This window comes from Crinia signifera, chromosome 1 (genome assembly GCF_055691185.1).
Source record: "Crinia signifera chromosome 1, ASM5569118v1, whole genome shotgun sequence".
Taxonomy (NCBI): domain Eukaryota; kingdom Metazoa; phylum Chordata; class Amphibia; order Anura; family Myobatrachidae; genus Crinia; species Crinia signifera.
This window is the reverse complement of record NC_139217.1, coordinates 250,673,925-250,818,103: the sequence shown is the minus strand read 5'-3', so window position 1 is coordinate 250,818,103 and position 144,179 is coordinate 250,673,925. Positions and strand designations below refer to the sequence as shown.

At 44.1% G+C, this 144,179-nt stretch overlaps 2 protein-coding genes across 2 annotated transcripts; both read left to right on the top strand.

Annotated features, from left to right (window-relative positions):
- The first annotated feature begins 39,971 nt into the window (after window positions 1-39,971).
- THAP1 (THAP domain containing 1) lies at window positions 39,972-46,541 on the top strand. Its single transcript, XM_083180053.1, has 3 exons — window positions 39,972-40,278; window positions 42,893-43,088; window positions 44,811-46,541. The coding sequence occupies exons 1-3, from the start codon at window positions 40,208-40,210 to the stop codon at window positions 45,189-45,191; spliced, it is 648 nt and encodes a 215-aa protein (XP_083036179.1). The 5' UTR covers window positions 39,972-40,207; the 3' UTR covers window positions 45,192-46,541.
- A 35,305-nt stretch (window positions 46,542-81,846) lies between these two features.
- Window positions 81,847-140,116, top strand: LOC146027720 (coiled-coil domain-containing protein 17-like). The gene is made up of 13 exons (XM_083158278.1): window positions 81,847-82,207; window positions 95,468-95,602; window positions 98,843-98,975; window positions 102,161-102,314; window positions 116,358-116,483; window positions 118,292-118,428; window positions 123,312-123,452; window positions 129,752-129,933; window positions 130,021-130,106; window positions 131,270-131,479; window positions 135,806-136,028; window positions 137,136-137,246; window positions 139,897-140,116. Exons 1-13 carry the CDS (start codon window positions 82,073-82,075, stop codon window positions 140,035-140,037), a joined length of 1,914 nt encoding a protein of 637 aa, XP_083014404.1. The 5' UTR covers window positions 81,847-82,072; the 3' UTR covers window positions 140,038-140,116.
- Window positions 140,117-144,179: the final 4,063 nt, after the last annotated feature.

Here is a 144,179-nt window from a genome sequence, read left to right as displayed (position 1 = left end):
CATCATCTCTACTGCATCTACAGGGGTCCACCTAGCAAATGATGACGTGGGGTTTTGAGCAATAAACTGCTGGGCATATAAATTAGTTTGGTCCACCATTAAATTTATAAAATCATCAGAGAAAAATAATTTGAAAAAGTCAATTTCTCTGAGACCTGTGGAATCAAATTGGATTCCTGGCATGGCCAAAAACTCAGGGGCTCAAAATTGTCTGGTGGTGGGGTCCATACGAGATCAATTATTGGGGGGGGGGGTCTCAGCTGCTCTACGGGGGCGTCTTTGAGGGGGTCCCTCATCACCAGAGGAGGAAGAGGAGCTTAAGGCGAATCCTTCAAATTCCCCGCTTGCATCACTGGCTGTGTCAGAGTCAGAAGCAAGCATGGCATATGCCTCCTCCACTGAATACATTCTTCTGGATGACTGGGATGACATTTGGGATGACATTTGGGATGCCATTTTTATTTTTGTGTTACTGGTAGTGAAATGTTTCAACACGTGTATAGTGTAGGGGGGGGTACAAACTTTATTTCAACCAGGGGGGTATGTAGTGTGTAGTGTGTATGTAGTGCAAAAAAAAAAAAATACTTTATACAAAAAAAAAAAAATGAAGGGGTTAAAAAAAAAAAAAAAAAATTGAAGGGGTTAAAAAAAAAAAAAAAAGGTCCTGCGCCAAAAATTGAGCACAGATGTTGGTCAGTAACGTCCGTCACTGAACAGCGCTCAAAGGCAACAGGAATTTGATCAAAAAAAAAAAAAATAGATCAACCCTGTGCCGAAAAAGATGATCAGTGATGTACGTCACTGATCAGCGCACAGCGGCCACAGGACACCCCCAAAATCACAGTGTGTGTAAAAAAAAAATTAAAAAAGACCCCACAGCACACACAAAAAAAAAAAAGGTGATCAGTGATGCGACACTGATTACCAGTGAGGGGCAGCAGGTGCACAACCTTTGGTGCAACTGACAGTGCAACTGGCAGGTATATATAAAAAAAAAAAAACCTCTGCACCCCTAAAAAGTTGCTGATCACCTCAGATATAGTGATCAGCACAAAAGGCGGGGGCAGCAGACACAAAATTTAGCACTCTCTATCACTCTCTGTCACTATCTCTCTCTATCTCTCTCTATCTCTCTCTATCTCACTATCTATCACTCTATGACACTGCAGCAGCAGCACTGACAGTTATATATATGAAAAATAACCCCTGCACCCCCAAAAAGTTGCTGGGGGTGCACAAAAGGGGGGCAGCAGACAAAATATAGCAGTCTCTATCACTCTCTGTCACTATCTCTCTCTATCTCTCTATCTCTCACTATCTATCACTCTATGACACTGCAGCAGGTATATATATATATATAAAAAATACCCTGCGCCCCCAAAAAGTTGCTGATCAGTTAATTTATACTGATCAGCACAAAAGGGGGGGCAGCAGTCAGTTATATAAAAAAATATATAGCACGATCTGTCACTATCTCTCTATCTCTCTCTCTATCTCTCTATCTATAACTCTATTACACTGCAGCAGCACAAAATATAGCACTCTCTGTCACTAGGCCTCTCTATCTCTCTCTCTCTATCTCTCTCTCTAACTCGATGACACTGCAGCAGCACAACACAGCACAGGATGTCACAAGATGAAGCAAGATCCCAAGCAGTGATCAGGTAAGTATTGAGCAAGGTTCTGGTCAGTAAATGGCGACAGCTGGGCACGGTGACCGCACTGCACGCTATTCCAGACCGGAATGGCGTCTGCAGTGTAGTCCCCGTTAGTTTAAACCCCCCTCCATGGCTGTGATTGGTCCGTCGGTCCGACGGACCAATCACGGCCTTTGGGGGCGGGCGGGGTGACACCAGTGTCACCCTTACACCCCGCGGTGATTGGTGCTGTACTTTACAGCACCAATCACCTCCGATCCCGTGTCACCGGCGAACGTTATTCGCCGGTGACACAGAAAACGCTGTAATTGGCTGTTCACACTGAACAGCCAATCACAGCGATCGCCGACGGGGGGGCTGCATCGCAGCCCCCCCTGGGCATGCAGGGACATGTCTGCTGTCAGGGACAGCAGACATCGTCCCTCTGTCACTGCGTCTCTAGACGCAGTGACAGTTAGAAGCCATGACGTATATATACGTCATGTGTCGGGAAGTACTTCCCGGCCATGACGTATATATACGTCAAATGTCGGGAAGGGGTTAAAATAAATGGGAAAACTCTACCAAAATCTTTCAATTTCTGAAACTCTCAACCTATTACATTTGACATGCAGTGTTTTCACGGCTGATTGTTTAATCAACAAGGATAATTTTTCGATGACAATCACCGTTACTTAACCCCCACGCCTTGCAACATGATTGTACAGGATAGACAACACAAGTGGAGCCATACTCACCAGAGATTTGATTTCAAGTAACGCGGTTACACTGGCAGGCACACACTTTAGTCCACCAGGGCTTGTAAACTTTAGGTGTTCTCCCACAGCAGCCCAGACGGAGCAGACCTCCCCAGCAAGAGACCAGCACAAGAAGCTGCCAAGAAGAAAGAAGGGGTTAGTGTTTGGTGACTGTACCCCAAATCCTCCCACCACCTGTCCCCCCAATCCTCCACCCATTCCCCAGGTAGAGCCATACTCACCAGAGATTTGGTTTCAAGTAACGCGGTTACACTGGCAGGCACACACTTTAGTCCACCAGGGCTTGTAAACTTTAGGGGTTCACCCAATGCAGCCCAGACGGAGCAGACCTCCCGGCAAGAGACCAGCACAAGAAGCTGCCAAGAAGAAAGAAGTGGTTAGTGTTTTGTGACTGTACCCCAAATCCTCCCACCACCTGTCCCCCCAATCCTCCGCCCATTCCCCAGGTAGAGCCATACTCACAAGAGATTTGGTTTCAAGTAACGCGGTTACACTGGCAGGCACACACTTTAGTCCACCAGGGCTTGTAAACTTTAGGGGTTCACCCTCCCCGGCAAGAGACCAGCACAAGAAGCTGCCAAGAAGAAAGAAGGGGTTAGTGACACTTAACAGGGCCCAATCCCTGCCCACCTTTCCCCAGGGGAAGCCATACTCACCGGGTAACAGCGCATAAGCCCAGGGAAAGGAGCCAGGCACCCACACCAGCCAGCAGCCATAACACAGCAAATCAACCCTCAGAAACGGATTCAAAAGCGGCAACAGGCCAACTAATCAACGCGCCCAAACGGAACTCTGAAAAACATAAATTAAGGAAAAATTTTTAAAATCATAAAACTAATTAAACAAGTAGCAAACTTTGGACTAAAAATACTCACAGTGGGCAAAATGCGACCGGATGAGTCGAGCTCTCGCATCATCTCGTTCATTCATGCCCTCGTGCAAAGCTGTTGAAAGGTCCCCATGCCGGAAAACCTCAGCATCCACAGTCACCGGCAAACGGTTTGCGATGCAAATGTTGTGTAGAATACAACATGCGTTAATTATGCCGCAAACTTTCGACGGTGAGTATAAAAGGGCTCCACCGGTCTTGTCTAAACATACATCTGAACCGGCTTTTAAGGACACCGAAGGTTCGCTCAATTACTGCCCTCGCTGTCGTGTGAGCCTTTTGGTAGCTTTCAGCAGCTTCGCCCAAAGGATCAGATAATGGGGTCAGGAGCCAGTCCTTGTTGGGGTAACCCGCATCACCTATGGAAACCAAAAAAAATTACATTATAATCAATGTTTGGGTTTGAAGACAAAATTAAAAATAATTTTTTTTTTAAAAAAAATCTACTTACCTAACAGCCAGCCGTCCGGCATTCAGCCGTGCTCGAAATCGGCATACAGGGCAGACTGGCTTAAAATGAACGAGTCGTGGGCCGACCCAGGAAAACCCACAAGGAGGTTGGTGATCTTGATTTGGTGGTCGCAGACCACCTGAACGTTCATCGAGTGGAAGTGTTTTCGGTTCCGAAAACATTCCTCTGATGCACGCGGTGGTCTGAACGCCACATGGGTGCAGTCGATCGCGCCCAAGACACTGGGGAACTTCCATTTTGATAAAAAGCCAAATTTGATCTCATTCCATCTGCTGTCTTAATCAGGAAATTTAATGAACTGGGTCGTTAATTTGCGGAATGCCTTTATGACCTGGCCTATACAGCGTGAGAGGGTTGGCTGTGAATAACCGCATGTTTGGCTCAAAGTGGGCTGGAATGTGCCCAATGCAAAAAAATGCAATGCACCCAACAGTTTCTGGAAACCGTTGAGTGCGTGATTGCCCCGTTTCCGTGCGACCAGGTCTGGCTCCATGAGATCGTACAGCATATGGATTGCCAGAGACGAAAGGCGATAATTAGAAATCACCTCCGCCTCGGTGAGATCGCCCAGTTCACGCCTAGTACGAAACTGGCGTGGACGTGGGACTGAAACCCGCACCGACTCACCTAATGGAGCTATCGCCGGAATACTAGTTCCATGGTCCATCATATCTGCCTCCTCCTCCACACTGGCATTCAGCATGAACAAGACAATAGTATCCCTAAACAGCTCCATTACTGTAGTCAGTGTTTAAGAAATTGCAGTGAAATGTAAAAAAACGCAAATTACCCTGAAAAAACGATTCCAAAACAGCAGACTGCAAAAGCTGTGTTATCTCCTCAAAGGCCAAACGAAGGAGTGAGGTGGGGAGGAGATTCATGGGTAATTGAGGTGAATCATGGGTAATAACAATGCATTGTGGGAGAAAAAGAAATACCAGAAAAAAATTAAATATATATTTATATGGCACTTCTACAACCATAAGATCACACAGGGGCAGCAAATAATATTAGATTACACTTGCAGAGTTAAATTAAACACTTAAAACCAATTATTTCCGAAGTTCAGATAAAAGTTCACCATAAAAAGATGACGAGGGAAACCCGGTGAAGAACGGCGATAAAAACTAAGAAAAAGATTCACCATCTTCTCATTGAATACACTAATTCTCAATGAAAAATCCTATTGACAAAGCCCGGCGATTTGCTGCTAATAACAGATGGCGAATTGTCTGTCATTCACAGGTCGCCATCGGCGAATATTGCTCATTAAATAGGGTGATTCGCTTTTGGACCTCCAAAAATCGCCTATACACACGAAAAAAGCACAGATTCGCCATAAAACATGGCGAATTAGGCTCATTGAATACTGCCCATAGTATCTTCTTGTGGGTCATTATGCCAATCTCTCTCACAATTTGTGGACTTTAGGCTGCAGCCCATAGTCCAGAATACTAATTACTATCTAAACAACACAATTTATTTCATTATAAAATGAAAAAATTTGGGCACGTTACCAGACTCCTCCCTATTGGTTACACTTGACATATCTAGTTTGTATATGAATATTAGACATACTGATGGTTTGTGTGCGGTCAGGAGTTTGGTCACCAGCAGTCCTTATAAGGGTCCAACTGTTTATTTTTTTACTGTTATTAATGGAAATTGTTTTGACCAAAAGTTATTTTCTTTTTGAAAATTATTTTTATTTACAGTTACAGGGCACTGCTATGGGGTCCAATATGGCCCCCTTTAATGCAAATATTTTCATGCACGTGTATGAAAATCAGTATATTATGGCGAACGGTTTATTTTCACCTCATATATTGTTTGTTATATTGATTATTTGTTTTTGATTTGCACTGGTGGTGCTAAGATCCTGACTGAATTCATTGACTATTTGAATACATTAGCTACTTCTATCAGATTTACTATGTCTTTCAGTGATACCACTCTTAGCTTTCTTGATGTTAATGCATCTAAAGATAGGGGTATGTTAAGCACCCCTGGTTATTTAGAAAGACTACAGATAAAAATACTTTATTGTTTAATGACAGTTTTCAGCCATGCCCCTTGAAGAGAGGTCTGCCTCTCTCTCAGTTGATAAGGGTGGTCCGTATCGCATCCAATGTAGAGCAATTGCATGAGTGCCTTTGTGAAATGGGGGATAGATTTCTTGAACGTGGATATCCAAAAGATAAAATTGATGATGCAATTAAGAAATACATGGGCCTCCATCAAGAAAAATTGTTGTCAACACATTAAGAGAAAAACTAACATTGAGCATCTAACTTTTCCATTGCCTCTCAGAGGATAAATTTTTTTTTTTTGAGGCATTGGCACATCTTGCAATCTGATGAAACTATGGGACAATTTTGTCAGGAGAGACCACTATTCTGTTCCAAGAAGAGTCGTAATATCAAGGACATTGTCGCTAAATCTGATATACAACCTGCTGAAAAAAATGATGGCTAACTTCAACGAAAGGTAGCTTCAAATGTTCAAAATGTGTGAACTGTCGATATGAACTTAATGGTTTAAGTACATATCGATATGTACTAAGTTTATTGATCTGTTAACCTCAAAAAACAATGTAATCAATCATTAATTGGACTGTTATAGTCGCTACGTAGTTTATGCCATCGTTTGTTCTTGTCCTATGATTTATATTGGGAAAACGATATAGACTCTAAAAGAAAGAATAGCCTACATCGCTCTTCCATTAAGAAAGCTATGAGTGCAATTAATTCAAGTACTCCACCTGTTGCTAAACATTTTTCACTTAGTAAACATACATTAAAGATTTTCATTTTTTTACCCATAGGCCATATTCCATCATTTCGCAGAGGAGGAGATCGTGGAAAACTGTTCCAAAAACAATGCTATTGGATTCAGACTTGGTTGTATCTCGTCGACAGGACTGAATGAGGAATTATCCTTACACTGTTTTTTATGCTTTTTTATGATTTTCTGCATTTAATGGATTATTGTCTGCATTTATTTGTCAACCTGCTGACTTTAACTATGGAATAAAACCTTTTTTGTACTTTCAAAAAAACCTTTGGTGAGTGCCTGCCTTCTTCATGCAAGATTCCATTTATTTGTGATAGCTACCAAAGTGACAGACACGGTGGACGGGTATTCCCGAATCCTGCGTTGCGTCACTTCCGGTGACACGGCCTTTGGTTGTTCGGGAGACGAACGCTGTGACTGGTATACCTGTTAAGTTGATTTTATAAAGTGTGAGCACAGCAAGCCACGAGCCTGACGCGTGGTGAGTGCAGGGAGCCCCGCGAGGGGATGCGGAATACACGTCAAGTAATCTGCGTCCGCTCGCCATGATTCGGGCTCGTTTTCCGCGTGAGCTCGCCACTTTATAAAATCAACTCCATGCGGACTTGGATAGTGGGTGTATGAACAAGTCGGGAGGACGTGTACCATGTCCGCTCGCCACACTTCAGGCTGACGTGGATAGTGGGGGTGTGCCAAATCGCACTGCATGCAAATTGCTTGCAAAACGTATGCAAATCGCATGCAATTTGCATACAATGCGATCCGCGGGTAGTGCCGCCGTGAAACTACACAAGTACCCCTATTTCTAATGAGACATGATTAGTGGCACTATATATATATATATATATATACACATATACACAGTTGAGCACAGTCTGATATGCTCCTGACGACAGCAAAGCTGTAGAGCATGGCTGACTTACAGTGGTGTTTTCTCCATGTAATTTTGCCTCGGGTGCTGTGCAAAATCATTCAATGGTCGGCAAACACTACAGTGCTTGAAAGTCTGACACACTGCTATGGTGTCTCTGATCTGTGAGTCCCATGTAGGAGACGCAGGCAGGAAGCTGACATACGCAGACGTCAGCTAGACACCCCCATGGAATTACCTTTAGAAAACCCAGCATTTTCAGGAGGTAGCACATGAAACACAGGGTGTTCCCATGGCCTGTGCCCCCGACGGCCGATCTTCGCCTCCTGCCTCCACTACTAGTTTATGAGGGGAATGGCAAACATGAACTTCGCCATGACTGATCGCACCCTGCATCTACATTGGCACATGCACAGAAATGCATTCGCCTATGTGCGGACACAAAACAGTGGAACGCCATGCAAATGTGCATTTAAGCAATCAAATTAGAAAAAAAACTGAAAATATAAATATATATATAAAATGTATGCTGCTATATTTATAAACAAATATTAATATATTTATTTATTTCTATACATAACTATACATATAGAAAAAGAGAAAGTCAGCCAAAGCACAAAAGACAAACAGGATAATATATTTAAATTAATTTCATTAAATAAAGACCCAAGTTTACATATAAGATTATCTGTCGCAGACAGACTCCGTACACCGAGAGAAAAGTCAGTGCTGCCCGGGGAGAGAAACATTAAAGTGTAGTGAAATTAACCCAAAAAAATGTCAAAAACAGAAGCCACAGCAACAGAAATTTATGGCGTTCAGAAGAGGAGATAAGAGAGGGAGCATGTGCCCACAAAGCAGATTAATACATAAGGTAGGAGGCAGGTACCTACTATAAAATAACGTCCCTGTGCTATGCCGCCTGCTCCGCACCACCGCACGTTAAACAACCGCCTCGCAAGTGTCATAGATCAGGGGAAGTGCTATCCCCTGGCCATAACGCATGGGGATAGCAAATATTCCCCTGATCAGCGGTTAATAAATCTACCCCTTTAGAAACATACGTAACCTAGGTACCTTTGTTCCTTGCTCAGCTCACACATTAACCTGGTTGGAACACATGCAGCAGCTGTTTCACCAAAGATTTCAGGTTTTTGTTGGTACAGTGCAGAGGCGATTTGTGTTTTTTCTTCCTCAACTAAACTATGGAGTCTGCTTAAAGAGCATGTATCCACCACTGTTAAGGCTCAGAGCAATACAAGGTGGGCAAGTCATGCCCATTCTGTACATGAACTTTTTAAGGAGTTCACAGGCATCGTTAATGCTTGTGAGGAAATCAGGAACAGCATTTCCTTTTCTCCAGAAGCAATACCAGAGGTAAGAGGTTTTTCAAAAAAATGAAATCAATTAACGTTATTGTTCTGATGGTGAAGTGGAACAAAATATTGAAGACTATAGATAGAATAAATAAGGTTGTTCAAAGGCAGGATATTTCAGTGGATGAGTGCTCATCACACTTGCATGGACTGACAGCTTCAATACAGGCAATGCATGATAAAACTAGCATTGATGGATGGCTGGTTAAGGCAGAGAAGATATGTGACCAGCCACGTTTTCTAAGAAAATAATCTACAAAAGAAGAAAAAACCTTTGATGAATCCTCATCAGAACAACAGGATTATTACGTGCCTTCTGAAAGGGAGTCTATGAAAAGATCAATTCTAGAAATCATGGAAGCCATTTTAAGCCAGATATTGTCCGAGATATTAGATTTTTTACATGGAGAGGAAATTGCTTCGCTGGCAAAAGAAGAGCTAAAAAAGGCACAACTGTTTTATGAGAAGTATAAAGAGGATGTTGATTCTGAAAAGCTGTTAAGTGAATTAGAAGCATTTCAGAGTTATGGAAAGGTTGTGTTTCCAAACCTCCCATCTCTCACTCTACTCCAGCTCCTTAAAAAAAATATATATATATATATATATATATATATATATATATATACCTGCAGTTCGGTCCAGTTTAAGACGGCTGTTTGATTCATCACCTAAGGAACCAGAAGATTCGATTGAATCATCCTGAGTCCCCCTTTTTTATTCATTTAAAAAGTCATCATCTGGAAATTGAATACTATTTCGCATCCAGGATTAAAGACCTTATAAGGACTTATCCTTTCTGTATCAAGTCTGAAATCATACATCTGAAGGCTCTATGCACTTTTTTGAGCTATATTTGGATAAAACTAACCCCTGAGGAAGTCGCCTTGCCGACGAAACGCGTTGGGTTCTTCCTTAAATTGACTGAATTGAATTTCTGACTGTACACAGATGAAAAGTGTTTTATTGTAATTTTAAACTAATTGTATTAAATGTTTTTGTACAGTATTACAACTGTAATTTATTGTCGATTTGGTGGTGGATATCTCAATTAAGGGCGCACTTGGTCAATCTTTTTTCCATATATATATATATATATATATATATATATATATATATATACACACACTCCATGATTCTTTCAACAATATCACTGCTGCCATTCGTATATTCCTCACCTTACCTGTTACAGTTGCTACCTGTGAGGGTTCTTTCAGCAAGCTAAAAATAAAAAAATATATATATCTCTGATCAACCACTGGACAAGACCGGTTAGCCAGCATAAGCACCCTTTCAATTGACCATGACCAGGGCCGGACTGGCCATCTGGCCCTTCTGGCAAATGCCAGAAGGGCCGATGGCCTTGTGCGCCGGTTTTGTGCAGAATGTTGTAATAGCTCTGTGGAACTTTGATCGACAGGTCCACAGCAGAGTCCGGATTGGCAGAGGAGGAAGGGAAGTGACTCACCGGAGGGAGGAAGAATAGGAAAAAGGGCAGTCCGGGCAGCGTGGTGAGAGAGTAGCGCTGCAGCAGCAGGGCACAGTGGTGGGGTTGGACTGCCAGGCTGCGGCAGAAGGAGACAGCGAGTCGGAGGAGAGCGGCGTCCGTAACGCATGCGGCGGTTGGGAGCGGTGAGTGACAGCTCCAGTCCCGGCACCTAGCGGGCGCCTCTTATGCGCTGCATTTTCAAGCAGCCCCTGGTGCACAGGACATCCGGCCACAGCCCCTGCGCACGGTGACCCCAGCAGTGTCAGCCTGGGTCACAGGGAAGGCACCCCAATGAAACAGAATTAAATATTGGAGCAGCATGGATGAACCACAGACAGCGCAGCAGCCAGGCCAGCCCCAGCACATCAGCCAGGCCAGCCCCAGCACATCAGCCAGCAAGCACTTCACATCAACCCTGCAACAGGTCAGTTTGTATGAAGGTGCTGACACACTGCTGAGGGCAGGAGGAGGGGGGTATTCTGAGGAGGGTAAAGGGTGAGGGAGTCCAGTGAGGAGGATTAGGGGGGTGATGTGAGGGGGTAATAATGATGAGGTGTTGTGAAAGGGGCCATTGTGAGAGGTGTGATTGTGAGGGAGTGCTTTAAGGAGGGTGAGGGTTAGTGGATACTGCAGATATGGAGGTATAAAAAATTTGGAAAGGCTACTATGTACATTATATGTGAAAGTGGTATATAATGTGTAATACCACGCCTTTTCCCATTAGGCCACACACCCTTTCGACACGCAGCAGGTGTGCCTGTGTGCTCAAAAATGCCAGGGCCGATTTTTAAGTCCCAGTCCGGCCCTGACCATGACACTGCCAAAACAATAAACTGACTTAAAAGTTGACTTACTTTGGCATAAAAATGTATATCCATGTGTTGAACACTGTTTTAATGGACTGGGGAGTTTATTTAAAAAGTAACCACAGCACACCATCAAACTAATATATTGATAAAAATATTGCATTAACATTTAGTTTTAGAGTGTATTGTTATAAATTTTTATGACTTACAGTATATTATCTAAGATAAATTATAGAGACTTTCACTTAATATAAATCAGTACCACTGAACCACCTTTATCGGCTGGTTTTATAACCAGCTCAGGGTCTTCTTTTAATGATTTAACAGCTAACATTTCTTTTTTGGTTATATTGCACTGTGAATGGCAATACGTATAAAATAAATAATTTTATCACGTGCAACTCCAGGAATGTGATCTATTTACTGGAGTGCACATGCAATATGTTTTATGTGGGAAAGACCTCTAGGAATCTGCGTGTCCGTATGTCCGAACACATCTACAACATTAGAAAAGGACTGGACACGCATTTAGTTTCATCCCATTTTAAACTTATTCATAATAAAAATGAGTGCCATATAAAATGCTTTTTAGGCATCACTCAAATTCTGCCAAAAACAAGGACCAGAGATATAGAGAAAAGACTTTCCCAAACTGAAATGGAATGGATTTTTAAATTAAAGACTTTGATTCCCTTTGGTCTTAATACAGACTTTGAGCTGAAGAGTTTTTCAGAATAATGTCACTCCTTCCAGTCTTATTTTGAACCCTTTGTTTGTAGCCTCTTAAATATTTTTATATAAATTTTTATTCTGAATATATGTGTATTTTAATCACTGTATCTGTCTGTACCTAATGCTGCTTTGTTTTTATGATCCTATTTAGATAATTGGTATAAAATAAATACCGATCATATCAGAAAAATGGCCGTGTTTATGGAACCATATGCCCGGCTGACACACACTTCCGCCCGGCGTCTGTTGTTATGGACGCTGTCGGGAGGAGCGCGGCTTCTGGCGAAAGTGAGGCATCACAAGTAAGAAGGCGAAGTTCCGATCAGCACGGGTGTATCACTTCCCGCGGAAGTTGATGCCCGTAACCGCGGCCCGTGCCTCCACGTGGAAACGTATCACGTGGTCCAACTTCAACTACCAATAGGATCTAAGTATGTACAAGTGCTTAGGGTACAAATAGGCAATGTGTTTGAGTATGCCTCACACTTCTGAAGAAGGACGTTATCGTCCGAAATGCATTAAGTGAGGCATACACTTTGACTTTTTTTGCTGGACTGCTACCTATCCTGCCTGGACTAATAGAGGACTGGGGATACCGGTGCCCGGAACCTTCTAAATAGAACATCCAGATCCAGGTCGGAAGGGAGAAGAATCCTGCAGCAGCTTTGCCATAAGGACCTTTATATTTATGCGATTTTATTCATCAATATTGTGAGTCTCCTGTATCAAATAAAAGCATTTGTTATTTCTTGGATATTACGCAATGATTGTTTTATATTGATATACGCTTATTTCCAATTCCTCTCACTAACGTGGGAGAAAGGGTATATCATTTGTGTTGTTTTAGGTATTTACCATCTATAAGAACCACATCTGGACCGCTGTTCCATGACAGATATGTATTTTAACATTTGATCACCAAATTAGCGCTAAGTCAAAAGTTTGACATGGGGTTTTTCACTTTTTTGCCCCAAATGTCGACACAGCCGAAATGGACACTAAAAAGTGCACCGCATCTGCTCGCCATTCCTCAGGCAATGTGCCTTGCTACACTCTTCACACTATTTTATTCTCCAAACCACGACCTAGTGGATGGTAGTGCATAAAATATCACCTGCCGGCTCAAGTCTGCTAAAAAACAAAGTGTTATTTTCTTAATGAGACGTTGCTCCCGTGGCCCTGCTGCATGTCTCCTATGATTGTGCGCTACTTTACTTTGTGCTTGATGTGATGTCATGTCGTGGGAAGAGTATGTTGTACCCAGCGCCAGTAAGAGGGAATAGAGACCGTGAGCGGCTGGACAGCAGAGCAGGTGCAGTGGCTAGATGGCAGAGCTGCGTCAAAGCAGGTCTGCAGCTGCATAACAGAGTGGGAGTTGGGCCACCTTTTGTGAGTTGTGTTTTTCAATACTGAAAAAAGTGAAATAAAAAAGCAGCATCCACAAAAAACTTTATAGCGACAAGCGAATTTAGTAAAATAAAAACAAGACTTGGGACGTAATATTAGATGAAGAGGTATATGACATGCACTGGAATATAAAGTCTGGTTCCCATAGGCAGAGTGAAGATGAAGGAAAAACTTGGTGCCATTGGAGGTTTGTAATCTAAGCAATAGTTGTTTCTTTTTGTTAGTAAGTCCTCTCTAGGATATGGCTGTTGTCCAGGGAGATGTAGTACTCCGAGGTAAGAAACGCTGTAAAAGTCTAGTGAAATGAGCAGGTAAATGTCCAAATGGCTGGATATAGGGTCCCAAGTGAAACACAAACGCGTTTTGCCACCAATCAAAGGGCAGCTTTATCAAGGTGACTTGTCATGGCCACGTCCCGGGTATAAATACCCTGTTCCGTTGGTGTGCAATAAACCAATTAAGAAATCAATTCACTTGTCTATTTAAAATAACTAAATTAAATACTTGGGAGACAGAAGCTAAACACATAAACAGTATATAAATAATTTTGAAATGATAAAAAGAACCACTTAAATTTAATAAATGTAATAAAAGAATAGAGGACGCTGAATTATTATTAGAATACAAGATACAAACATCTACAAATACTGAAACACACATAGCAGCATTAAAAATTAAATTAGAACCATTTAATCAAACTAGGGAATATAAAGAAAGAGATGCATTAGTCATGGAGAGAATTAATAAATTCAAACAGAACCCGATTGAGAGTAAATGTAAAAAATGTCAATGTGATATTGAAGATTACAAGTCAGGGGACATTAGGTCATACCGCAATAAGTCAATTATAGGGGAAAGGGGAGTATCTGCACTGGCTGGTGCTATAGCACTCGTATGGGCCCCAAGCGAGACAGTCCAAATCCGTTGATCTCAGTGGTGCATCCAAAGACATTAATTGATACTAAAAAGAGGGGGACAGGGAAGAATGTCTTTCTTTGATGGTGCACAGAGATAGATAATACGATTGTGTTTATAAATTTATAAAATTTCAATATTTTATTTGATATCGTTAAAAACTGACAAATGTGTGAAATATTTTTGTGTTGTGTACAAGATAATTAATAAACAATTGTATTATTAAAATACGGTGTCCTTTTTTTATATTATTTTAAACTTTTTGGAGTGTTTCAGATAGTACACTAGTGCGTTTCAGGAAATCTATGCCTTGGCATTACTTTTGGGGCCAAGTGATAATTATTTCTTAATTGTATTGCCCAACTGGGTTGTTACAATTTAGTGAATTCTGTATTTCTGCAGTAATCCCACAATTTTGATACTTCTTATGTCTATTTACTTTCTAGGCATGTGGTCAAAATTGGGTACTGTATCAGTATTTGTGCAGAAACATGCTTAACTCATATGGTGCCGTTACACATACATTGCATCTTTAATATTGCTATTATTTGGGAGAGCAGTTACTGAGTGTACTATCAGTATACCCCATCAGAGTATTGAATAGTCTTAGGATTATTATATTCAAGTAGGTACCTCCTTTTCCTCAAATGAATGGTCAGGTTTTCTCCTACGAGATTGTTTGTATTCAATTTTTATTTTATTATCTAGATACTCTATCTATTGCAAACCCTTTCAGGTGTCAGGTTAATAATATTTTGCAATCAGTATCTGATATTGTACGATGTAAAGAAAGCACAATAGAACAGACGTATGCTGAAACCAATAAGCCAATATCTGCCAAACTGTGTATATCAAAGAATTATGGACAGGAGATCTAGGGGCCATGCACTCAAACTGCTGTAGGTACTATATCTATTGCAAAATAAATTTTGCGATCAGAACCAGATATTTAAAAGGAATATTTAAATAGATTGTGTAATATATGGTTAACAGTCACATTTATAGCCATGCCAATAATGTTCCAATACTGTCTTTTGTCTCTGTATCCCCATCCGTTATTGTACCTTTGTAGTTGCCTCTTACCTGAATTTTATATAGGCAATATTTGATATTGTGTATTTGCCGGGAAATAGTATTGGTATCTGAGCTAGCAATCAGATTGAGTAGTCTATGACCGGTGATACTCGGGGGGGTTACAGACAGAGAGTCCACAGACCAGATATTCTATCTAGATACTATATCAGTTGCACATTTAGTAAGTATTTCCAACAATATTTTGCAGCCAGTAACGATTGTTAGATAGATCGGTAAGGTAAGCTATGTGGTAGTTGACTTGTGGCTGTAATTATAACCTTATCAGTATTAGCCCCGGCTCTATCTCCTATCTCTTTTTTCCTCTACCCCAGATTTATACCCTTTTTAGCTATCACAAGCAAAGTTCAGAAATGGGTATTTTGGCAGAAAGTAGCATATCTGACGGCTGATCCGGTAAAATCAGATTGTATAGTGTGTGGTCTGCGGATACAATTGTAGTTTTATTACCGCTGTTATACCCCTGTAGGTTTCTCACAGTGAAAAACCGAATGCAAGGCTGGTAATTGAAATGATAGCAAGTGAGGCAGATGTATATTAAACAAATAGTGGCTTATACTTATAGCCAATATTCATCTGCTATTGTTCTATATGCCCATTATCGATTAAACACAAATCATTGAGGTTTCTCACAGTGAAAAGCCGGTTATACGGCTGATGATTGAAAATGTAGCGAGTGAGGCAGACATGTATTAAACAATTAGTGGCTTATGCTTATAGCCTTATTAATATTGCCCCCATTACTATTTCTGTCACTGTAATTTCACCGCTATTACACCTCTCTTGGCTGCCGCTTCTCTATATTTTGTGCATGCGGTATTCAGACGTGGGTGCCCGGCGAGTAGTGTTGTAAATGTCTAAGCCGGCAAAGCCGGTACGTGCTGAGTGCAGCTAACGGCTATAGTTGCGGCCGTATTACCACTATCGCAACACTGTTTGTTATAATGGAGGTACTTAATTTTCATACATTGTATACATTATTAATTCAATACAAACAAGTACTCCGTAACGCCGACATCATTAAGAACTGACATGCACCTAATCAAAGAGCCGATAGGGACATTCCACATATGAAACAGTCTGAAAAAATCATAGATGTGAGGATTAATGACTTGGGCACCAGGACCCACAGAGACAGATATCAGACTGAGAGAAGGGATTCCTATAGGACCGTCTATAACCTCAAGTATCAGAACTATAGCAACCACCACCACCACCACCACCACAATAAAGACAAATCTAGGCATGATATAAATTCTGACTTGGAGCTAGACCAGGCATGTCCAAACTGTGGCCCTCCAGCTGTTGTGAAACTACACATCCCAGCATGCCTTGCCATTGTTTTAGCATCCCCTTATAGCAAAACAGTGGCAAGGCATGATGGGACTTGTAGTTTGGAGGGCCATAGTTTGGACATGCATGGGCTAGACCGAAAATGGCCTATCATTGCCCCCCACAGGAATCCACTGATACCAACCCAATACTGGCAGTTTTTTAGTATCACGTCAGGGGCGGAACAGTCAACCAGGAAGAGAGCGATACGAGGGGACCCCAAAAAGAAGATACTCAAGTATTGAGGGAGAAGGAGGGGTAAGAAGAAAAAGCCGAAGAGGATCAAATTAGGGAAACATTTGTTAACTAACCAGAGCAAAACCATTTTTCATTTATATACTAAAACAATGAAACCCTGAAGAGTTAAAACTTCTCAGCAAGGGTCTTAAATTTCCCCCCTCTACACCAGCTAACATATTTAATTTATATGTTGAACTGAACAGGTTTACAAGGTTTGCTAAAAAGCGTCTCAATAAGCAGAGATATTGGGTCTCCAATTTTTCTGGACTCCCATGATGATGCGGCATTAGAGATCCAAACTGAGCTCCTAGAATAAAATGTCCCTCTAAATTCAATGCAAAAAATTTCAATATTGATAAAACACAGATTAAATTCAAGTCTGACTTCTACCCAATAAAAGCTAAAGGCACAGTCATAGAAGGGTTCTATAACACCACACTAGGGGACTTCTAATAACCTTGTACCAAATCCAATAAAGATAAGCATAAGAGACTTAAAGAAAATCTCAGTAAGGAAGAGAGGAGAGTTCTTGGTGATCTTATCAAAGATACCACTATCATGATAAGGGAAGCCGACAAAGGGGGGTGGGGGGCGGGTGATCCAGGATAGGGCACATTATGTCCAAGAGGCACAGATCCTACACCTCTCTTTGTTAATTAATAAAAAAAATGCTAACAGACGAGGCTCTGGCTAATAATATTATTTCTAAAGATGAGTATCACTTTCTGTTTGTTGAACAACCCACAATCCCGGTGTACTATCAGCTTCCCAACATACACAAAATCCTCACTCATTATATCTAGTGTGGATTCTCTATCATTTAACATATCACATTATTTTGACACTTATCTTCAGCCACGAGTTTCCACACTGACACCACCCATTTCCTAAATCTAATTAAGTCTGTCAAGTGGCAAGACTCCATTGGCTTTCTCACTCTGGATGAAAAACGTTTATACTCTAAAAGTGCCCATACACTAATAATATTTATCTTCAAATCTGGCTGGTTGGAACAAAAACATGGTTATGGATGAGTGACAGTTTTCCAGAATTTCCAAGCAAATGGTCAACTGTCATTTGCGCTCATCCATTGCCATGTTTTTGTTCCAACCAGGCAGATCTGCAGATAAATCTGCGTGCGTATGGCCACCTTTACATCCCCCATGATTTGGGACAAGAAGCAATAAAGAAACGCCTAACCCAGGATGGGGACCTCATTGTGGAACATATTTGATTTTTGGTTGATTCTACTGTTTTTATTTCACAGCACAACTATTTAGTTTTTTCCAACAACTTTTACTTACAGACAATGGGGACGGCCATGGGGTTTGCGCACAGGTATGTCAGCCTCTACATGGGGGAAGTCAAAGACCACCTGGTGTGGGGTGGCAGCTGGGATGCTAACCTGGCTCTCTATGGCAGTTACATTGATGATCTATTTATCATTTGGGATGGGGATCACACATCAGCACTGTCATTTATTTCACACCTGAATTCCAAACTCTTTAATATGACCTTTACTCACATTACTCTAGTCTAAAATCGATTTTCTAGATATTATTTTGTCTGTACATAACAATGAGATTCAAACAGCCACATTCCGGAAAGACTTTGACACTAATGCCTATCTCTGTTTTGATAGTGCCCATCATCCAGGTTGGATCAAGAATATACTGAAAGGCTAAATGCTACGATTGAAACAAAACTGTTCCGCTCAACAAGATTTTGAGGAATAGGCCCACGCACTCTCACAATCTTTTCTAGAACGAGGTTACCCAGTCAAGTTAATAGATAAAGCAGTACATGAGGCTAGGGGGATTGATAGAAACCAACTATTGGATGATAGACCCACAAAGTCGATTAAATGTAAAACCAACAACTTAGCCTTTATTTTCACATTTAAAAGCCAGACGATAGACATCAAAAGAATAGTTCAAAAAATTATATTTTACGGCAAGATCCACTATTATGCGATGTGTTACCCAATCACCCCACCTTCATTTTCAAAAATAATAAATCATTAAAATCCCTCCTGGTGCCCAGTGCACTCAGAGAAGAATGACATGATACTTCCAATGATCCCTATCTGTCATGGTTACCCTCCAAATCCCAGGGATTCTTCGATTGTGGCCGCAAGTCTTGCATCACATATAATTATATTGCCAACAGAACCCTTGAAATTGTGATCGATGGTGCGTCAAAACCCTTCAAATGTTTTATTAATTCTTATGCAAATTATGTAATATTTTTCTTTCATCTATCCTGGTAACACAGCTTGACCTTGAGATGTAGGAGGGGTCCGAAGGAGCCAGGCACGTATGCTAAACTTTCAGAGTGGCAAGCTCCTCCCCTTCTGCATCCCAGGATTCCTCCGTTTCGTTTAGGTGCCCACAGGAGTGGGTGTTATGCTGAACAGGCTGCGGCAAGCTAGGTGTTTTTTATTTTCTTAATTTTACACTTAGTTAGGGTAGGAACAGTGTAAGGATTTGTTGAGAATCCTCACACTGACAGTGCAGCAGGGGCTGACAGAAGCGCGTCCTGTCAGCGCCCTGTGTACAGAGAGACACTGTCTGGTCTCTCTGCACAGCGCTTCCAGCTTCATTGAAAATGAAGCTTCCTGGGCCCGGGGGACCACAGAACCGGCTCCCCGCAGGGGAGGATTGTAGGCGAAGGGTGTCCCCGCGATGGCGGCCACCATTTTAAAAAATGGGCTTGCAGGCTGGACTCCATTAGGAAGGCGCAGCCTGTTACAGGAGCCTGGGACTGGGAAATTCCAAGTGATCCCCAGTAGAGGGGGAGGCACTAGGAATAGGAGGAGTCACTTGTAGGAGCGGACCACAGGGGGTAGATGGCGCCAAAGAGCCACGGACCCCGCTGTGGCAGGGACATTGGTCTTTTCATGCACTCTGTGTTTGCCACCTTTGGAAGCACGGGCGTGTGGAGCTGAAGGTTTTCCGGCAGAGTGTAAACCTGAGCCACGCTACCCCGGCTGACCAGAAGGGTCCCGAGCAAACAGATAAGTACTTTGGCTCAGTACTGTCGCCTGACATTTGCACTGTGTTTTAAACATGACAAAAAGGCATTCTGCTGGTATAGGGGATTGAACACTGGCCTTGTTATCTTGCTGCAAATTATGTGGGCTTAATTTAACATCAGAACAGATGGCTCAAGGGGATATTTGCCCTGTTTGTGAAGCTGTACCCAGGGGTGCACAGACTCAGAGGGGAGAACAGCATGAGCCTGCGTGGGCTGCTGCCCTAGGCAAGTCTGTCACTGCTTTAGTGCAGAGGGATGAGTTGGTGAAATCCCCTAGACCTTCATCATCCTCTCAACAGTCCACTGGTTCCATTCCCTTATCACAGGGGGAGCCAGCACTTTTGCAGGTCATGCAGGACACTGTGCAGGGCATTCAAAAGTTCAATTCTCTCATGGAACGGTTTTCTAGTCTTGAGGTGTCATCTAGACGGTCTGTAGCCTCACTTCCTATCCTCAATGTGTATTCTGAGGAGGAGGGAGAATGTGGGCCTGGGAAGTACTGGGACCATAAGGATGATATTGATATTACGGTGCCTGGTATTGATGACTTGATTTTGGCTGTGAAGCAGGCATTAAATTTAACTGAAGATGATAAAGCTCCTGTGCAGGGAGTTTTCAAGAGACAGCGCAGAGATGCAGTCTCTTTTCCCTTGGATGAGGGGATGCAGGATTTGTTAAGTGGGGCTTGGAAAACACCCAACGAAAAGATCCTGATGCCAAAGAGGTTTTTGAGTTTATACCCTATGATGGAGGAGCAAGTAAAAGTTGGGAAAAGGTTCCCTTAGTAGATGCTTCACTTGCTAGATTATCAAAAGCCACACTTTTACCTGTGCAAGGCGGGGCAGCATTTAAAGACCCAGTTGACAAAAAAACTACATGGTTATTTGAAAGCAGCGTTTGAAGGTGTGGGTTATTCTCTTAGACCTGCAATTGCCTCCGTATGGGTGTCCAAAGCCATGATAGCGTGGACAAATACTCTATGTTCTTGTTTGCAACCAGACACAGAGGCCTTGGCTTTAGCGGAAAAGCTAAAAGCAGCAGCAGAATATACACGTGTTGCTGTTTCTGTGTATGCTAGAAAAGTTTTGTGGATCAAAGCTTGAGTGGCTGACAATGAATCCAAAAAATCCCTGGAAGCTTTGGCTTTTAAGGGAGACTTTTTCGGAAAGCAGGAGATGTGACCACAGCACGTCAGACGTAGGGCGAAAGTCCGGGGCTCTCTGATGCAGTGCACATGAGCACTAGCTCTCTCCCCCACAGCCCTGTATCCCCCTCCAATACCGCTACCGGAGCACGGAAGTGTGAGCCGCTGAGCGACAGCCAGAGACAGTCGCGAGACCTATATACCCGCCGCAGGCAGCAGGTCCAGACGCTGGAGGAGATCAGGGGGAGTCTGGAAAGCCGGAGCGCGCCCGCGTGACCCGAGTGGAAGAACACAGACACATTCGAAGAGGCACCAAAACGGCATCCCCCACCAGTACCAGTGCAAGTGGAAAAGCGACTAAGCACACGAGACTGGGCAAGAGAGCTGGGACTGTGAGTACAACCTGCGTTTTTATTGCTGCATTGTATATTGAGGAGTAGTGATAAAGGACAGTATGGGGAAAACAGGGCAAGCAGCGGCGGCTGCTAAACTTGAGAAATTCACAAGAAGTAAGCCCCAGACAAAAATGCCAGCGAATAAAAAACGGCAGTTGGTATCATTATCTCCCCAAAAGTCTATATCGCCCGGTGAAAGTATATGCGAATCAACAGATGAGGCCTCATTACAACAGCTATTAGAGGCAATAAATGGATGCAAACATAGGTTGGGAGAGAAGATAGAGAAAACGCAGGCTGAAATCGGCTCACTCAGAATGGAGGTACAAAATGTGCACTCTAGAATAGAAGAAAGCGAGACTAGGATATCCCGCTTGAAGGACACATGTAATATAGCTACTGCCCAAATCAGCCAATTAAAAAGCTCTGTGACGGGTATACAGTCCCAAATGTCAGAAATAGAAGGTCGCCTCCGGCGAAACAATATCAGGATAGTGGGGATCCCACGGAAAAACAGAAGGAGATGCGCCTGAGACCTGGCTAGAGAACTGGCTAATTACTGTATTTGGGAAAGAAGTGATGTCCCAACAGTTTTGTGTTGAGAGAGCTCCACCAGGTGCCCCACTAAGGATGTTTATTGCTAAGCTAATGAACTTCCGAGATTGAGACGTAATTATCCGTATGGCCTGGCAAAAAAAACAGCTGGAGATAAATGGCAGTAAAATTATGTTTTTTCCCGATTATTCCAGAGAAGTTCAAAAGGAACGCTTAAAATACAGTAATATTAAAAAGAGACTGAGAGAAAAAGGGATAAAATACTCAGTTATGTTCCCGGCCAAGCTCAGGATAGAAGTGGATGGAGAAGTGAAATTCTTTGTCACAGCAGAAGCAGTGAGCTGGCTAGACGTATACAAGAAGAAAACATGATTTTTCGGGACTGTGAATGATGTAATTTAATGATAAGGCTGTCGAGCACTGATGCTCTATCTATATAACGGGGAATATGGAGGGGGGGAGAGGGAGGGAGACATGAAGATTAAGGTGTACATAAGGTGATTAAAGTTGATAGTGCACAAATCAGAGAGCCCTCTGAAATGGTGGTTGTAGGAAACCTTGTAAGTTTCCATTTGTGTCCTGGAGAGTGAGAGTTGATAGGGAATAGCCCTACCAGGGCGAAAGGGCAGGAGGGTGATTGTATAAGGGGGGTATAGGGAAATAAGTATCCTTGATGGGTAAGGTATACAGGGTGGGGGGGGGGGATGGAGGGAGGCATAGGGAGGGTAGATTGCAGGAAAACGTTCCATTGAAAGGTACACTATTGATCAAACATAGAGGAAATGCACTGACACTATAAATATGAAACGCAGCATGTTTAAGATAAATGGTAAAAAGAAGTGTAATGAGAAAAATTACTGAGAAGATGGTGGAAATAAGGGAAAGTTGGTTTGAATGGTAAATTTTCTGTATTGGAACATTCGCGGGTTGAACGATAATATAAAAAGAACCACTGTAATGTCACAAGCTAAAAAATATGATGCAGAAACAATATGTCTAAGTGAAACACATTTAAGTGGGGGTAAGGAGGAATTATTAAAAAGGCCTTGGATAGGCGCACTATATCACTCCACATTTACTAAGTGTGCACGAGGGGTGTCGGTATTGATCCACAAAAATGTCCCATTTCAATGGAAGAGGAAAGAAATAGATAGATATGGAAGATATGTGTTTTTGGAGGGTGAGATCAACAGAATTAAAGTGTGTATATTAGAGATATATATTCCACCACCATTTCAGTAAAAATGTTTAGAACGGGCAGTTTAATTCGTGGCCAAAACAGCAGTTGCAGAAGTTATCTGCCTAGGTGATATAAATAATATTATGAATCCCAGGACTGACAAATGGAACAGGGCAGGTGGGGGAGGTAGAGGGGGGAATAAAGGCATTGATGAATTTATAAGAGCAATAGGATGGCGAGATGTATGGCGCGAAAAGAACCCAGGGAAACTAGCCTACACATGCTACTCTAGATCCCTGGAGGCCTTGTCCCGAATTGATTTGGTATTTGCAGGTGATAAAATGTTCCAAAGATTAGGGAAAGTAGAAATACTGCCCCATGGGATATCGGACCACTCACCCATACTGGTACAGATGGAGACACAGGAAATGACAGAATGGAAACTGTGGAAGTGCCACCCAGTGTGGCTAGAACAAATGGGAACCGGCATAGAATTGGAAAGGGAGTGGGAAATGTACTTTCAAGAAAACCAGAACTCAACACCTCAGGCGATAATATGGGATGCGGGAAAAGCACTTATTAGAGGGACTTTAATTAAAAGAATAGCCCAAATAAAAAAAAAACACCAGACACAAAAGTCAGGAACTAGAGAACAAAAATAACAGATATCAGATTCAGTATTGGCAGAATAAAACGAAGCAAAATAAATTAGAATGGACACAAGCAAACGGAGAGTGGCTAAGGGAGTTAAGAGAGGAGACAGTTAGGTTACAAAGGTTTAGAACCCACTATAAGTATTAAAATGAGGATAGACCTGGGAGTTACCTTGCCAAGCTAATTAAACAGGAATCCCCCAAAAATTATATAACTAAGATGCAGTTAGATCAGGGCAAAATGGTTGAAAATACGGCGGAGATTGCACAGGTCTTTAATTAGACAATTCCTGGAAGGTATTCACCTCCCCATGATAACCAGGGAACAAAGAGAGAGTCTGGAGGAACCAATAACGGTAGAGGAAATTCAATGGGCAATTAAACATCTTCCTTGCAAGAAGGCCTCAGGGTGCGATGGCTTACCGGCCGAAAAAAACACCATGAGAAAATGGCACCCTGGTTGAGGGCACTTTTTAATGGAAGTCTGCTAGCAGGGAAACTGCCCGAATCCATGGAGGCAGCCCTAATAGTGGTAATTCCTAAGGAAGTCAAAGACCTGTGCAAGCCCAAAACATATAGACCGATATCATTGATAAATGTAGATGCTAAGATACTAGCAAAAGTTCTGGCCCATAGGATGGAGAACATAGTAGACTAGGTCATTCACCCGGATCAATCTGGTTTTCGAAGGGGAAGGTGTACGAATGATAACATCAGAAGGCTATACACTAATCTGCAGCTAGAACAAATGCAGGAAAGTGGAAAGGCCATAGTGGCATTAGACGCAGCCAAGGCGTATGATAGTATCAAATGGAGGTATCTGTGGTTAGTCTTAGAAGCATATGGAATTGGCCCGAACTTTATACAATGGGTTAAATTGCTATATAAGAGACTTCCTGTTCCAGCTCCTATGAGGGAAGTTCAGTGAGCTTGGAGCTCCACTGCCACTGCTGATTCCAGCACCTCAAATTGCCATTTTCTGGCATCCAAAGGTGGTTCTGTGCACCTAAGGTCCAGGTGACACCTGTATGCACTGAATGGAACGCTTTTTGACTCTCTCCATGCCGTCCAACAAGCAGAAAAACAAGACTGAAAAATCCAAGATGGCCACCGCGGGTAGTCTGCAGGCTCTAAAAACGGCCCCTGTGCCAGTGATGGGTTCACGTACAGACACAAACTCCCCTCCCCATACCAACACTGATATTCCTGCTTCTCTGCAGCCCTCTCAGAGATCCCCATCTGCTACAGCTCATGCTGCTACCTCTCCTACATATGCAACAGATTCTGAGGAACCACAGGATTGGTCCTCTCAGGGATAATGCCAACCATCGTCCCCGTGTGGTCATCTTCCGCTGTCTAAGTTATGCTCATAAGGAAGCCATTTGGTCAGCATCTAGACGTGTCAGAGATCTAGTTTGGGAAGAACATAAGTCAAAAATCCTACTATTCCAGGACTACTCGGCGGAGGTCACCAAAGCGAGAAAAGCCTTTTCACCCATATGCTCTCGGCTTATAAAAGAGAGCTGTAAATTTGCACTTTTGTATCCTGCCAGGCTCCGTGTGTTTGAGGGGACTTTTTCACTGGACTTTAGTACTGCTGAGGATGCAGAGGTGCATTTTCAGAATAAATATGGTTCAAGCCACTCACCTCGTAGCTCGGCCAGACTGGAAGATGCTGATAATTGAAAGGTCTACCTTTTTCCAGCTAGATTTGCCAAACACTGACTGACATGAAGTTGTTTTATTTGCTCAACTCATTTTTTCTTACTTGCACCTTCATCATGATCCTTTATTCTGCCTGGTTGGTAGAAGTATGCCTTGATTGCTGCTGTTTGCTTATTCAAGATACTATGTAATGCATACTGCCCTTCTTCGTGGTTCCCCCATATGTTTGCTTAGTGCATAATTCTTTAATAATTTACCTTTTTATTTTCTTGATCGAAGTACTAACCAGATCGTTCTACTAACCAGGGTTGTATAATGATTCAAATTGTTATTAAGTGCAAGGTACTAAACGGTTTAATATTTGCATATTTACATTTTGATTATTTACAGGAATCGGCGGAGGGCTCAGTACTCCGTGCATCACTATTTTGTTGTGTTCTATTTACCCATACTTGGGTATTTTGACTCCGGAAGTCAATTTGCAATATGAAAAAGGAGGTACTTTACCCCTCCTTGTTTTCTTCTTTCCATGTTTTTTTGTCTTTGTTGTTTGTTTTCTATCCCTCTGTTTCTTGTCTCGTCTCCTTACTTTTATTTTTAGCATTGTACAATTTGTTGTTCATTTTCAACCAATTAACGTGCCTTTTTAACATCACAGGGACATTGTTTGTCATTTTTGCATCAGTATGCCAAACTTTATTGATCTTTATATTTTATTATGACTAGTGTCTCTTTTGGAACCTGGAATGTAGGTGGCATTAATTCACCAGCAAAACGCAAGAAAATTCTTTTGTACCTTTGTAAGAAAAAGGTTGATGTTGACTACCTTCAGGAATCTCATCTGATGCCTATCGAGGTGGCAAAACTAAACATGTTAGGATGCTCTGTAGTTGCCTCTTCCTCATTCATATCAAAAGCTAGGGGGGTTATTATCCTTATTTGTCAGCATATTCCTATTGTCACCCACACTATGATTACTGACCCCCAAGGTCGTTATGTTCTAGCTGAGGTTACCATTGATAAGGCTAAATTTCTCCTTTATAATATTTATGCCCCAAACGTAAAACAATTTTATTTACAGATCCTCTCCAAACTCATTGGTAGTAATGAGATCCGTAATACTAGGTGGGGATTTTAATTTGGTAGCATCCCCATTTATGGATAGAAGTTCGACCCCTCCCACATTGATTTCTCCATCGAGGGTGGGCATCCCCTATTTATGTTCCCAGTTACAATTAGTTGACGTTTGGCGGGCTTGCTACCCTAGAAAAAGACTATACTTGTCTCTCCATGGCCCATGGCACTTTGTCCCGATTAGACTATATTTTATTGTCCGAGTCACTTTTTACTAAAGTCATTGATTCAAAAATAGAAGATATTGCCTGTCAGACCACACATTGTGTTGGATGACTCTTGCTATTGCAAAAGATAAAAAACAGACTCGTTCTTGGCATTTTCCCTCACACTTAGCAAACTCCCTTAAGTTTCGCAACATGCTAGAGGCAGCATGGACAGACTATAGACATCACAACATGAGACTGAAAACCCATCGTTGTTCTGGCAGGCTTCTATGTCTGTGCTGAGGGGCGCCATGATATCCTATGGTAAAAAACTAGATAGAGATGTTAATGCCAATTACCTGGCTACTCAGGCAGCTCTTACTGCTTCCTTTCAGGAATTTAAAAAGAAACCCACTCCAGCTTCTGGAGCAGAATATGACAAAAAGAAAGCGTTATTCGACACCTTATTATCCCAGATGGAAGCTAAATACACCTTTATGAAAGACTGTTGCATACACCGGTATGGTAATAAATCAGGGAGACTCTTGTCGAGACTATTGAAGGGCAGGCATCCCCCAGTTATTATTAAATCCCTTTTAGATTCTAATGGCTCGAGGGTTCGCTCTAATGAGCGAGTCACAGAAGTGTTGCAACATTTTTACTTCTCTTTATATTCCTCTCCAGTAATTGATAATGCTAATAAATCTAAGTTTTGGGCTGCATTACATTTACCTCAAAATTACTGTCACCCAAGGGGATTCTTTGCTTGCTCCAGTTACTGTTGAAGAGGTCTCAAAAACTATTAGTGGACTGAAAACAGGAAAGGCCCCTGGACCGGATGGCCTATCAAATGACTATTATAAAATTGTATGCCCTAAAATATGCGAATACCTTACACGTTTATTTAATTCCTTCCTCAAGGGTGAACACTTACCACAATATTTCAACTCAGCTATAATTAAAGTATTACCTAAACCGGGTCGTGACTTGGAACTACCTGGTTCTTATCGTCCAATATCCCTCTTGAATACAGATTACAAAATATTTACCAAACTCTTGGCTGACAGATTAAAGTTTATAATCCCCAATGTAATACACTCCGACCAGGTTTTATTTGGGGTAGGCAGTCAGTTAGCCATATAAGGAAGGTATTGGCAGTTATGCAGGGCGCGGGATCCTTCGGAGCCTCAGACACCAACACATTACTATCATTGGATGCCGAGAAGGCTTTTGATCTTGTGACATGGGATCACCTATTTGAGGTGCTGAGGCAGTTTGGGGCTCCGGAGGATTATGTGACCCTTTTTACCAGATTGTATACGAATCCATTGACCCAGATTCTGGGAAATGGTATGTTCTCGTCCCCCTTTTTGATATCACGGGGTACCCGACAAGGTTGTCCTTTATCCCCACTTTTGTTTGCACTGGCCTTGGAGCCACTTGCAGTAGCTTTACGCAATTCCCCCGTTTTCAGGGATCACGATAGGCAGCTCCACTGTTAAACTTTCTTTGTATGCTGACGATATGCTCCTGTTTATTTCGAATCCCATAGTCTCTATCCCCAATATAGTGTCCATAATTGAAGATTTTGGCTCCTTTGCTGGGTAAAGGATTAATATAGTCAAATCGGAAGTGCTCCTACTCTCAGGGGACATGTCCATTTTTTCCGCCCACCCTGTTCTTTCTAGGTTTCCGGTAGTACGCAGTCACCTTAAATATTTGGGTATAAAAATCCCCCTCTCCCTATCAGACATTTATACATCAAATTTTGGTCCAGTCCTGGTCTCTATTACCAAGCTTTTGTCAGATTGGGAGTCCCTTCCCCTGTCATTATTGGGACGCGCTGAGGTTATCCGTGGAGTGGTTTTTCCTAAATTGTCCTATTTACTACTTATGCTCCCAATTACTCTTACCAAAAAGGATATTTCCCAAGTAAATAGTTTTTTCAAAATTCTTATGGGCTGGTAAAAACCCCAGAGTTCAGTACTCCAAGCTTCAGTTGCTTCGAGGAGGGAGGGCTAGGCATTCCACATGTGGCATTATTTAGTAAAGCAGCAATGTTTCTGTGGGGCTGATCTTAATTTGGTAAACTATTAGTTAGAACTTGACATTTTTTTCCCATATTCCCCAGCCGCACTTCTACACACTCCCCAAAATCAGCTTCCAAATGGGATGTTATCGAATATCCTGTTTTAACAACCTTATATAGCATGGCGCTCCTCACACGCTAAATTACGTAGACATTCAGGTGTCTCCACCCATGATACTTTTTGGGGCAATCCCTGTTTCTAACCTGGTCTTGATAATGCCAATTTTGTTGCCTGGAGAGACAAAGGTATTACTGCAGTGAAGGATGTTTTTGACCCTGGAGCCAAGACCTTGTTATCGTTTTCAGAACTCCAACTTAAATTCCAAATTGCCAATCATAACTTTTTCATGTTCCTAAAAGCACGTCATTATATTCAGTCAAAACCCCCTCCCATGTTCTCTGAGAAGAGCCTGATCCCCTCCACACTTTACTTGTCCTAACAAAAGATTGTCCCTATAAAATTAAATATATTCGCACGACTCTGCGAGTGTCTATGAGAGACAAATTATGGTGTACAACATTAGAAAGATGGAAAAATGACATCCTGAATATAGAAGGAACTGAATTTATCCTGGACAATATGTTGACCTCTTTCAGATATTTACACTCTGCTTGCCTTCAGGAAGTGTATTTCAAAACTCTTCAGAGGGCTTATATTGCCCCCAACCAGAGAGCCCATATGACACAGGGGGAGTCGGGGTGCTGTCTAAAATGTAATATGGGGTCGGCTACCTTCTTCCACAATATGTGGACATGTGGAAAAGTTTCCAGATTTTGGCACAAAGTAGTGGCGTTTCATCCATCATCCAAGAATAGATAAAGTAAAGCAGGATTGGGAGCAAGATCTGGGGCTAATAAATGTCCAAGCATGGAAGAGTGCATTGGCATCACCCACGAGGGCGACAAAGGCGATAAGAACACAACAAATCCAGTTATATATATTGCATCGGGTTTACGTCACTTCAGTGAGAAAGAAAAAATATGATAAAAACACAGATGACGTATGTCCTAAATGCAAAAAGGAGCAATGTATCTTCCTCCATCTAATTTGGAAATGTGAGAAGGTTAAACAATTCTGGGACCAAATCGGCCACATAATGGTAGAACTGGGGCTGGATGAGAGGGATCATAATCCGAGGCTGTGTCTGCTGAGTATTTGGGATTACCAAGGAGCAGAGGAAACAAATAAGCAATTGATAGAAAAAATGACCGCGCTGGCAAAGACACTTATTGCCAGGAACTGGATGGCAAGTGATGTACCAAGAGTGGAACAATGGGAAAAACTAGTAAATAACACCCTAGAGCACGAAAAACACATTAGTATAAGAAATGGAGGGAACAATATAAGAATGGAAAAAATATGGGACAGATGGGTGAGATCAAAATATTATAAGGTTTAAAAAAAAAAAAAAAAAAAAGGAAATAAAGGGGTAGAACGCACATCATAGAACGGATTCAAGCAATCGGATTGGGGAGGGGGGTAAAAAGAGGTAAGGAAACTTGGGGGGAGGGAAGTAGGTTTTTAAATGATGGTAAAGTAAACAGTAGTTAAAATTCCCCTCTGTAGATATGGTGGATATGCTGGTACAGTTTCTGATTTTAGAAGATAACACTAGGATACACGATAATATTAGCATTAGGCAAATGTATTGTATGTCGATAATGTACTGTAACGATGTAAAATTTTATATGGATAATAAAAAAAATAGAAAATAAAGAAACACTGAATTAAAAAATAAAAAAATAAACGCAAGAGGGAATAACAGAAAGCAGGAGCCGATAGATAGACAGATTAATTTAATCACATATCTAACTAGATATGCTCTTGAGAAAGTATTACTTAGATACTCTCTATGAAACTATATATACGCACAATGAATGGAATTTCACTTCTTTAGTATAAATATTGCACTTGTTTAGATATAAGAGAACTATAGATCTCTTTCTTCTTTTTTTGTTCTTCAATAGAAAACTATATGAGTATAAGATATTGAATACACAACCGTAAGGAAGTATGAAATTGATATTGCACAAAAATAAGCACCTTCTTTATTGTTCTTTTAATTGCTTATTCATTTTTATTTTTTAGCTTCTCATGTTATTTCCATCTTTGCATAAGCATCCATTATCAATCTAGAAAGCTATAAGTAATGCAAGATACATCAAACAATGTAAGCAATTAATGTTTTATTGTTAATTATGAGGCAATTATGCTATATGTAAAATGTATGTCTAGTGTTAAATGTTAAATGTTATGCCGCCCATACACGTCCCGATGCGGGCGTGCGTTCTCTGCTTAACTAGCACGCATCGCATTGCATGCCTTGTGCATGCGTTGTGCATGCAATGCGATGCAATGTGATGAAAACTAAGTACAAAAAGTATGTGCAGCACATACTTTTTGTACTGTGCGATGAGGTGCCGCGGGAGCGCGCACCTCAAAGCACGCAGCGCAGAGCCCGCATCGGGACATGTATGGCCACCTTTATGTCTTCCTTTTTATATGAAAAATTATCAAATAAAGATTACACAATTTAAAAAAAAAGGGGAGAATTATCATTCAGCTCAGAGTTGGAAGCCATTATCAAACAAGCAACAGGGGGGAAGAGCACTTTTCTTCCTACATCAGCGGAAAAACAAAGTTCATCTAGGTTTGCGGCCTTTCGTTCCTCCTTTCGGCCCTTATTTAGAGGAGGTGCATCCTCCAGGGGTCATTCCAGTAGAGGACGTTTTGCTTCTGGAAAGGAGAAAGCTGCAAAGTCCCGCATCGGAGCCTTTTCAAAGAAAGAGGCGTCCAAAGGGGAGAAGCCCTGAGCATGACGGGGAGTGGAGACCCCCCAATCTGTACTCAGCGTGGGGGGGTCGCCTCTTGCAGTACCGGGACGCTTGGACCTTGTTAGGCCAGGATTCTTGAGTCCTCAATATAGTGTCCCAGGGTTACGGGATAAACCTATAAGGGTTTCCTCCAAAAACTTTCTCACCTACTCCCTTGCCCAGAGAGGCTCGCCTCAGAACAGTCCTTTTGGGGGTGGCGAAGTCTCTTCTGGAGAAGGGTGTAGTGGTTCCGGTACCGCAAGAGGAAAGAAAGAAGGGGTTTTACTCCATTATTTTCTTAGTGCCAAGCTGGACAATTCTTTCAGGCCAATCTTGAATCTGAAATCTCTAAATCAACACCTGTGGGTGGACCATTTCAGGATGGAATCCATGAGGTCAGTTCTGCATGGGGAATTCCTAGCATCCATGGACATTCAAGATGCCTATTTACCTGTTCCCATTTGCTGAGAACATCGATCCTTAGTACGTTTTGCAATAGGGACATTACACCTGCAATTTCAAGCACTTCCCTTTGGGCTGTCTACAGCCCCAAGGTTATTCAAAGATTATGGCGGTAATGGCAGCAGCCCTGAGACTACAGGGTATAGTGGTCATTCCATATTTGGACGACCTGCTGTTCAAAGCAGAGTCGGCAGATAAATTACAGCAAAACCTGTAAGTGGCCATTCGGTTTTTACAGGACCACGGGTAGATCCTGAATCTTCAAAAGTCTCACTTGTGTCCTACTCAAAAACTGGAGTTTCTGGGAGTCGTAATGGATACACATCTACATTGTGTATTCCTTCCGGAAGCAAAAGCCAGGGACATCTGTCAGCTGGTTTGGACGATTCTTAGGTCACCTGGTCCATCGGTATGGCAGTGTCATAAGCTATTGAGCAAAATGGTGGCAACTTTGGAGACCCTGCAGTATGCCAGGTTCTACTCTCGTCCATTTCAGTGGAACATTCTGGCGTGTTGGTCAGGAATCCCGAAACCATGAAATCAGAAAAAGTGATCTTGACTCGGGAGTCGAGGACAGCGTTACTTTGGTGGACAAACATGGACTTTCTACAGTGGGGTCGCTCTCTTCAGTCGTGTGAGTGGCTGGTGGTCACCACCGACGCCAGTCTCCGGGGCTGGGGAGCAGTTGTTCTGGATTTGCGGTTACAGGGCCAATGGTCCAGGGAAGAATCAGTATTACCGATAAATGTTCTGGAATTGCGTGCAGTGTGACAGACACTGTCACAAGCAGAGGAAAGACAGAGGGGTTCACCCATTCGATTTCATTCAGACAATGCCACGGCTGTGGCATATTTGAACCACCAAAGGGGCACGCGCCGCAAAATGGCGATGGCGGAGTTATCCAGGATTTTCCAGTGGGAAGAGAAAAATGTTCCAACCATCTCTGCTGTATTTATTCCAGGAATCCAAAATGTGGAGGCAGATTTCCTGAGCAGGGAGAAACTTCTGGAAGGAGAATGGGCATTATATACCTAAGTCTTTCAGGAGATTGTGGCTCGTTGGGGCCTCCCAGAAGTGGACTTGATGGCGTCCAGGAACAAATTGCCAAGTACCCAGATTCTGTGAGAGGACCAGGGATCCTCTAAGCTTGGGCGGTGGATGCCATGACAGTGGCCTGGAAGTTCGAGTTGGCTTATGTCTTTCCTCCGTTCCCGATGATTGCCCGGGTGTTAAAGAGGATGAGATCACAGGGGACATCGGTGATACTGGTAGCGCCGGATTGGCTGAGAAGATTGTGGTATTCCAGCATTCGGGGGTTGCCAACGCAGTCTTCCTCTGCAGCCAGACCTGCCCAGACAGGGTCCCTTTTATCATCAGGACCTAGCTCAATTAAATGTGACGGCCTGTCTATCTAGACCTCCATCCTGAAAAAGGGATTTTCGGATGCGGTCATATCTACCATAATAAATGCTAGAAAACCAGTTTCCTCAAGGAACTATTTATAGGGTTTGGAAAATATAGGTTCGATGGTGTGAACGTCAAAAGATTCACACTTCTCTGTTTAAGATTTCAAGGCTTCTGGTTTTCTTACAGGATGGTTTCTCTTCTGGACTGAGTCTCCAATCCTTGAAGGTTCAAATTTTGGCCTTGTCTATATTCTTTCAGAAGAAAGTGGCTTTGATACTGGAGGTGCAGACTTTTCTGCAAGGGGTTATTCGACTGAAGCTTCCTTATAACACTTGACACTTGATCTTTGAAAAAGCCGCTGAGACACGTACCCGGGGAAACGTGTCAGCTCACAAACCCTACCACCAAACTGTAAGGTACTACCGGCCGTTATATTAGAGCTCTATTCCTAACCTTGCTGTGTCTTTAATAATCTGGGACCCACACTAACTAACAGCACCTTTTTCAATGCCCCACAGCTGATCCTAAATGGGAGTGTGGTACATGTATCATAGTGTCTAATTAAAAACACTAGCATTGGATTGACCCTGTATGCCTTTCTTCCACACTAACAACATTGGACTGCATAACCTATTTTTGGTTTGAGGCTAGAGAAAGTGGATTTATTAAATCTTACATCCAAAGAGGACGCTGATCCCCCTCTGCACTACATGGTCATTTTATTATATTTTTTATTATTATTCAGGTTAATCCTGACTCCATATATATTTTTTATTGCCTATATTTATTGTAACTGTTTATGTCTGGTATCGGCCGGTACCGCTACAATTTATCATTAAATTCTATTTCTGTCATTATTATTGTTTTTGTATGTTCTTAATTAATTTCAATTGAAATTGGCTTTATATTTCCTGATTCCAAGCGCTTTCTTTTGCTTTTTTGTTGTTGTTTTCTGTTGTAAGGATTGGTGATCCCACTAAAGTTAGCAGCTGGATTAAGGGTTAAAAATACGATTGGTCGTTAGCACTTTTATTCTTTGTTTGTCCTTATAAGCAACCAGTGGCACCATGGGATTTATCCTTGGTGTTGTCAGTTTTGCAGAAACCTCCGTTTGAACCCTTAAGGTCGGCTAACCTGAAGTTTCTTACATGGAAATGTACGGTACTTTTTTGTTGGCAAACGCCTGAGCAACGCGTGTTTCGGAATTAGGAGCATTATCTTGTAAGCCTCCGTTTTCAGTATTTCATGATGATAGGGCTGTGCTTAGAATAGTTCCTAAGTTTTTACCTAAGGTTGTTTCTTCATTTCATTTAAACCAAGAAATTGTTCTTCCGGTGTTCAGTCCTCTGGATGAGACCAAATAAAAGGGACAGATTATTGATCGAAAGTGTGGATTGGCTGGTTGCTAAAAAGAAGTCTTGGAGATAAATGCTTGCAGATTTTAATTTTATTTCAGGTGACTGTTTAGATTGCATTTTATGTGTAGGTTTATACTGCAGTCATAAACTTGATAATGACATTCTTCCTGCTCGAAATCTAATAAATAATGTTTCCAGGAGAAATAACTGTAAAGTTGCAATATTTGAACATTTATGAAAGGATTTAAATACAGTTGATAAAAACTTTTCAAACAATTGTGTTATTGCAAACACAAAGTAGAAATTAACTATCTACAGATGTAGAGCCTGACAGCCAGCCTGCAGGTGCACCAGATCTCCGGAGCTGGAGAAGGCTGGTGGACAGGAACGCCATCTGATGGGGATGCACAAACTTCTCACTCGCTTACGCGGCAATATGAGCAAGGTGACACGGATGCTCAAGCGTCCATATTAGCAAGGTGACACGGAGAGATGTCCCTGCCCTTTTCCACTTCAGGGTGACGGGCAGGGAGTGGGGGCAGGTGGCAGACGGTGGCGAATGGCCAAAGATCGCAAGGAGCAGCTCCATTGAGAGCTGCTCCATCTCCAATACAATAGTAGATGCACTTATGGGACAAGTCCTTTATCTTCTTATACCATTAAAAGAAACATTGAATACAGTTACACAAAATATACATTTTTAATAAAGCTGGTTTATACCAGCGAAACACGTCAGGAACAGTTCTTTTCCAGTATCCACTTTGCAGCCTCTCCTGGAGAAGGACTTTTACTACTATTTTGGGCAATTGGAGGCTCCTTCAGCCATTACACGAACCCGGACCAGACCTTGGGACTCAATTGCCATTTACCACCAGCTACTCACCAGTAAAGGATTGTCTCACTCCAAGGACCCCTCTGGTTTATGCAAACTTCAAACATAAAAGAGGTTCTACAACTGTAGAGTGTCAGAGACCACCTACAGCAAGTTATAGAACTGTTGATTACACCTTCCCATGCATTAAGGTCACCAATAGGATGGAATTACTGCATTTCTCTGATATCCAACCCATTGGGCGAGAGGCTGTTATATTATTGCTGCTAAGGGTACCTTTTATTTTTAATATGCTATTTTACATTTATATTGCCATTTTAAATCACGCACCTAATTCATAAATAAATTGTTATATTAATATATCCCATGCTATATGATTTTATTTACTCTCCTCTATATTAGCGCTCCATTTAATTTTTGGTATATTGTATGTTTTATGTGGGAGTGACTACCCCACTTTTCGCAGCAGCTTAGAATTTGAGCCCATTTCAGTACTATATAATTCTTAAAGGAACCATTGCTTTGCCTGATCTTGCTGGGGCCTGTAATACCCTTTTAACACTGAGAGCAATATCCTGAGTTATTGTATGTGAATGAGCAGCAACCAAGGATAATGTGCAGTGTGAAAGCACCCAGTTGAAATAAGCCAGGTCAAGCATCCTGGCATTTCAACTAGGATTGCGAGCATGGTTGAACACGGGTTTGACCCAGCTTGCAGTGCAGTGTGAACGGGAAAGCCAGGTTGATGTGACCCGACACCCGTTCGCACCAGAGGAAGATTTAGCACTTGAGGTAATCTAATCCCCAAGTGCTGACTCTGGGCCCGACAGCAAAAGGGTGAAAGGGTTCTTTGCCCAGTTGCAACTTAAATGTACCAATGTATGTGAAAGGGGTAAAATTTCCCACATTAAAAAATACTGTTAGCTAATTTTCAACACATTACTCCAAAGCAGGAAAACAAGTTTGGTAGGAGCCCTAGTACTTACAGCAGGGAGAAATTGAACTGGGCACTTCAGTTAGTGTAGTGAGCATATGGTCTAATGTGTAGACAGCTTCAGTAAAAAAATATAATTATGTTCAGTGGGGTTTGTACTTGTGCTTACATAGATGAACGAGCAGAACTCATGATTCCCCGTCTCTCAGGACAGTCAGACAATTCCAGTTCTTTGTAGCCATGACGTTTTAGATCCATTTCACTTTATTTCTTTTTATTATTTTTGCATAATTCAGGGGTTCCCAAAGTGTGTACCTAGGCTCCCTGGGGTGCCTCGGAGCACTTGCAGGGGTGCCTCGGAGCACTTGCAGGGGTGCCTCGATTTGGTGGTCCAGAACCGATTCAAATTATTTATGGTCAATGTATTAGACAAAATCAGTGCTTGTGGCTTCGTTTTAAAATATGTGGATAAATAGAAGTGAATGTACATATCTGGAACTAAGAATGACATAGAAGCATAACATTTAATTTAATATTGTTTTCTGAAATTCCCGGTAGCAAACTTTGCACTTAGGGGTGCCGTGAAAAATATTCTGATAATCTAGGGTGCCGTGATGCAAAAAAGTTTAAGAACCACTGGCATAATTGTATTCCTTTCATTGTATATCCTAACCTCAAAATGATTAGCTGTCATATGCTCTCTTGTTTGTTTATTGGAAAACTTAATAAACAACAGAATAAAAAAAAATAACTATAATAATAATAATAATAATAAAAAAAATAGTTTATAAAAGCATTCAGTCGCCTTACAGTATGCAACTGCATATTTATAATGGGTGCAGTGCAAGTGGTGTACACTAGCCCCTGGGGGGTCCACACCGCATACCCTACACCAGTGATTTTCAACCTTTTTACCTTGCGGCACACTAAATTAGATTTTCAAATTGCCAAGGCACACCATGAGATCCCCACAGGGCAAAACACATTGGCCCCCTACAGGAAAAATCCAAACCTATTGACCTCCATATAAAAAACGATCATACTGGTCCCCACAGGTAACAAAACTAAAATACATTGGCCATTTACAGAAAAAAAGAGACCAGTAAATAACAGTTGAACTGGTGGTGGCTATAAACTGGTTTGGGCATCTCTAGATCTGGGGGCACACTTGGGAGCAGCTCAAGGCACACTAGTGTGCCACGGCACAGTGGTTGAAAAACACTGCCCTACACACACGCATACCTAACGCCCTTCAAGCCTCACATCGCAGCACCAAAATCACTGTGAAACGGAGCTACGGATAGTTTTCAGGGTTTCATGCATGCGAAGTAGGAAAATCACTGGAATAATGGCCGCCGGATCACTTTCCCAGAAACCTGCACATGCACACTAGACTCTGGGATGCTAGTGGGTCCACCAGTACCCAGAGTCTAGAGCGCTCCTGGCTAGTGTCAGGGGCCCAGAAGAAGACTGCACATTTATTATTTATTTATTAACAGTTTCGGTACTTGTTTCCTAGCACGGCGCCCATCGCATCGCAGACCATAAGGCATAAGATGGTATGCGATGCGATGTTACGCAATTATAAATTGTATACCATCGCCTTGTATGCCATTGTATGCCATATACAATGGTATACGATTTTAAATTGTATAAGCACCCTAATGGGTGTTTTGAATGTTAAATGTGCCCCATATAATATATTTAATTGTATAAGAACCGTAATGGGTGCTTACTATGTTAAAAGCACCCCTAACACCACCCCCAAGCGTGGCAAGCGCAGCGAGCCCGTGAGGGGCGGCGTTACGCGTCCTCCGACCTTTTCATACCCCCACTATCCACGTCGGCGTGGAGTTGACTTTATATAGTGTGGCGAGCCCCGCAAGGGGACACGGAATACATGTGAAGTGATGCGCGCGCGCTCACCACACTTCGGGCTCGGTGGCTCGTCACACTATATAAAATCTACTCCACACCGACGTGGATAGTGGGGGTATGAAAAGGCCGGAGGACGCGTACCGCCATCCCTGGCCACGCTTCGGGTTGGCGTTGATAGTGGGGGTGGCGTGGGGGTGCATTTAACATTGTAAGCACCCATTAGGGTGCTTATACAATTAAAAATCGTATAGGTGCTTATACAATTTAAAAATCGCATCACATCGCATGCAATGGGATGCGATGTCATACAACTTAATATCGTGGGCGCAGTGCTAGGAAACAACAGAAACAGTTATATAGCGCATACTAATTCCACAGTGCTTTACAAAGTATAGTTGAACATTCACATCTGTCCCTGCCCAAGTGGAGCTTACAATCTATATTCCCTACTACATGTACATGCAGACACAGACATTCTAGGGTTAATTTTTGGTGGAATCTAATTAACCTACTAGTATATTTTCGATTGTGGGAGGAAACCGGAGTACCCGGATGAAACCCACGCAAGTACAGGGAGAATATAAAAACTCTGCAGTTAGGGCCATGGTGGTGCACATGGGCCACCTCCTCTCTTATAATTCCCTAGATGATAGTAGACCCTATGCTGTAGGATTTCCTGTAATACAGTAGCTTCAACTAAAGAGGAACATAGCCAATGTTGGTAGCTTTTGTTTATTTAACAGATATCTTTTCATCCTTTCTACGTTTCAACACACTCATGTGAACATACACTTTAGATGTGCTCAAACTTCTTTTGTAGATTGCTTCCTATCCTATTCAGTGTCTCCAGATGTACTGCATGAGACACAAGCACTTCTACATTCCCATATATGCATATTCTCTCTATATGAGCATGTGTAGTGTAAACTGCAAGATATACTACACAACTTTAAGTTCATCTCATCATCGGCCATTATTAACATTTAAAGGCCAGTTTTTACTTAAAATATAATTTTATTTAAAATGAAAAAAATATCTTGAGAGTTCACAAGGTGGTGGTTTAGTCATTTTAACAGGGAAGCTAGAGAACCTGGTTATACATTATGTATTGAGCTGTAAACGAGACACTATTCCGAATACCAGTATGATACTACAGGTTCTCAGTATATTAAACGTTACGTTTTTAACATAACAGCGGAAACCTCCGAATCCTACATATTTAGCTACACTCAGCCTGGCACTCTACAGGTCTTTTTTTGCCGTGTAGTACTACTACAAGTCCCAGCATATAGACTTGAACTTTGTAGTTTCACAAGCTAAGCTGCCGCCTGACATCACATCCTCAAGGAACGCGCAGCAAGTGACGTATGGGACTTACTAGACAAAGAATATACGAGAATCGGGCGTGGCATATGCTAATTTTATCACGTGCCCCATGTTAGCCAATGGTTCTATGCTCTCGTCTAACAAACGTGACGACAGTTGAAGCGTCGGCAGCCATTTTGGAGCCGGGAGGAGCATAACTCTCTAAATTGCTCTCTTATAAACCATCATAACCGGCTGCGGGCGTCTTTGTAGAAAAGACATCCACCGCGCTATTCGACCGAGGAGACCGGAGAGCGTCCAGTGATTTGTCTGACGGCGGCGGCGCAGAGGAGCCGCCAACATCTGTGACAAACAAAACAAGGCGCGGCAGCAATGGTGCAATCCTGTTCTGCCTACGGCTGCAAGAATAGATATGATAAGGATAAACCGATCTCCTTTCATAAGTAAGTGCAAAAACAGCGAATTTGGGGCCCGCAGGTTTTTAGTCTACCGTGGAAGTGGAACTATTATCGCTGCGCTGCCGCGTCCCCCCTGTAATATTCTGAGGTGCGCATGCGCTCCTCCCTTTCCTTGCGCTCGCTCTGGTGCTGCTACTACTGGGCTCGCGAGTTTCGCTGTGCGTGGCTGGAGCTTGTGCACGCGCATTGGTGGGTTGTTTTGTTTTTTTTAATCACCACGTTTTTTGGCGCTCACTTATAAGAGCAGCAGTAGCTCCGTTGCAAATACATATAATTTGATTTGTTGCAAGAAGACTAAATTTACTAATGGTTCCAAAAAATAACTGATGTTGCCCATAGTAACCAGTCAGATGCAAGCTATCCTTTCTATATTGCATCTTAGGAAATGATAGGCAGAATATGATTGGTTGCTATAGGCAACATCCTCACTTTTGACTTTTAGAGCCTTTAGTAAATTTAACCTGTAGTTTTCTTTATACAAGTTCTTGACTCCGGTTCCAGAGTTTAGAAGTGGCCTATTATAGAGTGTTTAATTGTGAGCTACTCCGACATTATAAAACAAGGTACATCCTATAGAGTAGACGATGCCACATATGTGGGTCAGCTGTGCACACTGAACGATATAGTTCACCATCAAGCTCTATATTATTCGGTGGCCACATCAGGAGCATTGCGTCTCCTTGCAGGTTGATCAGAAGACGAGAACAACAATGCGCAAGGGTGCACAATAGTGTGTACACCCTGGCAAATGTAAATGATAGGTTGTCAGACTGACAACCTATCACGTAGTGCTGTGGTTCCCAACACTGGTCCTCAATTACCCCTAATGGTGACCGCACATGGTGAGATGTGTGCTAGGTCTGATTTGAGCCATATAATTTGTTCTATACACACACACAATGCAACTTGAACTACACATGATTTTTTACTATACTACAATAATCAATTACAGGGTACATTTGATCTAGTTAAAAAATATGGTACTTGTTTCCTAACACGGCGCCCAATTTTTTCATCTTATGCCATCGCATTGCATGCCATATAGCCGCATGCTATGCGATTTTTTTATTGTATAAGCACCTTAATGGGTGTTTACAATGTTAAATGCACCCCCACTATCAACGCGAACCCGAAGCGTGGCGAGCGGCGGTGGTACGCACCCTGCGACCTTTTCATACCCCCACTATCCACGTCTTTAGATAATGTGGCGAGCCACCGAGCCTGAAGTGTGGCGAGGGCATGCGTATTACTTTACATGTATTCCAAGTGTGCTCGCTGGGCTCGCCACACTATATGCAATCAACGCAGACGTGGATAGTGGGGGTATGAAAAGGTCGGAGGACGTGTACCGCCGTCGCTCGCCACACTTCGGTTTGGCGTTGATAGAAGGGGGGGGGGGGGCATTTAACATTGTAAGGACCCATCTGGGTGGTTGTACAATAAAAAATCGTAAACCATCGCATTGTATGCCATTATATGGCATACAATGCCATACAATTTTTTTATTGTACAACATCGTGCAGCATCGCATACCATACTTAGTCTTATGGTATACAATGCGATGGGCGCCGTGCTAGGAAATAAGTACCAAAAATACTTGCCTGCAGATACACAGGCAAAATAAACACGGTGTGATTTGAACTACATGCAATGCGATTTGAACTAAAAAGTTTAAATCACACCCATTAATCACAGTGTGTGGGCACCATAACAATTCACATTGTCCAGGTCACCTGTGGATTTTTAAAATGTGATATACAGTGACCAGATGGGTGACTTGGGAACCGTGAACTGCTATGGTGGCCCCACAAGGGCCAGATATACTAAGCTTTAAAAGTGTTAATTGGAGAGTGATAAGCAACCAGCCAATCAGATCCTAACTGCTATGCTGCATGCTGGGTTTGAAAAATGACAGGAGCTGATTGTTTATTACTCTCCACTTTATCACCGTTCAAGGCTTAGTACATCTCGCCCACGGTGGGATGTGTGCTAGGTGCGATAATAGAGTTTGTGCTATACACTGGGTGCGACTTGAGCTACACTTGATTTTTCACTACAATAGTCAATTACAGGGTACATGTAATCTAGTTAAAAAATGGCTGCCTCCACATACTTTTTTGCCTTGCGATATGGACTACAGGGGAGTGTGCATCGCACTGCAAAGGCAAAATAAACAAGATGCGACTTCAACTAAGAAATTAAAATCGCACACAGTATCATACTGTGTGGTTACCATTAACCCCCCTTGCCATCTCTGTTGCTGGGTAGGTGCTGGGCTTCCCCATAGCATTCCAGAATCTGGCGGCAGGCATGAATGGGCTCGGTTATTTTAGCAGGGCCTTTAAAAATTGGCCTAAAACAGCCTAGAGTGAACACTAACCTGTACGTGCACACAAATTCATTCTAAGGTTCTTTTTGTTGGGAGCCAATGAGCATACCTTTTTTTTTTCCTGTATGCCACCACCATGGAAATGGAGTTCTTTATTCCAAAACACTTTACGTAGCAAGCTCTACAAATATTTTTAATTGTTGCTATTCAGTGCAGTGTAAATTCCTGTGTATTATTTTTTTTTTTTTTTCTCTTGTGTTTGTATTTTAGATTTCCCCTTACACGACCTCTTCTTTGCAAGAAATGGGAAGCTGCAGTCAGAAGGGTGGACTTTAAACCAACCAAGTACAGTAGCATTTGCTCGGATCATTTTACACCAGACTGCTTTAAGAGAGCCTGTAACAATAAACTTCTAAAGGATAATGCTGTCCCAACTGTGTTCTCTTATGCAGATTCTAAGCCACTGGTAAGAAAAAAACTATTTAGCACTCTTTTTTTTCTTAAATGTTAAAGAGTTCAATATTAGCCTGTTTCCGAAAATATACTAGTCAATTGGCTACTGCCCATAGTAGATACTGCACAGTCTACATTAATTAGTTAATAAATAAGCTAAGGTTTGAAAGGGTTGGATGTTCCAAAATAAATGTATAATCAAATACATTACATTAAATGTATGTGGACACCCAACTGTGCTTCTTGGTCATCTTCTTGCATAACAATGGGCATTAACATAGATTTATGATATAGGATATAGATAAAAACTAATTATAAGAGGTGTCCACATAAATTTGACAATATGATGTATGTTTGGTACTTGTGTAGTTTCACGGCGCCAGCATGGCTTCCGGGTTCTACGCTCGCCACAAATTATGTTAAAAAAAGTAACTTAACTCCATGCCAACATGGATAGTTCATACCTCCACTATCCATGTTGGCATGGAGTTGATTTTAAATAGCGTAGCGAGCCCCGCAAGGGGACTCAGACGCATGGCGCCGTGAAACTACACAAGTACCGTATGTTTAACTAGCACAAATCTTCAAACACAACAGCGCTTGCATGAAAAACTCGCAAAACAAAACCACTACAAAATAACTGTACTGGCCTAGCTAGACCCGTCTAGATTGAGCATCCGAGATCTATTTAATTTTAGTAGTTGTATTATTAATGATGTTTAGCGGCTTTTAATTATTGTAAAGTCTAGACTAGAATGGACTGCAATGCAATGCCAAACAGTCTGTTAAACAGCTAATATATAAAGTTTCAAGATACTATGCACACCTTTTTTACATAGCATAAAAACCACTAAAACAAAGACCTATTTCTGCCAAATAAATGCTTTTGTTTGTGGGCTGAAATGGACATTTGTAATATACAGATGTGTCCTCATACATCTAGCCTCAATATTCCATGATGTCTGAGTTTGTTAGAGCAAGTGAGTCACCAGATCCCGAACAACTCGGCTAGCATTAGGCATTTAAAACAACAACAAAAACACATATGGGATACACTAGTATACTGCAACACTAATATTGTGCATGTATGTCTAAGACTTAAGGCCCCCATACACTATGGGCCTTATTCTAGTTCACTCTTTCTGACAAAATCCTTCTTAGATGGACAAAACCATGTGCACTGCAGGGGGGCAGATGTTACTTGTGCATGGCCCATGCGATGCGATTTTCTTACGCAGAATAGCCCACTAAGCAAATTGGTTAGTGGGCACCGTGCTAATACACAAGTACCGTGACTTCTCCCCTCGGAGAAGTAGCATCCAATCCCCCTTGAGCCTCCAGGGACCTTTCCAGGCATCAGGATCACATACGGTAGTTCTGCATGCGATCCCCGTTCCCTGCCACCGGGTCAGGTCAGATTCCTGGGAGAGTTCCAAGGAAATATGAAGTTATAGGTTCAGATATGTCTGTGTAAATTTACTAAAGCTTTTTAAAATGAAAAGGTGATTTTGCCCATAGCAACCCATCATATTATGTCTATCATTTCTCTATTGCCTCCCAGATTATATTGTTGTTTTTAGAAGCTTTAATAAATTTAACCCTGTGTGTATCTAAAGCACAGCAACTTGGCATGGGAAAAAAAACAGTGTTGCATTGTTACACTTGAATACAGATTCAGAGACTCAGTTGTACAGAGATGTATAAGTGTTGCATATCATTTTTTTTATTAATCTAGAGTACCAAGAGTATTAAAATGGAGGAGCAAAGCGCACCCGCACCAACAATTTCTGAAATGGACCCTGCTATTGGTTTACTGCTGCCTCCTCCATATACTCCCAGTCATATAGCAGTGATGTGTGATCACAATTACACCGTGGAAGATACAGTCCTTCAGAGGAGGAGAATACAACAGCTAGAAGAGCAGGTTGATAAACTCAGGAAAAAGCTTAGAATTTCAAATCAGAGGTGCAGGAGACAAGAGCGCAGTCTGGAAAAGCTGGAAAAAGAGGTTTCCGATTATAAAAATGGATCAGGCTTTGTGATTGTTCCAAGCAACTACTTTGAAGTGTACAATGAAAGTGAAAGAACTGAGACCCACTCCATTATAAATATCTAAGTTCTGCAGCTTGTTCAATTAAATTGAGCTTTGGTGAGACAGCATGCAAATACAGATCCAATTTTCCGTTGCTTATTATAATGAGCTCTTTGCTACAAAAGTTCTAGTGCTTCTCATAGACAGGCTTCTAACAACTCCTGTTTTGTATTAACTACTATATGTCTGCTTTTGTTACTGAGATAATAAATGATCAAAAGAACATTTTCGAAGACCTGAAAGGCTCCTATAGTAACAAACTGCTCATATACCTCACTACCTAACTGCTCAGAAAAATATTGCTTCTATTCAATTTTTATCTCCCTAATCAACTTCTAAACATAATATTGCCTAATAGTTTAACTCTAGGTGGAATCCTTTTCTTATGGTGTGTACACACGGGGGCGATATGGCTTCCGATGTTGCCGATATATTGCACATCGGAAGCCATTTCGCGAGCCGATTGTGTACATTGTAGGGCTTGCAAGCCCTATGCGCGCTCCCGAGTGAGCGCAAATCGGCAGCGACATAGTGAGGGCAGCCAAGACTATATAGTGCAGATCTGCACTATATAGTCTTTGTGCCTTTATACCCACATAGCTCCGGCCGGCCAGAGGGGCTTCTCCTGGGGCTGCAGGGCTGATGCGCAGTGAGCTGGAAGTCCGCCGTATAGACTTCCGGGTCACTGCGGAGGTCTGTTGGTATCCACTGATGTATGCGGCGGGGGGAAGCTGTATCTGTGCTCCTGTGACCGGTATCGGTACTGCCATCTTCACTCCTTCATGCCGTGCAATGCGAGTCCTGATGCGATTAGATCGCACGGCATGTCGACCATGTGTACACACCTTTACACTCTCAACTTGTCTGCTGTCACAACTCATCGTCCAAACTGAGGATTTGTTGTTGTTTTTGTTTTTTCTGTTTGTTTTTTATGAAAACTAAAAAAAAATCTATAATTGAACTTGCGCATTGGTAATTTTGAGTTCTTATACCTTATCTTAAGTATATTGTGTACAGGGCAGCATAAGCAATAGAGCATTACCTTTTTTTATGAGCATCCATTACCACAGTGGCAGAAGGTGATTTATAAAGGTTATTAGTTATTGCACTAACAGAAACACCACAACCATATAATTAGAACAATGTACAAGTTTAAACGTTTCACAATAATTGTTAAGATGAGAAAAGAAAGTTTGTTTTGAAATGCATGATTTTCAGTTGAGATTTCTATGTCCTCCAAAAATTGGAAATTGTATATTGAGGGCAAAAATAGTTCAAAAATTTATTTTGATATGGATGTGTTAAATGTTCTGTTTTTGTAACATTAAAGTTACTATTATAATGGTTTCTTTAATATAAACTGTAGTTCCTGTGTTTTTGTGTGTATCTTAACTTTTATTATAGGCAAAATAGTCACTGTGAAGTTTCCTTTGCTGGTAACTATTTGTTGTACAGGTTGCGTATCCCGTATCCGAATATCCGTTATCCGAATTATTCCGAAAACCATACATTCCAGAAAGTGAACAAAAAATGTTTTTTTTTATAAAAACTTACTGGGGACATCTGTAACAGCCCTACTGAGGGAATGATATGTAACTGGCACTATATATGTACAAGACAATGATTGCTTGGCATTTAAATTCAGTGCCTGAGATTGTACACAAAGTTTGTTTCATGTTTTGAAACCTTGTTTTATGCACAAATAAAATATATTTGTGTTTATTTCATGTGTTTGATGTAAATGTACAACATAAATGCAAGATACCTCAAGATACATCATTGAAATATTAAAATATTCCGAAATACGGAATAATCCGTTATCCAAAAATCTCCTGGTCCCGAACATTTTGGATAAGGGATACTCAACCTGTATTATTATATTACCTTTCCTATGTAGTTCAAAGAGTATAGCAATCAAAATATGTTCTTAGTGTTGCTCTTTGAGGTATATATTTTGTGCTGCCTGATTTCTCCCACGTGTTGCATACATTTTATTTATGGTATGATTTACAGAACATGTGGGGAGAGGTTGGGGAATTAAATCACACGTGTGTTGTTGTTTTTTTTTCACTTTTGTAGTAATGTATGTTCTGCCCAGGCTTTACCTATCCTTTACCAACAATGGCGCAAGTAGAAATAATTTCTAAGCGGTACTATAAGTGCGCGCCATGTGTCATGAGGGGGTGTGGTCATATGAAACTAGACAAGTGGTTACATGACAATCGGGGTATGGCCACATTATGCCACACACCGTAATGAATCTTACACATTATACCACATGTCATAATGCCCATTACACATTATGCCTCACACGGTAATGCCCATTACACATTATGTCCCATACCGTAATGCCCACTTCACATTATGTCCCACACTGTAATGCCCATTTCACATAATGTCATATAAATGCCACTTATCCACATGCTCATTGCTAGGAGTTTCTTTGCCAGGGCAGTTTCATGCTCGTTGCCAAGGGGGTTTTATGCTCATTGCCACAGGGAATTACATGCTTTGCCAAGGGCGGTTCATACTCATTTCCTTGGGGGAGTGAGGCTCAATGTGATAGCCGCTGTATCCTGAGCTATTCCGTGGCTGTTTGAAACCACTTCCCCCGACCCGCAACTGCTGCTTTTGCACGCCAGCTCACCCGGCAGAAACAGATGTGCCAGCCAGGCAGAGAGAGGTGGGCTGCCCGGCTGTCTTCTGAGCAGGTCCACGGCTAATTGAAATATCGCACTTTGTTGCCAGCCAATAAGAGACATTCATGTTTGGCTGCTGGGCAGCAAGCTCCTATTGGCTGGCGACCCGGCACGATAGTTCAAATAGCCGTGGACCTGCTCAGAAGACAGCTGGGCAGAGAGCTGGCTGGCCCAGCTGTCACATCGCTTCCATTTTGCTCCGGACCCAATGTAAAGCTGTCTAAAATTGACACATCGGGCAGCATCGCATACTATATAGAAACCTATGGCAGATGTGGCTGCAAATGGGGCAGGAGGGATCATAGCAGGGATTGGAGATTCCTGCTGCGGTCCATCCTTACATTTGGGGATACTAAATATTTGCGGCTATTTCGGGGAATTAGCTGCAATTATTCAATAGAAAATGGTCCCTAGTCTGTCCCAAACACAGTGTAATACAGTACATCACAGTATGTAATGCAGTACATAAAACATACACAGGCTGAGTACTGCAGCTGTATATAAGAACACAGCATTGGTCGCAAATCATAAAAAGAATATATAGAACAGCGCTAGGTTTATCTCCCTAAATTCAAAGACAATAAAATTCATATACAATATTTAATATTAGATGATGATGAAAATAATAAAATTGTGAGCGTACACATCAAAATAAATATTTAAAATATAAACATTATTCCTGAATTGTGGTAAACGGGCAAATGCACTTCCAATGAATTTATAGAAGCTGGTGCATATATTGTTCCTATGGCAATTATTATGCTTGATAGACAAAAAAGGTTGAAGTTCCAGTCAATTTCACAGCAGTTACTCTATGACTGTCAGAGTCTGACATGTGTGCATTTAATTAGCAAGTTTCTCCTCGCCGATGGCTGTGACTTTTGCGGACATCAGTTGGAACCTCCTTGGAATAGTTTGTATGTGTTGCTGGTCCGGAACAAGATGCAAAGTGCAAGTGAAGCAAGCAGGCTCACCACATTCAGGAGCTGAATGCAGATTAAAGGAAAACAGCTGCGGCATGAGGAGTTATTTTAAAATAGTTTTTTTTTTTTTTTATAAATAAACACACAAGGAAAAAGTAGTAGTACAGTCATGAATATATAAAGCTGGCCATTAAAGGTGGCAGCAGTGGTGACTTTCCAACCACCTTATCCGCTGATCCTGGGCAGTGACTACCCATTGCTAAAGGAGCTGGTTACATGGCATCAAACAGTCAGCAGCTGAGGCTTCTCAGGAGCCCAGACCAGAGACTACCAACGTTTGGTGTCTGGGAGAGCTACTGCCGCCGCTGAACCACCCAAGGAAACAGAGACTGAGGCCCAATGGAACCCTGTTGGTAAGAAATATATCTCTCATTTAAACGTCTGTACCTCCACAGCCTTTTCTTCCTTATATGATTAAATATATAAATTGTTTTATCTTGTCCCCATCCGTTCTTATTTATTTTTACTATGTATCTACTAGCAAATTGATCTCTTCATATTCTCATGTCTATTATAATTTCTCTATCATTCTTATGGGATACAGGGAAGTTGTTCTTAACGATGGGGAAAAGAGCATATCCGAAGGAGACAGGCACATTTAAAACTTTATACTGGGTGTACTGGCTCCTCCCCTCTGCTCCCCTCCCTCTAGTCAGTTTGAGAACTGTGCCTCAGGAGAAGCACGCATCAGGAAGAGCTCCAGAGAGTTTTATCTTCTGTTTAATTTCTTTATTATTTTGGGGCTGCTGTTTTGGACTTAATAGCAGTCCTGCGTCGTGGGAGACTAGGGGAAGGGTTCAGCTGCTGGCCACTTCAAGGTACCGAGCTGTCCCTGCCACAGGACCACCGTCCTGAGTGGGTGTTGTTACAGCGGGCATTGCGCTGCAGCGCGCACACCCCTGGCATGCCGCACACCCCTAGTCCAGTCTGAAGACGTCAGTGGTGAGTATTACCCCGGGGTCCCCGGGTTACTGTGCCGCAAGATGGCGGCGGTATCGGCGGTGCCCTGCACAGGGACCGCGCAACCCCCTGCCTACACTGGGACAGGGTACTGCCTCCTGTATTGTCCAGGGCAGTTACCAAAGAGGTTTGGACATTCCCCAATGTCAGTCTCAGTATAAAATGCAGGTAAGCTCCGGCGCCATCACGCTGGGCGGAGCTTACCCAGAGCGGGACCAGTGCTCTGTGGGCGCGCTTTTGGCTACATGCTACAGGAGCAGCCATCAGACAACACAGGACACTCCACAGTGTATAGGTGCCCATACACTAGTAAGATTTATCTTCAGATCTGGCTGGGTGGAACAAAAACATGGTTATGGATGAGTGACAGTTTGTCAGTTTTCCAGCATTTCCAAGCAAATGGTCAACTGTCATTTGCTCTCATCCATAACCATGTTTTTGTTCCAACCAGACAGATCTGCAGATAAATCTGTGTGTGTATGGCCACCTTAAGTGTTGCAGAGGGCAGAAGGCACATGACACTTTCCAGTATATGTGCTGCAGCGTTTAAAAGTGCTATCTCTGTCAGTGTTAGCCCTGTTATACAGTGTATAATCTGCATGTATTGAATGTACAGTATATGTATGTCTGTAACCTGCACCTCACAATGTGCGCAGTTAAATACTGGTCCCCCTATTTCTGTGATATACCCCACTTGCTTTAGCAGCCATCACAAGGTCCAGCATCACACTGTAACATGACACCTGTGTGCAGCTGGGGTGATGGGGGAAGGTGTTCCTGCTGTGCAGAGAAACAAGCTCAAACATGAGCAGCTCAGATATTGGGCCTTATTCTGGTTGGAGCGGCCGGGCCGTACGCGTACGTCCCGGGGTTTTTCATGATCTGCGCATGTGCAGATACGCTAATGCGCCGGCGCGAACACTCCACAACGCTCACGGCCGGGGTCTCAACGTGCGAAAAAACCTGTACGCGAGTGTACGGGTAATGGGGCGGCATAGGGGCGTGTTGATGGGAGCGGCCGAAATAATGAGGGAAAATGGGCGTAAATATGGGCGTACACGGGGGTGTGCACCAAAAATGAGCGGTGCTAACACCGCACGATCGACTAAGGCACCGTTCATTTCGGACACCAAACAGGCGGCCGCCAACCGCCAGCTCAAACCACCCCTACAGATACCGCATGCCAGCGTGCGGCTGAGTTGGCTAATTAACGCTGATTACTACTCAAACACATACACCTGAATGTAATAAGCAATGCTGCAGTCTATTAAGTCCAAACCATGATTTCACTGCCTCCAAGCCACACACACAGCACGCAAACACATTGGAAGCTTATGTTTCTATACTTCTACACATTTAAAGGTTTGTTTAATTTAAGGTAAGAATCTTTTTATACGCTAAGGTAGGTATTTGCTAAACAGTTAGACACATTCACTACGTGCTTTCATAGACTTTACACAGTAGCACACTCAATCTACACAAGTCGACATGTGTCAACGTGTTCACTCTAATACTAACATAGGTTTTGTATTTAGGATACAATAACATAAACCACATCTAACACCTACAAAGGATGTTTTAGCAATGTTTGAAGCCCATGACCACTATTTTCCACACAATCTTTGTATAGTACCCAAAATAATGACCTGTACCACTATCTCATCTGCTATGATTTGGATTTGACTACACTCTGGATGTAAGATGCTACCAATCACATTATTGCACTCTCATCTCTCTAACAAAGGATTCCTACATCTGCTTATGACACTGTAAAATCATATATATTTAAAAAGTTATGCATGTTTGTTCACAAGCTAATTTATCATGTTTGGCCCATTCACACATCTTTTTTTAGGGAGGACACATATGCATTCCTACACAAATGTACCTTTTCACCCTTGTTTGTCTGCCTCACCCACTCCATGAGGAAAGCATTGTTCTGGACCTGCTTTTACCTACTACTGTAGGAGCTACCTCACCTGTACACAAACTGCTTTCTCACCTATTAAGTTGCTCTGCACATGTGCTGACACAAACTAATTAGCAGGGAAAAGTTGGATAGGAACATGGGAATGGCCATGGAGAGGGTTACACATGGGAAACTTCGACCACACTTCAACAAATGTTCAAAAATACCCTGGTCAGTAAGTACACATAAATCTAGTATTTGTTTCACACAAGAAATGACACATACCACAATTTAGATTTAATTTGTAAAATAAATTTATTTGCTGTTCAGCATCACAGCTTGACACTTTAATGTGAGAAATCAAATAAACAAATAAAATAGACACACAAATAATAAAACAGCCAGAACAAGATGTTGCATATCTCCAAACATGTGTTACCCTGCAAATGCAATGGTGAAAGAAATGGGGACACCAGATTACGTACTGCAACAACCAGGGTGAATACTAAGCAAGATACACACCACCAAAAAAAAATATCCTGCATTTGTAGAGGTCAAAATACGAACTTTCATGCCCATGGCACGCAAATGGATCGATGGCCAACCCAGGAAGCGGATGTCCAGTGCAATTTAAACCTTTGGGCTCCAACCACAGAGGAAGTGAACCAGGTCTCATTTGGGCCCTTTTTTGCCCCTTTTAGATGGGGCCTTGGGGACAGGGGCCTTTGGCTCAGCTGGCTTTCGGCGTCTTCCCCTAGTCGACACAGGAGGGTCAGCCGAGGTGGAAGGTTGGGAAGCAGCTTGGGGTGGGGCAGCAGATGGGGGATTAACCCTTAGGGACCTGGCGGTGGACAGCTGCTCCGCAAGAAGTTCATTCTGGCGGCTGAGGTGTTGGCCAATGCTTACTATGCCAGCCGCCAGAGTTTCATTAATGCGGTTCAACGCCTCAACCTGCAGGTTGTTTGTGGCCTTCCACTCCGCCAGAAAATCCGCCACCTGCTGCTGACGGATCGCAGCATCCACCCCTTGCTGCTCGATCCTCTCCAGCGTCACCAACAGGCTCTCATCCCATGTCTCCTGTGGCTGGGGCTGGGGGCGACGTCTTGGTGGAGGCTGGACCACTTGCTCCACCTGTGGCTCTGCAGAGGAAGATGCTGCCGGTACATCCTGGCTTTCTGCTTCTGCTAGGATAAGAATTGAAAACAATGTCACCATCACATACGCAATAAAAAATATCTTTCTAAATACAATGCATTACTGTGACTTACCATCAAAAGGAGCATCAAAGACCTCCGCCGGGAGCTCACTGTCCATATTGGAGATCCCCCTGATCTCCCCCACATCAATCACGTCCACGGAGTCCTGCTCCAGGGGGGTATACTCCAAATGGTCAGGCATAGGACCGCTCCCGGTGGACATGCTGTGGTTGTACCGGTCAGTCATCTTCCTCTTCAGTGAACTTTTGAAGTCAGTCCACCTACAAGTTTAAAAATACAAATATCACCATGAGATATGTGCACCACTGTGCTACGTGTAGGGTTACCACCTAGTCCCTTCAATTCCGGACACATGTTAATTACACAGGTTCTGTGGCAGTTTAAAATTAGGTGAAGTGGAGTCTTGAAGTCAGCCAGCCACAGAACCTGTGTAATTAATATGTGTCCGGAATTAAAGGGACTATGTGGTACCCCTAGCTACGTGACATTTTCTATTGTGGGTGCTCTTATGTTTTTTTGCCATATGTGTCCCACACACACATTCATGTCTAAATTAGGAGGCATTTCAGTGTCTCATCTCATTCATTAGGCCACTAAATGCACATACATACATCACTATGCAGAAATGACATCATCCATGGCCAAATTAGGCACCTCCACCTGGTGTGAAACTACACATTCCACCATAGCTTGACAATGTGGTTATTATGGAGTAATTTAACTATGGAATGGCATACTGGGATGTGTAGTTTCTCACCAGCTACATGTGCACAGTTTGCTCATTCTTGTTTCAGTAGCATCATATGGAACATGTTACAACAACTCTTTCAAAAACACACTTTCTCTTGTCCCATCACATACTTCACATGAGCAGAACTGTGCCCATAACCTCACATCACACCAATGGTGCATGTTTCATATATCAATGTGGGTTATTAGACATGGTTGTGTTCACATGTGACATTGAAGTGTAGCACTATCTACAAACACACCTTTCTATTAGTCTCAAAACATACATGTAACATATGTACACACATATGACATCAGGGGGACAAAGACCAGGGCAATTTTTCAGCAGTCTCCAGCAGGAACTGAGGCCCTTATTCTAGTTCACTCTTTCTGGCCAAATATTTCTTTGATGGACAAAACCATGTGCACTGCAGGTGAGGCAGGTGTAAAACCCCACCCAAATCTGATTATCTCTGCACAAGTAACACCTGCCTCACCTGCAGTGCACATGGTTTTGTCCATCTAAGAAATATTTGGCCAGAAAGAGTGAACTAGAATAAGGGCCTCAGTTCCTGCTGGAGACTGCTGAAAAATTGCCCTGACAAACACACTAACCTTTTCTTCACCGCGTCCCAATTTCTGACCACTGGTGACACCTGGTTCACTTCCTCTGTGATCTTATCCCAAAGGTTTCTCCTTGCACTGGCACCCGGCTTCCTGGTTGCCAATTCAATCCATTCGCGTGCCCTGGGCACTAGAATTCGCATTTCGGCCTCTACAAATGCAGGGTTTCTCTTTCTGGTGGTGGTATCCTGCTCAGTCCTCACCCTAGATGTTGCAGCTTGTTTTCTGGTGGCCCCAGTTCTCTCACCATGCACCTGCTGGGTCACACCTGTTTGGAGAGATGCAACCTCTTGTTCTGGCTGGTTGCTTGGCCCTTGTGGAGCTGGTGGAGGTTCACCAGGGCCTGTTACTGAGGGGCCCGCTTGATCTTGCAGGCGACTCCTCTCTTGGGCCCTCCTTCTCCGCTCCTGTTCCCTCTTGTTCAGTGCATCAAGCAGGGATTGTGCTGTAGCTCTCTGCAGAGCGTCCTCAGCTGCAGAATCGTCTGAGTCAGACATGTTTGCAGCAATTGTGGGCTGCATCTGACTGAATATTTATATGTTAATCTCCCGCCATAAACAAGGGGGCGTATATTTTTTCCCGCAATGTAGATGCAAATTTACGCCGATATTTCCCGCCGATAATTCCCGCTTAAATTACGCAGGTCTCAACGCACCTGATCAATCACCTGTATATGCACATACACAGGTTGTGGAGCATTGTGGGCTACATCGTGAAATGTGTGCACCTGTCATTCCAATGATGTGTATTGTCAGCTGGTATCTGTTGGAGTTCGTGTATGCCTTGTGAGTCACATTTCAAAACATCACGTTACAATGCTTTCCTTACATATGTAATGTGTAGGAAATTGTCATACAGCAACATGTCGCATTGTGGCCCTTTAAGCAGCGTAGTTATGACTAGAGGGTTGCGTGTATTATTTTCCGCACACTGTAAATACAGTACTCCTCTCCATGGATATCGGTGTATCGTGCCCCCTTTAAGCAGCGTAGTTGTAAGTAGAGGGTTGCGTGTATTATTTTCCGCACACTGTAAATACAGTACTTCACTCTTCATTGAATGCATGCTGTTGGTTGTGGTGTGTGTATATTGGAACGGTCCGCGTAAGTTTCTATTCGCATCCAGTTTGTTAATGTAAGAGGGATTAATAAAGTTAATACCAAACAAACAATTTTTTACACCAATCAGCAAGCACCAAAAGTGATATATGTACCTGCAATTAATAACTGCGCCATTGCCAATATGACTTCTAACAGAGCTAGGCCATTTTCCACCCCTGAGCTGTTGGCCCTGGTCGACGTCATGGACCGTCACCTGGGGCCCAGGGGCCCATATGTTAGAAATGCGGACAAGCGGCGGGCGTATAATGCTGCCCGCCGCCTGATCTTCGCGACGACCGGCGTCCGCAGAAGCCTGGGGCAGGTTGAGCGGCGCTGGTCAGACCTGCGCCGGCGGCAGCCAGTTTTCCTGAGCTCCCTTCGCCGCCATATTGCCCGATGTAAGTTTTGATTACTAGTATGTCAGCGTTTTTTAGCAATGTTTTGTGTACTTTTTATAAATATGTTGCTGAGTATGGGGGTGTATATGGGTGTATATGGGGGGTATATGGGGGGTATATGGGTGTATATGGGGGTGTATATGGGTGTATAGGGGGGGTTTAAGTAGTTGATCAGTTTTTGGGTGTAGGATATCAAATAGTTTGCATGATAAATGTCTGAAATATCACAGCAATGATAATTTTGAAGGTTATGAGCATGACTAATGTGAATGTTTCTTTCCCCCTTTTTTATGAAACCCAATCTTCGATTTCTATGCCATCAACATGAACATTTCAGCACGGGCAAGAGCCGCCAGAGAAGCCCGGGAGCAGGCACGCCGGGACCAGGCAGCCCAGGAGCAGCCGGAAGAGGAGGAGGAGGAAGAGGAAGAGGAGGAGGAGAAGAAAGAGGAGTAGGAAGAGGAGGAGGAAGAAGAGGAGGAGGAAGAAGAGGAGACACTAGGTGCAGCTTGGACCCACACAATTTCCCCATCCCCTTCCCCCCTCCACAACCCCCACCCCCTCCACAACCCCCACCCCCTCCACAACCCCCACCCCCTCCACAACCCCCTCCCCAACCCACACCCCCTCCCCCTCCCCAACACTGGAGACACTGGGTGCAGCTTGGACCCACACAATTTCCCCTTCCCCCTCCACAACCCCCACCCCCTTCACAACCCCCACCACCTCCACAACCCCCACCCCCTCCACAACCCCCACCCCATTTCCAACCCCCCTACACCTCTCCACCACCCACCCCCAAACCTCTCCACTCCCCACTCACACCCACTACCTCTGTCCAAACTCCAGGACCATCCCCCTTGCTCCTGACCCCCCCAACCACTGCACAGCCAACCAGCGGCGACCAGGATGGCTCAAGTAGCCGTAAGTAAATAATGTGTCTAATGTTGACCTACACATTTCTACACATAAACAATCACAACAACCACATATGTGTATCCAACATCAACATTAGTTGCAACATATCACTGCAGGCCGACCATGAGGTGTGTCCTGTCCTTCTCCAGGAACAAGGCTCCCCTTGGTGGTTTTTTTGAGTGTGGCCATGCCTCACCCCTTGAATAATTGACATAACAGTACATCCAATGAGATATCCGACATTAGTGGTGTGGTAGTTATGTGGCTCCAGGTGTTGGGTAACTCCAGTTCCCAGCATGATGTGCAACACAGGGCCGGATTATAATGGAGGCGCAAGGGGTCAGTGCCCCTGGGCCCCCCTCTAGCTAGGGGCCCCCTGTGGTTGTCATGTATTTTTTAAAAATAAAATGTTTAAGTTATGTTTTTTTTTTTTTAGCTAAATGTTTTGTGCATGGGTGGGGTAGTGCTGCAGCTTCACCTATCTGCCAATGTGACAATGATTTATGGTGCTGAGCATCGGGAGCCAAGGCACACTGATTGCACAAGTGTGCAGTGCATTTCTGGGAGTTGACTAAGTCCCATGACACTTTGCACCAGAGGACAGAGGCTGAGAAGTTTGTGCTGAGCTCTGATTGGTGGAGCTCATTACATGCTTCTCAGGTCCATGGAGAACAGCAGCAGCAGCTTAGTCATAGGAGGGTTTTTAATCAGAGGCAGCACTGGGACTGTGAGGTCTCCTCCAGAGTAAGGGGCAGAGGGACAAACACAGGCTTTTCATGTGGTGTGTGTGTATATATATATATATATCCCCTGCAGGTAACCATTGACCAAGTTTATTCTGCCTTTACTCTGTGTTTTGACAGTATAATATTCGCCCATGCAGTGTGCGGCCAGTAATGACAAGTGCAAGGGGGCCCCCCGCTCTTAAGTACCCCGGGCCCCCCAAAGGCTTAATCTGCCACTGGTGCAACTTAAATGTAGAGATTGTTTTGTTCATAGTGTGAGGCCATGCGGATGCATGCTTTACAAACATAGCTGTAGGCCTATAATTTGTACAGCAATGTCCTAAATTTAAAATACTAAGGAGTGCTTAAGCCACAACAATGTCATAACCCTTAAATAGCACAGGCTAATTGTGAGGTTAGAGGACAGTCCCCCAAAACCAAAGTACCAATTGGGATACAGCATACATTCATTGATGAAGGAGTAATTGAATTAATGTTATTTACTATGTACAGTATGTGTGTGTTAACATATTATTTTTTAGTACTGTGTTTACAGCAGACCCATCTTCAATGTAGTTTACAAATGTATGTGGCCTTCACACCTAACTCTGAACTTTTTATTATGTACAAATACAACAAACTTTTGTGTATGTTATATATTAATTTTTTTTTTTTTATCCCTTCACTACAGACACTGAACAGCAGCAGGAGGAGGTGGCAGCCCTAATGAGGGAGATACTACTTACCCTACTGTACCTCCAGATACTGTTTGGTCTGTTGGAGGCCCGGATTTAATTTTGTTTTATCCCCCCCCCCCCCCTTATTATTTTTGCCCAAAATAAACGTTTATGTACAGTTCGAAATTGCCTGTGTTTTTACTAATAAATATGTTAGAGGGCTTGTAAGGGTAGGTACATACAGATGTGTACTGTACGTTATACTTGTAATTTGAGGTGAGGGGTAATGATTGATGTGTGAATGTGTGTGTTTTTGAGTAAAATAACACATAGTGAAAATGCATGCATGTTTAATGTTGTTAGATTAAAACATCACACATAACATCAGGGTAGGTATACATGTTACACATTGTGGACAAAGTAATTATGGACATAATTTAGTACATATACAGAAACACCAACATAACTTGATGTAAAAGTAACAGCAATATGGGGACACATAGATAGTGATTAAAATGCCACATTAGGACATAACAAATATACATGTAATGAGGGTTCAAATGTAGTTTTATTAGGTCTTTATTAAGGTAGACAATTGAGTTAATAGAAAACAATAATTGAATAACAAATAGATTAATTAATCAATTGTCAGATTAGTAGTTGAGAGGCAAGATTTGCAGGTCCATATATGTGAAGGGTATGGCAGCGTACACGGACGTACGCTCACTCTCACGAGCGGTGACATAACCTGTGTTTTCCATTGAAAACAATAGGGACCCGACCGTGCAAGCTGGCGTACGCTCAGATCTCCGCAAGAAGTCGGTGGGAAGACGGACGAAAGACGTCCGTAAACGGCGGCGTACGCTCAGTTGTACGCCTGTTGTCGGAGTGCAAGGGCTGGCCCGTCCGCGTACGGTGCCGTACGCTCATTTGTACGCCACTCCCCTTCTACGGTATTTCTGCCCGTACGTAAGCGGCTGATTTGTGGGTGGACCTAACCCTAACGGCCGCGTACGGCTAGCGTGCGTTATTGGCGAACGTACGCACGTTTGGCCGCTCCGATCAGAATAACCTCCATTGTCACTAAGTGCTGTGTTTAGGCCAGCAACATCAAAACCGGGGTCCCCTCATGTGAGTCCCCGATTTTGCGTGCAGCATGAATATGGCGACTGCGGTGTCCGCCTCGAACCGCATGGTCACCTGCATACAGGGACTGCCTCCTCACTATAACTGAAGCACCATTGAGACAAAAAGCGCCAAAACCTGCTCCTTTCCTGGGTGCTGAAAATGCCAGGGCAGGGAATCTGCAGATAACTAATAGCGCTAGTAAGTGTTACCTTGGGTACACTTCAATTGACATATTATATGTAAATATATATATACTAGGTGATTCATCGCGCCCTACGGACGCTCTTCACACCGTCGTAAGGGGCTGCTCCCCCTTAATTTGTGAACATTTGCATATGAGAAAGATGGTTAGAATTGTATGAAAGATGGCCTGTATTGCAACTTGCGTTATAGGTGAAATGTGTTAAATAGAGAGCATATGATGTGGAAGGGGGTGTGTATTGTTTTGTTTAATTAAAAAGCGGTTACAGAGTAATGCCCCTTTCCCACTGCAGCCTTAAAACGGTATATTGCCGATTTTTGAGGGCAAAATACCGTTTAAGGCTGCAGTGGGAAAGTGCCAGAGTTGAAATACCGTTTAAAGTTAAACGGTATTTCAACCCGTTTCCAAAGCAGAGTTTTACACGGTAATCTACCATTTAAGAGGCAATGGGAATGCATCTTAAAGGGTAGAGATGATGGCTGATTTTTTCAGCCATCATCTCCGTGTGTGTACGCTGCCGGACTGAAAGATTAACCACTTTCAGCCCGGCGGTACGCCCCGCTGCCACCCCCCCCCTGGATGCCGTTAGCGACGCTGGTCCGGCCACATGCCCCGCCTCCCTCCGTCCTGCTCCACACGGAGCAGCACTGGCCACCAATGTTTTATTTTGTAAGCCAGTAATATATAGATTGCTGGCACATGCAATCTATATATTTCTGGAACCACTGGGCACCAATGACAATCCTAAGCCAGTAATATATAGATTGCTGGCACATGCCAGCAATCTATATATTTCTGGAACCACTGGGCACCAATGACAATCATAAGCCAGTAATATATAGATTGCTGGCACATGCCAGCAATCTATATATTTCTGGAACCACTGGGCACCAATGACAAACCTAAGCCAGTAATATATAGATTGCTGGCACATGCCAGCAATCTATATATTTCTGGAACCACTGGGCACCAATGACAAACCTAAACCAGTAATATATAGATTGCTGGCACATGCCAGCAATCTATATATTGCAGGCACCACTGGGCACCAATGATTTAGTTATTAGGCAGTAATATATACATAGCTGGCACTGTCCAGCAATGTATATATTACTGTCCACCATGGCTTAAATTGAGCCGACACATAGCACAAATGTCGACGGCTGCGGGATTTGTACGCACCACTGGCCCCTCCCCCACCTTTTATTATGTGAAAACAACTTGTGGGTGTGCACCTTTTTATCCCTGAAAAGCCCATTAAAGTCACAGGCACTCATTTGTGCTGTAAAAACGTTTTGAAGAGCTAAAACGTTTTACCTGCAATGGGAATGGTACTTAAATGGCATTTAAAACTGAAATCTGCTGCAGTGGGAATGCTAAATACCGTTTAAGATTACCTGTAACTTAAAACGGGTCTGCAGTGGGAAAGCAGCATTAGATGTACATTGATAGTGTGGATGTTACAGTGACATTTGTGGGTGTGGGGGGGGGCTGTGTGTGCATGTTGTTTAGGTGTGTGTGTGCAATAGTATAGTAGGGTGTTTCTGAGTCAGCGGCTCCCCACTGGCGGAGGTCACGACACAGGAAAACAGGAGGCTGGGTAGTGATAAGGGTGTGTGGGCATAAGGGGGACTAAAGAGGAGGGTGGGAGATACTGTGCAGCTTCTGCCAGTGGGTGAGGGTCCAGCTTGGCAGTACAGGATGGTGGCCCTTAGTCAGTGTCTCCTCCTACTGGGTGGGAGTTCGGGTGCATGAGAGCAGGAGGCTGGGCTATGAGGCATGATAGGGGCATGTGGGCAAAACAGCGTCAGCGACTCCCCAGTGGTGGAAGTTACGGTTCAGGAGAGCACGAAGCTGGGTAGTGATAGGGGTGTGTGAGTATATACGGGGTACTAAAGAGGGGCTTAGGGGTGCCGTGAATTGCGGGGGGTGCTGTGAATCAAGGGAGGGGGGGCGCAGGTGTCGGCGAATCGCGGAAGAGGGCGGGGGTCTGCAAAGGGTGGGAGGGGCGTGAATTGCGCGAGGGGGTGTTGCGAATCGAGGGAGGGGGGGTGCGCGGGGGGTCCGTGAATTGCGGGAGGGGGGGGCACGGGGCGCGATGAATCACCTAGTTGGTTATATATTCTTGTAGAAGGATGGTAGGATGTTGCTGTCATTCAGAATGCATTTACATAAACAGTAATAGTAGCAGTAAAAGGTCTGACTTAAAACACCTACAGTAAAACAGAACAGGTGTTATATATTATACAAAGAATTGGTTGATGATGTGTAGGTTGACGTGCACATAGTTCATAGTTGTCACTGGAAAAAAATTGCTACAAGAAAAAATCAACACAGAAAGTTCAACACATTTAAATGTTGACATAAGTGTGGCACTTCATCGGTGTCCATGTCGACACATGAGAATGAATATGAAAACATTCAAAAAAAGAAAAATAAATCTTCAAAAACTCATGTCAACCTTTTTCATTGTCGACCATAGCCGTGCGAGTGTTTTGCATGTGCCTTTTAATCCTGGGGTTGCCGTGAATCGCGCGCGGGGGTGGGGGGGAGAGAGGAGGTGAGGGGTGTCCGCGAATCACGGGAGGAGGGGTCGTGGGTGGACGCTGTGAATTGCGGGGGGGGGGTGCCGCGAAATGTGGGAGGGGGGGCGCGGGGGGTTGCAGTGAATCGCGGGAGGGTGGGTCGCGGGGGGTTGCCGCAATGACAGGAGGGGGGGTCAGGGGTGGGGAATCGCGGTGGGGGGCACCGTGAACCGCAGGAGGGGGGGCCCGGGGGGTTGGCGCGAATCGTGGGAGGGGGGTCGCGGGGTGCCGCGAATCGCAGGAGGGGGGGTGTCACGGGGTGGGGCCGCGAATCGCAGGAGTCACCGGGGGTGCCGCGAATTGCGGGGGTGTGCTGCAAATCACGGGAGGGGGGTAGCGGGGGCGCCACAAGAAAAAATCAACACAGAAAGGTCAACACATGTAAATGTTGACATAAGTGTGGCACTTCATTGGTGTCCATGTCGACACATGAGAATGAATATGAAAACATTGAAAAAGTGAAAAATAAATCTTGTCAACCTTTTTCATTTTCGACCATAGCCATGTCAGTGTTTTGCATGTGCCATTTAATCGTGGGGATGCCGTGAATGGGGGGGGGGGGAGGGAGGTGCATACCTCCCAACATGACCCTCTCCAGGACACATTGCTCTGTTTCTGGACTTTCTTCTTAATTTATGGATTACCATCACCTGTGCTTAAACACCTTTCTTATCAATTACCCTGTTTAAAACAGGTGATGACAATCATAAATTAAGATGGAAGTCCACAACCCAGCGTTACAGCTCCAGACACACTTTGAGTGACAGATGTAGCCAAATATATAAGAGATATATTACGGTGGTGCTTTATGCACTGCATTACCAGCCCTTCAGAGCTGTGGTAAGAGTGTCAGTGTCTCTGTGTCCTTATCCCACTGGCTTGATATCTATGGTGCAGACACTGAAATGGTAAATGCTTCACATAATGCCTACTACACACTGTCATATATAGTCTGGGTCAATGTGTCTGGGTGGAAAGGTTCTCTCTCCAACATGTTGAGAAAGTTAACCTGCAGGTGGTGCAAGAATGATTTCACTCCTGCTTCCTTATCACACGTGACTCGTCACGAGGTGTCCCCTTAACCAATGGGGGGCATTAAGTAGACTCCCAGGAGTTTGCTTGATCCAGCCATATAAGACAAGGCTGGAGAAGATGTCCTCACCTCTATGGTGTAGTGGATGCTTGCTTTCCTCCTTTGGAGAAGCAAGGTGATTATTCTAATCCTCAGCGCATACCTGACCAGCTACCACTGTGGATTGTGTGTGTCTGTGTGTGTGTGATTCTAATTACTGAGATTCACAGTTGCACTTGACAAGGGTGATTAGTAAAGCACTAACGGTGCAGTTGCTATTAATGCACGCAACCCTGATAAGGGTGATATAGTGGTGCAGGTGTCTGAAAATTTCCCCACATTCAGGACACAGCTAAGGTTCTGTGTGAGGCGCAGAAGCAGTTAGGTGCCATTAACGGCCGTAACTCAGCCATGGCGGTATTGGGTCACAGACCCCTAAGGCTTCGGCTATGGATGGCTGACGCTGACTCCAAACGAAGTGTTGAAAACCTTCCCTTCACGGGTGAACGGTTGTTTGGGCAGCGATTCAGATGAGTTAATCTCAAAGCCACTGCAAGGAAGCCCATCTTTCTTCCCTCTACACCACAGGCGCCCAAGCGTCCTTTTTCCTATCACACCCAGCAGTCCTTTCGGACCGGCTAATTCCACCCAAAAGCCAGGGGTGGTTCACATGCAACCAGAGGCTCCCGAGGTAAATTCAGGAAGCCTTCTGCTTCGGCCACCACAGAGCGGCCATCCGGGGCAGCTGCAGGTAAACCCGCAGCATGACGGTGGGGCTCCATTAATAGCTCCGGCCGAGGTGGGAGCCAGACTGGCGTTCTTTGGCCATGTTTGGGAAGCCTCGTGCCTCAATTCTCAGGCACAGACTCTTATTACGCAAGGCTACAAGCTGGAGGTTGCAGTACAGCCACCTCAGAGGTTTTTCAAATCAGGATCCCAGCGTCCCCAGAGGACAAAGTGGTTTTGTAGCAAGCAATGCAAAAACTGGTACAGGCCAGGGTAATAACCCCGGTCCCTCCCCTGGAAAGGGGGTATGGTTTTTACTCAAATTTATTTGTAGTCCCAAAAGCGGACGGGTCAGTACGCCGATACTGAACTTAAAATCCCTGAATCCCTTCTTGTCTGTAACCAAGTTCAAGATGGAGTCCTTGCGGGCCGTGATAGCGACACTGGAGGAGGGGGAGTTCTTGGCGTCCTTGGACGTGAAGGACGCTTACCTTCACATCCCAATATGGACCCCTCATCACTATCAGTTCCGCGCACTGCCATTCGGCCTGTCCTCAGCCCCGCGTATATTCACCAAGGTGATTGCGGAGATGATGGTGGTTCTAAGGAAACAAGGTATTTGTGTGACACCATACTTGGACGACCTGCTGGTAAAGGCGAGGTCACCAGAGGAATTGCAGGCAGCCTTACATGTTACCATACAGACCCTGTCAGGTCATGGTTGGCTCCTGAACCCAGCAAAGTCCTCTCTGATCCCTTCACAGAGACTCCAGTTCTTGGGTATGGTGCTGGACACGGCTCTCATGAGAGTGTCCCTGCCACAGGACAAAATTGTAGACATTCAACAGCTGGTCACAGACTTGTTGAAGCCCCCCCCCCCCCCCAGGTGACAGTGCACCAGTGCATTGTCCTGTTAGGAAAAATGGTGGCCTCATTCAAGGCTCTCCAATTCGGGAGGTTTCACAGCAGGACTTTCCAGCTCGACCTCCTGAGCAAGTGGTCCGGTTCACACCGCCAGATGCATCGGCGGATTGTGTTGTCATCTCGGACCAGACTGTCACTACAGTGGTGTCTCCACACGCCCAACCTAAAAGCAGGGCGTCGGATTGGCATCCACGATTGGGTCTTAGTCACCACGGATGCGAGCCTCCTGGGATGGGGTGCAGTGACCATGGGTCAGTCCTTTCAGGGCAAATGGACCCTATGGTAAACACGCCTCCACATCAACAACTTGGAGTTACGTGCTGTGTATTATGCACTTCTGAAGGGGGCCCCTCTCCTCAGCGGATAGGCGGTCCGCATCCAATCAGACAATGCCACTACTGTGGCATTTCTAAACAGGCAGGGCGGGACCAAAGGCAGGCCCTGCATGCGGGAAGCATCAAAGATCCTGTCCTGGGCAGAGAGTCACTGTCAGGCTCTTTCTGCCATATTCATACCCGGGGTGGACAACTGGGAAGCAGACTTCCTCAGTTGCCACGAGCTCCATCCCGGGGAATGGAGTCTACACCACCAGGTATTCAGTTCTCTGGTGGCTCGGTGGGGGACCCCACTAGTAGACTTGATGGCATCAAGACACAATTGGAAAGTATCCAGGTACTTCTCCAGGGCAAGAGACCCTCAGGCAGAAGGAGTGGACGTTTAACAGCCTGATGATTTTTTTAAGTATATAAATTAAAGGAGAAAATCAAATGGAGGAATAATAAGACTGCGGACAGACACTGAGAATTTGGTGGAGTGCAGATCATCTAAATAATTACTTTTGCTCTGTATTCACTATAGAAGGAGAAGGGAAGGGACCACAGTTAAGTTGCAAGGACATTCATAAAAATAAGGTAGATGGAGGTACATTTACTAGGGAGAAAGTCCTAACAGATCTTTCAAGACTGAAAGTGGATAAATCAATGGGGCCAGATGGAGTGCATCCAAGGATACTAAAAGAACTAAAAGATGTGTTGGTAGCGCCATTAACAGATTTATTCAACCAGTCACTAGATACAGGTGCAGTTCCAGAGGACTGGAGAAAAGCAAATGTAGTTCCACTGCACAAAAGCGGAAGCAAAGAAGAAGCAAGTAACTACAGACCAGTGAGCCTTACATCAGTAGTAGGGAAAATAATGGAAACACTATTAAAAGAAAGAATAGTGGAATATCTTAAATTAAACAACTTACAGGATCCAAAACAGCATGGTTTTACTGCAGGGAGATCATGCCTAACAAGTCTCATTGACTTTTTTGACTCCGTGACCAAAATACTAGATGAAGGGGGGGCTGTAGATGTGGCATATCTAGACTTTAGTAAGGCATTTGACACTGTCCCACATCGCAGGCTGCTAAATAAACTTGAAAGTGTGGGATTGGATTATAAAACAATTAAATGGATAAGAACCTGGTTGCAGGATAGGAAACAGACAGTTGTCGTAAATGGAGTGCATTCTATGGAGGGACATGTTACCAGTGGAGTACCCCAGGGATCTGTACTTGGACCAGTGCTCTTTAATATCTTTGTTAGTGACATTGCAAATGGTATTGAAGGGAAAGTATGCCTTTTTGCAGATGATACAAAGATATGCAACAGAGTAGACACACCAGGAGGGGTAAATCAAATGACTGATGATCTAAGTAAACTTGAGAATTGGTCAAGAGAATGGCAACTACAGTTTAATGCTAAAAAATGCAAAATTATGCACTTGGGACTCAAAAACCCAAAGGCTCAATATAGTATTAAGGGTACTATAATGGAAACTACTGAGGAGGAAAGAGATCTAGGAGTCACTATTTCAAGTAACTTAAAGGCAGGGAGGCAATGTAACAAAGCAATGAGGAAGGCTAGTCAGATGCTTGGTTGCATAGGGAGAGGAATCAGTAGCAGAAAAAAAGACGTAATAATGCCATTTTATAGGTCATTGGTACGACCTCATCTGGAATACTGTGTCCAGTTCTGGAGGCCATATCTTCAGAAGGATATAAATACATTGGAGAGTGTACAAAGAAGGGCAACTAAAATGGTTCATGGCCTACATCACAAAACTTACCTGGATAGACTAAAAGATCTTAACATGTATAGTTTGTAGCAGAGAAGGGAAAGGGGGGACATGATAGAAATCTTCAAATATATCAAGGGTTTTAACATAGTACAGGTGGGAAATTTTCTTCAAAGGAAAACAAGTAATAAAACACGAGGACATGCACTGAAACTGGAGGGAGGTAGGTTCAGGGGAAATGTTAGAAAGAATTACTTCACAGAAAGGGTAGTGGATAAGTGGAATAGCCTCCCATCAGAGGTGGTAGAGGCTAAGACAGTAGAACAATTTAAACATGCTTGGGATAGGCATAGGAATATCCTTACAAAGAAATAAGGATTAAAAAGGGTTGAGTTTACCTGAAGGGTAAAAAAGGGGCAGACTAGATGGGCCAAATGGTTCTTATCTGCCGTCAAATTCTATGTTTCTATGTTTCTATGTATGTCTTCCCACCGATTCCCCTAGTGGCTCAGATGCTAAGGAAGATAAGAAGAGACGGAGCCGAAGTGATTCTTGTGGCTCCGGACTGGCCACGAAGAGCGTGGTACCCAGAGCTTCTAAGTCTGCAAAGGGACTCGTGGCGCCTATCTCTGCAAACAGACCTGCTCATGCAAGGACCGTGCATCTTCCAGGCCTTGGAACAGCTGCGTTTGACGGCCTGGAAGTTGAGCGGCAGATCCTGACACAGAAGGGATTTCACACTTCAGTCATCAGAACTATGACAAGTGCAAGAAAACCGGTAACGGCTGCACATTACCACCATATCTGGAAGAGATATGTGGGTTGAGTGTGAGCAGGAAAAGTTTACTCCTTCGGAGTTTAAACTTGAAAGGTTCTTAGATTCTTCAATCAGGTCTGGACCTGGGCCTACGTTTAGGCTCCTTGAAGGTGCAGGTATCTGTACTATCTGTCTTTTTCCAAAAGAAGCTGGCTAATATACCTGAAGTGCAGACATTTCTGCAAGGAGTATTGCATATACAGCCTCCTTTTGTGGCCCCTACTCCACCATGGGACTTGGATGTCGTTCTGACGTTCCTAAAATCCTCCTGGTTTGAGCCATTGGAGAAAATTGATCTGAAATATCTGACATGGAAGACGGTGGTCTTACTAGCCCTAGCTTCGGCTAGGAGGGTCTCTGAGCTAGGGGCATTAACTTGCAAGAGCCCATATTTGATCTTCTATGAAGACAGGGCAGAATTGCGCACAAATCCACGTTTTCTGCCTAAAGTGGTGTCTGCGTTCCATGTGAACCAGCCAATTGTGGTTCCTGCTAGTGGGCCTCATTCTGAGGTGCCAACATCTTTGGATGTGGTAAGGATTCTCCGTGTCTACATCAGGAGAACAGCGAGAATTCGCAAGACTGATGGACTTTTTGTCCTTTACGATGCCCAAAAGATCGGGCGTCCTGCTTCTAAGCAGTCTATTGCACGATGGATCTGTGCAACCATTAAACAGGCTTATGTGGTAGCAAAGCTTCCTATTCCTGCTGGGGTGAAAGCCCACTCAACTCGTTCAGTGGGGACTTCCTGGGCGGCTGCCCGCGGAGTATCGGCCTTACAATTGTGTAGAGCTGCCACATGGTCAGGCCAACACACTTTTGTCAAGTTTTACAAATTTGATGCTCTGGCCACTGAAGATATTCAGTTTGGGCAAGCGGTGCTGCGGCAATAAGTTCCGCACAATCCCGCCCGTTCTGATGTCTTTGGTATATCCCCATCGTTAAGAACGACTTCCCTGTACCCCATAAGAATGATAGAGAAAATAGGATTTTAATACCTACCGGTAAATCCTTTTCTCAAAGTTCTTATGGGATACAGGGCGCCCGCCTCTGTGCGGAGGTTTGCCTTATTCACTTTGTGAGATGTGGACCAATACTGGGTCCTTCTGTTGCCCTTTTTGTTCCTTGCAGACATAAGGGTGTAAGTTACCAAGGTAACTTACTGTTACATAGTGTACCTTAACGGTTCACGAGTGTAGATTGTCACTTAGGTGATAATTCTTATAAATTGTTCCAGTTGGAACACAGTTCAAAAAAGTTGTCATGTTTGACATGTTCTTAGGCCCTTAGACTTCCCAGGTTCTGTGGTCGCTAATGTGGTCTATGCACGTTGAATGTATGTTGGGTGTGCTGGATGAATCTCACCACGGTAAATATTACACATATTCCTCTCATATTGTTATTCTCCTTCAGCACAGTTCCCGTAACTGACTAGAGGGAGGGGAGCAGAGGGGAGGAGCCAGTACACCCAGTATAAAGTTTTAAATGTGCCTGTCTCCTTCGGATATGCTCTTTTCCCCATCGTTAAGAACAACTTCCCTGTATCCCATAAGAACTTCGAGAAAAGGATTTACCGGTAGGTATTAAAATCCTATTTTGTAGGTATTAAAATCCTATTTTATTATTCTTTTATAACTATTCTACCCTTCTATCTTTTATCGAAATATTTCAATACACTGTATATTCGTCCCCCATGTATTTAATTGGCTTTTAAATTGACTTTTCCTTGCACCATGGTATATATATATATATATATATATATATATATATATATATATATATATATATATATATATATATATATATATATATATATATATATACACACACACACAGGTACACCACCGATTTTCCGGCAACCGTTGATCCGGAACCTCTTTTAATCCGGACAATTTTGCTCTGTCCGGATTAAAAGAGTTTAACGGACCTCTTTTAATCCGGACAAAGCAAACTTGTCCGGATTAAAAGAGGTCCGTTAAACTCTTTTAATCCGGACAGAGCAAAATTGTCCGGATTAAAAGAGGTCCATTAAACTCTTTTAATCCGGAACACTTTCTGCGCATGGGCGTAACACGCAATAGGCGCAAGTTTCAGTGAGTACAGCTTCTGCGGACACTGCAGGTGACACAGGAAGCATCATGGCGTCTGAGATGAAATCAAGTGACACAGGAGGCAGCAGTGGGGGTGATATGTCGTCCAAGGTCCCGGCAAGTACCGCACATTGGCGGAACACACAACATGAGCAAGTTCCACTGGATACAGCTTCCAATAACTCTGCAGGTGACACAGCAGGCAGCAGTGGGGGTGATATGTCGTCCAAGGTCCCGGCAAGTACCGCACATGGGCGGAACACGCAACATGAGCAAGTTCCACTGGATACAGCTTCCAATCACTCTGCAGGTGACACAGCAGGCAGCAGTGGGGGTGATATGTCGTCCAAGGTCCCGGCAAGTACCGCACATGGGCGGAAGAGAAAGCATGTTCAAGTGCCACTGGGTACAGCTTCCAAGAACACTGCAGGTGACACAGCAGGCAGCAGTGGGGGTGATATGTCGTCCAAGGTCCCGGCAAGTACCGCACATGGGCGGAAGAGAAAGCATGTTCAAGTGCCACTGGGTACAGCTTCCAAGCACACTGCAGGTGACACAGCAGGCAGCAGTGGGGGTGATATGTCGCCCAAGGCCCAGGCAAGTACCGCACATGGGCGGAAGAGAAAGCATGTTCAAGTGCCACTGGTTACAGCTTCCAAGCACACTGCAGGTGACACAGCAGGCAGCAGTGGGGGTGATATGTCGTCCAAGGTCCCGGCAAGTACCGCACATGGGCGGAAGAGAAAGCATGTTCAAGTGCCACTGGGTACAGCTTCCAAGAACACTGCAGGTGACACAGCAGGCAGCAGTGGGGGTGATATGTCGTCCAAGGTCCCGTCAAGTACCGCACATGGGCGGAAGAGAAAGCATGTTCAAGTGCCACTGGGTACAGCTTCCAAGCACACTGCAGGTGACACAGCAGGCAGCAGTGGGGGTGATATGTCGCCCAAGGCCCAGGCAAGTACCGCACATGGGCGGAAGAGAAAGCATGTTCAAGTGCCACTGGTTACAGCTTCCAAGCACACTGCAGGTGACACAGCAGGCAGCAGTGGGGGTGATATGGCGGCCAAGGTCCCAGCAAGTACCGCACATGGGCGGAAGAGAAAGCATGTTCAAGTGCCACTGGGTACAGCTTCCAAGCACACTGCAGGTTACACAGCAGGCAGCAGTGGGGGTGATATGTCGTCCAAGGCCCAGGCAAGTACCGCACATGGGCGGAAGAGAAAGCATGTTCAAGTGCCACTGATTACAGCTTCCAAGCACACTGCAGGTGACACAGCAGGCAGCAGTGTGGGTGATATGGCGGCCAAGGTCCCAGCAAGTACCGCACATGGGCAGAAGAGAAAGCATGTTCAAGTGCCACTGGGTACAGCTTCCAAGCACACTGCAGGTGACACAGCAGGCAGCAGTGGGGGTGATATGTCGTCCAAGGCCCAGGCAAGTACCGCACATGGGCAGAAGAGAAAGCATGTTCAAGTGCCACTGATTACAGCTTCCAAGCACACTGCAGGTGACACAGCAGGCAGCAGTGGGGGTCATATTGCGGCCAAGGTCCCAGCAAGTACAGCACATGGGCGGAACACACAGCATGAGCAAGTGGCACTGGGTACAGCTTCCAAGCACACTGCAGGTGACACAGCAGGCAGCAGTGGGGGTCATATTGCGGCCAAGGTCCCAGCAAGTACCGCACATGGGCGGAACACACAGCATGAGCAAGTGCCACTGGGTACAGCTTCCAAAAACACTGCAGGTGACACAGCAGGCAGCAGTGGGGGTCATATTGCGGCCAAGGTCCCAGCAAGTACCGCACATGGGCGGAACACACAGCATGTTCAAGTGGCACTGGGTACAGCTTCCAAGCACACTGCAGGTGACACAGCAGGCAGCAGTGGGGGTCATATGTCGTCCAAGGCCCAGGCAAGTACTGCACATGGGCGGAACACACAGCATGAGCAAGTGCCACTGGGTACAGCTTCCAAAAACACTGCAGGTGACACAGCAGGCAGCAGTGGGGGTCATATTGCGGCCAAGGTCCCAGCAAGTACCGCACATGGGCGGAACACACAGCATGTTCAAGTGCCACTGGGTACAGCTTCCAAGCACACTGCAGGTGACACAGCAGGCAGCAGTGGGGCTGTTATGGCATCCCCAGACAGTTAAAGTGACAGTAATGGCATCCCCAGACAGTTAAAGTGACAGTAATGCTGCTAGGCCTTCCAAGAACAGTCGTGGTACAGGTATAAAGCGTAAACACAAGTCTATATCGGTGCAGGCAAAAGTTGAGATATTAAAAAAACTTGACCGCGGATGAAACTGCACTTTATTGGAGATGCACTCCTAGGAAAACTTTATCAATGGAGGATGAAGAAGCCCCCACAGGGTTTAAACAATCTAAGGACAGAGTTACTGTCTTAGGCTGCTCCAATGCTGCTGGAACTCACCGATGTAAGCCACTAGTGATCGGAAAAAGTAAATGCCCTAGGGCTTTAAAAGGTGTTAAAGTGTATCCTGTAATTTATCGTGCAAATAAAAATGGATGGATTACCACTGAGTTAATGCTAGAGTGGTTTACAAAGTATTTTGTGGCAGAAGCCAGAGCACACTGCACATCTGTAGGCCTAGCAGAGGACTGCAAAATTCTTCTTATCCTGGACAACTGTTCAGCTCACCCTAGTGCTGAACTGCTGCGCAAAAATAATGTTTTTACAGCATACTTACCACCAAACTGTACATCACTTATCCAACCACAAGATCAAGGAATATTGCGCTCTATGAAGGCCAAGTATCGCACACTTTTCATGAAACACATGCTAGATGTGGTGAATTCAGGAAAGCCTATTCAGTCATTTATCAAAGACTTTAACATGAAAGATGTTCTTTGGTTTGTTGCTAGTGCTTGGGAGAATGTAAATTCATTAACACTAAAGAATGGATGGCATAAGTTGTGGCCTGCCATGGTGTTTGAAAATGCACCTGATGAAGATCAAAGTATTGCCTTCACAGGATTTCGTGGAGCAAATGATAAAGAATGTGTTCTTGATTTACTTGAATATGCAAAAAGATGTACAGGTACTGGAACTGCTGCCAACGATCTATCAAGTAGGCTGAACGAAGAAAACCTAGCAGAGTGGATGGAGGTTGACGTTGAAATACCTGTTGTACGTCACTGTACTGACTCTGAAATAATAGATATGGTTTTGAATCCTGAAAAAATCATTGAAAGTGATGATGGTGGGAGTGAAGAAGATGTAATTGAAATCCCCACTAGTATTGACAAACTGATTGAGATGACAAGTGAGCTAATCAAAGGACTAGAACAACGTAACTTTGTGACAGCACAAGAACTAATGCATTTTCAATTGATGAAAGAAAAACTGTACAGGGAAAGGTCAAACCTTATGAAACAACCTCAACTTGATGTCGTGTTTAAGAAGCTATGTAAGAATGTGCCTCTGAGCAGAACCAGTACTGTAGCATCTCCAATTCCTTCAACTTCTACAACAGGTCCCTATTCCCCAGGCATCCCAGATGCGACTGTCCCACCTGAAATACTTCAAGTCCAAGATGATGAATAGGTTGGAGGGGGATTTGGACTGTGGGAGGTTTCCAGTAAGTTATACGAGTTGGGATGTGGAAGATTTAGAGTTGGGCTGTGGAAGGTTTAGAGGTGGGCTGTGGAAGGTTTACAGTAAGTGTGGGAGGTTTACAGTAAGTGATAAGAGGTGGGCTGTGGAAGGTTTAGAGGTGGGCTGTGGAAGGTTTACAGTAAGTGTGGAAGGTTTACAGTAAGTGATAAGAGGTGGGCTGTGGAAAGTTTACAGTAAGTGTGGAAGGTTTACAGTAAGTGATAAGAGGTGGGCTGTGGAAGGTTTAGAGGTGGGCTGTGGAAGGTTTACAGTAAGTGTGGAAGGTTTACAGTAAGTGATAAGAGGTGGGCTGTGGAAGGTTTACAGTAAGTGTGGAAGGTTTACAGTAAGTGATAAGAGGTGGGCTGTGGAAGGTTTAGAGGTGGGCTGTGGAAGGTTTACAGTAAGTGTGGAAGGTTTACAGTAAGTGATAAGAGGTGGGATGTGGAAGGTTTAGAGGTGGGCTGTGGAAGGTTTACAGTAAGTGATAAGAGGTGGGCTGTGGAAGGTTTACAGTAAGTGATAAGAGGTGGGCTGTGGAACGTTTACAGTAAGTGATAAGAGGTGGGCTGTGGAAGGTTTACAGTAAGTGGTAAGAGGTGGGCTGTGGAAGGTTTAGAGGTGGGCTGTGGAAGGTTTAGAGTTCAGCTGTGGAGGTACGTACATATGGCGTAGTGGATGTTTGGCTGCAGGGGGGTTACAGTTACTGTCATGCTGTAGGAGGTTTAGAGTACAGGTACTGTACCTGTAGTGACTTTAATCCATACTGCACTTTGGGCCTTATTCTAGTTCACTCTTTCTGACAAAATCCTTCTTAGATGGACAGAACCATGTGCACTGCAGGTGGGGCAGATGTAACATGTGCATAGAGAATTAGATTTGGGTGAGGTTTTACTTCAATATGAGATCTATATTGTATTGTAAAAATAAAGCAGTCAGTATCTTCCCTGCACAGAAACAAAATAACTCACCCAAACCTAATTCTCTATGCACATGTTACATCTGCCCCACCTGCAGTGCACATGGTTCTGTCCATCTAAGAAGTATTTTGTCAGAAAGAGTGAACTAGAATAAGGCCCTTACTGTGTTTGTTCAAAATGTACCTGATACCTGATTTGGTTGTACAGCACGTACTACACTGTAATAAACCATTTTGCATACTCTACTGTGTTTATTCATTCATTAATATTATGCTGTTGCATATACTTTACTAATTATTGCTTTAGAAATGTGATGAAGGTGTAAAATCACTAAAAAACTAGTCATCCATGAAACCTTCTATAATCCGGAAAAATCGATAATCCGGAACGGCACTGGAACCGATGATGCCGGAAAATCGGTGGTGTACCTGTATAATCATCCATTTGTTTCCTGTATAACCATATTAGACCACTAGATGGCGCCCACCACATCTATCCCATACAAACCCATGTGTTGTCCATAGGTTATTCCAACCATCATATTGCATGGTTTTATCTTTACCCCCGTAGTCACCTGTGTATATGTTATTTGTTTGTCAAATGTGTCTGAGGGCGGAAGCTGCCACAGAAACTAGAGAAAAGAAAGGGCGGAAATGCACCATATTGAGGGCGGAAACCATAACCAAGGAGTCAGTAGACGGAAGCCAAGTCCGGGCGGAAGTGGCGCAAACGGATGTTGCGTACCGCGACCAGAGCATAAAAGAGGAGACGGAGAGAGGTGCTAGTCACTCTGCTATTCCTGACGAAAATTGCTTCTCTGCCACATATCAGAACCTTATTTCATGAGCAGCTAGTCATGGAGCATCTACCGAACAGTTGTGAAAGCAGCCACATGGTTGTCCATCCATACTTCCTTTAGTTCCTATTCTTTCGATACCTTTGCCTCCAAGGATACTGCATTTGGGTGACCTATTTTCCGTTCTTTTCAGGAGTGTACACTCCCTTAGGGGATACTGCTTTAGGACATCCACAATGTAATCTGTGGAGCCTATGAATCCTGAAGAAGATAAAAAAAGTTATTGTAGACTATTGAAAAGTTTTAGTTGTTTGGTGGTGCCCAGTTCTTTCCAAACCACTTAAACCCCAAGGTAAACTGTGGAGCCTATGGACGTCAATGAAACGTAATTAACAAAGGTAAATCTACCATAACTCTTGTTGTCAATTGCTGAATTTCTCAGTAGTCCTGTGGTTGCGCAGCATGCAGAGTCACTATTACGGTGTATGTAAGGTCCCCCTGCCGAATCCAGGGGGGACCTTACATACAGTGTATGAAAGGTCCCCCGGTCTGTTCAGCCCTGGCCGGGGTCACCCGGACTGTAGAGCCTCCCAATAAAGCCCCCCCCCCCCGACATCCCCATTTAGAGCTGAAGCCCGGGGCTTTCCCTGGGCGGTAGATGCCAGGTTGATAGTTTTTGTAAAAAAAAGATAATTACATTCCGCCCGTGGTGTCTTTCACACAATGCCTATTCTCAGCCTATACACAAATATATTCCACATTATTATTTGAGAGGAGAGGAGAGGACAGCATCCAGGGAAGCAGACATACATTTTACTATCGCATGGTTTGCATAGCAATGCATCGCTGTGTTTTTTTGAATTTCTGTGAATTATAATCCAAAATAATAAAGAAGTGATGTATGACATAAAATGCTTATTAACAGGATTTATAATAAAATAAGTCGACGACCTGCTGTAGTCAATAGGGGTTTATTTACTAAGATGGGAAATCTACTGAAAATGGGATGTTGCTATGGGCATTCAATCAGATTATATCTATTATCTTCTAAATGATAAATATGAAGTAGATTCCAATTGGTTGCTATGGGCAACATCCCATCTTCAATAAATTACTACTACTACTTTAGTAAATGTACCTACCCAAATCTCTGGTGTGAAACAACCTAAACCCTATTTAGAGTTGTAAGTGTAACCTCCTTTGGGATACGGTCATTAGGTAGACCCTATTAAGTTCAACATGCACTAGGTCGACCACTGAAGGTGGACAAGGCTTAGGTCGACACCTGAAATAGGTCGACATGGCTAAGGTTGATAGGATCGGAAGGTTGACACAAGCATTAGATCGACAATGGGAAGGTCTATAGTCAAAAGGTGGACATTAGTTTTTCACATTTTTTTGGAGCTGATATGTGCCGACGGGCGGTATTTCATGCCCTACCATCCACTACATCATGGTGGGACAAGATGACAATTGGGACAAAAAAATATTAAAACTCATGTCGACCTTTTAACTGTCGACCTTTGTGTCAACCTCTGACTGTGTCAACCTTAGCCATATCAACTTATTTCAGTGTCGACTTAAGCCCTGTCCACATTCAGTGACTTGCTAATGCATGTAGACCTTAATGTATTCGATCCTATGACGCATACCCCTCCCTTTATATGTTCAAACCAATATTAACCCTCAGCTCTGAGTTTCCATACTCTGGCCCTTATTCTGATCGGTGCGGCCGGATCCGATTATGCGGCCAGGACCGTGCGTGCGAAACCCCGCCTTCCATACGGATCGCCAACTCCGTCCGTACGCGGTAAGAAGCTGGCCGAATGGACCGCACGTGTATTTTTCACGGAATACGCCTCCATCTAAGGGAACCTCCCCCATCATTCGATGGTCGCAGACCATCGAATGCAGGACCGAGTGGTCCACCAGCTCCCGCAACCTCAGACCACACGGACATTTTTCCGTGCAAAAGCAGGGATCTGGGCGGGCAGCTGACATCCGGCGATGTCATATGTCCGCCCCCTACACGTGCGTCACGGCCGCATTACCATACGTACGCCCAGCGTTTGCATGGGAACGCCCATGAAACGCGGGGCATATGCATATGGTAATGAGCCCAAATAGCCCTTCACGCCCCTCTCCACCCCCTGTTCGGAGTGTTCACATATCATGCGGGATTTGGCCGTACGCCCCGCTCGCACATGCGCAGAGACGCCTCTGCACATGCGCAGACACAAAACATCGGCGGGCCGAACGCACGCGGATATATCCGCACCGACCAGAATAAAGGCCTCTCAGAGTTAAATTGTTAGCATTCTCTGCTTCTTAAACTCTCACATACTATTAGGTACTGGACTAAAGGAAATAGTAAGAGTCACTTATGATTACAGAACACTATGGTTGTTTTCCATAGCAACCCTCTGAGTAGTTTGGCTGTACTGTATACAGTATTTACTAGCATCATCCAAGGGTAAATCAGGACAAGCACATAACTACGGCACCTTGTTGGCATGGTCACATTCACATAAAACACAATTTACATGGTGCTTTTATTGAAAAACCTAAAATTAGAATGTCTGGCTGCTACGGTTTTCCTATGGTTTTAGGTTGCAGTACAGCACAGGTTGCTAGAGAAACTGTAACAAGAAGAAGAAGAATACAAGAATGTCCGTTTGTTGCGCACTTAATAGACAACAATATAAAAATTAGCTTTTAATAAGCTTTTATAAAAATGCTTTTTTGCTTCAGCCAAATATATAAAATACAGAAAGTGCAAATGAAAATAAAGTGTGACTCAAATAAAAGCAGGCTTTATTTGATCCTTGTACTGATAACCCTTTATATTACAGTATGTGCATTGTTATTTTTAATGTCTGTAAAGCGCCTTGAGTGACAGTGTGTTGGAGAAAGTGCGCTATATAAATAAAACTTACTTATTTATCTTCACTTTATTTTCATTTGCACTTTCTGTGATTTATATATTTAGTTAAAGTAAAAACGCATTTTTATGAAAGCTTATTAAAGGTTAATTTTTATATTGTTGTCTATGAAGTGTGCCACAAATGAACATTCTTGTATTCTTCATCTTCTTCTTGTTGTAGTATTTGTATGTCTGAGGCTGCACCCCCTCTAGAAGAGCATTGATTAATTCCTAACAAATAAATACAAGAGGGGTTTCTCTGTATTTCATAAATCCCTATGAATTTCCTATAAAAACAAGACCTAGTGCGATAGCTCCTTTTTCTGTGCCCATAGAGAAACTGTAACTAGAGAATGCGTAGTCAATTTTATGTCATTAGCATATTATTTAAAAATGATTATTAATAAAGTCAAAATACTGTAATTGTAATAAGAGGTTAGCATAGATAATGGAGCCTTTCTTACTGCAGTTTTCCGCCCCTGGTAGTTGAACAATCACAGCATGAAACTCTTCCTGGTTAGTTTGGAGTATGGGTCATTGGGTCGACCAAATTAAGGTCGACCACTGAAAGTCAACACAGGAAAATGTTGACATGGTTAACAGGTCGACAAGCATTATGTCGACATTGGGTAGATCGATAGACACAATATTTTATTCTCCCTCCACGCCCTAGTGCAGGGATCAGGGAACTTTTTTACCTTTTACCCCAAAATATATTTAGATACGCCGATGTTACCCCCTTGATTTGAAAGGAATGAAATTATATAATTGTAATACACAATGGGCCTTATTCTAGTTCACTCTTTCTGAAAAGAATCCTTCTTAGATGGACAAAACCATGTGCACTGCAGGGGGGCAGATATAAAATGTGCAGAGAGAATTAGATTTGGGTGAGTTATTTTGTTTCTGTGCAGGGTAAATACTGGCTGCTTTATTTTTACACTGCAATATAGATCTCACATTGAAGTAAAAATCCACCCAAATCTAATTCTCTCTGCACAAGTAACATCTGCCCCTGCAGAGCACATGGTATTGTCCATCTAAGAAGGATTTTGTCAGAAAGAGTGAACTAGAATAAGGCCCACTGTACGGTACACAGCCTGGAAGCCATTGATGATGATGATTACCATGTATGGCTGTGTGTGGTACAAAATCTGTACCACACACATCCATACATGGTCTTCATCATCATCAATGGCTGCCAGGCTGTGTCTGGTATAGCCATTGATAATGGGACGTCCAGGCACTTATTAATGTATGCTAGTGTCAGTATTACAAGATGATATAGTGACAGTGTGTGCAAATTTTTTCCCTTAGACTAGAGATGGGTATAACTTGACAGGAGCCTATGACCAGGCAAAGAAACTCAACGCCGCAGCGGCAGTACAGACTGCATGCTGCTGAGATGGCGCAGTAACAACTGATGAATCGGGTGACAGTGGAGGTGGGGCCTGGGGCATCACGCAAGGAAGTGTGTTATATTCAAGGGCCTGATGCACTGCGTCAGGTCCTTGCACACTAAAGTACTGTAACACACATCCAGGCATGCATATAGAATCTATATATAGATTCTATATGCAATTAAATTCCTGGGGGTAATGGATGTGTCTCAGCAGCGCAACTGTCCATTACCCCAGGAATTAAATTTTTACCCCATTCGGGTAATTTACACCTGTTCCCTGACAACTGCCCTAGTGGATGTTAGGGCATGAAATATCGCCTGTAGACACATGTCGGCTTAAAAATAACATGAAAAACCCATGTGGACGGTTTGACTGTCGACATTCCCAATGTCGACATAATGCTAGTGCCGACCTTTTGAAGAAGAAAGGTACACTGCGCTAAACAATAAGTAAACTGTGTTAAATTATTTTAAGCTAAATTGCATGTTATTAAGATTAAAGTTTGAATCCAATACCGTGGTGCCAAATTGAGTTTTAAAATACAGTAATATTTAATTAAAAAAACATATATACAATATGGCATATTAGAACATGAATTAAAATATATATATATAAAAAATTAATGAATGGAAAAAGGGGAGGGTCTGTATTAATATAGAGGGAACCAAAAAATTAGTTGATAAGTAGCAGTCCATACGGTACCGTATTTCGCAAGTTCTTTGTATTTGGAGGTTCTGTTCCTATGATGCCTCTTTCGGATGGAACTGAAACCAACTAGAAGCCCACTTCAGATATTCCCATAGTTTTGAGAGGTAATGTGGGTGATGTAATGCGCCCAACTGGTCCATGGGAGGTATTTTTATGGGATATCACTCCCTGGCTTGTTCTGAACCTCCGTTCGGATCTGGATTTGGGGATCCAGATAGTCCTCTTGGAACAGAGATGGATACTGGATGTGGGTCCCTTATCAGGAAGGGTTTGGAGGCTGGTTCGGAGCCCTACAGCAGTAGTAGCAATAATGCGAGACAGGGCTGGGTTTTATAGGTTCCCTCAGATCCACCAATGTGTCTCACCAATATCACAGCTTTATCAAGGTGTACAGAGCATTGGTCTTGTGGGGTTTAAATTCTCCTCTGGCCATATTGATTACGAGCATAATTGGCACGTGTTTGTACATGATTATCAAGGGTACAGTAAAAAGCAACTATGGTATAAATGAATAGCAAGAGCAGGAGAAAGGATTGTAGAAAAACATTTATTTTAACAAAAACGAGCATTAGAAAGTATAAAAAATTACAATATCATTTAATTGGCTGGCCGGAAGTGGGATTCCGGAGCTCAGAGGAACGCATAGAGCTTCCGGAACATGGTATGTTTCCTGTGCATGGAACGCGCACCGTTTCCGGGTGGCAGAATTCTGTTATTGCCCACCCGCCGCGGCTACATTGAGAACCCAAGTTAAATAGGTTACTTAATTATGTGCGGCAGAGTATTTCTCTGGCCGAGCGACCGGAAGTGCTGATTCCGCCATTTTGGATTCTCACAACAGCACTGATTTATCCAGGGGAAGTGCCCTTATTTTTTGCCAGCAATTAGAAGAGAGGGGATTCTGGGATATGTACAATATAGATAAAAAATAAAGTAAGTATAAATAGACAAATAAGAAAGAAATAAGGGTACTTATATGTTAGTTGGGCGCACGTTACGTAGCTTGTGTAGTGGTGTATTGAGAATACCAATACACCACTATGCTGGCTACGTAAACTACATAACTTATGCAAATGATGTAAGTTACGCAAATTACGTAACTGGAGCCCTGCTAACACATAAAGGATCATATGGCCACTATCCACGTCATAACCCCAGTGTCCACTTGGGCGTGGAGATAATTTTAGAATTTGCACTCGTCACACTTTCTAAAATTGACTCCACGCCCACCTGGACACTGGGGATAGGACGTGGATAGTGGCCATATGATTGTGTTGTATGTGTAGTGTGTGCATGATACTTACCATCCAACTTGTCAGCCATCTGCGGCCCAGTTTATTCACTGACTTTTATCTGCGAGCGGGCAAAAAAATCATTTTATGCTCCATGATCACCGAATGATTTTGCGCCCACATGCGAGGGGATGTGGGTATTCGCATGGTGGGAGGAGCTGACGTTCGCTCGGGCAACGGCCAGCATTTACCTGCTCAGTAGGCAGCAAAAATACGCCGCTCAGCAGTCTGTGACTGACACATTTTATCCTGGGAAGTGCTTCCTGTTTTCTACTGCATTCCAGACACAACAGGTATTCAGTTACAGACGCATAACATTGCATATAAATGCAATGTTCAAGTCTCACTGTAGATGTCAGTCATGAGCCTCCCAAATCTGTAGCTGTGGCTTTGAGTTGTGAAACATTATTTGCACACAAACACAGGTTGCCATCCAGCTCTGATTGTTAGACCACAGGGAGGGACAAAAGAAACCCAGAAGCTAAGCACTTAGGACAGCAAGTTGTATGATCTAATTGAATGCAAGTAAAAATACTTTTCCTCTACAGTACTCAAGCATTTAAATGCATTTAATAATCCAACATGCAATAATTCTGCATCTGAAGACATAAGCGAACTCAAGAAAATAGGGTAAATTAAATCTCTGGAATTGAAACTAAGAAGCAGAGCAGCGAACTTGTCTCATATTTTCAACATGACAGACTTTTTACGTTGTCCGAGTTGCAATATGACATTTAGATCTTCTTTGTTACTGGAAAAGCACAGAGAGAAATTCTGTATCGGTGGAAACATTGGAAGAGTGAGGGAAACACAGACACCTCAGGAAATGGTAACTAATCCGTTTTGTACGTTTTCTGTTAGTTCTTTTATTGATTTGGCTTTGCTAGGATTTCTATATGAGTATGGTAAAATTATCTATTTGTATGCATTGTCCCAGTGTTACAACCTTTTGGATTTTTTTTTTAATCTGCAAAGTATTTGAAGTGATTAGTCTAGATTTTTTGTGGTATTTGTACTTATTTGAAAATGTGCATTTACAATAGTAGCTTAGCAATAATCCTACTGCTATATACAACAAATTAAATTAAGCTTTTTTTGTTTTCTTTCTGCATTATTTGCAATTTTATTTTTATAACCAATTTACCAATCTATATGATAAAAGGCTAATGGGGCCTACACATGTTGAGATTTGCTGAGTATTCTGAGTGATGCTAGATCGCTCAGAGTGCTCAGTAAGATCACTCAGCGCATATCGATGTGTCAGCGCTGTGCTGAGTGATCTGTCATTGCAAATGTTCTCATTGTTCTCGCACGGGTATAGTAGGGATAAGAGCGGGCAGGGGTGTCCCCATGAAAACACTGTGCATCCCCTGGGGCCGCAGGCAGGCCAATGCCTGCACCGGGTGGGCGGCTGAAGTCACAAGTCGTCAGCTCCCGCCCCCACTTTGGAGGACTCCGACGGAAATAAAAGTCAGTGTAGACTGACTTTTTTTTTCCGAAGGGGAGAGAAATCATTCCATGGTTGGTGACCACACAATGGTTTCTCTCCCCTTTGGTCGCAAGCGAGGGGATGTGTTCGCGTACATCCCCTCACATGGTGCCAAGGGGATTTGGCGGCAGGGGGATAGGGCATTCGGCCAAGCGAGGTTAAGCTACTCCCTAAGCAGCGAACGACAGCCGCATAGCGAGCGGTACTGAATCAGGCACTATGTGCCCCTATATGCTGCACTACATCACAGCACTACATTTCCTCTTGCAATACATTTCCTCACCACATCACTACACTGCCGTACACACCTGTATACACTGCACTACATGCCCCTCTATGCTACACCACATTGCAACACTACATGCCCCTATACATAACACCACATCACTACACTGCGCGCCCCTATGCACCACATAACTCTACCACATGCCCATATATGCTACACCACATCACTACATCACTTTATGTACATTGTGCTGCAACGCCAGCTGGTCAGCCTAAAGCCAAAGTCTCCTTCACAAGTATTAGATCCTACATTCCAGTTGTATAACCTTCATTACATGCACATGGGCAATATGACTGGCGAGTCCCTGAGCGTTCATACACCTGTGTTTAGCAGCATTACAAGTGGAGCTACGTTTATTAGCCTAGGGCACCAGAGACCTTTAATCAGGCCAGTAAAGTAACTACAAACAGTGAAGGTGATGAAAATGCTATGGAGCTTGGGGGCTTGTCGACCCCCTGCACCTTTTTTAAATGTTTGTGTGGTGCTCTCTACGGCGTTGCCTAGCAACGGACGCCGTCGCCCGCACAATTAGGGCTGCATTAGGTGGACCTGTAGCATCCAGCCCACCATTGGCTAATGGAAGTGGGGATGGACGCCCACTTCCTATTTAACGGCTCCAGCCCCTCACAGCCCCGCCGGTGATAGTCCCTGTGACAGTGGTTCCTGCCTGTTCTCTGTCTCGGCTCCAGGGAATATCTGTTTGGAGTTCCCTGCAGTTTCTTGTGCGGTGCTTTCTCTCCTAGTATCTGTGAGTACCCCTTTTAGGGGCAGTCTTATTTCTTGTATTGCTGACCCGTTCTGGGATTCTTATTGTTTTCTGACCTTACCCAGTTGCTCGCTGGGAAGTGCCTTCAGCTTTTCGCTGTAGCCTTATTTGCCTAGTTCTGAGGCCGTGCCCCCGGCACTTTATTCTGTGTTTAGTGTAGTGTTCGTACTGTTTGTTGTGTGATTTTGCGTGGTGTACTTTTTCTGTGTATGCGACTCGGTCGCTGGTGGTTGGCGACTAGGTCGCTGGCGCTTAGCAGCGTAGTTAGTTAGGCAAGTTGCCTTTTTGTTAATTTACAGTCAGATCCCCTAGCCAGTTTTCCTTTTGGCTGTACCCTTAGGAGGTCCCGGTTCCTTGTCACATCATAACTCCTGGCTGCACCGGAGTTAGGGCGGGCTTAACTCGCCCTTCCAAACGTGGCGGCTAAAGGCGAAGCCTAGTTCAGCAGGAACCGGTTACCTAACTTTGGGGGCCAACAGAGGCAGAGTAGGGTCTCGCTGTGGCTGTTCTAAACAGCAGTCCCGGCTACGGGTTCACTCCCGACAAAACCATAACACTGTGCTGCCATTCTGTTTCTCCCCCTTTCATTGGCGGGTGAAGGAGCATAAGAAGAGACCTGTCACTGCGGCGGGCGAGAGCAGCAGGAAGTTTAGCGGCTGCTGGCACTGAGGAAAAGACCAGTCAATGCGGCAGCATGTCACCTCACCCCCTCTCACCAGGCTTCTGGCACCAAAGAGAAGACCAGTTATTGTGGCGGTGAGAGCAGCAGGAGCCCATTGACTGCAGAAGCCCAAGAGGAGACGTCACTGCGGCCGTGGGATCAGCAGGAGGCCCAGTGGCTGCCAAAGCCGTGAACTTAAGACCCACCAATGCTAGGGAAAACAAGACTTAACTCCTCATCCCCCTGTCACGTCACCCCAAATCACCTTGCCCCTGTCACCTCCCCACTTCTGTCCCCTGTCACCTCACCACCTCTTGGCTTCCAGTTCCCTAACCCCCTCTCATGTCAACCCTTGTTACTTCGCCCCCATTACCTCACCCCCCATCACCTAACCCCCTCTCTCCTTGCCCCGTCACCTCATCCAGTATCGCCCCCCAGTCACCTCAACCAGTATCGCCCCCCATCATCTCACCCCCTCTCATCTGCCTCCTCTCTCCCTACGCCTGTCTCTTTCACCCTGTCTCTCCCCTGCTGTTTCCCCCTGCTCTATATCTCTCTCCCCTTGCCCCCTCTGTCTTCTATTTCTCTCTTCCCCCTGCCCCCTCTATTTCTCTCAAACCTCATTCCTTCTCTGTCTCGCCTATCTCTTTATCTCTCTCCTGGCCCTAGTCTCTCTTTGTCCTCTGCCTCTCTCTCCTCCCCACTTTTTTCTCATGCTGTAACCAACAGGTGGCCTAGCATCTGCCAGCGCCAAACAGGGAACCTGTTGCAGCAGCAGGAGGCCTAGCAGCTGCTGGAGCTGAAGAGGACACATCACTTTGGCGGTAGGAGCAGGAGGCTGCTGGCATCGGTGAACGTGTGACCCACCAGTGCTTGGGAGAATGAGACATGCATCCTTAACTCCCCGTTACCTCTTCCCTCCTCATCATACCATTACTTCACCACCTTTTGCCCCCCACACCACCACCACCTCACCCACGCTCTCTCAGTCACCGCAACCTCTATCCCCCCACCGTGTTTCCTTCCTTTTTTTTCGCTTTCTCCCTGACCCCATTTCTCTTTTTCTCCCACCCCTGTCTCGATCACCCTCTCTGCCCTGCTGTCTCTCCTCTTTTTCTCTCCCTCTACTCTATATATCTCTACCCCTCTCTCCTTTCTTTATCTCTCCCCTGCTCCTTCTTCCTGCCCCCTCTCTCACCCCTCCATCTTTATCTCTCTGCCCCTAGTTTCTCTATCTTCTTTCACTCTCCTCCCCACCGCTTTTCCTCTCTTCTCCCCCCCCCCCCCCCCTCCTTCCCATTTCTATCTGGCACTGTACCTCTCCCTTCCTGACTCCGTCTCTAACCTCTTCTTTCACTCCCTAACACACATTTTTTAAAGTTCTCTTTCCCGGACAATCCCTTTCTCTCCCTGACACTGTCACTTTCTCTTGCTCCAATCTTTCTCTATTTTTTTGTGACATTGGGGGTTATTCTTATTCATTCGGCCCCATTCGCATGGAGGATCACTGTGTGTCTGCACATGCGCATGTGCATTTCTGCGCATGTGCAGACAAAGGGTGCGTGCACCCACTGCGAACATTCTGCTTACCGGGTGCATGCACCCTACAAGGGGGGAGGAGAAGGGCGTGGGGCGCCAGGCAGCCCCACTACCATATGGGAATGCCAGGCGTTCTCATGGTAATGAGGCGGGTGCAGAGGCCTGGAAACTGATCACCGTATGTCAGCTGCCCGCCCATATCCATCCCAGCGTACACGCATATGGAAGTGACTTGAAAGTCACTTTTAGATGTGTGTACCTTCCACATGTTTCGATGGTCGGCGACCATCGAAAGATGTGGGAGATTACCCGCGGCATACGAATGGATGTTTATGCTAAACATCCATTCGCAGCCAGGGAGGGGGGGGGGCAGACATTCAGCGGGTGAGGTTTGGTGGGCTTGCAGGACTTGCAAATTTTTCTATGTGGCCCACAAAGTTCTAGTTACACACTACAGTGATTTTTCAGGCGATTTTTTTTATCAATCAGATGATAATTGGACGATATTTACCGGAAATTGGCGGATTGCGATCCGATGTGCGCTGCCGCGGATCTTTAGCTGGATCTTTTGAGCTAACATGCTGCAGGGAAGATCAGAAGATGCTGCTAAAGATCTGTGGGACATGGTTATTCGTGCATTTGAGTATTTGGGAGTTGGGGCGTTCAAGTGTTTGGGTGCTTTCGGCTTTGCTCGGGTGCTCAGGCGCGTTTGGATGCTTGAAAATTTGCGCACTTGGGTGTGTTGCGTTTGTGCTCTTGGGAATTTGGGCACATTCACAAGTTTGGGTGCATTCATGTGTTTGAGTGTGTTCATATGCTTTGGTGCATTTGTGCTCTTGGGCGAGTTTCGGCGCTCAGGGATTCAGGTGTTCGGGATGAATTCGGTAGGTCATGGATTTGGTTATTTGGCGCGTTTGCACACTCAGGTGTTTGGGCGCATTTGGTGAAGTTCAGGAGCATTCAGTATTTGGGAGCTTGGACGTGTTTGGCCACGATCATGTAATCGGGTGTGCTAGGTGTTCGGGCGCTCGGGTATTCGTGTTTTCGATCGCGTTCAGGCGAGTTCAAATGCTCGGCTGATTGGGTACGTTAGGGTGTTCTGGTGCATTCGGACGCTCAGCTGTTTAAGCGTGTTCGGATATTTGGGTACACTTCAGTGCTCGGGTATTGGGGCACTCAGGGTTGTTTGGGCTCTCAGATGATTGACTGGGGAAGCTGCAGATGGGTGGCTGTGTGCAGTCAACAAAATGAGTGACGTGTGTATAAGGGAGTGACAATAGTGCACACCTACATGTCAGAGGCATGCACGGAATCTTCTGGGGGAGCCAGCAGCTCAGCCTGGAAATTTTCTGGGCATGCTATCAGTTGGGATAAGATTTTTTTTAAATCTTAAACTAAATCTTTGTACAAAATGTTTTGTCCAGGACTGATGTCGATTTTAAGGGAAATCTTAAGCTAAATCTTTCTAGTGTATGGGCACATCAGGCTCCTGTCATTTCAAAAATGACAGGAGCGGATTGGCGAGTTGTTTATCACTGTCCCACGTTATCACTATCTGAAGCTTGGTGAATCTGACTCATTTTGTAGAGCGCAAAGGAGGGAGTCAGCCTGCTTTGGCACAGATTCCTACTGGTACTGCAAAACCTTAACAGATCCTGATAAACTGTTGCTATTTACATATTCAAACCGCATAGCCTCATGTTTATTTTTATGTTCCCTGGATGCAATTCTAGCCCCATCTCACCCTGGACTTATTGTATGAAGCAAAACAAAGTCTAGGAATATGGTGTATGCCTCATATGTTCCATTAACATATCCCTTATTACAGGTTGAGTATCCCTTATCCAAAATGCTCTGGAACAGAAGAATTTTGGATAACGGATTTTTCCATATTTTGGAATATTTTTATATTTGAAAGAGGTATCTTGCATTTATGATATATAAGCACATCTAACAAATAAAATGCACACAAATATATTTCATTTGTGCATGAAACAAGGTTTTAAAAAATGAAACAAAGTTTGTGTACAATCTCAGACACTGAATTTGAATGCCAAGCAATCATGTCATTGCAAATATTTAGAGCCAGTTACATGTTATTTTCCCAGTAGTGCCAGTTACAGACAGTGGCGGCTCTTACCAGTATGGAGGAGGGCGGAGTAAAAAAGTTGAAATTGAGATATTCAAAATCGGCTCGTGTGGAAAAGTTGTGACTTGACCTGAATAAGAAACTTGCAAAAGCATTTTGATCTGAGTCAACATCTTCTGTTCTGGCAATAGACCTAAAGTTTCGCTTTTTAGATGAAAATAACAAAATGTATGAAAAAGCTCTGATCTAGTTTAAATTATGTCAGGATGTCTTAAGCCGGCGACCATATTGCCAGTGATGGGAGTGTGCCCCGGGCAATAAATCGCCAGGTGCACGCTCCCGTTTTCTGCCCCATTCTAATCGCTGGAGCTTGCTCCTGCGACCAGCTGATTACCTCTACGGCACCGCCGGCTGAGGTTCCTTTTCATCAGCGACCATCTCTGGTCGCTGATGAAAATGGGACACTGAGCATATATGGCTCAGCCATATATTGCTAGCAATATATCTCCCCCGTATGTACGGGGCTTTAGAGTGGTTCATTAATATACTTTAGCATAGTAAGAAAGAGTACGAGCTTGTCCTAGTGCAAAGTGACTGACTTTGGTGGGAGAAAAAATCCCTGACAATTGACCCATTTTCATGGTCACAATTGTGAATATTGTGTGTTTTTTCCTGAACGTGTTTTTTTTTTTTTTTTGAGAGGATGCTCTATAATTGTAGTGACCAAGAAAAAAAACTTGGGCCAAAAAATCAGGGTAAACCCCCTTTGTTTTTCCTTAATAGAATAATGCACACCTGTGTCTTCTAATGTCCAACAAACACTTTACTGAATGCTACATTAAGGGTGTTATTCTAGTTCACTCTTTCAGACAAAATCCTTCTTAAGCCCCGTACACAAGGGGGAGATATATTGCTCAGCCATATACTGCTAGCAATATATTGTTTAGTGTCCCCTTTTCATCAGCGATCAGAGATGGTCGCTGATGAAAAGGAACGTCAGTCGGCGGTGCCGCAGAGGTAATCAGCTGCGACCAGCGATTAGAATGGGGCAGAAAACAGGAGCACGCACCCGGCGATTTATCGCCGGGGCACACTCCCTTCGTGTGTACACAGCTTTAGATGGACAAACCCATGTGCACTGCAGGTGGGGCAAATGTTATTTGGGCAGAGAGAATTAGATTTGGGTGGGGTTTTACTTCAAAGTGAGATCTATATTGCAGTTTAAAAATAAAGCAACCAGTATTTACCCTTCACATAAACAAAATAACTCACCCAAATCTAATTCTCTCTGCACATTTTACATCTGCCCCCTGCAGTGCACATGGTTTTGTCCATCTAAGAAGGATTTTGTCAGAAAGAGTGAACTAGAATAAGGCCCCTTGTTCAGTAAACAATACACTCTGTTCTTTAGGGATGCAGTCAAAATCCCGACAAGCACAAAATCCCAACAAGGTCAAAATACCGACATATAGAATGTACATGTGAAACAGTCAACATGACTTTCTGTCGACAGGTCACAAGGTCGACATGGGTTTTTTTTTTTCCAGTTTTTTTGACCCGAATATATATTATATCATGCCCTACCATCCACTAGGGCGTGGTGGGAGAATAAAATAGTGTGCCGAGCGATGCGAGGGGCTGCGGTTCACTTCCAACTGTGTCCGTGTCGACATTCGGGTAAAAAAACGGTACTTATGTATTACCTGGGCTCCCATGTTAAATGCACCCCATTTTTTCATACCCCTACTATCCAACATACGCATGGAGTTGATTTTATATAGTGTGGCGAGCGCAGCGAGCCACCGTGCCCGAAGCATGGCGAGCTCCGCGAGGGGACGCGGTCTCATAAGAAAAAGGGAGCCCAGATAAGTACCAAAAAAACTGTAAAAAAAAACCATGTCCACATCGCGGACCTGTCGACAGAAAGTCATGTTGACTGTTTCACCTGTACATTCTATATGTCAGTATTTTGACCTTGTCGGGATTTTGACCGTCGGGGTTTCATACCGAATCCATTTTTTTAGGTGCAGTATTTTAAACACTTTTGTTTATTGTCTTTACACATGAAATGGTCTGAAAAACAGTTTTTGCATCCCCTATGCTGGGAACATGATTGGGCTGCATTACAGCATATAATTATGCAAAATATTAGCCATTAAGTGCATTATGCTGTAATAAACACATAAATCTAATGTTTAGAAAAATAAAATCAAGAACTTTGATTAAAAAATAACAGGTTTCAAAGATGTTGTACATACAGTATTATCTTCTTCTTGTTTTTTTATGTTGTGTTTTTAGTTAGTTTTATACAAACCACTTTGTTTGATGTTCACTTTATTAGACTGTTAAATTGGGTCAATAAGCACATAAAAAGGAAATAAAGTATCGCTAATCAATCCTGCCTAGTAATTAACACAGTAATTGGTATATAATTTATGTACTGCTTGAAACCACTGATATAATGAATAACTCTCAATAGCATATCCAGTACAATATGGGGTCAATCCTATAATTGCTGAAAGGTGTGAGATGCCGTTCGGGTGCCGTTTAAATGCTGAAAACAGCACCCAAATGAAGTCTCTCGCACGCTTCACAGGGCCAAATTCACTTAAAAGTGCTCACGCCCCTATGGAGGTGCGAGCACTTTTAAGCAAATTCAGCTCGCTGTAAAGTGCACACGCGAATATATCCGCACGCAATAATAGGATCGATGCCTTTGTTATTATTTTCAATACACACAATATATCTGATTTTAGAATTATGGCTTGAAAGTTGCTGTGTCAAATTTTTGCATAGAATATGGGTGTGGTGTGACTTGTCTACAGTGACCATGTTGACATTCAGTATGTCTTCATGGATATGTCGACATGATGAACTGTCAACAAACCATCCCTGGTTGAATAGTGGTCTCTTACCATTTCTCATTGGCAGTTCCAGCTTCTTAGTAGACCTGTAATACTCTTGCTGTCACGCCTGGGGTCTGAGTCAATGTGACGAAGGCCTCATGCGTAGACTCGGACCGATGAATGAATCGGGGAGGCTGGATTAGACCCTTGTACATAAATTGTACTGTAGTGCACCCAGAGGCAGGATGAGCAGGAAGCAGGCAGGAATAAAAGTACAATCAGTTTTATTGAAACAGATGATAACAAGGAAGATTGTACTTGGCAACAATGTTCCCTCTAATTTTACGAAGGCTGTGTGCGGCTAAAGATTTTGGCTGTGCAACTTTGGAAGGAAATTTTAATTTTTGTGCGTCACATATATAAAACTGGAAAATGACGTTCAGCATTTGTGTTAACTTAACTTCAAAATTATATTAAACTGTTAAACATTCAAAACACAGCACACAATTTAGTTAATGGGTGAAACACACATTAATTTAGTCCACAACTGCAAAAAAGGACCACTGCTGCTTTGTGCGCTCTGTTATAATGTCTGTGCGCACACTCGTCGAGTTGTGTGCGCGCGCACGAGCGCACAGCTTAGAGGGAACACTGCTTGGCAACTGGCAGAGAGTAACAGGAATGGTACACAATGACTATGACAAAGAAGATGATAAAGATGCAGTACAGCGCACTGATGAAGTTCATAAGCGCTATAAGCTGATAACCACACTGAGGGCAAAGTACGTTATTTGGGGTTGTCTGGGAATACTGATGACTTGGATCGATGGTTATAAAATCGATGACCGGAATGATGGTTAAAAAAAATCCATGACTGTATCGATGGTTAGAACATCGATGACAGGATCGATGTTTAGAACATCATCAGGAATGATGGCTGGAACATCAAACGTGGAACAATGGTCAGAACATCAACAGGAACGATGGCTGGAACATCGAATGCAGAACAATGGTTAGAACATCGAATGTGGAATGAGTTATCAAGGATTTTTATCTCCTGCCAAAGTCAGTAACTTTGCACTAGGACAAGCTCGTACTCTTTTTACTATGCTTAATTATATTAATGAACCACTCTAAGACATCCTGACATAATTTTAACTAGATCGGATCTTCTTTATATGTTTCATTATTTTCACCTAAAATGTGAAACTTTAGGTCTCTTGCCAGAACAGAAGATGTTGACTCCGATCAAAATGCTTTTGCACATACTTTTTGTACTAGCTTTACATTGTTTCGCATCGCATTGCATGCACAAGGCATGCAATGCGATACGATGTGTACTTTAAAAGTACAGAACGGACGCCCAGAATGGAGCGTGTATGGGCTCCTTAAAGCTCAACCACACTTCACCTCTGACGCCGGGCAAGCTGGCCAGTGGCTAGGGACTTGTAACGTGGCAGTGTCAGGGTCCAGCTGGACGTATTGAGGTAATGTACATCTGGGCATGACTTGTAAGCTGTGGAGTAACATGCTACTGAATGGTCAAACTAGAACCAGATATTGAAAAAATTGCATCCACTCATCAAGCTCAAGGCAGCCATTAACAATACCGAGGCGTTCACGCTATAGGCGTTGTAGGTACAAAGTACATAATTGTATTTGGTAAAGAGTTACAAATATTTTACTGTCTTGACAATTATACTGTATTTATACATGATTTGGAATTACTGGTCTACTCTTTTACTTATTTATATGTTTAAAAGAGGTTGAAAATTAAAGGTTGTCTCCTATGAATACAATTTGAAATTCTGATGGCCTTAGGTCTGAGTTATCAAAATAGTGGTTAGACTTAAACAGGCTATGCGCTCACCTTTGACATGTCAGCTAACAAAAACGTCCCACCTTGTGAGTGGGGGGGGGGGGGTACGAAATATAGCTAGGTAGTTAGTAGGCTGGAAAAGGTTGAGAAGCACTGTTCAAGAGGATAATTAATGGTGTACTCCACCATGGAATCAGCCTCTGTGTTTCTGTATGTGTGAAAGAGAAAGATGTAGTTTCAAATTACAGATTATATTTTACCACAATTTACCCTTTCTCTTTTGAAGTGCTCATGCCCTTCATTTGGCAATGTATGGCTGTTGCCAAGGTGATCGGACACACTTCATAGTTATGCCTTCCCATGCCAGAGAAGAAGAGATGGTGGGTAGTGTGTTGACATAGTAAAAGTACCGTAAGAGTGTTTTATCGCTATATGCATCCCAAGAGGGTAACCCAACAACTGCAAATGCACCTGTTTCTAGGGGTGTGACCTGCAGGTATATGCCCCCTTGTTCAAGTAGCTAAATGATGATGACATCCACTGTCTGCACCGGATCACCACATGCATCTAAGACACATCCAGTTCTACACACATATAGCAAAATGCTATCAGCCAGGTATCCTGAACACAATTTATTTAATAACTCCATTATAATAGAAGCATAAGGGCGGTTTCACACATTCCGGCTCCTGCCGGGCGGCGAAAACCTGTAAGGCCAGGAAGCCGTGCAGCACACAGTAGTTTATCATGGAGGGGATGGCCACAGCCCGGCAGCCGTCCCATCCAGTGGCGGGGTCCGGCTGCAACCGGACGTGGCCGTCCCGTGCGAATGGACACAATAGTGTCCATTCACAACTACTGTGCATGGCACGCCTTCCTGGCCGTGCGGGATTTCGCCGTCCGGCAGGAGCCGGACAGTGTGAAATAGCCCTAACGCTGCTCCTCTTAGTCTACTGGTCTACTGAGCCGGTAGCCACTAGATGGGGCCTGACGGAGGTCTGGTCGGGGGCACACACCCAAACACAGACACACTTTATCTTGACTGAGCCCCGGGTGACAAGTAAAATATGATTGCTAATGTGTTTGGGAAGGGGATCGCTGCAGATTTGTTTATTAGTATGGGGTTACAATTTTATATTTGCATTTTGGGTACTGCTTTCCTAGCACGGCGCCCGTCTCATTGATTGTATGCCTTAAGTTTAAGGTACTTAAGGCATACAATCAACGCGATGGACCTGATTTTGTAATCTCATGGATCTTATGCATCCATAAGTTGATTTTATATAGTGTGGCGAGCGCAGCGAGCCACCGAGCCCCAAGCATGGCGAGCGGACGCGGACTACTTTACATGTATTCCGCGTCCCCTCGCGGGGCTCGCTGCGCTCGCCACACTATATAAAATCAACTCCACGCCAACGTGGATAGTGAGGGTATGAAAAGGTCGGAGGACGCGTACCGCTGCGCTCGCCACGCTTCGGGTTGGCGTCAATAGTGGGGTGGCGTTAACAATGGGGGGGGGGGCATTTCACCCATCAGGGGGGTTAGCAATTAAAATTGGGGTTTTGGGGCCTTTTTACATTGATTCCAATGTAAAAATCTCGTCGATTGCATCATCTCATGCATCTTATGCCGCACAAACACATAAGATGCATGAGATGCTTGAGATATCAGCCCGACACATACACTCTAGATCATGGGCGCTGTGCTAGGAAAGCAGTATCGCATTTTGTTTACTTTGATTTTATCACGCTCCAACAACTTACAGACATGGCCACTTTCATCTTACCCATAAACAGGTCTTGAGTGTGATTTTGATACAATTGTGACTACAGTATATTATATTGTGCATATCGTCGTATCCACATTTTCTATAGATCGTGTGAGTGACTTTACGCATGCATCCACGAACAAGCACACATATTGCTACAAACTGGGTGCAATCACAGGTTATCTGAATGGTCACATCTGTACATTTACTGTAATGTGTACATATTCTTAGAATAGATGGTCGACACCTTAGAAAGGTCGACATGGCTTAGGTCAGGGACAAAATATCAATAGGCAGACGTATGAAAGGTCGACGTGAGTTTTTCACTTTTTTTCAGCACAGGTGTTGTTTCATACTTAACTATCCAGGTGGACATAGAGGGAGAATGGTGAGCGGTACACTGGTACATAGACAGCAAAACCCTGAAAAACTCATATCGACCCTTTTCATGTTTACCTTTTCTATGTCAACCTATTGCTTATGTTGAGCTTTTGTCCCTGTCGAAAATGTAGAATTTTTAAGGTGTCGAACTATGGCCTGTCTACCAATATTGAGTGTCAACCTTAATTGGGTCGACCCCACGACCCATAGCAGTATAGATTCTGTTCCCTGTTCTTATCATCAATTCTATTTTTGTTAATTATTAGTATGCAAGACCTAAATGAGCCTGTCTATTCCAAATATGATTTATAGGAGATGACTATGGCTGGTAGCAGTGGCATAACTACCAAGGGTCCAGAGCCTGACTTCTACAAAGAATGCATTTACAGAAACACAAGATCATTTCCTGCCACACTCATTTGATGTCTTTTTTTCTCTGAATTAGGTTAACAAACTGAAACAGTCCAGGAGAAGTAACAGAGGGCAAATGCAGCACCATGATATCAAGCAAATAAATGATCATAAAATGACATTGCCAGAATACATGTTGGCTTCAAGAGAGAAAACTGATTTAGACAAAGTAAGCACACAGAATGACATACTTCCCTGCATATATCAAGGCAAAATCTGAGCACAATAAGACCTTTCACATAAGATCTCTAGTTAGTGCCTTAAGGCCATACACTGATCCGATTAGAGCCGATTTCGACGAATTGTGCTGTCCGACCACCCAACCAGGGATCTTCCTCCCTGTGGTGAGCCAGGCGCATGCAATCCATCACAACAAATTGTGGATGGCCCCAAGTGGCTCACGGGGTATCAAGTGGCCGTACACTGCTACGAGACAATGCAGTATAAATTAGAGATGTGCAGGCTCTGATTTAATCTGATTTCAAAGCAGGATCTTATTGGCTATCAACAACGGTCATCTGATTTGGGATAGCCAATAAGACCCTGCTTTGAAATCAGAGTAAATCAGAACCTGCACATCTCTAGTATAAATCTAGTCGTCGTTCGTGTTCTCTCTGTTGAGAACATGGGCAGTGACAGATTGCTCACCACATAGCTCCTGTCGCCCCGTGTGTAGACTCCATTAGACATCAAGATCGGAGGGAAAAAAGAAATGTGGAAACTCTTAATCTGGGTCTAGATGTGAGGCCCACACACTGAATCTAATTAATCTGCCAGCTGCTTGTTCTTTCTCAGCAGTGAGTTCCATTTCTCCTCACTGTCACTTCTACTGGGAGGATGGGTGGCAGTGCTGAGCCTACATGACATCCCAGAACCACCTCCATGCCTCCTCTCTATTTCAGTCTGTGAGGAAAGACATAGCAGGCCGGAAATGTTACACTCACCAGGGAGTGTTGATGCACCCTAGCAGGGTTTTCCTGGGGTATGCCTGGAGTGTGAAGGAACAGGTGAAAGGGAAGGACCACTATGGATACCGGACAGCAGGTCTTCAGCCGAGGGGCCTCTGGACGTCTTCTGGGTAGCCACCCAGGTCTAAGTCCACAGAGCACACAAGCGAGCCTTCTTGCCAATAACCCAATTTTCCATAAGACTGTATACGTCTACGGGTACTTGTATGCCGCCTGGTCTTACGTCGGCAAGTGGCAGTGTGGACTTAACCCCAAGGGCCCCGGGCAGCTTCCAGTAGGGAGCAGCAAGCTTGGAACTACACTGCCTACAATAACTAACCTAAAACTAAATGACAGGACTTAGAGACAAGAAGGGGTACAAGAAGCAAGGACTGGGATACATAAACTCTGAGGTGCAATGACTAATAACAAGAATAAATGCAAATACAGGAAAACAAGACACGGACTAACAGTGATAACTAAGGTATATACATACACTGAATAGTATGGCCTAATGCCCCGGTCTAAGCACAGGCCCTAACTGTGAAGCTAACTTCACACAGCTAATAAGGAATGTCTGCTAATCTCCCTGCCATAAAAAAGTATAACAAAAAGCTAGATAGTACTTGCTTTGCAGGGGAAAGGGAAAAAGCGGCCTGGAGGTAGCCAGAGGTAACTTCCTGGTATTCAGTTATCAAGGGATAAACCAGCAGGACCGGATTCAGGAATCAAACGATAACCAGCAAAGTGAGAGCAGTCTCCAAACACTTCTATAACCGACGTTGGAGCAGCCCAAATGAATCCCTTATAAAGGCTGCTTCCTGTGTGTCCACCCCTGATTAGTAACAGGGATCAGCTGCATGCTGCCACAGGTGTACTGGCTAATTACCTCCCTGCTGATGCCTAGCTTCCCTGTCACCTAGGCAACCGCTGAGGAAGAGGTGCTGCTGGCAGGGAGAGACGCGCTGAGCATCTAGCAACTGTTGCCGTGACGCCGTACCGGACCAGAAGTTCGGGACCGGTAGTGATGCGTCATCCCGGCTGCTTAGCCACGGACGGGACCAGCGCTGCAGGACCCGGCTGCGCCAGGCAAGCGCCGCTAATGCGGCCTCTAACAGAAAAGCAGATATGTGCTTGCAGTGTACATAAATAAAAAGCATACATTGGGGCTTTGATGGTGAATACCCATCTGCTATGTCTGGGGGTGTTTGCAACCATACCAGGCAGTGTATTATCTGTCTGTCACAAAAGATACAGGGCCAGATGCACTAAGCTTCAAAAGTGATAAAATGGAGAGTGATAAACAGCCAGCCAATCAGCTCCTGCCTGACACAACCTGTGACATAGCAGGTAGGAGCTGATTGGCTGGCTGTTTATTACTCTCCATTTTATAACTTTTGAAGCTTATGAGCCCCACACACAGCACGATAATCAGGCATTTTCTGAGCAATTTTAACAAATCACTCAGAAAATGCCTGAAAACGCATGTAAATCGCTGTGTGTATAGCCCACACAGCAATTTACATGTGCTCCCCTGCCGTTGTGAATCTGCCCAAGATTCAGAACGGACCTGCTGGATATTTCAGAGCAGTCGCTCAGAAAGCTCCTGCTCATCTCCCGCATATGTGGCCACGGGCAGATGAGCAGGGCTTTTCTGAGCTGAAGACGCCGCCATCAAGCACTGAAGTGAGTACCTGCCTCCTGTCCGCCGCGCCCGCCCTCTTCAGTCAGCTGCAAGAGTGAGAGGACGCTACGCTGAACTCCAGACTGGGTAAGTATTTTTTTTGTCCCCACTGTGCCACCAACGATTAAAAGTTAGCTTTTTTGGGGGCCTGGCACAAATCTATGCATATGTAGGGCCCTTTAGTGCATCTGGCCCACAACCAGTTAGATACACATCATTGGTGGATGCAGAAAGAGAATCCCTCTGCTTCCCTGCACCCTCCCACAGAATCTACCATGCTGAACACTTTTAATCAGTCAGCACGCTGGACCCCTCACCCAGCAGCTGCAGATATGAGCAGCCACTGGGGAGATGTAAAATAATTCACCATCAGCCCACTAGTGTACTTGGTTACTGTTAACATGGGCGTCAGCCAGGGCTGCCGATAGGGGGAGTGGGTCCCAGCCTCTGGAATGGCCTGGGCAGCTCATTTTGCCCACCACAAACACCCCCCCCCCCCCCATTGCGGCCACTTTTTTGAATATATATTTAGATATATGTTCTTCACCCAATTCACTCATAACCCCCCAATTTCTGCGACATTTCTAGAATAATAAATGGAAGTTAAGTGGTACACATAAATATTAAATAATAAGACAGATGGTATTTGGAGAGGATTTGCAGGTTCACACAGAAGACAAAAATGTGGAGGCCTTATAGCAAAAAGAAAGCTCTGTCCTGGTAGAGTGATGTTAAAATAAAATTCCATTTAGTTTTGTAACAATTGTTCCAATTTTAGATGAATGAAAATGCTCGACTGCAACCAAAAGTCATTGATAATGAAACACAACTGCGTTATCTTGCCGACTCTCATACCAAGCAAATCAATGAAATTATGTCCCAGAATAAAGTTTTGGAGAAACAAAGAGATGGTATGTCAACTGATTTATTTTTTCTTTATTTGCGATATATTTTATACTAGCTTATAAAGCCTTTTAGGCAAATTTATATATTTATTTATTAACAGTTTCTTATATAGCGCACACATATTCCGCAGCGCTTTACAGAGAATATTTGAACATTCACATCAGTCTCTGCTCCAGTGGAGCTTACAATCTATATTTCCTATCACATGTACATGCACACACAGACATTCTAGGGTCAATTTGTTTGGAGCCAATTAGCCTACCAGTATATTTTTGGATTGTCAGAGGAAACCGGAGTACCCGGGGGAAACCCACGCAAGCACGGGGAGAATATACAAACTCTGCACAATTAGAGACATTCAAACCCATGACCTCAGTGCTGTGAGGCAGTAATGCTAACCATTACACCACCTGTACTGGCCCAATATACTAATTACCCTTTATGTTCTAGGCCTCCAAACACTGGATGATTTACCTGCAATTTGGGTTCCTTTCCTGTAATTGCAGCAATCAATCACAGGAAAATAACCCAAATTGCAGGTGATTGACACGGGGTCTGATGCAATGCGCAGTCCAGTGCGCATCCCACCGGACCCTCCGTGTCGCCCCTGCTGCAGAAACAATCTCTCTGATTCTTCTGAGCTGGGCTGGCTAGGCTGCGATCGTATCCGATATATCTCATGCGTTCCTGCCAGATAGAACTATGTGCAACTTCTCCAGTGAGAGAAGTGTCCACAGTGTATGGGGGCCTGTAAAGTAATGAAGTGTTTGTTCAAGGGCAACAGAAGTACAATGCACCAGATAACACACTGACAAAGAGGGTCCATTCAAAATCTGCTAGAGTTAAGCCGATTTTGGTCAGATTTCAGCCAGATCAGTCGGATCTGGCCGAAATCGGACCAAAATCGGCTAGTTTTGATGTCCCCTCAGATCCGATGCGCGGTCCCGTGCGCATCGGATCTGCGTCGGGTGGTCGGACCTGCTGCACGTCCGACCACCCGACTTGGGACCTAGTGGGGCGGCGCGGCGGTAGAGGGAGCAGGGGGGGCTGGGGACGCTGCGGGGGACACAGGCGACATAGAGCCGGGCAGGGGGAGCCGGTGGGAGCTGTCAGTACTAAATAAAAAAAAAAGCCCATACAATGAATGGGCGGCCTGTGATTGGCTGAGCGCTCTCTCAGCCAGTCAGCAATTGGCTGAGAGAGCGCTCAGCCAATCACAGGCTGCCCATTCATTGTATAGGCTTTTTTTTCTAGCACTGACAGCTCCCGGCTCTATGCCGCCTGTGTCCCTCGCAGCAGCCCCCCCTGCTCCCACCAGCAGCCCTGCTCTGTAGCCCCCCCCCCCCCCCCCCTGCTCCCCGGGTTTTTTACATGTGATAAATCGAGACGATTTATCACATGTAAAAAATGGCACATCAAGTGCCAATCTAATCAAGCTCCCCCGGGGAGCAGCCGGGGAAGCTCAGGGGGAAGTCGGGGGCGACTTGTCCTAAGGACAAGTCGCCCTAGTGTATGGGGGCCTTAACTTTTTCTATAGATAAAGCAAGCAGGAAAAATCCCTATCACCAGCAAACAAACCTGTTTTATGAACAATATGGCTATTGATATATTTGCCCCTATATGTATGCCCCTATCCTCTATTAAAAATATAACTGACTTATGATTTTAGGTTTTTCTGTAAGATTTTGTAACATTGCTAAGTTGTTGGAAAATGAACCAGGTTTCTTCTGTCAGGAGGTGCGTCTCAGCTGGGGATGCAATTCTCTGGCATTTTTTAAATCCCCACACATTTACTGACGCATCCAAGAGCGGCGATGCAGGAGTAGCAGTGTGGTTTGGAGCCGTGGTGCCACCGCGGGGCTGCGCAGTATGACCTCTGACCAGCGTGCTACACAGAGCTGCACTGCCATAGAAGGGAGCAGCTGGCAGCGTCTGAGCGGGTGCATGCACAGTCTAATCCTGAAATCCCGGGATTGGAGACTCCAATCCAGGGATTGAAATTCTGACAAGTTTAGGGTCTATCAGGGTCTAGGATCCCATCTATACTGATACTGGGATTGGCCACCTTAGTCTCAGCATGTTGTTTGTGGGTTTTTTTTAATAGGTTCTCAGCAAGTTATTTTCTACCTTATGCTATTTGCCTAAAACCCCATGCACACGGTGAGATATTGGCTAATGGGCAAATTTGACTAAGCAATATTGGCTAAGCAGTTTTGACTAGATACACTGGAGATTTTGACTAAGCGATTTTGTCTAACTAATAATAGTCTATGACAGTGATTTTCAACCTTTTTACCTTGCGGCACACTAAATAAGATTTTAAAATTGCCAAGGCACACCATGAAAGCAAAACACATTGGCCCCCACAGGAAAAAACGAAACCTATTGTTCCCCATATAAAAAACAATCACACTAGCCGCACAGGTAACACAAATAAAATACATTGGCCCTTTAAATGTAAAGAAGAGACCAGTAAATAACACTTGAACTGGTGGTGGCTGTAAACTAGTAAACTAGTATGGACATCTCTAGATCTGGGGGCACACTTGAGAACAGCTCAAGGCACACTAGTGTGCCACGGCACAGGGGTTGAAAAACACTGGTCTATGACCTAGTCAAAATTGCCTTGCCTGCGCAGTCTATCTATGCTGGGAGATACTGACTTAAGGGGTGTACACACGGAGCGATCATTCTAAGTGATTTTGACTACATAGTCAAAATTGCTTAGAAGGTTAGTAAGGGTCACTGTCAAGGTTAGACAAATTGCCCTATAATATCGCTTAGTAAAAAAGAGTTGCCAGGCAACAATATTTTTACTAGATCGCTGGCTGTCTAGTCAAAATCGCTGCTATTCACTGCTGAGGGCGAAGTTCACTAGGCGATCTGCAATGAATACCAAGCAAGTATGTTAATTCTAGTAATCAAAATCACCCATAGACAAATCGCTTAGTCAAAATTGCTTAGTTAGTCGCTCACAAACAAAAATCGCTCCGTGTGTACACCCCTTAAGTGTTGGTATTTAAGCAGGAGAAATACTGGAAGATTTTGGCTCACCTTCGAGGATATTTTCACTACCTAGTCAAAATCTCCTGCAAAAATCTCTCCGTGTGTACACCTTTTAAGAGTAATGTATTGTAGATATGACACTGCACTGCTGACTCATGTCTAACCTGATCTAACGCAATTACAGATGTCATTCAGAGACTGAATGAGATATCTGCACAAAGCAGGAATACAGGCTACCTAGAGAAAATGATAAGACATCTAAATGCTCAAGAACTCAAGAATGAACAACTCCTGACTACCATGAAACAACAAATAGACCTTTTACAAGCTGACTCAATGTAAGATTACCAAGATAATATTACTTTGGGGGTTTTCAGATTAAATGTACAAATTAAGGAACAAGTTCAATGTTTTGTTTATTTTGTCAAAATAATGTTTAAAGACTAGACTGAAATTCTTCCTCTTAAAAAAATTTAAATCTGTTGCTAGGATTTAAGATTTGCTGCTGTCCCCACTCTGGCATATTTTACCATTATTGAATCTGTAACATTATGCTAATGCTTGTAAAAACCCAACTTTGGTGTACAAGTTATGCATCTCAGTATGAGATACCCTTTGGGGCTGATTCAGTTCTGCATGCACAGGTCCGAATTCGGCCCTTGGACCCCCGGCGTTTCATGGGCGTGCCCACAAAAATGGTGGGTGCGCCCATAGAAACACTGATTCTTCACCATTAGAGCAGTACAATTCTGGAACTCATTGCCGGCAGGAGGTGGTTACAGCAGCTACTGTTAATGAATTGAAATCAAAACTGGATACATTTTGGTAACTAAGGGAATCCTATAAATATGACTTACTCAAGTCAGTAGTCACTGCGAACATATCCCAATATACATTCAGCAGCTAATGCATCTCAAAAGCCGGAGTTCTGAGAATATCAAGGTTTGGCACCTTGGAGAGCTGCTGAAGCCACTGAACCACCCCAGGAAACAGAGACTGATGCTCACTGGAACCCTCTGGGTGAGAAAGTCTCCTTACAGGACTTTGAGCGAGACAAGCAGAAATATATGAATTTGGTCCATGAAAGTGGTTAATGGTAAGGTTTGAGGCTTTGCCACCCTATTTTGTTTTGAAAAATGATTTACTATATATATATCTCCTGATGAAGTCCAGCCTGAATTTATAGGCATCAGAGACGAAACGCGTAGAGAGGCCTCTACCCAACCTTCATTCACACACCCTATTCACTTTATGTAAGTCTAATTTATTTTTATGTATATGCACTTATTAAAAAACTCCTAATTTTAATTTAACTGGAGTTATCCTCTCTCTTTGCAATCATCACTGCACAACATTGGAGCACTACTGTGAACTCACTTTGGGGACCATAAACAAAAGGTCCAATCTGGACAGCAGCCGGGAAGATCCTGGTAACCAGTATAACCAAGGAGGGGGAACAGCATTTTGATAAGCACTTTATTCTTCATTATACGGTACGCAGAACCTAAATTAAAGCCACATTGAATGCACTAACCTACTACACTATAGAGCGCCATTCTCATCACTTTCTAGTTTTTACCCACATTGAGACGGATCAACAAACGTCCCACTAGGAGAATTTTGGCGGCCGCCTGTCCTTCAGGACTGTGTTTTAGAGGGAGGAACGATCCTTCAAGAAAAGGACTAATTTTTCCAGATCTATATTTTCCACCGATAGGAAGAAGCATTCAGCCCATTCTTAGAAATCCAAGATGGCCACCAAATGGAACGCATAGTGTTCCGTTTGCGTTCAATCCTTATCTAAACTCTGCTTTTAAGCGGCACATTGTACCCGCCCACTGGGACGCATTTTGCGTTCCACCTTATGGATCACTTTTCCTCTGCTATAAACCTTTACTAGTTTTTTTTTTTTTTTTTTTAGATCTGGTATAACTAAGGGCGCAACGTCATTTCCGCCCTTTGGAACGCAATCTGCGTTCCACCTATAGGAAGAAGCACTCAGCCTATCTTAAGAATCCAAGATGGCCGCCAAATGGAACGCACAGCTTTCCGTTTGCGTTCCATCCTTATCTAAATTCTGCTTTTAAGCATTTTGCACATTTCTTTGAGGTCACCACGAGATGTATTTCTCGGTCCACGTTATTTCAATACCACAGGATATGTAATACAGTTGTATTTAGTAAGGTACACGGTCCTTTTAGAACCATTAACTCCCGGAAGTGATGTCATCACCAGGGTGCTATATATACACGCTGGCTACACAGGGCTGACATTCACTCTGGTGAAACCCTGCTGCTGGATACTTTTCTAGGATCCCTATGTAAGTAACTACTTCCAGTACTCTGCTATTTGTTACAAACTTGTTGATTGAACTGGCATATCTTTCTGGACTGTAATATGGTAGTAATACCAAGCCTATTTTATTATTAGACACTGATCAGATCATACATCAGATTTATCGGTTGTGAAAGCCATTTGAATTGTCTGCTGTGAAAATTCATTTGAATTGCCTGCTGTGATACTTAAAAGCCACATCTATTTGATTCCGGTATGCTATATCCCTTGTTTATAAGAAAAATCTCTTCTCATTATTATGAGGTTGGTTACTGATGGTGTTATATATATATACTTTAAAATTGTCTCTATATAGAATATTGAAAACCCACTGGACTGTTACATGAAATTTATATCTTCAGACTCTATCGGTATAGAACTCTTATAGGTATGTGCTGCTTGACAAATTATCACGTGGTGCTTCCGGAGTGGCTACAACTAATTCTTCCTTTAGGGGGTCACACCCTCTTGATAATTTTCTTCCCTCATCATGGTCGTTGTTTTTCATTTTCCATCTCTTGGTCGTTCTCCCCTCCTCCATCTCCTTCTCTTGTCCTTGATCTCTATCTTATATGAGACTACAAGTTTTACATAATTTTAAATGATTTTTTTCTGCATTGTTATAAACTTACAGTGTCTGCTGGCTATGATATCTGCCCCTGATGAAGTCAGGATCTGACGAAACGCGTTGGGCTACTCTCTACTGAATAGAACATTATTCATGTGAAGCTGTAAAGCATATGTGCCATTTTCTGTATTAAGCAGTTTTTATTTGTATGTATATATTATTTGTGATACCCCAATAAGGGATCTTTTTTACTTTTATATTAAACGGTCAAAACCGAATTGTTCTTGTTTAACATTGGATAGCGCCCTCTGGAAAACCCCCTTTCTTTCCATATATATATATATATATATATATATATATATATATATATATATATATATATATAGAAACCAGGTCAGTACCGGCACTCACGGGACTTAATAAAAAAGAGATGATAGACACAGCGGTCTGTGAAGCGACGTTTCGGTTTATTATAACCTTTTTCAAGCTTGAAAAAGGTTATAATAAACCGAAACGTCGCTTCACAGACCGCTGTGTCTATCATCTCTTTTTTATTAAGTCCCGTGAGTGCCGGTACTGACCTGGTTTCTACATTATTGTGTTCTTACACATCGCATGGCAACGGGGCCATTACCTACTTTTACTTATTCACTGGAGTGCCGACTCGAACTGTCTATCTATATATATATATATATATATATATATATATTTATATATATATATATATATATATATATATATATATACAGTTTTTGTAGATAGGCGGCACACGAAGAAATAAAACACAACGGCAGGTTTAAAGTGGATCAAACGTTTTCGATGTATTTAGTACATCTTCATCAGGATACATTTACAGAGTGAACCAAGTCAATAAATAGACTATCACCATATCACGTGTGGCTATCAGTCGCCACACACCGTGTCATAGCGCACCGTGATGATGCCTCCGGTGTACGGTTGCCATAGCAACCCGTTGTAAACAATGTGCAACCAATATGAAACAATAATTTTGTGCAAGAAATCAACAAGGAAAGGCATGAAAAAAATATATACAATATGTACAATGGACATACAACAAAAAAATGAGTTCAACTGAATAGAAATATATAATAGACGTATACAAATAGCAATATCGCTGTAATGCAAATAAGACATATTATAGTCAATAGTAAATGAGCCCAACGTCAGAGGCTGTATGCTGAATAGCAAAGGAACCGGTAACGCCGGTGTTAAGCCACAGAACATGTTACAAATGGCAATATGAGAGCAAACATGCAACAATAATATGTTAAGAGGCAAGTAAATCGCTACTAAAGTGTATTAAAGTCTGTTAGCCATGGATACTCACAGGAAGCAATACAAACCGGCTGTCTCGTTGAGACCCCGGGGTGCCAATGTGGAAAGCCTGTGTATCCAACGGGCCTCCCTACGTAACAAACGTAATGATCTGTCACCACCTCGAATATTGTGTGGTTCATGATCAATTATGGTATACTTGAGCATTGACAGGTTATGACCTTGTGTTAACCAGTGCCGTGCAACGGGTTGGTCGCTGCGACCACTGGATAGCGCTGCTCGAATAGAAGATTTATGACCCGCAATTCTCTCCCTGAGGGTTCTGTCAGTTTTGCCTACATAACATAACCCACAGGAACAGGTTATAAGGTATACAATGTATTTTGTGGTACACGTGACCCGATATCGTATGGGGATACGTTGTCCTGTGTGAGGATGAGGAAAATGTGTGCCTACAATCAGGGCTCTACAGACTACGCAATCAAGACATTTAAAACAACCAACTTTGAGACTGAGGAACATCCCCTGCCTATTGGTCTGTTCAGAGTTTGCCCTGGACATACCAGTGATATCTGTTTTTACCACCCAGTCACGAATATTCTTGCCACGGCTATAACATGGCATTATCCGTGTGTCTTGTAGTTTAAGATCTGGGTCAGATTTTATAATGGGCCAAATGTCCTTGGTGATTTTTTGTATGCCCTCGCTTTGTGTATTAAAGTGATTAACCCATGGTAGACGTTTTCTACTCAGGTCTTTGGGTCGTGGTATGAGGGTCTCATCCCGTGTCATGCTCAGTGCTCTCAATTTAGCCGTCTCTAGCAATGCTGTGGCGTAGCCCCGTTCTACAAAGTCAGAATACATTCTATCGATGTGTTTAATAGCCTGTTCTCGATTGGAACACACCCGGATGGCCCGTAGAAATTGAGAGTAGGGCAGAGAGTATTTGAGTTTTTTGGGATGGAAACTCCTGGCATGGAGTGTAGTGTTTCGGTCGGTAGTCTTGCGGTATAGTTCAGTCTGCAGTTGGTTGTCCCTAATACTGACAGCTACGTCCAAGTAGTTGACTGCTTCAGTCCCCATATTATAAGTCAATTGCACTGGGTGACCAGAGCTATTGTGTAAATTGATGACATGCTCAAACGTGTGTCGACCACCAGTCCAGATGACGAATAAGTCATCAATGTAACGATTGTACAGTAATGTATTAGTGCAAAAGACAGGGTTGGTTAGAAAAATGTCATGCTCTACCATGTACATATAGGCGTTGGCGTACGATGGGGCCACATTCGACCCCATCGCACACCCAGACGCCTGTAGGTAGTACCTACCGTCGAACATAAAATAGTTGCAAGTTAGGACCATGTCCAATAAGTCAAGTACGAGCCCTATGTCTGGTCCATTGTAGTGTGGATTGTCAGTAATGAGACGTCTGACAGCTTCTTTGCCATCTTCATTTGGAATGACCGTATAAAGGCTAGATATGTCCATACTGCATAACAGGGTATCATCAGGGACCTGTCCCACATTAGCAATGTTTTTTAGAAAAGATGTGGTGTCAAGAAGGTGTCTGGGATGGTTAATCACACAGGGCTGCAATAAGGTGTCTAAATATGTCGACAGTTTATGGAATAACCCATTCCGTGCAGAGATGATCGGTCGACCAGGCGGATTCTCAAGGGACTTATGGATTTTGGGCAAGGTGTAAATAATAGGCACCACGGGTGCTTCTGTGATCAGTGCCTTCATAAGTCCCTCTTGAATCACGCCTGTGTCAACTGCCAACTTAAGTCTGGTTTTAAGACGTTTCCCAAAGATACCAGTAGGATCAGAATCAAGCAATCTGTACACTCTGGTATCGTTCAATTGGCGATTAATTTCACAAGCATAATCGGTTAAATTCTGTATCACGATCCCCCCACCTTTATCGGCGGGGCGGATCACAATATCATTATAGCCAGATAAGTCATGCAATGCCTGTATCTCATTGGGGGTGAGGTTCTGAGACCTCGGCTTACCCGGTGCTGAGGAAGGTCCAATAATGTCTTGGTCAACCCGATACTCCAATAGTCTATTAAATGTCCGAATTGACGGGTTGGACGAGAGAGGATCAAACCTCGATCTCGGCTGGAGTTTTTGTAGGGGTCCAGGCAGGGTCAGGGTCTCAAGTGTTGTCGACGCAGTACGTGGTGTTTTGTTGAAATGTTCATGTAACTTGAGTTGTCGTCCCAATTTATAACGTTCCACTGACCACTGCATGGTGTTCAATTGGACAGACGGGACGAACGATAAGCCCAATCTCAGGACCTGCATCTCAGTAGTGGATAACGGGTGATCAGAAAGGTTGAATATCAATTCCTCGGTTGGCGAGGTGGTCTGCCGACTCGTCCCCGACCGCGTCCTTTTCCTTTGGCGTTGACCTCCGCGGCGGGTTCTGCCACGGGTTCGCCGCGTCCACGGCGGGTAGCTACCCCTAAAGGGGTCTGGTTAGTAGTACCACGGGCTTGGCGGTTGTCGTCCGATTCGCTGTTGGAGTTTGCGTCTTGTGAGGAATCAGTTTGCCACAACTGGCGGTAGTTTCTTGGTCGTCTTTGTTGGCCCTGGTATTGTCGATTTGGTTTGTTCTGAGCCCACAGGTATACTTGATTACGTTCGTAATCGGAGTTAACTTTAGAAAGTTTTTCTTTTTTAAACTGCACAAGGTCACGTTTATATGCTGCAACCTGTGCGTTCAATTTGTCCAACCAATTTGTTGAGGTGTCCTGTTGAAAATTGGACAGATGTTTCTTTTCAAAGGCGGTAATGTTCTCTTTTGCAATTGTCAGCTCCCTAGCTGATTCCTCAATGACAAGGAGGATAAGATCGTAGCTGCATTTGTTCAATACCGCTATCCAACGTCGGCAGAAAGCAGTGTTGAAGCGGCCGATGGTTGGAGCGTTTTTTATGCGGAAACCTCTAGGAATGCGTTTGTCCTTGTAGTACCCACTCAGTGTAATACCGTGGTACAGATAATCAAGTTCTTTTTGTTTCAGACGCACCCAATCTTTGTACAGATGGTTTAGTTGTGGAGGTTCAGAATCATCACAGAATGGCTGGTCGAAAAGGATATTCTCTGCTTCTGCTGCAGAAAAGTTAAGGGTCGTACCCTGTGTGGCAAGCGCTAAGTTCTCGGTTCCGATACATCCAGTTGGAGCCTCTGGTCCTTCGCTGGTCATAATTCAGTGAAACAGACGGCTGATGGTAATATGATGAGAGAATAAGTAATAGTAGTCTGGGTGCTTTGGTCCAAGAAACCCTGCGTCCTGCGGCCGTCAGGGAGACGAATATGGAACTGGCAGCTGGACAGCACTCCAATATACAAGGATAACCTTGCTTCGGTGCCTTCCAAGAACCTGTTATGGTCCTAATATGCAGTTTTTGTAGATAGGCGGCACACGAAGAAATAAAACACAACGGCAGGTTTAAAGTGGATCAAACGTTTTCGATGTATTTAGTACATCTTCATCAGGATACATTTACAGAGTGAACCAAGTCAATAAATAGACTATCACCATATCACGTGTGGCTATCAGTCGCCACACACCGTGTCATAGCGCACCGTGATGATGCCTCCGGTGTACGGTTGCCATAGCAACCCGTTGTAAACAATGTGCAACCAATATGAAACAATAATTTTGTGCAAGAAATCAACAAGGAAAGGCATGAAAAAAATATATACAATATGTACAATGGACATACAACAAAAAAATGAGTTCAACTGAATAGAAATATATAATAGACGTATACAAATAGCAATATCGCTGTAATGCAAATAAGACATATTATAGTCAATAGTAAATGAGCCCAACGTCAGAGGCTGTATGCTGAATAGCAAAGGAACCGGTAACGCCGGTGTTAAGCCACAGAACATGTTACAAATGGCAATATGAGAGCAAACATGCAACAATAATATGTTAAGAGGCAAGTAAATCGCTACTAAAGTGTATTAAAGTCTGTTAGCCATGGATACTCACAGGAAGCAATACAAACCGGCTGTCTCGTTGAGACCCCGGGGTGCCAATGTGGAAAGCCTGTGTATCCAACGGGCCTCCCTACGTAACAAACGTAATGATCTGTCACCACCTCGAATATTGTGTGGTTCATGATCAATTATGGTATACTTGAGCATTGACAGGTTATGACCTTGTGTTAACCAGTGCCGTGCAACGGGTTGGTCGCTGCGACCACTGGATAGCGCTGCTCGAATAGAAGATTTATGACCCGCAATTCTCTCCCTGAGGGTTCTGTCAGTTTTGCCTACATAACATAACCCACAGGGACAGGTTATAAGGTATACAATGTATTTTGTGGTACACGTGACCCGAAATACATCGAAAACGTTTGATCCACTTTAAACCTGCCGTTGTGTTTTATTTCTTCGTGTGCCGCCTATCTACAAAAACTGCATATTAGGACCATTACAGGTTCTTGGAAGGCACCGAAGCAAGGTTATCCTTGTATATTGGAGTGCTGTCCAGCTGCCAGTTCCATATTCGTCTCCCTGACGGCCGCAGGACGCAGGGTTTCTTGGACCAAAGCACCCAGACTACTATTACTTATTCTCTCATCATATTACCATCAGCCGTCTGTTTCACTGAATTATGACCAGCGAAGGACCAGAGGCTCCAACTGGATGTATCGGAACCGAGAACTTAGCGCTTGCCACACAGGGTACGACCCTTAACTTTTCTGCAGCAGAAGCAGAGAATATCCTTTTCGACCAGCCATTCTGTGATGATTCTGAACCTCCACAACTAAACCATCTGTACAAAGATTGGGTGCGTCTGAAACAAAAAGAACTTGATTATCTGTACCACGGTATTACACTGAGTGGGTACTACAAGGACAAACGCATTCCTAGAGGTTTCCGCATAAAAAACGCTCCAACCATCGGCCGCTTCAACACTGCTTTCTGCCGACGTTGGATAGCGGTATTGAACAAATGCAGCTACGATCTTATCCTCCTTGTCATTGAGGAATCAGCTAGGGAGCTGACAATTGCAAAAGAGAACATTACCGCCTTTGAAAAGAAACATCTGTCCAATTTTCAACAGGACACCTCAACAAATTGGTTGGACAAATTGAACGCACAGGTTGCAGCATATAAACGTGACCTTGTGCAGTTTAAAAAAGAAAAACTTTCTAAAGTTAACTCCGATTACGAACGTAATCAAGTATACCTGTGGGCTCAGAACAAACCAAATCGACAATACCAGGGCCAACAAAGACGACCAAGAAACTACCGCCAGTTGTGGCAAACTGATTCCTCACAAGACGCAAACTCCAACAGCGAATCGGACGACAACCGCCAAGCCCGTGGTACTACTAACCAGACCCCTTTAGGGGTAGCTACCCGCCGTGGACGCGGCGAACCCGTGGCAGAACCCGCCGCGGAGGTCAACGCCAAAGGAAAAGGACGCGGTCGGGGACGAGTCGGCAGACCACCTCGCCAACCGAGGAATTGATATTCAACCTTTCTGATCACCCGTTATCCACTACTGAGATGCAGGTCCTGAGATTGGGCTTATCGTTCGTCCCGTCTGTCCAATTGAACACCATGCAGTGGTCAGTGGAACGTTATAAATTGGGACGACAACTCAAGTTACATGAACATTTCAACAAAACACCACGTACTGCGTCGACAACACTTGAGACCCTGACCCTGCCTGGACCCCTACAAAAACTCCAGCCGAGATCGAGGTTTGATCCTCTCTCGTCCAACCCGTCAATTCGGACATTTAATAGACTATTGGAGTATCGGGTTGACCAAGACATTATTGGACCTTCCTCAGCACCGGGTAAGCCGAGGTCTCAGAACCTCACCCCCAATGAGATACAGGCATTGCATGACTTATCTGGCTATAATGATATTGTGATCCGCCCCGCCGATAAAGGTGGGGGGATCGTGATACAGAATTTAACCGATTATGCTTGTGAAATTAATCGCCAATTGAACGATACCAGAGTGTACAGATTGCTTGATTCTGATCCTACTGGTATCTTTGGGAAACGTCTTAAAACCAGACTTAAGTTGGCAGTTGACACAGGCGTGATTCAAGAGGGACTTATGAAGGCACTGATCACAGAAGCACCCGTGGTGCCTATTATTTACACCTTGCCCAAAATCCATAAGTCCCTTGAGAATCCGCCTGGTCGACCGATCATCTCTGCACGGAATGGGTTATTCCATAAACTGTCGACATATTTAGACACCTTATTGCAGCCCTGTGTGATTAACCATCCCAGACACCTTCTTGACACCACATCTTTTCTAAAAAACATTGCTAATGTGGGACAGGTCCCTGATGATACCCTGTTATGCAGTATGGACATATCTAGCCTTTATACGGTCATTCCAAATGAAGATGGCAAAGAAGCTGTCAGACGTCTCATTACTGACAATCCACACTACAATGGACCAGACATAGGGCTCGTACTTGACTTATTGGACATGGTCCTAACTTGCAACTATTTTATGTTCGACGGTAGGTACTACCTACAGGCGTCTGGGTGTGCGATGGGGTCGAATGTGGCCCCATCGTACGCCAACGCCTATATGTACATGGTAGAGCATGACATTTTTCTAACCAACCCTGTCTTTTGCACTAATACATTACTGTACAATCGTTACATTGATGACTTATTCGTCATCTGGACTGGTGGTCGACACACGTTTGAGCATGTCATCAATTTACACAATAGCTCTGGTCACCCAGTGCAATTGACTTATAATATGGGGACTGAAGCAGTCAACTACTTGGACGTAGCTGTCAGTATTAGGGACAACCAACTGCAGACTGAACTATACCGCAAGACTACCGACCGAAACACTACACTCCATGCCAGGAGTTTCCATCCCAAAAAACTCAAATACTCTCTGCCCTACTCTCAATTTCTACGGGCCATCCGGGTGTGTTCCAATCGAGAACAGGCTATTAAACACATCGATAGAATGTATTCTGACTTTGTAGAACGGGGCTACGCCACAGCATTGCTAGAGACGGCTAAATTGAGAGCACTGAGCATGACACGGGATGAGACCCTCATACCACGACCCAAAGACCTGAGTAGAAAACGTCTACCATGGGTTAATCACTTTAATACACAAAGCGAGGGCATACAAAAAATCACCAAGGACATTTGGCCCATTATAAAATCTGACCCAGATCTTAAACTACAAGACACACGGATAATGCCATGTTATAGCCGTGGCAAGAATATTCGTGACTGGGTGGTAAAAACAGATATCACTGGTATGTCCAGGGCAAACTCTGAACAGACCAATAGGCAGGGGATGTTCCTCAGTCTCAAAGTTGGTTGTTTTAAATGTCTTGATTGCGTAGTCTGTAGAGCCCTGATTGTAGGCACACATTTTCCTCATCCTCACACAGGACAACGTATCCCCATACGATATCGGGTCACGTGTACCACAAAATACATTGTATACCTTATAACCTGTCCCTGTGGGTTATGTTATGTAGGCAAAACTGACAGAACCCTCAGGGAGAGAATTGCGGGTCATAAATCTTCTATTCGAGCAGCGCTATCCAGTGGTCGCAGCGACCAACCCGTTGCACGGCACTGGTTAACACAAGGTCATAACCTGTCAATGCTCAAGTATACCATAATTGATCATGAACCACACAATATTCGAGGTGGTGACAGATCATTACGTTTGTTACGTAGGGAGGCCCGTTGGATACACAGGCTTTCCACATTGGCACCCCGGGGTCTCAACGAGACAGCCGGTTTGTATTGCTTCCTGTGAGTATCCATGGCTAACAGACTTTAATACACTTTAGTAGCGATTTACTTGCCTCTTAACATATTATTGTTGCATGTTTGCTCTCATATTGCCATTTGTAACATGTTCTGTGGCTTAACACCGGCGTTACCGGTTCCTTTGCTATTCAGCATACAGCCTCTGACGTTGGGCTCATTTACTATTGACTATAATATGTCTTATTTGCATTACAGCGATATTGCTATTTGTATACGTCTATTATATATTTCTATTCAGTTGAACTCATTTTTTTGTTGTATGTCCATTGTACATATTGTATATATTTTTTTCATGCCTTTCCTTGTTGATTTCTTGCACAAAATTATTGTTTCATATTGGTTGCACATTGTTTACAACGGGTTGCTATGGCAACCGTACACCGGAGGCATCATCACGGTGCGCTATGACACGGTGTGTGGCGACTGATAGCCACACGTGATATGGTGATAGTCTATTTATTGACTTGGTTCACTCTGTAAATGTATCCTGATGAAGATGTACTAAATACATCGAAAACGTTTGATCCACTTTAAACCTGCCGTTGTGTTTTATTTCTTCGTGTGCCGCCTATCTACAAAAACTGCATATTAGGACCATAACAGGTTCTTGGAAGGCACCGAAGCAAGGTTATCCTTGTATATTGGAGTGCTGTCCAGCTGCCAGTTCTATATATATATATATATATATATATATATATATATATATATAGAACAGGATCATAGGTGCAAATGGATCTTAAAGGAAACCCGGGTTTCCTTTTAGATCCATTTGCACCTATGGTCAAAATAGAAATCTTGTACTGATATGCAATGATCCATTTGAAAAAATCTTTGTAAACGACTCAGAACAAATGTATTTTAAATTGTTTTATTATTTGGAATAAATACATTCTGTATTGCTTTTACTTATTTGTGGACTGGTGAAACTACACTCTGAGCGCACCTCTACATCTCCTGTTCTATCTTCTACATCAGACTCCCATTAGCGGCGGGGTCTTAGAGTAGTGCAGCCAACCCATAAGCGCAGGATTAGGTCACAACCCCTTTTCTTTCCATATATATATATATATATATATACAGTATATATATATATATATATGCAAGGTTCCTTATGCGCCTACACGCAGCTCCAATAAGGCTGGCGGCACTCCAACGGTACAGGTATACAGGGAAACTTTTTTTTTTTTTTTATATTGCCATGTGCCTACGTTTCAAGACCTAAGTCTTATCATCAGGGATTGTATAAATAAATATAAAGTGCTGTGCAAGAAACCTAAGACCTGTTCTTTCTTACCTTAAGTAGTGTGTGTGATCAGTGCTGCTGCGGGAGTCCCGGGCATCTGTGTGCACCGCTTCCGGCTGTTGCTGTTCCGCCTAGCTCTCGCTGTTGACGTTACATGGCAACGCTGAAAGCTTGTGCTCCACTCTGGTCCCGGACTGCCTATATGTGACATGAAAAACAATTTAAGACCAGCTAGAAATGCACTGGATAATAAGTGTAAAAAGTGCCTCAAAACAAAACTGCTAACTACTGTTGGTGCTATACAGTGCTGTAAAAAACTAATATGTACGATTATATATCAATTAATTAATCAATCAATTCTCTTATTTCATATTGGCTACCTGAAGTTCAGGTGCCCAAACCAAAAGACATCTGTATGGAACTCTCTTTATGTATAAAGATACAACCCAAGCTGTCCCAGCGCTACAGAGGCTGATAGCGTCATTGGCTGATGCGTCTCCATGGAGGAGGGGGGACCCCACGCCGTTTTTTTTTTATTTTTATAAACACAAATTCGCACATTACATCAAATTCGCCCATTTTCATGCCTAAAAATCGCACATTCTCATGCCTAAAAATCTCCCATTATCGCACTTAATCGCACTCTTTTTTTCCGGAATACGCACCTCATTAAATATGCGAATTCGCGGCATAAAAGGCGATATCAAAAATCGATAGTGGATGAAAAATGTCACCCAGTTTGTGTAGGGAGAGATCATTGGCAGCTTGTTTTGTGAGGGCCCAAACAAATCAATTATTTCACCCACAACGGTGAGGTATTCAGAATAGACTAGAAATTTGTGGAAATGAATGTTATTGGGGGTTAATAATACTGTAGGAACAATAAATACACCAAATGTTGTGATTTTTGCTGTTTTCATGATAAAAAAAAAAAAAAGCTAGATCCAAAACCCGAAAAGTGTCTGGTGCACATCTCTCTCTCTCTATTATATGTATGTATGTATGTATGTATGTATATATATATATATATATATATATATATATATATCCCAAATGTTCTTTTTCATTGCTCTACTAAAAGGTTTCTGATCGTACATGTTTTTTAACTTGCCTTTACAGAAAAAGAGGAATTAGAAGCCGGCACAGTGAATCCCCAACCTCTCAGAAAGTAATAAAAGGGCCACCTCTGTTTCAGCAGCCATTCATTCCATTCTACGGAGGAGGAAGCCTGTCTTCAGAAATCAGGTAAATGATTGCACTTAATATAGAAGGTAGATAGATTAGAGAACTCCTCCAACTATACACCCAATCTTTGCCTTGCTGCTGTTCCTCTTTGTTCTCTCATTTTTTTCAATTCTTAACCCCCCAAAGTGAAGCAACACAGAAATGACACCAGCAAAGCCTAGTTTGGTGTTTTTTCACAATAATCCTATTCCATTTTATCAGTAACACTGCTAACAGCTCCCTAATGCCTCCCCATACAGCTGATTGGAATGATAACCCTTTGAGTGCCAATATCTTTGTGAGAGATGCGCAAAATATGTGCTAAAAATGTGCTCTGCTTAGTCAGTGAACCTGCCCACCTTGCTCTGCCCATTTCTGCTCCTCGGCCTGCATCTCAGCACTGGAAAGTACTGGGTCCTGGCTCTGGGAAATGTTGCAGGATGGAGTGTAAGGTCGTGGCTGAAGGACTTTCTTCTGGGTCACCGGTACACTATTGAGTGCTTTCCTAGCCCATGTTAGCAGGGGTGGATTTAAGGTTCAGGCCATCTCTAGGCACAGTGTCATTGGCCACCCCTCCTTACGATGGTATTTGCAGGGCTGCGAATGGATGTGTACAGGTACGAAGGTAAAGCACTAGTAGGAAGGGTCAGGATTAGGCTGGCTTAGGAAGCGCATCAGTGTTATAAAGCGCAGGCCACATGGTGAGGGAGCGCAGCAGTGTGATAGAGCACAAGCCACAGGCTGAGGGAGTGTGTCAGGGCCAGATGTATCAAGCTTCAAAAAGTGATAAAATGGAGAGTGATAAACAGCCAGCCAATCAGCTCCTACCTGTCATGTTACAGGCTGGGTTTGAAAAATAACAGGTAGGAGGCTCCTACTAGGAGCTGATTGGCTGGTTGTTTATCACTGTCCATTTTATCACTTTTGAAACTTGATACATCTGGCCCGCAGAGTGAGGGATTGCATCAATGTGATATAATGCAGGCCGCAGTGTGAGGGAGCGTGTCAGTGTGATAGAGTCCGTGTGATAGACCCCCCCCCCCCAAACAGAGAGGAAGATGGGGGTGTCTTCTTGCTGGTGGGCGGCGGCCTTTACACTCTTTTGCATGGCTGCCGCTCATCCAAACCTTTCACTGTGTTTTCTATCTTCAGGAGCTGTAAACGCTCCCTCCTCTTCTGCTGTCAAACTGCCTCTTCGGCTCTTGCGCAGGCAAATATTAGCCAATGATGTATGGCCATCATAATGCAACAGAATGACTCATGTATGATTAAAAAAACATACAACATATAATTATTTCCCAAAGCGCTGAAGACATCACTAGTCAGTATCAGTAGATAATTCACAAACAACCAATCACAATTGATTAGTTAGTACTGGGTTCATCTGTCATCCTCTTCCGCTACCTGACTTAATGCAGCTTTCCCAGGCATTTGCATCTTTGTCCCATTCTGCATGTATTCACCGTTGCAAGCATAAGAACATTCTTACTGTGTCAGACATCAAAGGCAGAATCAAGCAAATCTTTGTTTAATATATATATATATATCTATATATATATAGATATATATATATAGATATATATATATATATATGACATGCATGACTAACCTTATTTAACAAATCTAGTAGAAGATACATTCAATCAGGCTCAAAGGCGTTTGCTATGTCTTTGTAATACTGTGTAGACTATTTGGTTATTGAACTGTATTTAGTATGGTGTTTATGTGTGTAAATAATATTTACTGCCTTAAATATACTGTACTTTAGCAATTAAAACATGATTCCAATCTTGCTTTATGTCATGATTCCTTGTTTCCCATGTACACAGTGCATTGCGCATGACTTACCTGCAGAATGGCGGAAATGATCAAATGATCTTGGCGCATTTACAAGATCTTCTGGCTGAGGCACAACTCATAGAGCAAAGAGAGAAACGTGGGCGACACATTCGGAAGAAAACTAAAAGTAGGTTACATTCCCGTTATTTTATTCATGAGAGCTCTTATAATATCTTTTAAACAAGGTATGATGTATGAATTTAAGACTAATTGCATGGGTGACAGGCTTTTCTGGATGAATTATATATGTTTTCAGTCAGGTCACTGCCCATTACTGTACAAATGTCACAACACACTAAGCAGCTGTGTAAAACGTCATTTTTGAATATTGAAAATTTTTCTAGTTCTGATTAGAGGTTTATAAAATCTTATAAATTACAGTTACCTCATTTTTTTTTTTTTTTTTTTTTAAATTTGGGCTCAAACTTGCTGTTATTAGTGGTTCACTTAGATTCTCTCTTTCATTATTCTCAAATAAAGTGAACACTGATCCCATATGCTTTTCCTGATTTCTCAGAGCCAGAGCTGTTTACTAAATTAAACAATAAAAAAGAGATTTATGAGCTTGATTACCTGCTATTACACAGCTGCTGCTGCTACTGTGTATGCAGTTCATTTTTTTATGCAGCAGTTCACAGAGGCCTCTTTTGTAAACGAAATTCTCCTTGTGGCGTCTGTGATCTACTGCTGCATCAGAAGAGGCAGCATCAGATCATCTGCATAAACGTCAGCCATCTGAGTAACCCTCTGGTTACTTTTGATGGATGACTGATGGGGCCATTGGAGCCAAGTCCAATGATGCAGCCCCTGGCCCCAGTCACCTAGAAAATGGGGCCAATATACCCACGCTTTCTAAAATTCACACACCTTACCCCCCAAATGGTTGCAGCATGTCAATACTATGAATATGGGGCCTGATTCAGACCTGCTCCCTGGGTTGTGAGTGTTCACAGCCCAGCGAGCAGGTAACCATCGCCCCCTGCCCCGCCTTACAAGGGTATTTGTAGGGCTGCGAATGGATGTGTACGGGTACGAGGATAAAGCACTAGTAGGAATTGTCAGGATTAGGCTGGGTTAGGGAGCGCATCAGTGTAATAAGGCACAGGCCACAGGGTGAGGGAGCGTGTCAGTGTGATAGAGCACAGTGTGAGGGATTGTGTCAGTGTGGTATAATGTGGGCCGTAGGGTGAGGGATTGCATCAATGTTATAGAGTGCAGGCCGCAGTGTGACAAAGCGCATCAATTTGATGGAGCACAGGCCACAAGGTGATGGAGTGTGTCAGTGTGATAGAGTGCAGGGTGATGGAGCGCGGCAGTGTGATAGAGCACAAGCCTTAGGGTGAGGTAGTGCACCAGTGTTATAGAGCACAGGCTGCAGGGTAAGGGAGCATGCCAGTATTTTAGAGTGCACATCGCAGGGTGAGGGAGCACGTCAATGTGATACAGCGCAGGCCATAACGCGAGGAATTGAGTTAGACTGATAGAGCGTAGGGTGAGAGATTACATCGGTGTGATGGAGTGCAGGGTGAGGGAGTGTGTCATTGTGATAGAACGTAGGCTGCAGGGTGAGGAAGTGTGTCAGTGTCTTAGAGCACAGAGTGATGGAGTGCAGAGTGAGGGATTGCGTCAGTGTGATAGAGCACAGGCCACATGGTAATGGAGTGCATCAGTGTGATAGAGCACATGTCGCAGGGGGAGGCAGCGGGTCAGTGTAATAGAGCGCAGGCTGCACGGTGAGGTAGTGCATCAGTGTGATAGAGCACAGGCCGCAGGGTGAGAGAGTGCATGAATATGATAGAGTGCAGGGTGAGGGAACCCGTAAGTGTGATAGAGCACCTCACTGTGATAGAGCGCAGGCCATTGGGTGAGGGAGTGCATCAGTGTTATAGCGCACAGGCCACAGTGTGGGGGAGAGCATCAGTGTGATAGTGCGCAGACTGGTGTGGGAGTGCGTCAGTGTGATAGAGCACAAGCTGCAGGGTGAGGAAGAGCTTCAGTGTTATAGAGCGCAGAGTGAGGGATTGCGTCAGTGTGATAGAGCGCAGTTTGTGGGAGTGTGTCATTGTGATAGAGTGCAGGCTGCATGGCGATGGAGGCATCAGTGTGATAGAGTGCAGAGTGATGGAGTGCGTCAGTATGATAGGACGCAAGGTGAGGGATTGTGTCAGTGTAATAAAGCACAGGTCGCCGGAGGAGGGAAAGCGTCAGAGGGATAGAGTTCAAGCCACAGGGTGAGGGAGGGTGTCAATTTGTTAGAGTGCAGGCCGCAGGTTGAGGGAGTGGGTCAGTGTGGTAGAACTCAGGGTGAGGGATTGCTGACCCTGGTAAATGACTCAGGAGTCTGAAGGGCCCGGTTAAATGTTCCAGATGACCTAGGCTAATACACATGTATCTCCCCTTGTAATGCTGCTAAACACATGTGTATGGGCGTTTAGGGATTCCCCAGTCATATTAACCAAGTAACATACCTCCCAACATTTTCAATCTAAGTATCGGGATGTTCACGCAGCGGAGATGTCACGACCGCAAGCCATGCCCCGTATGCTATCACTGTGGGGGCATGGCCAGCACATGCGCACAGTGTCTACTCACAGAAAACGGATGGACATCGGGCATGACTAGGAGCGCTCAGAGCACCAGCCATGCCCCCCAGAAATGAAACAGGGGGCATGTCTTTGCAGTGGTGGACATTTCCATGCCTCTTTTCAGGATCGCACGCAGCCTGAATTGTTCAAAGTTGGGAGGTACTGTATGATAAAACCGGTTATGGTACAGCGGATCGATACTGCGTAGATCAACCATGTTATGGTCATTAACCCTTATTCAAACCCATCTAGTTATAGTGTTCATTCTAGCACCCGCCATCTTTGAAATCCCATGCACTTCCTGTTCCCTGCCTGGAGTGTCACTGTCTGCTGTGGTATTTCTATGGGTTTTTTAATGGGGTTTTTTTTGTGTTGAATGTCACAGAGATCCCGGCACGCTAGTATAATCTCACTCTATGTCCACTTGGATAGTAAAGTATGAACCAAGTCGACCTGTGACAGTCCATAATATGTAGTAACTGCAAATACTTGAAGGGCCAAATGTAATGGGTGTGAGAATCAGAAAGGGCCAGATGTAGCAAGCTTCAAAAGTGAAAAAGGGGAGAGTGATAAACAACCAGCCAATCAGCTCCCACCTGTCATTTTTCAAACCCACTTGTAACATGACAGATAGGAGTTGATTGGCTGGCTGTTTATCACTCTCCATTTTATCACTTTTGAAGCTTGATTTATCTGTCCCTAAGTGAGAGATTTTGGGAGAGTTTTCCCATTTTTTTAAAAGTGGAAATCATTTACACTTAAAAAATCAGGTTGATTTTTCCATGTAATTGATTGCCGCTTTAAAATCTGCCAAAGTCTCTCACTTTCTGATTCTCACGCCATATTACATTTGGGCCCTAATTCTGGTCTGATTGCTCATCTGTGCGTTTGCAGAGGGGAGCGATGTTTCACTACTGCTCATGCACATAAACTTTTGTGCACATGTGCAGCATCTTAGTGTGAACGTGGGCGGCGAATTGATTATTCGCCGTCACGTTCACACCTAGCAGTGCGGGTGTGGGGAGGCGGCCACGTGTAGCGTCCATGGGAACGCCCAGCATTTCATGGGCGTTCCCACGAAAATGTTGGACGTTCCCATGGAAATGCACCGGTGACACGGGTGCCAGGGGCAGGCAGCTGACGTCACCGGAGGTCAGCTGCCCACCCTCTTCCCATACAGGGGCGCCGCCAGAGAGTGTCTTAGATCTGCGAGTGCTAGAGAAATCATTTGATGGTCAGTGACCATTGAATGATTTCTGCCCTACTTGCAAGCTGCGAACGGATGTTTATGCAAAACATCCAATCACATGCGTGCGGGCAAAATTTAGATGACCCACAAAGCTGCATGTCAATCAGCTTTGCGGGTCAATCAGAATGAGGGCCTTGGCCCTAAATGTCTTAGATTAATGTATAGATATTACGGTACTTGCTTCCTAGCAGGGCGCTTACTAACATAGCTTAGTGTGCTATTCTGCGTTGGAAAATCGCATTGCATCGCATACCATCTATAGTGCTGTGCGATGTGTGCGATGTCCATGTTAACTGCACATGAGTGCTTATACAATGAAATATTGCATAGGATCACATGGCACCAAATGTGATGCGATATTTGATTGTACATGCCATGAGATGTGATGAGTGCTTACAATGAGATGTGATGATGCTTACAATGAGATGTGATGCTAAGTCATGTGATCATAGTATGTGATGTGATGGGTGCATACAATTATAAGCACCTGCACCTACGCCATTGTTTAGCATCAACCCCAGTATCCATGCCACCCAGAAGCATGGCGAGCGCAGCGGAACGTGTCCTCCGACCTTTCATACCCCACTATCCACGTCGGCGTGGAGTTGATGTTAGATAATGTGGCGAGCCACCGAGCCCCTGGCGAGCGGACGCGGATAACTTTACATGTATTCCGCGGCCCCTCGCTGCGCTCGCCACACTTCGGGCTTGGTGGCTTGCTGCGCTCGCCAGACTATCTAAAATCAACTCCACGCCGAAGTGGATAGTGGGGGTATGAAAAGGTCGGAGAACGCGTTCCACTGCCGCTTGATACGCTTCGGGCTGGCGTGGATACTGGGGTTGACGCTAAACAATGGTGCAGGTGCTTACAATTGTAAGCACCCATCACATCGCATACTATGCGCACATCACATAGCATCACATCTCATTGTAAGCACCACTACATCTCATTGTAAGCACTCATCACATATCATGGCATGGGTGCTTGTACAATCAAATATCGCATCGCACACATCGCATGGTAAAAACGTACCATGCAATTCGATGAGATGCGATTTCACTACGTTTGCGTACATAAGAAATCTGGGCGCCCTGCTAGGAAACATGTACCGATATTACTACCCCTTAGCTGTCTATTTATATGTATCTACCTGACTTGTTTTTTTGCTTTTTTAGAAGGATATGCCACTACAAAATTCAATCTAAATGATAAACTAATTACAATTGAAATGGAAAATCAACAATTGGAGGATGAACTCTTCAAGCTTCAACTTCAAAGGCAAAAGAATAACAGGCTTCCCAAGACAACAAATGGAGGTACCATTCTGATTATTTTCAAACAGAAAGTTCTTACAAAAGACTAATATAATTTATTACAGGTATTGTTGTGTCAGCAGGTGAGCAGTCAGTATATGATACCATTTTGTATACCTATAGTTGAAGTTATCATACATTGAACGGTTTTTTTTTAACCCAAATTACTGCAACATCAGTAATGTTCCTAGGTTATAAAAGGACAAGGCCGGAGGCAGATTAAGCATACCTCTCAATTTTCTAATCCGTGTAATTGGGAAACCCGTGCGTGCCCAAAATGTGGGCATGACCTATGCCAGATGGGGGTGTGGCCTCGCACGGATCCTGCAGTCGCAAGCCATGCTCCCATTTTCCGTCACAATCGGGGCATGGCCAGCACTGTGGAAGCTGCTGGCCATACCGCCAGCCCCCACCTGTCCAGCATCCCAGGTTTCCAACTGCCTCCCTCACCATGGGACACTACCAGTCCAGGAGGGACTGTTCCGTGAAAATCAGGACAGTTGGGAGATATGTATTGAGGAGGGTGGGAATCAAAGAGGACACTGTACACTGGGCCCATTTCTGTCAAGGGTCCCCCGGCTTTTTTAATGTTTTATTTTAAAGAAACAAATTTTGGCATGTACGGACATCTGAGCTGATCAGCACAAGCATATTGTTAATGATCCTGAAGTGATGTGTAGAAAGGGTTCCATATACCTAATAGTTTCCATTGGAGCTGTCTGTTGACCATGAACCAACAGATTGGTAATGTATTCATAAAGAGATTAACAAAAGGTGTAAGGTTTCTGCCAGAGTATATTTACATCTAGTGACTAATGCACAATAATGTTTTACATAATATACTGTGTGCAATTAGGGAAAAGGTTGCTAATGTACAAAAGAATGGGCTAGGCATTCTCTTGGTTACAGCTGATTAAGTAGTACATTTAAAGAGAAACAAAATAAACTGAACACAAAAAGTGCACATTAATCCTGCAATGTTAGCAGTCAATAAAACCTTTACAATCTCATTTTTTTTTATATTTTTTAAGTGCAGACACAGGACAACACATTGATGATGTCACCAGTCATGAAGTCATCCGCACTATGTTGTTGCTAAGCACCCAACACTTCTACTTAGACCAGTCACTTGTGTGATTGTTATAATGTTACAAATGCTGGTCAGCTGCATGTGCAAAACAAAATTTCAGCCATGTCGGGATCACCAGAATTGTGATGGTGAAATAGTGATTCTCCTGACCACATGCCCCTTCAAGGATATTAATCTGTATTTAAGTGTTCATCCATAATCAACATTTGCTCAACACAGTTCAAGTTCATCCCAGTTGCCCAGAGGCAAGATAAATATGGAAAATTTTTGGAAAAAAAAAAAGAGAAAGAGTGTGCGTGGTGAACAAGTAAGAATATACATAAAATGTAACTTTTATTTAGTTATTGTTAAAAGGCTTTTGCGAAATATTGACATAAAAAATACATGAAATGACATAAGACGGGGAAATTAAAAAGGATATATCCTCACACAGGCCCTTATTCTGATCTAAGCGGTAACGGCCGCATGCGGCCGTTCCGCCGATGTTTTCGCTCTGCGCATGTGCAGAGGGCACTCTGCGCATGTGCAGGCGAAATCGCCGCACAATTTTTTTTACCGCCGCAAAGGGGGTGGATAGGGGCGTGAGGGGCTACTTAGCCTCATTTCCCTATGCATACGCCCCGCGTTTCATGGGCGTTCCCATGCAAACGCGGGGCGTACGCATGGTAATGAGGCTGTGACGCATGTGTTGGGGGCGGCCATCTGACATCGCCGGATGTCAGCTGCCCGCCCCCATACATGCTTTCACACGGACAAGTGTCCGTGAGGTCTATGGGTGCGGGAGCTGGTGGAGCGTGCGGCCCTGCCTTCGATGGTCGGTGACCATCGAATGCAGGGGGCTGCTCCAAGATGGTGGAGGCGTATCCCCCGCCATTTTCATGCGGACCGCCACATGTCCGCGTACGGACGGCCGTGGCGATCCGTATGGAAGGCGGGGATTCGCCTGCACGGTCGGAGCCGCATATGCGGCTCCGGCCGTTCCAAGCAGAATAAGGGCCACAGTGAGTTCCCCCTGTGCTAACTTCCCCAATGATTGTTTCAATTTCTATCTGGAGAGCGTTACTTGTGATACAATGTGTATCTACTTTAACCTTCTGCTGTATAATAAGGCAGGGAAATGTATGGCTTCATACAGTGGTTACAGCGTTGGGCGGACACAATTCTTTAATACATGGGACGGTACATATTACTTTGAGGTTCAATTTTTTTGTGCAGAGGGTAAGTGCCTGCTGCGTATGATTTTACTCCATCGAGCCGGTCTGGCGCAGTGTACGGACAGTGTTCCGACACTGAGTCACCAAACCGCTCAGAGGGGTAACCGTTAGTCGCTGGTTGGCTGGAGAGGTTCGGGGTGCGAGGATACGGCACCTCCGATACACCGTCCACCCTGGATTTAGAGATCAGCGGTGGTTAGTGCCATACACACCCCTGTTCTAACTGTGCGGACCCAGTGTCGACTGGCGTCCGTGGTTAACGCTCAATTTTAAATGATACACAAATCAGAAATGCATTCAAGGGGGGAAGGGGGACACAGACACTGCGGGTGCAATGGTCTGCGTACGCTTCGCAAACGAGCTTCCTGGTGACTCAGTGTCGGAACACTTTCCGCACACTGCGCCTTACCGGCTCGAGGGAGTGAAATCATGCGCAGCAGGCACTTACCCTCTGCACAACAAATTGAACCTCAAAGTAATATGTACTGTCCCTTGTTGCAAATCATGTATTAAATAATTGTGTCCGACCAACGCTGTAACCACTGTATGAAGCCATACATTTCCCTACCTTATTATACAGCAGAAGGTTAAAGTAGATACACATTGTATCACAAGTAACGCTCTCCAGATATAAATTGAAACAATCATTGTTAGCACAGGGGGAACTCACTGTGTGAGGATATAATATCCTTTTACTTTCCCCCAGTGGCGGATTCAGGGGGGGGGCACCCGGGCACGTGCCCCCCCTGTCATTCATTTTGTAGATGAGGGCCAGAGCTTTCCAAAGAGCCCAGCCCCATGTCTCTAGCCCCCCGGGAACCGGAGATATCGCCTGGTAAAGCTGTAACATTTTTTCCCCATAGGATAATATGGTAACCATCAATTCCGACTACCACCCGGTTCCGACGGATGCCAGTTCCCCCCGCTGGCATCACAGGAGCTTGTGGTTGATGTCATTCAATTCCAAATAGCTGGGCCTTCAATAAGATACCGGGATGGTTCATATTGGTCAATCGGTTCCAGAGATATAGCGTGTAAATCGTTTTTTTTATTTTTGAAATGTAATTTCATGGCTGTTCATATTCTTTGAGGGCAGATTACTCTGGAACCAAACGTTCCAGTTTCACTGGACCAAAATCATTCAAAGCCCACTCAAAATTTCTTCAATATGATACTTGTCTCATGTAAATGAGTCAGTTTAGTTCCGAAGATATAGCCGGTTAAGGGGCAGATGTATCATAGCTGCGCGATAAGCGCAGCTATGATACTTCCTGCTTCGCCTCAATAGCGAGGCGAAGCAGGAAGGGACATCGACAAGATGTATTAACATCTTGTCTGCCGAAGCGGGGGGAGCGTTAACTCCCCCCTCCGGCGATGTCCCTTTCTGGAGATAGCGCATCAGTTAATACTGATGCGCTATCTCCTGTCCCCCGGCCGGCCGCACTGGGCATGCGCGGGATCTCGCTGTTCACGCGAGATCCCCAGCGCAGCCCACAGCTGACAGCAGGGACAGCGCTGTCCCTGCTGTTTAGATAGGGCTTCGCCAGCCTGATGCTGGCGAAGCCAAATCCGGCTTCGTGCGGAACGGTCAGCGATGCTGACCGTTCATACATTCGGCCTGCTATCATTTTGATAGCAGCGCCGATATGGACAGGGGAGCATAGCGCCCCTGTCCATTACCGCACGCTAGCTCCATCATACATGGGGGAGAAGCGGTATCAGTGCACATAACGTGCGCTGATACCCCTTCTCCCCCATAACGACGGATAATACATCTGCCCCAATATGAGATAACTGGTTAAAGGGAGGGGAGGGGTGGTTTTCTCTCCCCCTAACACCAGAAAATGCAGGGACTAGGCTGGTGTAAAAGGGGCCAACCTGGGAATGCATTTTCTGGTGGGAAATGGGTATTATTTCAAATAGCTGGGACCTGCAGTGCTCGGAATACAGCCAGGCTCTGCCACTGTCAGTGGCTATCACTTCTGCCTGGCGGCGGCTGTCCCCCATTTACCACGAGCATGTATTCCCCGTTGGCAATGAGCATGTAATCCCACATGGCAACGAGCATGGAACCTCTGGCAATGAGCATGGAACCCTTGGCAATGAGCATGTAGATAAGCAGCACTTACTGTATGTAGCATAATGTTTAATAGGCATTATGGTGTTTGGCATAATACATAATGGACATCATGCCGTGTAACTTAACGTGCAATGGACATTATGGTGTAAATGTTTAATGCGTGCCTATGGTGGACAATGTCCCTGTTTATAAAGCGTGTTGTTAATTTTGTCTTAATCTGTGTGGCATTATGTGAATTCTGGCTCAATCCGTGTGGCATTATGTGAATTTTGGCTCAATCCGTGTGGCATTATGTGAATTTTGGCTCAATCCATGTGGCAATATGTGAAATTTGGCTCAATCCATATGGCAACTTATGAATTTGGCACAATCCGTGTGGCATTATGTGAATTTTGACACAATCCATGTGGCATTATGTGAATTTTGGCTTAATCCATTTGGCATTATGTGATATTTGACACAATCCATGTGGCATTATGTGAATTTTGGCTCAATCCATTTGGCATTATGTGAATTTTGGCTCAATCCATTTGGCATTATGTGTATTTTGGCTCAAAGTGTGTTATTATGTAAATTTTGGCTCAATCCGTGTGGCATTATGTGAATTTTGACACAATCCATGTGGCCTTGTTTGAATTTTGGCTCATTACATTTGGCATCATGTGTAAGGGGCAAGTATAATGGGGTCTAGTATTTTGTTGCATAATGTGTAGAAGTTGTATATGGTGTTGTACACTACACTCAAGGACATGCCCCCTGTTGAGTGGCCACACCCCCTTTTCCAGAGCGCGCCTTCGGCGCGCGCACAACTACATCCTTCACTTTTGTTGCCATGGTGGGCCTGCGTACTTTAAATGCCATGGCCTATTTTTAATCCCATTGCCACCCTCTCTCTGCCGCTCTCTTAGCATGTACACTGGCACCACTAAAACTGGCCCTCCCCCATGGTGCCCCCCCTGTCATTTTATCCTGGATCCGCCCCTGCTTTCCCCGTCTTATGTCATTTCATGTATTTTTTTATGTCAATATTTCGCAAAAACCTTTTAACAATAACTAAATAAAAGTGACATTTTATGTCTATTCTTTTCTTGTGCACCACGCAGTGAGACTCTTTCTCTTTTTTCAAAAATGTTCTCTATTTTGTGTCCGATGGTAGCACCCTGTCTTGAAAAATACTAAGAGACTAAAATATATTATCACTATAGGAAATACCTAGAAATAGGGGTCTCATTAAGTGATACAGATTTAAGTACACCATCCAGTGCGACTGGCACTATCTCTTTCTTGTGCAAGATACATATGGGTGACAGCCACCTGCCCCAACCACCACCACCACTATATATATATATATATATATATATATATATATATTCTCATGCTTCCTTTGCAGGAAAAAATAGCTCCGTCAATAAGGTATCTGCTTCTAGTGGAACAGGTCATGGATTCCAATACAGGGTGTGACACTTGCAAAAATTATGTTTAGACATTAGGTCCTGCCAGGAGGGGGAGACGCAGTAGCAATATCAACGGACTAATTCAAACTGGCAAGGGAGGAGGAGCCCAGTGGCAGATGACTCCATTGCTTCCCAGAGTTATGCCTCTGCCTCAACAATATTTGTTAAAATGTTGGTATTTAAAATACCTGCCTGTTTTAGTATTACTAATCTCTACCATATTTTCCCTCACTTAATTTGCAAATACTAATTCCCTATGTTAAGGCAATAAAGTTATTACATTCCTTCAAAATGGGTAACATTGGAATATTATACATTGCAATACTTTGTGGATTTATTTACCAGTGATACATTGTTTTAATTGTCGCTTTAGTTTCTGTTTATTACAAAATAAGTATCATTTCTGCAATTATTTTACTAGGCCTAATCATTAATTATATGTTATCATTTATTTGCATGACTAGAGGTTAAGAAGGCCCTTCAATTCCCCAGATTCATGAAAGAACACACCTATAAAAACATTAATACCTTAAATGCGGAATTAGAAGTCTTAAAGCAAGAATTGGAAATTCAGAAGTTAAAGCATCGTATAAAGACCTCTGTTACTCAACGAGCCAAACCTCACCTGGATGATCTCATTCCAATGGTAACACATTTTTTTTCCAATACCTTTTTTCTTATTTTGCATAATATTGTGTAACTGTACTACACTGAACACAACATCATTTTACAGGAGATGAACAAACCTGATCCCCCTGACCTTGCCAAACAATTTTTGAACTTCGGTCATGGTCTTGAGCCAGCTCCATATGATCCAATGTAAGTACTAATATACAACGTGGCCATAATGGATTTTCAGCTAACATTGTGAGTGAGTTTGGAATTGTGAGAGAAATTCCTCTGATAACATTACTGCAGTCCATTTTCCAGATTTTACAAAGATGGAACAAGTTTTGTTTTCATTTTCTCTTCAGTTGTTGGTACCTTTTCATGCATTTTAAATATTTTCCCCTATTGGTAGTATTGAGTACTACATTTTTTCTTTAGAATACTTACTCCCATGTTTTTGATAGTTTTCTTTCTAAATTTGGTTGCATTCTGCCTATTAGAGCTGCATACAGCTTTGAATAGGAAAACACTCATTAAGACCACGTATTATATAAAATAAAAAAAATTCTGGTCTACGTTAAAAGTTGACACTGTTACAAATTCATTATTTAGTGTGAAATAAGGATTAACTAACTCCAAACCTGGGTACCCAAACAAGTTGTGTGCCCAGAGATGGGCAGCTGTGACCCGGCTTGGTGTTGACATTGGTTTAGTATGGCTCTCACTATCGATGTCCTCTATTGTTCTGCATGTACAGATTTTAGAGGATCTTGCTGACATTGTGCGTACACGCTGGATGGTATTTCTTTTTTTTCATTCCAACCCATGGCAAAATCTCTTTAAAAGTTCTCCATGTCCTGTGTCCTTCTGGTTCCTTTTCATTAGACTGCCTACAATTAAAATAGATTTGGTATACACTGTTTATTTTTAACAACAGAAGCAAAATAAGAACATAATGCTTTAATTTCATGTAACTAGTACTGTTGCCCATGGCAAAGGACACTGGGAATGGCTGAATTGTTGCTCAATGGTCCATGCATTGGTCTAGTAGGCTGCCTGGAATGATACCCCACAGCAAGTAGTGCTGTTCCAGTGCTGCTGGAAGTGCCTAAATGACACTATATGCATGCACCTTGCAGTGTTATCTGCCAGAATCACTTGGACTGTGCTCTACTTTCCCTCTTCTGCTGAAAAAGGATATTTGCTAGGAGGCGGGACTTGGACTGGGCAGCAGGGAGTTCAAGCGCTACACAGACCTACAGATGCAGTATACAGTAGTAGTTAGTTGCTTACAAGCCAAACAATATTACAAAATAATTTGTAATGATTGATTTACTTTGTTATTGATTTTTTTTGTTACTTTTAATTTACAGTTCGGGCTTTGTGATGTTTTATGACTATGTTCTTGGACTGGACCCATGTTACCGAGTATGCAGATTAGCTGTGAGTCTTTGCAGTGGGGGACAGGAGATGGGAAATCCATCAACCCTTCCGCCTGTATATTGTGAGGCTGCTGTATCCAGATTTCCTGACAACTACAAACACAATACAGCCATTTTGGCTGCAAAGCAGGTTGTTCCCAGGTATCTAAATACATTACGTTTTTTTTTTCTCATTTGAAATGGTTGAAAAAGATGTTCATCAATTAAAATCATGTACACATACTTCCCAACTGTCCCGATTTTCAAAGGAACGGCCCATGTCCCACAGTGGGGGGGGGGGGGCAGTTGGGAGTCCCCATAGAGCAACGGAGTGCATGCACACAGCATACATTCACTGTGCAAGGGGGGTTGGAGGAATGGCCAGCAGCTCACGGAGCGCTGGCCATGCCCCCTCATCAGCCAAAACGTAGGGAGTGGCCTCGCAAGAGTGATGCAATTTGCAGTCCACCCCCTGGTCACGCACCCAAATTTCAGGCACAAGCTACAGTCCCGCTGTGCGGGAAGTATTTGTAAATAGTTGGGAAGTATGTGTACATACGCTTGATAAATTAATGAATAGTACTCAGAGCATGCCCTGACCAATTTTCTGCCGAAGGCAAGATTCGGTCTGGATTCTTCTCTATGTGTTCTCACGCATGCCTTTGGTGCATGTTTGCATGAAAATAGAGAATGGGCTCATGAAAGTGGCAAGGCCTCATGGAAAGGTGTGGCATTGTAGTGCTGTGCTTCCCTTTTCCCATACTGTTGTGCTTTCCATACCACACAGTCTCATTTCCCCTTGTGTCTCTCTAGCCCCACCTCTAGAATGTGCACACTAATATAAATAATATTTCAAACAACATGAAAATCTATACCAGGAGTTCCCAAACTTTTTTGAATCAAGGAGCTCTACAGTATTATAATTTGTTTTGCGACACCCCTTGTCCAAAATATTGAAGGAAAATGCAGGAAAGCTGGGTAGTGGGCGGGGACCGGCAGGCCTTGTGGGTGTCAGCGGGGACTGGCAGATGGGAAGCGGGCAGTGTCAGGCAGCCAGCTGGGATCGGCGGCCAACGTGCATCAGTGGGCAGCAGGCAGCGGGAAGTAGCTGCACAATGGCCATCCTCTCCTGCCCGGGTCAAAAGTCCTGTGTAAAAGGTGTTTGCACAGCTTGTTACCCAGGTTTTACTCACTAAAAACCCTGCTTGGTTCCCAGGCAAACTTCTGCAAAAGCAAACTCCTTCTTTAATGAACAAAACCATGTACACTGCAGGTGAGGCAGATGTAACATGTGCAGAGGGAGTTAGATTTGGGTGGGGTGTGTTCAAACTGAAATCTAAATGGCAGTGTAAGAATAAAGCAGCCAGGATTTACTCTGCACAGTAATAAAATATGTAACTCTCTCTGCACATGTTACATCAGCATGGTTTTGTCCATTAAAGAAAGAGTTTGCTTTTGCAAACCAACCAGAATCACCCCCACAATATAGTGTAGTACAGGGTTGCATACCCTCCCGGAATGGCCGGGTGGGTCTCAAAAACTGTGTTCCCCTTCCGGCCCCCCGGAAAGGTGGGCAACCCTCCCGGATTCCAGGGGACCACCACTCCGCCCCCTGATCGCGGGGTCCTCCCCCTGACCGCGGCGTTTAAAATACCCAATCTGGCCCCCATTGGGTTATTTTCCATCCTGGGGGCAGGGCTTAATAACATCGCACTCAAGCCCCGCCCCCGAAGTGCTGCTGAAAGCCTCTTCTCCTTGCTTCTTCCAGAGCGGAGAAAGTCCCCTAAGGGACGAACAGGTGCTGGTAATGGTTCAGATCCCAGCTGCTGTGCAAAGGTGGGGTAGTTAGTCCCAACAACAAAATGGAGAGGAAAAAAGAGAAAATGAGCACAGCGCTATTTTTGAGAAGGAATAAACACCATGGGATATGGATACAAATTGTTTTAATAAAAACACACACATATAATTAATACATTTGCAGACATAATAACTGTAAAAATCAATAATAGATAAAATCTCACTGTCAGGATGGGTGTTGGAGCCACCTAAACTCAGGACTGACATGAGGTCCTCTTGGTAAGTGCACTTTACCGTGGCCAATGTAATTGTAATTCCACTGCTTGGATTTAGTACTAAGAGAAAGTAGTGAGTCCACTGTGTTGGAGTGTGGCCAAATGAGGCAGCTGGGGAATTGGATGAGAAGGGGGTTGGCAAATTTTGATACCAGGGACCAGTCGTAGCCAATGAAAGACTGGACAGTGTCCGTCCTGTTGGAAAAACCTCCTTGGGGTGACCTTAATGCAGTCACCCGGAATGACCTCCTGGGAGTGGCTATTTTGCAATGGCCTTGAGGTGTGCAACGATGGATAATGGCAGTGGCTGAGATCTTCAGAGTGGTACCCGGGGACATAACCTGAACAGGTGGCTGGAATGGATGCGCCTCACCTGGAGATAATTGGCTATCAGGGGTCCCTTGTTGGTAGTTTCGGGGAGAGCAGTCTCAACAGGTGGCTGGTGAAGAGGGCTCACCTGGAGATGTCTCTAGTGATGTGGTCCTGTGGGTGGATTTACAAAGTGGCACAAGTGGAATGCTGTGGAAACAGGTGGCTCAGGTCCAATTCTGAGAGTGGAATCTTGTTTATTCCTTCTCAAAAATAGCGTTGTGCCCCTTTTCTCTTTTTTTCTTCTTCCAGAGAGGAGACTACAAAAGTCGGCAACCCTGGTGTAGTAGCCGGAGGCGCAACTAGGACTTTATGGGCTTCATAGCAAAAATTTTAAGGGGGCCCTCCATTATCACTACAATGACCCTTGGTGGGGGGGAGCAAAAGAAAAAGTGAGGGGAGTAAAAGACAAAGGTCAGGTTGGACTACAGTAGCAATGCGGTAAAAACACCACAATTTGTAATGCACCAAAGCCCCCTACACATGGCTCCTGCGAAGTGTGTGTGTGTGGGTCGTGGGGGGGTGGGGTAACACTATAGAAGCGTATGGGCTTCTCTATGCATCACTGCTGTGTAAGGGATCTGCCACGGATCCCTCCCAGCATGTCCAGAGGTTGCCCACATCTCTGCGCATGTGCAAAGGGACTCCCAGGTCACAGATCCGAAAGTGGTGGGGATCGCAAAGGACAGCTCTTATCAAAAGAGCTGTCCTTTGCGTTGCTCATTACTTATGTGAGTACATATGCGATGAGCATTGTGGCTATGGGCAGCAGGATGTACCACCAGTGCTTGGTACATTCCTCCTCAAGAGGGAAAAAAGAGAGGAGTAGGGAGAGAGGGATGCTCAGGAAAAAAGAGAGGCCTTCATGGAAAAAAGAGGCATTATGGAGGTGGAATGAGAGAGTGTCGAGAGAAAGAGGGGGGGCAGCGGAAAGATAGAGAGGGGGAAGGGAGAAAAAAAAAGAGAGACAGCAGGGGTAGAGCATGGGAGAGATAAGAGAAAGGGGATGCTGTGAGAGCGAAAAAGAGGGGTGTGGGGGGAGATGGGGAGAGGGTTATTCTCCGCCCGACCCAGTACTAACAGTTGGGTCTCCTGTACCCTGGCGCCGGCTTCAGCAGCAGTGGGGATGGTGTGTGAGCGAAAGAGGGGTGGGGCAATAGGGGAGAGAGAGATGACACAGAGAGAGATAGTGAGTGAGGCAGGTGGATAGAGAGATGGGGTGTGGGGGCAGAGGGGGTGAGGGCCTGGGAAGGACTGCGGATGGGGAAGTAAGGCAAGGCAAGGGGGAAAGAGAACATGGGATAGAATAGGGTTGACTTTGTCAGTTCCCACCCACTGAGCTCCCCCCCCCCCCCCCCACACACACACACACACACACCCCAGTATGTGGCAGATCTCCTTCTGTGTAGTCGCTGTCAGGTCTTATCTGCCATCGTGCTGGCCTGGCTCCCGCAGCAGTTGGCCTCCTCTGCCTCAGCTCTGGCAGGGGCTGGTTCCTCAGCCCCATGTGACGCATCCCCCAGCTGCTGGTCTCCTCTGCATCCAGCGCCGGCTCCTGCAGCGTCTGGTCCATCAGTGGCCCTGTCTTTCACAACAGCCAGGGGACTCCTCTGCGTATGCTACCCCAGCGGCTGGTCTCTCATCCCCTGCTCCCCCAGTGGCGGCTCCCGCAGCGGCTGGTCTCCTCTGCCTTGGCGCCGGCTCCAGCAGCAGCTGGTCTTCAATGCCTCTAGTTCCCGTAGTGGCTGCTGATCCCTCAGCCCCGACTCTGCCATCGGCTGGTCTCCTCTGCCCCAGCGCTGGCTCCCGCAGCGGCTGGTCTCCTATGTGCCGCGGCTACCGTCTTCTCATCGGTGTTGGTAAGGGGGAGGGTAGCAGGACGCGCAACAGTTACTTGTGCAAAAAGCTGGAAAAAAATAAGGGTGCAGGGGATTGCTTTTGGGGCCCCCCAAGCCTCGGGCCCCATAGCAGCAGCATCCCCTGCACCCTCTATAGTTACGCCACTGGTAGTAGCATAGACTAAATTAATGGTTTGCATTTTTTGCAGGGCACGTCCTTCTCCAAATATATCTCTAATTATAGAATTACAAGCATCTGGCGGTTATGATCCTTATGGACAAGAAGTCAGTCGTTTAGTTCCTCGAGGATGGGTAAAAATAGACCTTTTTGATTATCAGAATCGAGTTATAAGTGGACAATGGAAAGTTCCAATACGCATCCTTCCTGTCAAACCGTCGCTAACTACAGGAGCATTAAACGGTGTACCGCAGGTATGGTTTTGAGTTAATCCTTCATTTCAATAAATAAATGTTAATAATATAGAACTGTTTTTTTTAAACACACATAACTACAGTATATTTAACTTTTTATACAGAAACTGTAAGTTCCATTCCCAGTATTAAGTATTTGGTCTATGAAATCACATCCATACATATCCACATAATAACAACTATAGGCAAAAGACAGCAAACTGACAGTAAAGGCCCATACATACTGGACGATTTTGAGCTGAAATCTGCTCAAAACACCAAGTTTGAGCGGAATCGGTACATCTGTCAGAACAGACTTAGGTCTACAGTCAGTAGGTCAACCCCGGAAGGTCGACTGGCCCCAAGGTCGACAGGGTTAAAGGTTGACATGGGTCAAGGTCGACATGACTTAAGGTTGACATGGATTTAGGTCGACAGTTATTAGGTCGACATGAGGTTTTCACTGTTTTTTTACCCGAATGTCGACACAGTTGGAGTTGAACCGCAGCACAGTTGGAGTTGAACCGCAGCACAGTTGGAGTTGAACCTCGCATCGCTCGCTTCACTCGCAATGCTTCGGGCACGGTGCCTCGCTATGCTCGGCACACTATTTTATTCTCCCCCCACGCCCTAGTGGATGGTAGGGCATGAAATACCGCCTGTCGGCACATGTCGGCTCAAAAAAAAGTGAAAAACTCATGTCGACCTAATGACTGTCGACCTAAACCCATGTCGACCTTAAGTCATGTCGACCTAGACCCATGTCGACCTTTAACTCTGTCGACCTTGGGGCCAAATGACTGTCGACCTAAGTGTGGTCTGACAGATGACCGTTTCCCGTTTGAGCGGCTTAAAGCTCAAAGACACCCAGTGTGTATAACCCGGTGATGATCTCTCCCGCATCATCGCCGGTACAGCTATTCATCTGCTGGTATCATCAGCAGATGAGCGGCTTTGTGGATGGCTTTGCATAGCGCTGCGCTATGCAAAGCCATCCACCCCCCCCCTGGACATAATCTCCCTGTGTGTATGGACCTTAACACTCCATAATATATTAATGGGAACTTGTCCTTGTATGTATTATTATGCTAGTTTATTTATGTACCATGTATACTTTATTTCTTTTAGCTGGACAGTGCAGAGTTATATATTCGCCTTGTAAATGCGAGGAATGCTGACATACAGAGCTCTTACCCCATTGACATGAACAATTTGATATTCTATAAATACCCTCCTCTGGTAAGTCCTATATATTATTGGGGTTTGTGTAGATTTACTCCCTGCATTTCTTTGTATTTTATTTGGATCGCGTGTCTGAAATAGGAGGATTGCCACATTTAATTTAATCATATCACTTACACACAGTAGTATACACTGACTATATAGTCAGTTCTGCTTTTCTTTTTGCTCGTTATTAAAGTAACCTATATAGACATGTTGTTTGTCATATTACTATCAAAGTAGGGGTGGGTGTGATTTTAAAGTTATAGTAGCTAAATAAAGAAAAGATTGTACATAGGCCCTTATTCTGGTTCACGTGCAAAGGCAAATTCCTTCTCAAATGGACAAAACCATGTGCACTGCAAGGGGGGCAGATGTAACTTGTGCAGAGAGAATTAGATATGGGTGGGGTTTTACTTCAAAGTGAGATCTATATTGCAGTGTAAAAATAAAGCAGTCTGTATTTTCCCCGCACAGAAACAAAACAACACCCAAATGTAACTTTCTCTGCACATGTTACATCTGACCCCTCCCCCCCTGCAGTGCACATGGTTTTGTCCATTTGAGAAGGAATTTGCCAGTGAACCAGAATAAGGGCCAATATGTAATGAGGATGCAATGGACGTTTGGACTGATTCACGTTTGTCTGCAAACCCAATGGTACATGAACAAGACCAATTCTGTGCATATGCAGAATAGTTCCTGTGATATTGTTAACATCCCCCTTTTATTCACAGTATGATTTACATTCTGCAGTTTTTGGAATGCAGCGGAATCGGATAACTGTATCTGATGCTGTGTAAACAGACACAGCACTCAGATCTTGCAGATTCATCAAAGCGGTGTCTATCTCCTACAAAACACCTCCTGCTACATTTACATTTGGGGCCTGATTCTAATTCACTCGGTCCCCGGCGTGGGGACAGATGTTTTAGCACATATGCGCATGTGCATGGCTGCTGTGTGGGTGCCTTCAGCGACTTGTATAGTTGCTGTGACGCACGCACGGGGGAGGCGGGCAGGGGGCGTTCGCATGGGGATGCCCAGCATTTCCTTTGCGTACCCACCAAAACGCTGGGTGCGCCCAGGAAAACGCTGGATGCCCCATGCGAACGCAGATGGGCAGCTGCCTGCCAGGAGTGGGCAGCTGACATCAGCCGTCAGCTGCCAGCCCAATTCTCGGACCAGACGGCGCAAGTCTAAGTCAGCCCAGACAAATTTGCGAGCAGGGGCAAAGTCATTCAATGGTGGGCGACCATCGACTGACTTTGCCCCCGCACGCTACCTTGCAAATGGATGTTTATGCAAAACATCCATTCGCAAAGCGGCAGGGATATGCGGATCATGGTGGGGGGTGGGCATTGGCACGCCAGATGGGCGGTGATATAAAGCTTGCTAAGCATTGCATTTTTGCTGCTTAGCGAGCCAACCAGAATCACCCCATTTGTTTCTTCAGTATTGCACGGAGGCTTCTATGGTGCTTCTCTGTGTCTGTGCAATACCTTACAAATCAGAATAAGGGCCAGTAATAGAATGAAAACATGAGAATCTGGACCAGGTCATAAGCACTACTACTAAATTATCTTGTTTAAAGATGTTCTTTCCTGTGTGGCAGGAGTGGAGTTTTGATATGAAATGGCTCTTCATGCGTAATAATCTATAATGCACAGATTTCAATGTCCTTGTGTCAGTAGGTAAATGAAATAATCTCTGAGTGAGATAGTTACAGGCAGTGATGGATCCAGTAGGGGGGCAAGTCCCCTCCCCCTCCATCATTTAGGGGACATGTGCTGCATGTCCCGTGGCCACAATTTCCCTTATGTGTGTTGTCAGGCCAGCCACTGGGTTGGTGACGCTCCAGGCAGGGGGAAGACTGAAGCATACTGGCTCCTATGGCTCCTGCAGCGGCTCTCAATCACTCACTGCTAGGGCGTTCGTGTGCCCGAACACACGAATGCCTAAATGCTTGAGCACCAGACCGCTGCCGAGCGCTGTCCCCACCCACCCTCCCATGCAGTCCCGAACTTCACAGAGCAGCCGCAAATAGCCGAAGCAAGAAGCAGCAGGCACAGGGGCTGCTGCAGAAGGCAGTGGCTGCACCTTCTGTGGTAAGTATGTCTGGGGCAGGACAAACATGGGGTTAATGTGGAAATTAAACAAAGAAATACCTATCTGTAATCACCTTCCAGAGACGGCAAAACAGAACAGGAACTGCCATATTTAATAAATATGCACAGACTATATTATTTTTATGAATAGGGCGAAGCCATCTAAAACAAAAAAGCACCTTCACCCCTTGATGAAACAGCCTAAATGTGCGTACATACTGTACCTTCTAAAATGACACCTTTAAATCATACACAGTGCTCTGCTCCTTTTATTCCTGCTACATAACCATAATCTGGGATAAATGACATAACAGCTGAATAAATATGCGGAAATAAACCCATTCACTTCAATGAATAAAAGTATCCCAGGTTACTGCGACAGCAACAAAAGCCTGAAGAATGGAAGCAGAGAATTGTGTATCAGATGAAGTTAGTCATGTTGGAAGGACTACACAAGTGCACATAACAGACACGTGTAAAATGCAACAAATAAATGGATTGTACATGTTAGTAACATATGCAGATTTGAATGACACGTTATTTGCCATTTTGTTCTACAGACCGCAGCATATTTCCACCCAGAGGAAATTGCTCTCCCATCACCCTACTACACGTCCTCATACCTTTTCCCGAACATGCAACCCATGTATGGGGACAGTGTCGATTCTCCACCTTCGAGAGATGGAATAATGACGCAGTGATGCTGTTGATGAAAACTTCAGCTGAAGTGATAATGATTTCACTGACTGTTTGTGAAAATGTTATATTTTTATATTTGAAATAAAGGAAATGTATTTGTGATATTTGTAATAATATCTTGTAGAGTAATGGCACATGGGCATAAATGTGTTCCATTCTCATAACTCTTTGGGGTGCAAAATGTTTATTTAGAAGTGTGTCATGATACTGTCTCCATCCATCCAGCACTGACTGGGACACTATAGCAGGAGCCCGGCGGCAGATGACTCCATTGCCTCCCAGAGTTACACCTCTGCTAGGGATACAGGGGTATTGGGCAGCATAGTATAGACGGCCAACTTCTGGGTAATTTCTAGCTGCTTTAGGCAGACGACATTGAAATTAGTATCAGCATGGCAGAGAAGGAAAAGCACTTGAGGGAAGGTGATGATGTGGGCACGTGTTGATAATGCAATTATATAAGCATGCACCAGTAGATGACTCAAACCATGAATAGCCCACTTATTTAAACAATGGTGGGTTATTAAGAGGGGTGTGGTATGACTGCCCAACAATTGGAATCCCGACAGTCAGTATACCGACATCAGAATCCCTACAGCTGGTGCCCCGACAAGGGGGCTAGTGCAAAGAAGCCCCTTGCGGGCTCGTTGGCTTGCTTTGGTCACCACATGTTCTATTCTCCCTCTATGTGGGTCATGGACCCCCACAAGGGAGAATAGCCTCGTCAGTCAGGATTCCCCCAGTTGGAGCACCGGCAGTCGAGATTCCGATGTCGGTATACTTACTGTCTGGCAGTCATCAGGCACCCATTAAGAGATAGCAGGTACAGCTATAAATATTGTTACATGTACAATGGAGATGAGGCAGACCTGAAGCGAATCCAAATTTCATACAGCTCACCAGTGAGTGTATACTGCAAACAGGTAGCTGTGACCTGGGTGGACCAGGAAACAGGGTTGCTTGATGTATGATGAGGACATACACTGGGATACCAGGGGACAGCCACACCAGAGGGTTGGTGGAGACCAGGAACAGGGGCACAGAGCCTAACTCATTGGTGGTATTCACCAGGGAGTCCCGCAAGGATCTTTGGACTTAGCTGCGCCCAACAAACAGTTCGCGGCCCCCTGCCCTGGTTCTCTGGTACTGAGCTGGCTGGTACAGAGGATACTGGAACTTAGAAACTGGAGATCTTGAAAAAGACAATAATAATATGAAGGTCAGTCTAGGAACTGAGTGTGTCAATGGTCAACGGCCTGCACGCCAGAGATGGTTGCTGACAGCCTGGGAGTCAGAGGTAAATATCAACAGCCTGGGAGCTGGTAGTAGAGTGTCGATGGCCTGTAAGCTGGTGATGAGTTGTCGACAGCCTGGTAGCCCTTAGGAGATGTCAACAGCCTGGGAGCCGTTAGGCTGTCAACAGCCTGGGAGCCATTAGGAGATGTCGACGGCTTGGGAGCCGTTAGGAAATGTAATCGGCCTGGGAGCTATTAGGAGCTGTCGACAGCCAGGATGAAGATGATCTAGGGTGAGATGTACTAAGCCTTGAAAAGTGATAAAATAGAGAGTGATAAACCACCAACCAATCAGCTCCTACCTGTGATTTTTCAAACACTGCCTGTGACATGTCAGTTACAAGACTGACCTGGGCAAAGGGTAGCCTAGGAACTCTGACGCTGGAGACTAGCACACAGGAACAGAATAGAACAGTTGAGCTAAGTGCCCCTCTCTCGCTTAGCTTTCTTCTACATGCACGCCCATCACAGTTAAGTGCCCCTCAGTTTGACAATCCCCTATTAGCTTCCACTAAATATACATGGAGATGTGCGAGAAAGTCTCTAGGCTTACAACACTTTTATTCTCTGTCCCTCCCATTAGTTGGCAACTTAGAGTTCCAGAGGGGAGACGCTGGATCACCTTTTGTGACTTGGCGATCCCATTGTATTTCATGTTTAAGGCATTTACTTAACACTTCTAACACTCCACTCACATTCGAGGAAGCGACACAACGATACAACCTCCTGCCCAGTCATGCCTTTTCATACGCTCAAGCTACTCATTACCTCAGATCTGTCCTGACCAAACTCCAACCCCAGGATATCACGAACCCATTGGATTCGGTGGTCCGCACCCAAACACACTCTGTCTCCACTATATACGGACGTATACGCCCGGACCTAGACCCCGACACAGATTTGCCGGCACTCACTAAATAGGCTTCACAGTCCTCCTCTTTAGATTCTGAAACCATACTAGACACTTTCCTAATTAACCTCAAACTCGTCCCAGCCAGCTACATACCAGGAAATGCTATATAAAATCTTCCATAGAGCCTATCTCTCACCCAAACGTTGTTACCTGATGGGCACAACTGAAAGGTCAGATTGCTTCAAATGCCATGCACCGGAAGCCGATATACACCATTGTCTTTGGCAATGCCCCCAAATACAGATGTTCTGGCACGCGTTACATAATTATGCTACAACCACACTTAAATTATCATTTAGCTGCACCGATTCCTGGTGCTCTTTTTGGTCTCATTGCTGATCAACCTAACATACCTAAAAATGACAAAAAATGACTGGTACTCCTCTCAGTGGTAGGCAAAAAAGCAATTGTACAGCAGTGGATACAAACCTAATCTCCGTCAGTGGAGATGGCAACTTCATGCCTTCTTTTCCTATTCACAATGGACTGGTTGGAGACCTCGCTACATAAGGAACTCCTCACCCACAAATTATTTACCTGTTGGAGCAAATTCATTCAAACCCTTCCCTCCTGAATACCTCGGGAGAATACTCCTCACCCTATCTATATAGTGAATTGTTATAGAAAATGTTTTGGATCCTCATTGATGCTATTACAATGTCATCATCCAGGTTTGGATGTGCTGTATTACTACTCTGTTTTATGAGGCTCAATAAAAATATAAAAAAAAAAAAAAAGAATAGAACAGTTGTTCAAGGCAAGGAAATCGCAGGTTCTGACTGGTGAATTTGACAGAATCATGCACAGATCATTGAGATCTGTGCATGGTTCTGTCTTAAAAAATGTGTAAAAGTTAAAATAAAAATGGCTTGGTGTGCGATTTCATGGAGACGCTTTCAGCCAATCAGGGCTGAGTGCTTCTATAGTGGTATGACAACAGGGATCCCTGCTGTCATTACTTCGGAGGAAGCCGTCTCACCCGCAGTTAGTGTGAGGGAAGTCGCTCACCCTGCAGTCAGTGCGAGGTGAGCCGTCTCACTCTGCAGTCAGTGCAGAGTGAGGTGCAGGGGAGAGTCACCGCTGGAGCCTGGAATGGTATGTATGCTGGTGTAAAATTAGTGTATGTATTAAAATTATATTGTTCTGTGTGTGTGTGTTTTTAATTGAACATTCTTTTTACAGGTGAACTACAAGTCCAAGTGGGCCCATTAAAGCCCCACATGCTGGGACTTGGGGTTCGCAAAGTCCCACCATGCGGGGGAGGCCTGCTGGGACTTCTAGTTTGCCTGTAAAAAGCAATGTTTTATTTGATTGTACACATTTCAGCCTGGCGTCCACCACCTGGGGATGCCAGGGACAGCCCAGGGCTTCAGTCCTGGATGGTAAAGCTTGGGGGACCCCTTTGTTCAGGGGGGTGCCCACTCCCCTAGGTACCCCTGACTAGCCATGGTGCGCATGGTATGGCCGAGGGACCTTACGTAAAAATTGTCCCCCAGCTGTGGCATGAAACCGCAGGCTGTTGAAGCTGGTTCTAGAATACGGGGGACCCCCAGTTTTATTGTCTAGGAACCAGGACCAGTGCAAGAGTCCAGGGCTGATTTCAGAAATATACCCCTACTGTATTTTTGGAACCAGGTCCGGCTCAATGAGTCCGGGGCTGGTTATGCTCAGGAGGGGGGGGGGAGGGCTATGTTTAAAAAAAGCACACATTATTATTACTAAAAAACGCCCTTTTTTCTTACTAAAAACCACAATAAAGGTGGCCATACACACGCAGATTCATCTTCAGATCTGGCTGGTTGGAACAAAAACATGGTTATGGATGAGAGCAAATGACAGTTGACCATTTGCTTGGAAATGCTGGAAAACTGACAAACTGTCTCTCATCCATATCCATGTTTTTGTTCCAACCAGCCAGATCTGAAGATAAATCTTA

Excerpts from the sequence above, each read along its gene's own strand:
- LOC146027720 (XM_083158278.1), top strand. The coding sequence starts at position 82,073 with ATGACAGACTTTTTACGTTGTCCGAGTTGCAATATGACATTTAGATCT. Across the intron at positions 98,976-102,160 it reads TTTGGAGAAACAAAGAGATG|ATGTCATTCAGAGACTGAAT; the intron begins GTATGTCAACTG and ends ACGCAATTACAG. Across the intron at positions 136,029-137,135 it reads CATTAAACGGTGTACCGCAG|CTGGACAGTGCAGAGTTATA; the intron begins GTATGGTTTTGA and ends TATTTCTTTTAG.
- THAP1 (XM_083180053.1), top strand. The coding sequence starts at position 40,208 with ATGGTGCAATCCTGTTCTGCCTACGGCTGCAAGAATAGATATGATAAG. Across the intron at positions 40,279-42,892 it reads AAACCGATCTCCTTTCATAA|ATTTCCCCTTACACGACCTC; the intron begins GTAAGTGCAAAA and ends TTTGTATTTTAG. Across the intron at positions 43,089-44,810 it reads ATGCAGATTCTAAGCCACTG|AGTACCAAGAGTATTAAAAT; the intron begins GTAAGAAAAAAA and ends TTATTAATCTAG.